This window comes from Oryx dammah, unplaced genomic scaffold (genome assembly GCF_014754425.2).
Source record: "Oryx dammah isolate SB20612 unplaced genomic scaffold, SCBI_Odam_1.1 HiC_scaffold_8, whole genome shotgun sequence".
NCBI classification, from domain to species: Eukaryota; Metazoa; Chordata; class Mammalia; order Artiodactyla; family Bovidae; genus Oryx; species Oryx dammah.
The window spans coordinates 8,977,859-9,090,057 of record NW_024070192.1 but is presented as its reverse complement, the minus strand read 5'-3'; the positions used below and the strand labels follow the sequence as shown (position 1 = coordinate 9,090,057).

Genomic DNA, 112,199 nt, shown 5'->3' with positions numbered 1-112,199 from the left:
CTGAACTGAAATAAGATGGGTCATTTGCTAATGAGCTGCGGAGAGAGGAGCCTTTGGCAGGTGGAAGGGCAGCCAGCGTCCAGACCTGTGGCAGAGTGAGGTGACCCCAGTCCTGCCAGACAGAGCTTGAGGAGCCTGTGGGATGCCGTGGGCCCAAGGGTGCGGGGAGGAGGGGACGGAGCTGTCACTGCCCAGGGCCTGCTGTCCGCAGGAGCTGGAGGAGCAGCCCTGTGGGAAAGGATGGGAGAGTGGCGATCCTCAATCCTCATCTCCATGGGGAACCTGGAGGAGCAAAGCCTGGCTTGGGGGGCACAGGTGGGCTGTGGCGAGGCCTCTGCCATCTGCCACACTCCCAGCTGGGCCCATGCTGCCCCCAGACGGTCCCTGTTTTGAGGACTGTCCCACGTCGAGGGGATGCTCCTGCGTTTGGCAGACATGCGGGACAGACGCCACCTGACTTTCTCGGGAGCCCAACATCAGGACTCTTGCTTGTGTCTAGTACCAGGCAGGTGATGTTCGGGGACCTCTGCGAGGAGCCGGCAGGGCTCTTGGCTGCGGTTCCGGGCGTGAGCACTGCTGGGTGGGTGAAGTTGGGTGGGGAGACTTGGCCTGGGCTCTCGGGGCCAGCAGCCTCAGATGAAGAGCACTTTTGGATGGATGGATGGACATCATAAACTGACCACGTCCAGTCTGAGCTGGTGCCGCCAGTTATGACTGGCTGGGCTCACTTTGCCTGCCTTGCAACAACTATGAGTTCAGGACAAGCTGCTGCTGACAAATAGGCCAGAAGCCTGCGGGTATTTCTGCAGGCACCGTGTGCGAGTCAGGTGGTGTCCCTGGCTATCGACTCGAGCGCTAACCGAGGTGTTGCTGTGAAGGCATTTTGCAGGTGCCCAGCACCCAGTCAGCTGACTTTAAGGAGATTATCCCCTGCGATGTGTGTGGGCCTCGTCCAATCAGTTGAAGGACCTCAAGATCAAGGCCAAGGTTTTGCGGAGAAGAGATTCTTCCCAGGGCTGTGGCACCCAGCTGCCTGGCTGGCAGGGTTCAAATTTCAGAGTCACTAGCTCCAACCCCGTCCCAGTTAGTTCTCTTTCCAGGCACGTCTGTCGCCCGTCAGAGCGGCTTCTGATACACACGTGGCCTCAAGGTCCTCCAGCTGTGATATTCTGTGATGGAGCCTGAGGGGCCCTGACCGAGCAAGGCTGTGGAGTCACAGGGGCCTGGGTTTGATGCTCATCAGCTCATAGCCTTGGGCACGTTCTGTAACCTCTCCCAGTCCCTGTTCCTCACCTTTTGGGGTTGTTGGAACAATGGACACAGTCCCACGTGGTGCTTAGTACCATGCCTGGCAACATAACAGTTTTGCTTTAAAAAAAGAAAAAAGCGTAAACTGCCGAAGGAGACCCACTGGGCTCTTGCAAGTGGCTGAATCCCAGTGGGTGGGAGGCTGACAGCCTCAGCCTGCCGACAGGCTCCCTCTGACACCACCTCCGCCTTGGCCACTCAATGGAATCAACCAGGGAGATTTAAAAACCCTGGTGCCTGGACACTCGACCAGACTCTGGTGGAATGGGTTTAGGATATGCCCTGGGTTCTGGGATTTTAAGAAATTTCTGGATAATTCTGACATGCAGTCAGGACGGAGAACCTGCATCTGAAATGTCACTTAAGCTCGAAGCTTCTGTGCACTTCGGCGGCGGGGGGGTGGGGGTGGTGGTGGTGTTTGGAAACAAGCTTCTGGATTTCACGGTGACTGGGGAGCCAGGCTCCTGGGCCACACCTGCAGCGCGGGGCTGCCATTCAGGGGCGTTTTCCCAGGTGGTGGTAGTGGTAAGAAACTGCCTGCCGATGCAGGAGGTGTGGGTTTGATCCCTGGGTTGGGAAGATTCCCCTGGAGAAGGCCATGGACAGAGGAGCCTGGCAGGTTACAGTCCATGGGGGTGCAAAGAGTCGGACACGACTGAGCTCATACTCACACGGGCGAAGCCGGTCGACAGCACTTCTGCTGGGAGAGCTGATGTATAGAAGCTATAAGTTAACCGCATGTTTCCAGCACGACTCCTGTGTGACTTTTTCTTGATCCACCCCATGTGCTCTATTCTTGCAAAGAATCTTCTTGAAACACCTTCCTGTCTCAGTGAACGCACACTCAGCTCCTCGGGTCTTGTGGCTTATGTCATTAGAATCAGGGCTGGCCAAGGTGGCTCCTTCCTGACCCCTTCTCCCCATTCAGAAGTCCCTTCTCCACACACCAGGCTTCTCCCCGCTGAGCATCCTGCCTTCTTTGCCTTCTCCCACGGTGTTGCCAGAATGAGTTAAAAAAAAAAAAGTACAGTTCTGAGCCTCCAATTTTTCTCTTGCCTCTAGACACCAAGTCTCCTTCTCATCTGTGGGTACCAGGACCCGCCCCTGCTCCAGGCCATGAGGCAATCACTCGTCCTCCTCTGTGCTCCCACCTGTCCCATTTCCCTGGGCTTGGGAGGAAAGAGCCACCTCCTCCAGGAAGTCTGCCTCATCTTCGGCCGTCCTGGTGGCACTGGGCTTGTTCTCCAGTGAGGCGTTGGGACGGTTTGCTCCCCTGTGGTGACTGTGGACTCACAGGGGACCAGGTGAACGCCCGGGGAAGGGCTGGCTGGAGGTCCCGGTGGAGTTGCGGCCTCCAGGTTTACACGAGTTCAAGATGTCGCGTGTGTTCTGATCGTCCATGTTCTGAGCTTCACTCTTCTTTAGCCCTTCTTCTCCTGATGCTGGTCCTCCCGTGCTCTCCTCCTGGGTCTTCTAGAGAGGCCGGTCAGACAGGAGCTTGCTGTCTTGACCTCCGGAGCCAACCTGGGTCCTGTCTTCTCGGTAAAATGTGGCCAGGGCCCCTAGGAGTGTAAGAGAGAAAGAGACACTCGCTCCATTGGTCTCTGAGCAGAAGTCACAAAGGACGTTTAGGCTGGTCTTCAAGAGGGTATCTTCACAATCCTGAAGAGATGGCAGAACTGGTGCTGAACTTACGGTCGTGGCAGGCGACCCTGGGGTGGGCTGGGAGCCAGCGCCAAGTGCTCGGACTCCTGACTGCGGCCTGAAGCCCGTGGGGACAGGCTGCTGCTGCTGCGGCCAGTGCCGTCACTTCAGCGGTCCCCGTACAAGGCGTTATGCACAGTCAGCTAAGGCTGGGCCTCCCTGGAGGGCCAGGGGTAAAGACTCCCCCTTCAATGCAGGGGGTGTGGGTTCCATCCCTGGGTGGGGAACTAAGATCCCACGTCTCTCAGTTCAGGCGCTCAGTCGTGTCCGACTCTTTGTGACCCCATGAACCGCAGCACACCAGGCCTCCCTGTCCATCACCAACTCCCAGAGTCTACCCAAACCCATGTCCGTTGAGTTGGTGATGCCATCCAGCCATCTCATCTTTCGTCGTCCCCTTCTCCTCCTGCCCTCAATCTTTCCCAGCATCAGGGTCTTTTCAGATGAGTCAGCCCTTCTATGACCAACAAAAGACCTTCACTAAAGACCTTCACACAATCAAAAAGAGACCTTCACTACTCTTTTCTCTCCGAATATTTTTAAAAAAATTATTCATTTTTAGCTGTGCCGACTTCATTGCTACGAGGACTTTTCTCCGGCTGTGGCAAGCAGGGGCTGCTCTCTGGTTGCAGTGCTTGGCTTCTCCCCGCGGTGGCTCCTGTTGCGGAGCACAGGCCCGTGGCCTTCAGCAGCTGCGGCCCCGGGCCCTACAGCACAGGCTCAGTAGCTGCGGCTCATGGGCGTAGCTGCTCCTCATGGGTAGCTGCTCCTCGGCATGTGAGATCTTCCTGGATCAGGGATCAAACCCATGTCTCCTGCGTTGGCAGCTGGATTCTTAACCACTGAGCCACCAGGGAAGCCTCTTTGGATATTTCTGATACCCAAACTGGGTCATGGGTTGAGAGCAAGCAGCAGTCCTGGGCTGCGGCCGCATGCCACGGTTGCCCCAGACAGTACTGGTTCCTGGACGGAGCAGGTGGGTCCAGGCAGGTGGCTGGCGGGAAGCCCCTAGGCTCTACTGCATTTCGATGACTGTTGAATGCAACATCCCCAAACAAATGGTAAAATCCTAAGTCAGGCAACTTAAATGTTACATACGTAAACTTTTGAGGACAGCATAAAAAGACACAGGGCATTTCTACACACAGTAGGACAGCTCTCTCTCCCAAAACATACAAAGTGAATACAGATGACATTCTTCTTTGAAAAATAAAAATAAAAAAACGCATTTATTCGAACAGCCAAGAAAAAAAAGAATTGCCATTTATTAAGATTCAACAAAGCATTGTACTTTTGAAAGCAACTTTCGGTGCATTTTCTTCAACAATCACATTCTATGAGGAAAAACATTAAAAGCCACAAACTTGTCTTTTAATCTCAGAGTTACAGACGTCTTTAATTCAAAATAAAAGGTCAAAAAACAAAACAAAACAAAAAAACAAAACCCCAACAAATCCCACCCCAACGAGAACAAAAAAACAAAAACGGAGATTCCTTACTTCCATCCCCAATTTAAAAATATCAGTTTTCTACAACTCGATGCTAAATGCAGCATGGGAAGCTGTATGTCTGGGTGCACACGGGCACGCACGCACGCACGCACGTATATTTGGTGTACATAGGTGGGGACGTGCACATCAAATATACAGAGCGCATGTAATGGCAAATGAGATGCGGTTACTCTGAGGAAGGTCTGTTTAGCTAAATACACTACTGAACTTGAGAAAAAAGTCTTGAACCAGTTTGTGCATAGTTCATGATCCTCTATAAAACCAGCTTTTGTTGATCTGCAATTTTGCAGGAACTTTTTTTTTTTTCCTTTTGTGTCTTTTAAATTGTTTTTTTGCTTTTTTGTTTTGTTTTGATAAAACCATTAAAAAGCTAATTAAAAAAAATGTAATGCACAAGTTTCCTGATCAAGCAGGCAGGGAGCATATGTTCATATATTTTTTTTTTTAAACATACTTGAGGGTATGTTACTCCATTGTCTCTTTCTTGCAAAACAATCAAAACATTGATCATTTTTTTAAAACATAAAGCAATTTTTAATATATAAAGCACTCTTCGAACATCTATTTCCTTTGAGTCCATTATTTGGTACATACGTAACTGCTACACGTTAGAGATTAGGTATCTTTCTTCTTTGTGGTTTTTTTTTTTCCTCTTTTTTCATATTTTTTTTTCCTTTATTTTTTAATTATTATTTTTTTTAATAACATCTTCAGTGCTAGGAGTTGGGTGGCAAAATGCATGAAATGGTGTGGAGCTGTCCCTCGGGAACCCTGGTTTTCCTGAGAGCGCGTCCGCGTGTGCAAGACAGTGACCACAACTCGTCACCTCGACGAAGGGGACAGTCGACAAGAGTCCACGACGATGGCCGGAGGGGAAAACAACACTGTTCAATCCCAGAGCTCTGAAGTAGCGGATCTGCGTTCTGAAAATAGGTTTCTTTATGACAGAAGTCTTTTTTTTTCTTTTTTTCTTTAAATTCCTTTTTAAAATTTTTTATTTTTATTTTAAAGTCTGAAGGAGAAAAAAAAAAAAAAGGTCTGTAAACAGGTGGGAGCCCTCACCACTGGCTCCGATGAAAGCAGTCACAACCCACGCCCAAGTGCTTGTCTCCCCTCCTCTTGAGGAACCATCCATCCTCTACAAGGATCTATGGGCACAGCTCAGTGAGTTTTTTTTTTTTTTTCCTTTTTTCTCTTTAACTTTATATTCCAAATGGAAAAATGGTGCAATACTCTGGTAATAATTTTCTTGCATTAGTCCACGATAAAAAGCTGCTAAAGGTAGGTATACATATTATTTCTCCAGAGATATACACTGTAATTTTTTTTAAACGCAATTAACAGAGTCCTTGAGTAAACATTTACACATGAATTGTCACCAGCCCTGTCCTATGAATTTTCTTGAACGTATAGGATTAGCTAGAGGAAGGGCAGGGACACTCAGTGCAAAGTTAGAAGCTAATAATAAACAACAAACATTTGACCAATGCGCCAAAAAAAAAAAAGCACATACTGAATAAAAGGGAAAACCCACAGTTACATCCCTCACACACTTAACACATGAACACAGAAAGTGCGTAGGCACGCACGCACACACACACACACATGCTTCTGTTTACACACACACACACACACACACACACACACACACATAGGCTGTGAACTTAGAAATGTTTCCTAGAGCCTGTTTCTGCGTACTGATGTCAACCTGGAAGTGTAAAATTAGAAAGTGTTCACATTTCATTATTGGCCTGCTGGATTCAAGTATTTGCATGTTTGATATGTCTTTTTTTTAACTTTTAAAAAATATTTTTTTGGGGGGATTAAAAAAAATGACATGAAAAAGTAATGAAACAAGGGTAATGTGCATAGGCGGATCCGTGGGAACAGAGAACAGATCACAGACCGCTCCTTCCGCTCGGCTCCCAGCCGGGGCCGCCGGACCGCGTCCAAGGGGTGGACGCCAGCTCCCCCTGATTACCGGGCCGCCTCTGGTAATGTGCATAATCGTCACAGGCTCGTTTTAAATAGGCTTTCTCGTCTCCCTCCCTCCCTCCCTCCCTCCCTCCCTCCCCACCCTTCCCTCCCTTGATAAAATAACCCTTTCCAGCCCACAATCTGAAAAGTGCCCTTCATGATAGAACTATTCTAAGCAGCTTTTATACTTAAAAAAAAAAAAAATCAAAATGACAACACACCGCACAAACATAAGACGACACCAAATAAAAAGCTGTGAGAAGCATCCTGTCATGACATGTGACGCTGACCCAGCGCGGCCGCACTGTCTCGGGGACAGTTCGCAAGGCCTGCGTGCGGCCAAGGTTCGTCTTCAGTCCTGGACAGAGGTACTCGAAAGGGCTGCCGGGTGGCTCCGGTTGGGCAGGGTCCTCAGCAACACCCGGGCTGGAGAGGGTCAGCGTGTCCTCCTGGAGCTGATGACCGCGGTGCCCGCGGGGCCGCCCGGGGCTAGATGGACTCCCCACTGAGAAGGTCGCCAGGGAGCAGCGTGTTCAGCGGGGTGGGGCTTCCAATGACCCTGCCGTCGTCGCTGCTGGGGGGGCCCCACAGGCTGCTCGAGTACTGGGGGACCCCGCCCCACAGCAGGTCGCTGCTCCCTTTGCCGGCCAGCCCCGGAGCATTCCAGTGGCCGGCGTCGCTCCGCACCAGGCCGTGGGCGCTGCCCGAGGCACCCAGCCGCGTCTGGCTGGTCCCTGGGCTGGGCTGCCAGCTGGAGGTGGGTGGCAGTGCTTGGCCTTGGGCTAAGAAGCGGTTCACTTCTTCTTCGCCGGCGAACTCGGCCAAGATGGTAGTGTTTCCCAGAACACACCTGAAAGGGCAGGACAGCAACGGAAATAAGAGCAGGCGTTTTTGAGAAGATAACACAAACTCGACAAATCTTTAGTTAGACTAACCAAGAAAAAAAAAAAAGAGGACACAAAATCAGAAATGAAAGGGAGACATTATAACTGACAGCACAGAAATACAAAGAGATATCTGAACTCCCTTGCTTAACTACAGCATTATTTATAGTCCAGATATGGAAACAAGCTAGTAGTCAACAAAGAAAATGTGAGATATGTGTGTGTGTATACACACACACACACACACACACACAATGGACAACTGTTCAGGCACAAGAAAGAAGGAAATCCTTCAACAAAACAGACTAATCCTGAGGACCTTATGCTAAGTGAGGTAAGTCAAAAATCAGATAAATACTGCACGATATATTTTATTTGGAACCCCCCAAAAGCCAAACTTGTAAAAACATTTTTTTTTTTTTTTGTAGAATGGTGGTTTCCAGGAGCTGTGGGTGGGGAGATGGCAGAGACTGGTCAAAGGGTACACACGTCCAGTTAGAAGACGACTAAGTTCTGGGGAGGTAAGGTACAGCCTTACCTGCTGTACAAGCCTTACCAGCAGGTGACCCTGCTGGTGACCACAGTTAACAGCTCTGTATGGTTTATGTCAAAGCTGCTAACAGAGCGGATCTTAAATGTTTTCACCACAAATAGGAAGTAATAATTACGTGCCCTGATGTCCTGTTAGCTCACATGGTGGTGAGCATTTGGCAGTTATAGAAATGTGTCAGGACAACAGGCGCCACACCTCTGAACTGACACACTGCTGTTGTGCATCAGTTATATCTCAAAACGAAACAAAAACTCAAAAAAACCCCACAAATACAGAAAGCAGAACAGGGGGTCATGTGAGCAGAGCAGCTGTGAGTCTTCCTGTGTCCTCCTTGTTGGCTATCCCATGCTGTTGTTTTAAAACAGGAAAAAGACAGCTGGAGGCTTCACGTCACAGGCCACCCAGAAACAGTCCTGCAGTTCACGCTTCACTACAGCTGTTTGCAAGGCCAGAGTATGAGCTTTCTTCCCGTTTTAGATTTCTAGCAGCTGTGTGGTGGTGGTATCGAGAGCACATTCTTAAGGACGTGCATGAACGGACCACTGAAGGTGGGCATCGTTTAGGATCAGTGAGGTTCATCCTGGGCTGAAAACAGGAACGGCTGATTTCTGGGGCCCACACCTCAAGGGACACTGCTGAGAAGGCCTACTCACAACATCTTATCGGAAGTCCTGTAATCTGGGGAGAGGAGTCGGCTGCAGGGAACACTACTAGGCCCAGGAGCAGGCACCGCCATGTCGCATGCCTGGGGACATCCGTGGAGAGAACCTTTTTCCACCCCTGGGTCTCTCCTGGGGACCCACTCCCTCTGGGGTTGGGAGGAGGGGGCAGAGCCTTGGCACTTTGGCAGTAGAAGAAACCAACATGTCACAAGACACCTCTCATGGGGTGAATTGCGTCCCTTCAAATTCATATGTTGAAACCCTAAGCCCTGAGGCCTCATTGGGCCTGTGTTTGGAGAGAGTCTTTAAAGAGAGAACTGAAAATAAAAAAATAAATAAAGAGAGAATTGAGGTAAGATGTGCTATTGGTAAAGAATCCACCTGTCAATGCAGGAGACTCAAGAGATGCAGGTTCCATCTCTGGGTCAGGAAGAGCCCTGGAGTAGGAAATGGCGGCCCATTCCAGTATCCTTGCTGGAGAATCCCATGGACAGAGGAGCCTAGCGGACTATCGTCCATGGGGATGCTAAGAGTCGGGCACAACCGAGCAACTGAGCTCACACACGTGCGAGGTCACGAGGGTGACCCTAATTCACTTGGACCACTGTCCCTGGAAGGAGAGGAAGTCTGGACACACTCAGACGGAGTGACGTGAAGGCAGCTGTGTGCAAGCCGAGCAGAGGCCTCAGGGGAGGTGACCCTGCCCACACTCCGCCGGACTTCCAGCCTCCAGACCGTGAGCCAGTGGGCCGCGGCCAGGGCGGCGCGGGGCGGGGGAGGGGAGGGACGCACATGTGCAGGGACTTCTGGGCCTTGGCGGCCTCCTCCTTGGAGCTGTAGCGGACCACGGCGTTGCCCTGCGTCAGGTTCAGGTGGAATGTGATGAGGGGCCCGTGCTGCAGGCACAGCGTCCGCAGGGTGGAGCCGTCGATCTGCGTGAGGAAGAGGAAGGGTGGTCACGCTAGTCCTGGGAGGTCATCACTCTGCGCTTCAAAGACGAGCTTTATGCAACCTGGGTCCACAGTACCCTGGGACGATGTCTGTCTTAAGAGGGCTTCGTGGACTGACTGCGAGAGTAACCTTGGAGAGAGTCTACCGTATAATTTACAGTCTTGGACATTTCCCTCTAGTTGGTGAGCTGGGCTGCCAGGAGGAGGAGAAAAACCTGCTCCAGCTCTGCCCCCCTCCTCAGCAGCGCGCTTCACCCCGAGCCTTGCGGTCCCAGACCCCGGGACACGTGAGCACAGGCCACATTGTCCTGGAGCGTGCAGGTGAGGGTGAGCCGCTGTGTTTATCAGGGTGCACTCTTCAAGCCTCAGAGGGGTGGAAAATAAACAGTTCACCAGAACACAGGTAAATGACCACCGCTGCCCGCACTGCCTTTGGACCAGGCGAGGCCTCGGCTTATGGACAAGGCCCTCAGGCCTGCATACCCCGACCAGCTGCCTGTACCTGGGGTGTGAGGTTGCGGAGAACGAGCCAGCTGCTTGTCCTTCCTGAGGCGTCGGTACTCCAGGCGGAACCTGCGCCCAGGGGGGAAGCCGGTCACCAAGGCTGCGCCGAGTCAGACCGCTCTCCCCAGCGCCCCAGGCCCCCGCACGCGGCTCGCAAAAAGCCTGCGCTCCCAGCCTTGTCACCCCTGGAAACCAACCCAGACTTGGGGTCCCTGCAGACCCTCAGGGGCGGGTGTGGTGGCAGAGACTCGAGAATTGCCCAGAAGTCTTGGTCTCCTCCTCTGCCCCCGAACCCTCTCAACTTTAGAATCAATGCTCTAAAACCCCACTTGCTGGCAAAACAATGCAGACTCGCAGGCTGGCTTCACTCTCAGTGTCGTTAATTCCCTGTGCACCCCCTCATCCCCACAGTTCAGAGGGGCCCAAGGAAGCTCCCGGGACAGGGCAGTGTGCTCGCACTGGGCGTGGAGTCCCTTACGCTGGGTGAACGGGCCTCTCTGAGGGCTCAGTGTGGCCCCTCAGTGGGTGCAGAGACCCCTGGGATCTCCTGGCTCAGAGCAAAGCTGTGTATGGTAACACCCAGGGCTGATGCTGAAACACGGGCAGCAGAACCTGAGCCTGTTCAATCCCCGAGAGTCTAGGTGCCCTGGCCCCCTCAGCCCTCTGGGAGGTCCTTCTGAAGAAGCTGCAGGACAATATGGTAGGCACCTACCTTCCCTAAGGGGAAAGTGGGTTAGGCACGGACACTCCCACCCCTCACCCATCTGGATGCCAGAATGGAAGCGTACCCGAGGAGTAAGAGCTGGTCCAGCCGAGGGGACTGGCTCCCCAGGCGGAGGAAGGCTTGGGGTTGGTTAGCCCTGGCGGGGGCCTTGTGGGTGCAGTAGTGTTTCTGGGCACCTTCCACAGTTCGTGAGACAGAGAGGCTTGCGTGTGGGAGGCAGAGCCAGAGGACCACGTCGATTTGATGTCTGACAGCTTACCTAGAAAGGTGGAGAAACGGAGCACGGGTATTCTTGAGACCGAGAAGTCACAAAGGGTCTGGGGACTTGTGCCAGGAGAGCTCTGGCTCCAGCGGAATGCGGGACCCGAGGGAAGCACCCCGTCAAAACCCCCACTTGAGGACCGCAGGCAGTCCTCTGAATTTTTGTCCAGAGACACAGTCTGCTGGTGGCCGTACAGACCCTGCCAGGATCGCTGACGCTCAGTTTGCTACATGCGTCAGACATGAGCTCTCCAGAAAAATGGCACTTTTTTGTGGTTCAGTGCTAAAGCTAATTTCTCAAATTCTGCTGGGACACGTCTTATCGCATATCAAATTAATCAAGATCGAGGCCCTCACACACACACACACATATATATATATAATCTTTTGTGCTATTTCTTTAGGTGTCAGTCTCCTATCAAAGCAACACGCCCTTTGATGTAACCCGCCTGAACTTGCATCTCCTAGCACTCTCTCCACAGCTTGGAGACCTGCTCTCTGCACCTGCAGAAGTGGGTGTGGGCCAGGTGCCCCAAGGATTGGCATCTGGGCACCTTGTCTGGAGAAAGCCTGTTGTAAGGCTCTTTGTGGAAACAAAAAAACAAAAAACAAAGCCTGTGATGACTACCAGCTCTGGCCCCTCCTGTGCCCGGGGACCTGCCACACAGCTGCCTCAGGAACCCAGTGTGGCGAGGGCAGCAGGCAGAGAGGTTGCTGTTGCCCTGCTCCTGGGCCCAAGCTGCAGCACCAGGCAGGCACCAGCCCCCCAGCACCAGCTGGCACCAGGCCTGCGTGGGGCGCCCCTTCTACCCTGACTGCTGGGGGCCGACTGCAGCTTCACAACAACAAAGGCTCATTTGAGCACAGGAGTCCCTGATCAGGAAAACTGAAACGCCAGATAAAAACGGCCCGAGATAATGGAAGATGGTTTTGTTTGTTCATCTCTTTGGCCAAATGACTGGAAAGTTTTAACTGCCTAATACATCCCCTTTGTAAACATGAGAGAGAATAAACATTAGAAGGACTAGAAATAATCCAGAAGCTCTTGCTCTATTTTTTAAATAAGATGCTAAATTATAGCAGAACTACTTTCTCCCCAAGGCACTGGTATAAAGAGAATTACTACAGCATTCTGACGATGGTTTAAACAACAGCTGGACAAGAAGGTTGGTGGAATGGAGAAACACAGTTGAAGAAATTTATAAACAACAAACTCTCTTTACTTAAATTCCACATCTTTTTGCAAACCTGTCCACACTGTATGTATGTCCACATCTCTTTACATCCTTGTCTTAACATTTCCAGGTAAAAATTCCTTCAGAGTTATTATGACAAACAAATTAATTCTCAATTCTCCTTTAAGCCTAAAAGAAATGTCTTACTGGAAAGACTTGTAAAGCCTACAGTGAGAGAGGAATAACCCAGGCACCGCATGGATCTGAGCGATGGGAGTTAAGCTGATAACAGCAGTTCCCAGAAGCTGCTGCCTTCAAGTCTGTGAGTTTTATATACCCCTGGTTTTGTGGTCATAAGAGGATGGTTGGGGGGAAGTGGGAGGGGAGGGGGAAGCAGACACATTTAGGCAGTAGCTGTATTGCGTCTCACGCTGGGGAGCTTCTATAAGCCCGGATCTTTGTGACAGGAGGTGTCACCATCCCTACTCCCCAGAGAGGGGGTGAGCGGTGCCCGAGGCCCTGTGGCTGCTCGGCAAAGCTCAGGCTCACTCTCCATCACTCCATGTGGCCTCCCAGCTCGGAGGGGAGCAAACAGACCACCAGGAAAAGCCAGGCCATCAGTCTTGTTTGGGGAGAGAGAGAATAGGCGACCAGCACATCGAGAGGCCAGGTGCGTACCTGCAACAGTAGGAGCGGGCGCAAGGCTGCTGAAAGCGCGACTGTGGCCGGAGGCAGCAAGCGGCCAGGCACTCGAGGGAGGCAGCGCGGCGTTCTGAGATGACGGTGGGGAGGACCCTGCAGAACCAAAGGCAGCGCTCTGAGAGAGGTGAGCACGGGCCTGCGGGGAGAGCCACTCAGCCCCGGGGGTGAGGAGCCCTAGCGCCCGAGAAGCAATCTCCAAGGCTGCGTTTACGGCAGTGGTGGGAAACGAGCATGACCACAGTGAGGACAGGAAGACACAGGTGCATCGCGCCTTGGCGCCCCCAGGTCCTGCCAGAGGCCCTGGGGAGGGGCTGGGTGCGGGGTGTTGCAGACCAGGAAGCTGGAGAGGAGAGGATGACCACACAGTGTTTTCAACAACATGTCAGGGTTTGGAAGGATCCCGTGGATTTCCCCTTCCAGGCAAGATAAAAATAAAAACTCAGGGCGACCTCCATCTTTTCATACCTCCAACAATACCTACAAAACTGAATAAAATGAAATAAAACTCCAAGTTTTTTGTTACAGATTTTGCCCTAAAGAGACCGGTGCTTTCCCTGACTCCTTGCCCAGGTTCCTATTTCTCTCTTGAATGCAAAACATCCAGCAGAAACAGGCACTGGCGACCGCGTCGACGTGTGCCACTGGGCCTCCAGGCTCACCCCTCCTGCTGCTGAGGACCCTGTTCCTATCCTGGGAGGGGCGCTGACCGCGTCGACGTGCACCACTGGGCCTCCAGGCTCGCCCCTCCTGCTGCCGAGGACCCTGTTCCTATCCTGGGAGGCGGGCTTATAGGCGGGCCCCCCAGCCACCCCTGCCGGTGCATTTTCCGCATCACCAGGTCTGTTCTCTGAGGAAAGCAGGAAGCAGAGGAAGAAGGATGACGCAGGGCGACAGTGTGCTAAGCTTTTAGAGGGATGGACCAGAGGTCTTCAGACTTGGGAAGGGACTTGGGTGGTGTGTGCGAGCTGGCTGGGAGAGAGTACAGGGCACAGAGCAGTCTGGTAGTCAAGTTTACCACCATGAACAGAATCTCAAAAGACATGGGGCCCCTGATGCAGGGCCCCACCTGGGACGGTATGCTCAACAACCTCAGGGACTGCCAGGCGTGTGGCACCTCCCAGGCTTGTGCAGTCTACAACCTGCACGGCTGTTCACGGCAGCCCTGGTGTAACTGACCTCCTCAGAACAGGGCACCAGAGCTGATGAACGTGAGGATGTATTTGTAATCTGCAGGTCTTTGATTTTAAAAGACATCAGTTCTACTGACAATCTAACCTTAGTTCCTAAACCCTCTGTTTCTTATTTACCAAAATGCAATCAACTAGAGATTCCAAATTACAGACTATTTAACCCAACATGGTACTTCGTTTATAGTTAATGGTAGAGCACGTGGGTTTTAACGTGTTCTAGTTTGACATTTTTAGTGCAATAGTGGAATCTATCCCATAAAATGATGGCTAATTTTCCTTTTTAGTATCGATTTGTCAGGCGATGGCACAACTGCATTTTACCATCTGGCTGATATTCACCTCATAACGGTTAGCACTATAAATAATATTCAAACAAATATGGGGCTAAAGTGAATTTTTAACACCAAATCAGAGCTTAACACCAATGAAAATAAAAACCAAAACTGTAAATAAAACCCCAACACCTAAGGTACTCAATAAAGAAAACAGAAAACTCCATTAAGAAAATATGTAAAATGAATAAGCCAACATCCAAGAGGTCAGTGGCATTTCCTACTGTTTCCTTCCAGGGCATATTTTCTCAATTTTTTTTTGCTTTGTAGTTTAGACTAAGCTAATCACTCAAGAATACAACAGCCTTTTGTGGCTGGGCCCTGAGCAAGCTCAGCCTCCGGGGGTGCCTGAAGCCCCGCGTGTGGGGAACAGAAGGGGGTCCCGGAGAGGGGCGGTCTGCGGGGTCTGGCCGTGGCCGTTTACTCCTGGCCCTGCGGCTGTGGGGCTTCCTGTAAATGGGTTCTACATAGAGATCCACTCCTTCTGCTCCCTCCTCTCAGATAAGACCAGGAGGTGGGGGCCCTTTCCTGGGCGAGGCTTGGTCTTGCGGTGGAGCTGCCTGGGACTCGCCCTTGGGTCACACAGGGCACTAGAGGCTCTGTCCTGCTGACGTCCCATTTCTGCCAGGGCCTCGGAGGCTTAGCTTCCCTCTGCCCTGATGTCTGTCTCGACTGCTCGGCTCTGCCCTCAGGACTCCCCTGCCCTCCAGGATGCCTGTGTCGCATCACGGCACACGGGTGCAAAGGCGGAGGTGGCCTGCGTGCCCCAGGTGCCAGGGACCTTGGGCTGACACTGGACACCGGTCAGCAAGCTCCACTCTGTGCTGAGCAGCCTTGACTCTTTCTAAGGTCTTCTACCGCCTGGATGGCCATGCTCGCCCATCCTCCACAAGCCCAAACACACCGAATCACCCCTTCGCTTGGCACAGCCCTGCAGCCACACGCAGCGTCCCGAGGGGCGAGTCTCCCCCGACCCCCACCACCTCAAACAGGCTCCAGGTCCCGTAGCCTCGAGCCCCTCTGCCTCACTCATCCGTCCCCAGCTGCGGGGAGGCCTGCGACCGCCCTGCTCTGACACTGCTGCCTCGCTACAGGAATGCCCTGCATTGAAGGAAGAGGTCTACGCTGCCCTCCGACCTGAGCCACAGGCATGCGTGGAATCCTATCACTTCAAAGAACCGCCGACAAGGAGGCCTCTCCCCACAGGCCATATGTTAGCCGCAAAGCTAAACTAACTTTCTGGAAATACCTGACTGACCTTGCTAGTGCTGAGCATCGCGGGTAAGCTGGCTGTTCTTTCTGCTACTAGAACGCTGAGGAGAGGGGTCTGTCAGCCCTGGCACTCACAGAGTGCCTGCATCTGTAGGCCTCGAGGGAAGGCAAGCTAGTGCCCTCTTCAGTTCTGCAACTGAACCCGCGTTTATGTTCTGTAACCTCACAGCTCAGCTCATCACTTCCGCTAACTGGATCCTCAAGCCTAAACAGGGTGTGCCAAGCTTTATAGCGTCAGGAGTTTGTGCCAGGAAAAAGGTCCTGGGGAATGAATTCAGTCTTTTTACCAGACATTTTGAGGAAAGGAAAAATTGGCTGAGATGGATGAGTAAATAGCCAATTCACTTCCAGTTCAAAGAGATTTCAAGTGGAAACCTTTTCCTTAAAAAGCTTGATGGCTAACATTGTTATTTTATAACACAAGATGTATAAGCACCGTGTACTAATAAATCCAGCAGGGACACGGAGCCCAAAGTTATCTCCATTTTCCCATAAGCACTGGTCGACTTCTCCTTATGCTGCGTCTGATAGCAGATGTGTCTGACACTCCCCTGCCTCGCTTCCCACACCCGCCCGCTGCCCGGAGCAGAACGCCTGCACAGAGAACACCACTCAGACGTGGGCAGGGCACCTCCTCACCTCCACTCTTGAGGAGGTAGCGGTTGACATCCTGTATGGTGGTGTTGATGGTGGGCCCGGTGGGGACACTTCCAGGAGTGACATCGGGGTCATTCTCCGGATCTATGTTCTGAAGTCCTTTCCAGGGAACTCCAGGATGGAATTCTGGAAAATTTCAAACATGTGAGTATTAGAACACCTTCGTGTTGCTTCATGACAATTTATGGAAATGTTTATAGTCTGCTAACTCAGAGGTACACATTAGATTTCCTTCAGTAAAGCATCAGTCCTTTGGAGCAAACTAGGTATCAGAACTAAACTAAGACAGTGTTCACGTGGGAATATAAAGCCCAGACACATTCTGAGCAGATGGAACACGGCACCTCCCCCTCCTTCTCCTCCCACTGATCTGAGGGCTACAGAAAAGCCTGTGATGCCAACGACACCCGCGATTTATCTGTGAAGGTACTGCCAATGAAAAAGCCAAAGCTGTGGGCTCCGTGCTCCCAGGATGCTGAGCCTGGGTCCTGGCTTCTCTCGGGCCTCATCACTCCCTTGGGCGTGGCTCGAGTCCTGCTGCCGCACAGGAGCGCTGCATGCTCTTACCTGGGGGCCAGTTGATGCTGGAGCCGTTTGAGATTTTATCACTGTCGGATTTGGCACGTGACCAGCTATGGGGAACAGCTACAGGAGGGCTGGCTGGTGACTCGCTGCTCTGGATTAAATCGTACCGGCCGTAGGAGTCGTCAATGGAGGACTTGGCTGGAGGTCCGATGCTCAGACCTCCAGGGATAGCACCTGGAGGGGGAGCAGGAAACACAGAGCCGAGTGAGCGGGCACCACCGGCCCCAGGGCTGGGCCTTGCCCTCTCCTCCCAGCCTCCCTGCGGCCAGCGCTCTCCAGGGGAAGTGACTGTCTCAGCCAGCCCAGACTCGACCTTGCAAGACACGCTCTCTGAGAATTCTTCCAGTGTGTCACTTGAAATTCTCGATAAATGCACACCCACACCATGGTGCGGTCCTTGCAACTGTCCGTGTCTCCCCCCTCATCTGCTGGCCTCTGTGTGGCCTCAGAGGCCTAACCCTAACTCCCCGGGCGACTGAGCGCTCTCCTCCAAGGAGACAGCCCGCACAGCAGGTGATGATTTTCCTGTAGAACTAATCATAAGGGAGAATTTTTTCTTTTTAGAGTGCTTTGTATCAAGAGAGAATTATGTTCCCTATCAAATTTCCTTTGCTGTTTATGCTACCAGGAAATTAAGAGCTAAATTCAGTGCTTAACAGTGACATCACTGCCTATGGTTATTAGCATCATTTTCTTTTTTTTTTTTGGCTGAGCGGCTTGTGGGATCTTAGTTCCTGGACCAGGGATTGAGCCTAGGCCCACGCGGTTTAAGTGTCCAGTGCTAACCACTGGACTTCCAGGGAATTCCATGGTTATTAGCATTTTTGCTTTTTATCTTTTCTAAGCATTAGATTTTCCTACTGCATTTAATCATTTTATTGAAAAAATTTTCTTTCAGACAAATTTTTGGTTGAAGATACAGATATACGTTACAAGTGTGCAGCCATGACCTGTATTCTTTGCTGCTCTGGGGCACTTTTAATTACTTCTCGATTAGTAGCTAAGGTGTGAAAGTTGAGGCTTCAAGAGATTTGGTCATTGACTAGAAAGGGTGTTACATACTCTAATGAATGAAAGATATATTGTTGTTGGTTAGTTGCTAAGTCATGTCTGACTCTTTAGAACCAGTGGACTGTAGCCTGCCAGGCTTCTTTCTCTGTCTATTACCTTACTGAGGTAACACTGGTTTTCTAACGTTATCCAAATTTCACGAGTACGGCACTGCATTTCAGCTTCTGTCCATACCACAGGGTGCTCACCACCAACTCTTGATTTCCACCTGTCACCACACAGTTGACCCCCCTTTCCTTATTTCGTGCTCCATCCACCCCGTCCCCTATGGTTACCAATACTCTGTATTTCCATGTTTGTTTGGTTTGGCCTTTTGAAATATTTTCTGTTCAGATTTTAGCACTGAATTCTTAGAATAGAAATGCAGTGTAAGTAACAAAGGGCTTCCCAGGTGGCACAGTGGTAAGGAATCCACCTGCCAATGTAGGGGACACAAGAGACATGGGTTTGACCCCAGGGCCTGGAAGATCCCCTGAAGGAGGAAGTGGCAACCCACTCCAGTACTCTTGCCTGGGAAATTCCATGGACAGAGGAGCCTTGTGGCCTACAGTCGATGGGGGTGCAAAGAGCTGGACCTGATTGAGCACGTGCCTGTGTGTGTGCAAGTGCACACACACACACACACACAAGTAACGAAATGGGGATGATGAGCAAGTAGCACAGTGGTGACCAGACCCTGGGGCTCCTCAGCTTGGACATACCATGCTTGCTGGGGTTCTGGTCGAGCGGAGAAGCAGCACCGGGTAAGTTATCCATCGGGTTGGGGTGAGTCCACTGAGGGAGGCGTGACTGGGACTGAGACGGGTCCTTCACTGATAAACCACCAGTCATGTCCATGCTGCTGACATTCATGTTTGGGTTCAGTCCAGCTAAAAAGAAAAGCACTATTAGGATATGTCTGCTCTTCCTCCAAATGATGACTGTCTAAAGCTCTCCTAGAGAAGCAATCTAAGTCTTAATTCATGGCCAAATAGTTAACAAAGTGCAGACTCCGCTACAGTGGAGGTGAGCTTGGCCTGGAGCTCGCACTGGAAATATCTTCAGAAATTTTATACTGAAAACCCCTCTGGGCCCAGCAGAGCTCTTGGCAGACAGCGAGCCCCGCCCTTAGAAGGAGCCCTGAGGCAGCCTCGATCCTGCTCTGCTGGAACGGCAGACGTGGTGGATGCACGCAGGCCCCGACTCACCGAGAGGGTAAGGGGCGAAGGTGCTGGGTGAAGATTGCTGCTCTTTGGTCTGCAGCTCGGGGAGGCCGGGGGCCTGGGGGTGAGGGGGGAAGCTGTCCAGGGCCGATTTGCCTGCAGAGGGGTGCAGAGACAGGTGTGGCGGGGGCGGCGGCTTCACGAGCAGGGCCTGGGCCAGCTGGCGCTGGTGCTGCTGAATCTGCTGCTGCAGGTTAGTGATTGTGCGCGCAACCTGCGGGTTGGGGGCGGGGGATGACGAGCGGTCAGCGGGGCTGGGGGGGCGGCGCCTGGGCCCACCTCCACTCCCACCCAGGTGACCCCGGGGGCTTTCCCAAGGGGAGGCTGCCTGTTAGAGCCATCATCAGTGACAGCCTAACAAAGTCGGGGGAGGGGGCGGCCAGTGAGCCAGCTCTGTTGTCAGGGGGCCCCTACTTGCTGCTCCTGTTGTCTCATGGGTCCGGAAACGTTCCGCTGGGCCTGTAGCATCTGCTGCTGGATCTGTAAACGTTGGTATGCCTGTGGACGGCAGAGAACCATCAGCAGACTGCAAGAGAGCCACTAACAAGGGGTTTGACTTCTGTACATTAAAGAAAAAACAGCCCAGATTCGTCGGGCCCCTTACCACGCTGTGGTTTAAGCATATTGTGAGGCATTTTCAAAAAGAGACGTCTTTCTAAAGCCTTTTTTTCAAGTGTTCATTTGTTTTGGCTGCTCTGGGTCTTCACTGCTGTGCGTGAGCTTTCTCTAGCTGCAGCGCCCAGGGCCTTTCATTGTGGGGGTTTCTCTTGTTGCAGAGCACGGGTTCTAGGTGCTTGGGATCAGCAACTGTGGTGCATGGGCTTAGTGGCCCTGAGGCATGTGGGATCTTCTCAGACCAGGGACTCTAACTCGTGTGCCCTGCATTGGCAGGTAGATTCCTATGCACTGGACCACCAGGGAAGTCCTCCAAAACCTTTCCACTGCACAGACTTTAAAAAGTAACTCAGTCAGCACCTCTGTTTAGTGCTGGTAGTGAGGTCTGTCAGCAAATTATTTTTCAGTTAATGAAGAGATCAGATTTCTTCTGCTTGATTCATACAAACTAAAAGAAATCAGGGGCGGCAGGGGGGGAAGGTTTTTTTTTCCTTATAAAGACGCAAGGTGTCCAGAATGGTTCAGACAGTGTGGCAGGACAGTGGTGAGCGGCTGCCCAAGACAGTCACAGAACAATACACATTCTAGGGCTCATAGGCAACCAGGAGCTGTGTGGGGTCTCAGTCCACAGGGAGCCTGAGATCCAGGCTTGTGGCACTTCCACCACCCTGACTCCGGCCACAAAGCTGGTGAGAATGGTCATCAGAGAGTCTTCCCACAATGATGCAGAAGGCTGGATCCTTTGTTTCAAAAGTTGGCTGAATATGGTAATTTTTTTCCTTACAGCATGGATTTTGGGGGGACATTTGGGGCAAGAGGATTTATTGAAATAGGATTCAAACAGAAGTAGAGATTATATTATGAAACCTCATTAATCTGTAAATCAGAGGAATAAAATGCCTAGCTGAATCCTTAACACGGTTTTTAAAACGGAAGACACGAAATGTAAACATACTTCAATACTTTCTTGGTATCATTCACATTAAGGGGTCAATAAAAATTATGAATAAGGGATTCCAGAATGTCAGTACTGTCGAGAATGAGCTCAGCCTCAGGTCAGAATCCAGCTGTCCTGCAGTGCAGCCGGGAGGAGGGCATTGTTCTCCTCTGTAGGAAGGGTGCGGAAGAGCATGCAGGCTTCTTGGTTCCGCCCTGTCCTTCCCTGAGGTCAGTGGTCCCTTCCTGGTGCTGATGGCCCTGGGGCCTTACACCACAGTCCACGAGGCTCCTTTTTCTTTTGATGTGGACCATTTTTAAAGTCTTTATTGGATTTGTTACAATATTGTTTCTGTTTTACGTTGGCCATGAGGCATGTGGGATCTTGGCTCCCTGACTAGGGATCAAAAGTGCATCCTCCGCATTGGAAAGCAAAGTCTTACTGGACTGCCAGGGAAGTCCCCGAGGCTCCCTTTTCTGAATGAAGTCCAGTTGTGGCCTGGAACCCACGCCCAGGGCGTGGGTACTTCATTGCGGCTTGTCTAGGACACTCACACCCTGCCTGGCCACTGCCTGGGACCAGACACGCAGACTGGTCAGATGTGTGTCTAACAAATGCTAAAGGGTCAGGACTGAGAGCCTGATCCTGTAAGGAAAGGTTCCCCTATAAGGAAAGGCTGATATCATGGTTTTGTCTCTTGGAGCCTTTTCTCTTCTTCCGTCATGACTCCTGATAATTTTCTGCGAGATGAAGCTGTTGGACAAGATGTTTAAGCAAATCAGGTGTCAACATATTAAAGAAAGAAACAAACGCTGGGTCTTTCAGGGAATATAAATTCAGGATGCATCGAGGGATACGATGTCCTGGTGTTACATGGTAAAAGCAAAGCCTGTTGGAACAACGTATGTTAAACTATAAAACTCTCAAGAAGTATTAGACTGCATCAGCCTTTCTCAAGAGGGATTCTGAGAGAATTAAGTCCTAATCTCTGAGGCAGATACTGTACATAATGAAGTAACTTGTCTTTTGCTTCTAGAATGGTATCTATGTATATCATCCTCAGAAGAATTTAGACAAAAACCAGGAAGTGATTTGCTGGTCCTGTGTTCGGATGAGAAAGGCTGGCTGAGTGCTGAAGGACATGCCTAACTGTCAGACATGGGAGACAACGATCACGAAGGGGCCAAAGAATTCACAAAGCTTAGAGGAAATGCCCTTGAGTGAAGAATTTCCTAAATCTTTATTTATTAAAATATTACCCTATTTATTTGGCTGCATGGGGTCTTAGTTGCGACACACAGGATCCTCAATCTTTGTTGCAACACATGCAATTTTTTTTTTTTTTTTAAGTCTCAGCATTTCAACTCTTAGTTGTGGCATGTGGGATCTAGCTCCCTGACCAGGGATGGAACCTAAGCCCCCTGCATTGGGAGCTTGGAATCTTAGCCACTGGTCCACCAGGGAAGTCCCCTAATGCTTTTAATAGTTTACCAACTTCATGAAAGTCTCAGTGACATTCCCTGATGTGAAGAAGAGCACTGAAGTAACTACACTTATCAGCTGGTGTGTGCGTTCCTGGCTCATGCCTGTGAACACGTGGAGAATGCCCTTCCCATGTCCTACAACCCGAGCAGATCTACCCTGACTCACCAGCTGCAGCTGATAGAGCTGGTTCAACATCGTCATATGCTGAGGATTAATTGGCGAGGTTAATAGTGCAGGGTTGAGACCAATGTTTTTTGCTGCAAACTGCAAAAGCTGTGCTTGAACCTGTAAACACAAAATGCACCATTAGACATGAACTCTATTCAAACATTTACTTGTCTGTGTAGTTTTTCAAGGTTCAAAACTGATTGATTAAATGACAACTGTATTTGTCTCATGAGTGAACTTCAAAAGCCATTAAAATATTTACAGACATTCCAGCATTAGTAGTTAGCACGTTTTAGCGGAGAATGTAGAAGGAAGAAAGGAAGGGAGGAAGGGAAGGAGGGAGTGACAGAAGGCAAGAAAGAGATGTCTTCCTCTAAATATTTCAGTTACGAACGAATGCTCTAAGGTTCTGCGTTACTCCTGTCGGTTACTGATTTTGTTTTCTGTCGAAGTGAAAATGAGCAGGCATCATTCAAGGCCTGGAGACGGTGAAGGCATATTCACTTCACTATGCCTTCCTGGGAGGAAGTTTGAGGCAGGCTTCTGCATCTCAGACAGGCACCTGGGACCAGTCCCTGTAGGAGCTCGGTAGATGGCTGCACCACCACCTGACCAGAGGGTCCTCGTTACAGGGTGGGCAACAACCCCTCCTCAAATTTACTGGCTCAGGCAGTGGCCTCTCCCTGCTTGTGGGACCGGACATTCCTCTTGGGGGGGCCAATGCCCAGGTTCCGTGTGGCACAGGCACTCGTGTGACTTGCCAGCCCTGATCGTGACTGTCAGTCTTCCTCCCTGCTCTGCACTGTCAGGGGCCTGGCACTGGCCAGCTCAGTGCTCCCCACCACGTGCTCTGTACATTTATCATAACGTTTGCACAAGGTGATCTTAGGTGGTACACGGAAGGGCATCTTTTACTTTCATAGTCATCTAACGTGTATTAGGAAAATGCTGATTTTTCTATTTATGATGGACATGTAAAGTTTCAAGAATAAATTTATCTAAGAAGGCAGTCAATTTAGAGAAAACACATTAAGAGCCTTCACTTGAAAGGCAGGCAGACAGACGAGTGAGATTCAGGACATGCTGGTTTGCAGGGTGTGGGGAAGGCTGCTCTCTGCCTCCAGGCCCCTCTCTCCTCCTGCCCCATTGGCGGGGGTGGCCGAGTCACTAAGTCCAGGTGGCGGGACGTTAGTGGAAGGGGTTGGTCGCTCGTCTTTCTTCCTCCTGGGACGTGGCTGAGGCAGAGCTGCTGCTTTCGGCACTGCTGCCCGGGCAAGAAGTACCTGTCTTGTCTGAGGGTCTGTATTTCAGGGCCTCTTTGTTGTAGTGGCTAAAGAGTGTATCTTAAGAGTGTATTCTGTTTACAAAATTTAACTATTCTTTTACCCAGATTTCAGCCATCTCAACTCAGTGCATACATTTCAGGTTAAACAACTACAGAGTAATAAGTGTGGTGGTGGTGGTTTATTTGCTCCGTCGTGTCCGATTCTTTGTGACCCCATGGACTGTAGCCTGCCGAGCTCCCTCTGCCCGTAGGATTTCCCAGGTATTAAAAATGGAGTGGACTGCCACTTTTTTTTTTCCAAGGAATCTTCCCGACCCAGGGATCAAATTCTGTGATTTACCATTTTAGTCTATTATTGAGCATTCTTACAAGGGGTAATGAGGACTGTAACATTATAATGAAAATCTCAGCCCAAAGTCTAAAATAATGGAATGTTCTAAAAGTAAACGATATTATCATGAAAAAAGTTGACACTATGCTTTGTAGTTACAAAAAACAACAACATCCTTTTTCTGAATTCTGTTTGCTTCCTTTTTTTAGAAAGAATAAACTTGACTAACAGTGCGTGACATAGGTACTATTATCTGTCGTCCTGTTTAGTTTGTCACTGAAGCATTATGCAGTCCTTCATTGATTCTAAGACGTTTCTTTTACCCCCTAAGCAACTTCATGCGCCACTTTGCTCCCCGAGCAGTCTCGGGCGATGCAGCAGGTTCATCTGAATAACCCTCTCGTGACCAGGACAGATGTCCTGGCACTAGTGTGTGCCACCGGCCCAAGTGCTCTGACAGGAGGGGGCCTGGCCCTCGGGGAGGGCTCTGGGCACGCCTCCCAGGGTAGGAGGGCCGGGTGGACGGGTTCACGTGTGAGGCTGACCCGCCCTCCCTGTGACCCGGGCGCCAGTCTGACCTGAGGGGATAGAAACTGAGGCACTTGAGCACGGAGGCTGGGCTGGGAGGAGCTCAGGGGCGGCGCGGGCGGCTGCGGCACGGTCCTGGCAGGCGCTGCTCCGCTGCTGCCAAACATGCCCAGATTGCCACTCGGTGTCTGCGGACGGGGAGGGAGGGGTGGTTACATCGTCGCTGCAGGAGCAGGCGGGGGCAAAACCGCACCGGCTTCCTGCCATGCACAACTCGCACCAGACAGAAGGTTTAACAAGGGCTGTCCACAGCATGTCTCAGAAGAAGGGTCCTCCGACCCAGGTGAAGGGCGGCCCCCACAGGACAACTGCTGCCCCCCTGAGCACATAGCAACAGCAACACCCAGGGCCCAGTGGCCAGGCCTGGCACCATGAGCAGGGCTCCCCATGCCCCTGTCCCAGAGGTCTCTTTCCTGCCCCCCTCATCTTCCATTTTTGTTATTATTATTATTATTAAACTGATGGGACTTAAAAAAAAAAAGAAGTGCTGTTCAGACTTACGGACACAGTGGGAACAGAAAACGCTGGGATGAATTGAGAGAGTAGCATAGAAATGTATACATTACCATGTGTAAAACAGATAGCTAGTGAGAAGTTGCTCTGTGACACAGGGAGCTTAGCCTGGTGCTCTGTGACAACCCAGACGGGGTGGGATGGGGTGGGTGGCTCAAGGGGGAGGGAGCATATGTATATCTGTGGCTGATTCACGTAGACGTATGGCAGAAACCAACACAACATTGTAAAGCAATTATCTTCCCATTAACAAAAAATTTAAAAATGACAACACAAGACATACACACTCCAAAAAAAAAAAAAAGGTGAGAAAATACAGATTAAGATAATGATTTTCAACATAAGTGACGATTCTTTTCCACCAAAAGCCCCATGATCCAAAAAATAAAAAAGTACTGTTCACTTATGGTTGCTGAGAAGAAGGCCTGGGGGGAAGCATATTTAGGGCGTCTGGGATGGGTATGTACACACTGCCATAAGTAAAGCGGATGACCAACAAGGACCAACTGTACAGTACAGGGAACTCTGTTCAACCTTACGTGGCAGCCTGGATGGGAGGGGAGTTGGGAAGAGAGTGGATACATGTATATGCATGGCCGAGTCCCTTTGCTGTCCACCTGAAACTACCACAACATTGTTAATCAGCTATACTCCAACATAAGATAAAAAGTTGGAAAAAAAGAAATACTGTTCAAATCGGGTACAGATGACAGAAAATCCGCCTGCAAAGCTTGCCTACATCTTTAGATCACAGAAGCCACACAGAGCTGGTTTTAGGTGACCCACGACAAGCCCATCATGTCCAAGGGCACTACAGTAATACTGAGCCCCGCAGGGGACTGGCACGCATGTGGGTATGGGCACCATCTGTGCTGGGGTAACGGGCAGGGATCACTAACCGGAGGGAAGACATTTTCCAAAAGGAAACATAATTGAGTCCAACAAGACCTGAACCTGAATACACGGGCAAATTCAGGCTGGTGAGTTTGTGTTAAATTCAGCAACTATACTGAGTGCTTCTGTCTGTCTCCTGGCTGAGTTATCTGACCCTTGGGGCCGTTGGCCTGGCCTCTGAGTCCCTGATGGCAGCTGAAACCTCCACTGCCGCCTGATGAGCCCCATGAACATGAGACGGCGGTGGGGGTTCTGTGGACTGGGGTGCTGCTGAGAACTGGCCTTAGCCACCCCCAACCTCACAGCATCGCTGGAAGAGAAGGCTCAGAGCTGTGCGTGTGTGAGCCTCAGCCGGGAGGAAAGCAAGGAGAGTTCCAGGGATGGGAAGTGCATGCGCTTGCTTTCATGTGACTTTATCCCAGGGGAGAGAAGTGACACGAGGCGGCCACCGTTCAAAACCCCAGGTCCTGCCTCAGGGACGTCTGACAGTGACGTGCACCTTCTCCACGACTGTCAAAGGCAGGGAACGATGCCAAAATCACTCTGAAAGCCACTGAGAACCTGCAGGAGGTGTCATCTCTATTTCTGGGGAAGAAGGGAGAGTATGGTGTTTTCCTGCAGGTTAATAATGCGTTTAAGGTGTCCATGGTCAGGAGAGGCAGAACAGATCTGTGAATAGATCTGGCAGCTGAAGACCGCTCTGTGGCCCGCGTCACTTCACGAGCAGTGCGTTAGCACCAAGGGTGCTGAACGCAAACACATTTCAGTTACATGCAGAAATAATTTTGGAGCACTTCCTGTAACGTGGTTAAAGTTCTAGAATTGGATTCATTTCTTGACAGCAGTACGTCACTTGAAAGGAAATCCTTGTCATAGTTCAGTTCCCTTTACACGTTCAGTGGTATTTTCACATCCAGGTATTAATTAAAAATAAAGTTCACGTCTCAAACACACTGATTTAAAGGCACAGAAAGGAGACCCTGGTGAGCCTCTGCCAGCAGCCTTACCTGTCTAGCAGAATTCAAGTTTTGCATGCCCAGCCCTGAGGCAATCCCGCCCAGGGCCTGACTGGGGAGTGCACTGTTGGAAAGGGGGGGCTTCAGGCTTGGTGAAGGCAAAAATGGTGAAGTCGTGGGCTCTTCCACGAGGCCGCCATCCTGATTGGGGAAAGAAAGCGTGAGCTGTGGGCAGGGCCCGTCCACACGCAAAGCACAAGTTCCCAGGACGCAGACAGGGATGTGGATGAATGTAAAGAAGTGAAAGATCAAAAGCATGTAGACGAGAGGACAGAGAAATGGGCGAAAGGAAGAGGGGGAAAAGAAAAAAGAGAAGCAGGATTAAGACGCTGTTTTCATTTTAACAATTATTTTACAAACACACATATCAGCTTACATAGTCTCATCACTACCAGCCCTGCCTATGGGTAGGAGTCAGGAGAGAGACAGTGTAAGTCTTACTTGGAAAACACTTTAACCACCATTTTCAAACAAACAGGCTCCTCTGAGAACTTACTAACAAGGCTCTAGGTATATGCTAGGTTGAGATCTGCTGACATTCATCGGTTTTTGATTTCATATGGCTTAACCTAAGTACTCTTGCCTAGAAAATCCCATGGACGGAGGAGCCTGGTGTCCATGGGGTCGCAAAGAGTTGGACACGACTGAGCGACTTCACTTAACCTAATAATAAGGTAAATTATAAAACAGACAAAAACCTTACTTTTTTTTTTAACATTTACTGAGGTATCAGGTCCTTTGTAAATTTACCTCATCTAACTTCACAACAAGCCTAGAGTATTATTTCAGATTTTAAAGATACAGAAATAAGTCAGGGTCCCACACTTGGCAAATAAAAATTCAGGATGCTGAGTTAAACTGGAATTTCAGATAAACGCCTGATAATATTACAGACTATGTATGGTCACAAATGATTCACTGTTGTCTGAAATTCCGATGTCCCCGGACACAGTGGTGCCGGGCACAGTGAGGGCTCCATTGCGCGGAGCTCCGGCTGGAAGACACTGCTTATCTGAGAACAAAGACCAACTCTCGTCTCTTCTCCTGCGAGCCTGCTTTCTGTGTCTGTTTGCTTTAGAGTTGTCTTTCCTTGCTTCTATTATTTTTTCAAGGTCAGACATTTTGATCAAGCTTAACGGGACACTGTTAAGCTGTGTGACTCCCTCTGAGGTCACACCAGTCTGGAGAAACTGCACCAAGCAGGACAGTATTGAGGGGTGTGAACTGGCGACACCACTTGCTGAACCATCTAAGGTGGTTTTCCCGTACCTGTGGGTTTTCTGAAGTGGCCCATCCAAGCAAGGCCCACGCCCAACCACTTCTAGACCTTTCTCCTGAGATTAAACATGTAATACATCACTTCCAGTCGGAAGAACTGTACACATCAAACCATAAAATAGAAATCTGATGACTCTCGTCTACAGGACAAATTCAAGCAGCCAAGTTTACCCACCGGCATGAAAATCAGTTTTCAATTTCCGTAATTTATCACATCATATGAAATACTTACAACATTACCTCTTTTGAGTCAAACATTCATATATACTAGAAAAATGGGTAAAAGTCACTTAAATATTACAGTCCAGTAACTTTCTAATCCAACACAGTGAAAACGAAAAACATGCCTTGTTAAAAACAAACTAAAAGCCACCTAAACACATACCTTGTCAAGGAAGGTGGGGCGGTCCACGGAAGACTCTTTGGAGATAGGTGGGCGGCAGCCAAGGGGCTTGGTGACCATTCCGTTGTAGTCGGTCACTCCCAGTCCACGCTTGTCCACGTCCACCTTCTTTTCCAGCAGAGCGCCTGGGGCAGAGCAGACAGAGGCAGCGTTTGAAACAAGATGCCCAGGGGGTTGGCTGTGAGTGCTGAGCACAGACGGGTGCCACCCGACACCTCAGGGAAGGAGTCAAGACCTTCACCCCCCAGAGGACATGGCCAAGCGCGGGAGGCTGTGGTCTGGCCCCTGCTCCATATCAGCCACCCCTGCCCCAAGGGGGCTAGGCCCTTCCTCTCCCCTGGGACTTGTCATCTCCCTTTCCCAAAGAGGGCCTTTTCCCAGCTGTCCCACCTCATACCCATCGACTTCCACCTGCTGAGTCCCTTCCGGCTGCAAGGACCTGTCCAGACGGTGGGGACACAACAATGCAAACCAGTCTGTCCTGTGTTCCTTCAATTCAGATACTGGTGTCTGTTCAGCTGCCTCGAAGCTCTGGGGAGGCAGGACTAACTCCCTACTGATCATGCCCGGTACACGCACACGCACACACGCACACACACTCACACACACACTCTCCTGGCTCAGGCTCTCACAAAGTGACAAGTGTCTTTCTCGTGGTCTATGTGGGGCCAAGTTCGACATCTCTGTGCCCTCTGTTGGTCATTTCAATGGTCCCCGTGGTCCCCAAGCCAATGTCCTAAGCATGAGAAGGCTGCGTGGCACCTGCCTTGTTCAGCAGCTGCTGATGAGCAACAAGGGGGTGCAGCTGGAACAGGAAGACACAGTCACCATCTGTGTGTAAGGCTGTGGGGAGGGAGCTAAAGTAACATCTACAGTGTGAGATAAAGCTTCAGAAAAGATGGAAAGCAGATACATTTGTGGACTCACAAGATGATGACTTATTTTTCTTTTTTTAAACAAGAACTTTTTTTTTTTTTTAAGCTGATGGCATTGGTGTGAGTAGAAAAGTGAACAGTCTATGATCATTATTAAACTACCCAGGGTCAGGTCACCCTTCTTAGCTAATGTTTTATTATAAAGAAACATGGCTGGCGTATGATTATTCATGAGACATATGTATTACACAGAAACACACAGGACTTTCCAGGCAGTCCAGTGGTTAAGACTCTGCCTTCCATTGTCAGGGGGTGTGGGTTTGATATCTGGTTGGGGAACTGAGACCCCACACACTGCGGGCTGTGGCCAGAGTAAAGGAAAGGAAAAGAAAAAAAAAAAGCTTAACTCTCCTCACAGCCCCCCAAACCCAGGGTTAACGTATTGACTGGTTGACAAAAATGCTGTGGCCAGAGGCTTGGACGACCTCATCCCTGCATGTCCCCAAGGGGCAAGGGTTCAGTACTTCCTGATTTAGTACTTTGGCTCACTCAGCAGGCATCAAGCTGGGCACGTGGCCCCAGCACCTTTCTCTAAGAGGGTCACTATCTCCTCCCCTCGAAACAGATGAGGATAGTATCAATTCACCTATTTGTTGCAGAAACGAAAAAAGAAAGAAACGGGAAAAGCAGATGTGGTTCCATGTGGTGCTTGACCGTCTGTCCCCAGAGACCACTGGTCCTGAAGGGTCAGCCCGGCAGCAGGTGTACATGCTATGGGTGACCCTGTCTCTCGAGCACGTATTCAACCACTGACCCCTGACTCAGAACACTGAGACTCACAAACCCGTATCTTTAAAACAAAGTGTGCTCGAGGTGCGTCCTTGCACTTACTCATGGCCTGATCGAGATTCATGTTGTTGCTCTTCAAGGCCTCTTCAGCCGGCTCTCTCTGCAGAGGGAAGTGGAGTGCTCATTAGGAGGTGTGGTAACAGAATGAAAAGCTTGCGAAGAGCTCGAGCACTGTTAACGCAGGGAAGCGATCAATAGTAACCTGACATTGTTCCATTTAGGAACCAGAAATACTTTTCTTCTGTGGTTAGAGACAAATGTCTTCTAAATAAAAAACCCTTGTCGTAAGAAAACATATTGAATTGATTTTCAGAGGGAAGAAGACTTTAAGCCCCTAATGTCCACTGCCAGGGAAGTCCTGTCACTGACTGTGGTCAGTGGGGTGACCCCTCCCAGGGCAGCCACAGGGACTCACGGGGAGAGTCAGATTCCAGGATGTGTCCGTTGTCGACTACTTCTTGCCAAAAAAATGTAAAAACAACATAACACAAAACAAGTACTAATAGATGCATTTTGATAATCATCTCTCGGATTGAAACAGACTAGTCTTGGTGGAGACCAAGCAGGGCTCGATGCTGAAGTGCCATGGGGCCGCTCTAGGCCCTTCACCTCGAAGCAGATGGGGAGGCTGGGGCCTGGGCTGAGCGCGTGCGGGGTCTGGGGCCTGCATCCTGTGAGAAGTATGTGGTCCCCTCTTCCAGTCTGGGGCCACTCCAGACCCATCCCGAAGGGGCACCCATGGCAACCAAAAGGTAAACGCTCATTTGAGTAAAGATGTGGAGAGGAGACATCTGAAGGGACTACTCGGCAGGGGCAGGAGGCATGGTTCATGATCTGAACGCTTCCACTCGCTCCTGGGAACTGAAGAGATGGGGAGCCATCTTCAGAGGAACACCCTAAGATCTCCAGCTCTCGCTACACATGATCTGAAACTCAAGCACCAAACAGGTCTGCTTGGGTTTCTTTATCTGGACGCAAGGTTTTAGTGCTTTATACCAAGTCCTCCCTTGAGATCTTGGTCAATCTTGCAGAAATGAATGAAAACTCACTTTTAGATGAAAAGAAAATAGAAAATTGTATAAGCCAAGGAAAATTAAAGGTCACCCATCATTTTTCATTCTAGTAAAAGGTTCTCACACCTTTCTAGACAGAAAGGATGTGGATCTTTGCTGTCGTTCAAAGCAAATCCTCATCCCTAGGCAGGAGTGCCCAGGTGAAAAGGGCATGCACGGGTTAGGTTTTGCCACCCATCGCATCCCCCAAGGTCTTCTTCCTGTGCTACACGTGACAAGGCGGACACAGCACACAACAGGGCCGCGCAGGGGAGGGCACACGGTGGCAGTGGGAAAGGGGGGCGCCAGTCACCGGGAAGCCCATGTCTGTGAGTTGCTTCATCAGCCGGGTCATGATCCAGGCCTCGTCCTGCTTGCCAGATGTTTTCATGCCCTAGAACCGAGGGTGGGAGGAGAGAGTCCATGAGGCAGGTTCTATGGTATTGTTTTAAATTACTTTCTATTGGAGTCGAGTTACTTGACAATGCTGCACGTCGCTGCTGTACAGCAAAGTGAAGCAGCTCTAGGTATTCATATGTCCCCTCTTTTGGGGGTTTCCTTCCCATTCAGGTCACCACAAGGCCCGAGTCCCCAGTGCTGTAGAGTAGGTTCTCGTTAGTTATTCATTTTATACATAGACTCAATAGGTCCACGTGTCAGTCCAACCTTCCAGCTCCTCCCACCCTTCCTTTCCCCCTTGGTATCCATACATCCGTCCTCTCTGTCTGTGTCTCTATTTCCCCTCTGCAGACAAGAGCGTCTGTAACACTTTTCTAGATTCCGCTGAGATGCGTTAATATAGATCTGTTTCTCTCTTTCTGGCTTACTTCACTCAGCGTGATACTCACTGGGCCCACGTGAGCCACATTTTAATAAAGCATTCTTCCAGAAATGGGAGACGCCCAAAGCTTGTGTTGATTTCAAGTCAGAGCACCCCATGTTAGCGCTGAGCAATGCTGCGCTCCCCGCCACCCTGACAGTGTCTGGTGGCTTGTGCTACGGAATGCTTCAGGGTGCTTTCGCAGTTGGCATGTGTGTGCGATTTATGGACTTAAAAAAAGCAAGATAACGATTCTTTCCCTTCAGAGGATACATTTCGTTCATCACAAATAGGAACCGCGTCCATGATCAGATAAGCATGCTAGGTGCTCCCTTGAACACGACCCTGTAATAACCACATAAAATCTACTAAAAATTACATGGCTTGTGCCCTTTTATCAGCTTTGTTCTAAAAGATGACACAATACAGGGTGTTTGTTCCAACAGGATGAAAAGGCAACAGGATGAAAGGAACGAAAAAACCTGTTAATTCTGTTAACTCATGGCCTGCGGGGCGGAGAGGACAGTGAGGAGAGAGCCATGAGGGGAGGGTGAAGACAGGAGGAGGGAGTCGAGTGAAGAGGAAAGGGTGGCGGGGTGGAGAGGGGGCCGCGGGGATGGTGCGGGGGCTGGGCGTCAGGACATGACCCCTGCACAACCTCCTGCTCTCCTGCAAGGAGGGGGATCTAACGATGCATTCACGCCTCATACAAAACTGGGCCTGGGACTTCCCTGCTGGTGCAGTGGGTAAGAGTCTGCCTACCAACACAGGGGACTCGGGTTCGACTCCAGGGGCCATGCCAGGTTCTTGACTCCAACTGCCAGAGACGGTTCCAACTCGGAGGTGATGCCTCTTGGCCCCTGTCAGTACCCTCCATGGGCATGTGCATCGAGTTTTTAAATTTTACTTTACTTGGGGAGGATCCCACATGCCAAGGAGCAACTAAGCCCAGGTGCCACAACCATACAGGCTTGAGCGCCTACAGCCCTTCCCTACGAGGGAAGCCACTGCAATGAGAAGCCCACTCACTGCAGCTGGAGAGTAGCCCCCGCTCGCCACAACAACAGAAAAGCCAGGGCACAGCAATGAAGACCCAGGGCAGTCAAAAATAAAGAAATAAAGTTTTAAAAGCTTATTAAAAAAAAACAAACCCTGGGAGAATGGAATTTAAACACGTATATTATCATAAGTGAAACGGATCGCCAGTCCAGGTTCGATGCATGAGACAGGGTGCTCAGGGCTGGTGCACAGGATGACCCAGAGGGATGCGACGGGGAGGGAGGTGGGAGGGGGGTTCAGGATGGGGAACACATGTACACCTGTGGCGGATTCATGTCAATGTATGACAAAACCAATACAATATTGTAAAGTAATAAATAAATAAATAAATAAAGGGGCGGGGGGGAACCTGGTAAATAACTTCAGTCGTGTCCGACTCTTTGCGACCTCATGGAATATAGCCTGCCAGGCTCCTCGGGTCTATGGGATTCTTCAGGCAGGAATGTTGGAGTAGGCTGCCATGCCTTCCTCCAGGGGAGACTTTCGGACCCAGGGTTTGAACCTGTGTCTCTTCCGTCTCCTGCCTTAGCAGGTGGGTCCTTTCCCACCAGTGCACAGTCACAGGACACAGTTTGTGGGGTGACTGTAAACTGACATGCTGGCTTTCCTCAAGGAAGCAGCCTCTCTGGAGGTGATTATAATCCTTCCTGTGCAGCCAGAGACAGGTTTGCCAAGAATACACAATATTTTAATTCACCAGTTTAGTGTTTCTGGTCCTGTCATTGATTGGATGATTTGCCAGCCAGACTGTGAAAAGACCTAATTTGAAGCCTGCCATCACATCTACTCTTTATGAGCAGAGAGCCCTGGTTTCACTTTCTGGGTGCTGCTAACTGCCAATTGAGTGGCTTTCAAACTGGAATTGTTTTAAACGGATAATACATTCACACGATTCGAGAGCAGAAACGGGCACAGGGAAGCATCTTCCTCCTACTCCACGCCCAGTCCGCTGAGTTCTCCTTTGCTTCCTCATCCTTCCAGACAGTTCTGAATTCTACAGAGGCTGTTATGAGTGCACGCATGACTCACACATCCATTTTTCTCTCCTTTTCCTCTGCCCCCTAAAATCGGGGATGTGCTAGACAGAGATTCTGAGCCTTGTCTTTCACTTGGTGATATATTTTGGTGATCTTTTCATATGAGTATGTTTAAAGTTTCTTTAAAATTTTTTTTTTAGTTTTTCATAATATGGAGGTAGCATAATTTAACTAGTTACGCCATCAATGTACATTTAAGTTACTATTATATATATATATTTCTTTTGCTGTCCTATGATAAGCAGGAGACACAAGGGACGCGGGTTTGATCCCTGGGTTGGGAAGATACCCTGGAGAAGAGAATGGCAACTCACTCCAGTATTCCTGCCTGGGAAATGCCACGGACAGAGGAGCCTGGTGGGCTACAGCCCAGGGGGTCGAAAGGAGTCCAATAGGACTGAGCAGGCTTGCACATTCATACACAACATGCCCCATTATGTTAACATAACAATATTTTTTTAATGCAAAGTAATTATATTTTCTAGAAAAATTTTTGGTGAGACGAGTGGTACTATCACGCCTGGCTGGACCTCTCTCCACTGTGCGGCTTCCTGGAAGCATCTGGATTCACCCATCAGTCCCTGCTTTCACGCTGCTGTGACAGCAACGCCGGGCCACGCTCTGCGCTCGGCAGAGACCCCCCGAGAGGGCCTCAGGACCCCCAGGGTCCTCAGGGCACTGAGAGCCTCGGCTCCCTCTGTCACTAACCGGAGAGACCACCTTGACGCCATGCAGGGCTCAGCATTCACCCCCCGACCCCGGGGCCGCACGCACCTTCTGGAGCCCTTTCTTGGGGGCGTTCCCCCAGGAGCTGCAGGAAGAGGGGCTCTCCTGCGAAGCCGCGCTGTTCCACATGCTCCCGTCCTCGTCCTCCCACTGACTGGCACCGAGGTTCGCGTCGTCCCCGCCGCTGCCCCAGCCTTCTTGCATAGATTTTGAAGCTAGAAAGAGAGGGAGCAGGAGCGTGTGTCAATCACCATTCCCAAAGCTGACAGGGGCGCCCTGTGACACCGCTGAGGGGAGGCAGGGCAGAGGGGTGTACAGCACCAACCTCTTACTCCTCTGTCCTCCCTTACGCCTAAGAATTTAATTTTTCCTACTGGACATGTAATGTATGTGTATACGTGCGTCTGTTTTTGTCTTCCAACTCCAGCTATTTGTAATCTGTGCTGTTCCAATGCCCTTAACCCACTAGAGGTCACTTTTTAAAGACATATTTATTTGGCAGTGCCAGGTCTTAGCTGTGGCACATGGGGTCTTTCATCTAGGTTGGCGACACGCGGAATCTTTAGTTGTGGAGTCTGGGCTCTAGTTCCCTGACCAGGAATGGAACCTGGGCCCCCTGCATTGGGAGCGTGGAGTCTCAGCCACTGGACCACCAGGGAAGTCCCTAGGGGTCGTTTTGAAACAAGGACATTCTAACAATTAGTCCTGGGGGCTACCGAAGGTGGCCGTCGCTGAGTGACATGAGATGCTGGTAAAAGGCAGAGTCCTGAAAACGATCACGGTCCTCCATGTCATGTGGTACGTCATGCGCCCCAGTGCTACCCCAGTGTGACCAGACCTAAGCTGCCTGAGGATCCTGAAAAGTTCGGCAGGTCTGTGCTCGGGCTCAGCAGCCTGCACTCTTGATGAGCTCCCAGCACATGCTCCCAGAATGACAGGAGGGACACAGCCAAGGGCTCAGGCAGAGGCAAGCTGAATACTGAGTTTCAATTTTAGGATATTGTTGTTTTCTCCTTTCTTAAAATACAAAGTAATCTTTGGCGTAAAAGTCACCCCAATTCTCCTTCCTGGGGAATCTGGAGAAGGCCAAAGATCAGGTGCCACTACAGTTAGCTACAGTCTGTAAGACGATGAAGACTGGAGGCTTACAAGGTGGCCAGGCATGTAATTAGGGCTCCGAGGACAGATGATACAAACAAATACATTGCCTCCACACCGGAATCTACACACCCAGGGCTTTCCCATCCTTCGGGTTTCTAACAACAAGTGACATGAATGGGACACAAAATCCGGCAAAATGGTTGGCACACAGAGCACGCTATCCGTGCCGACAAAGTAACAAAACACTCAAACAATAAAGCTGCATTTTTTTTTTTTTTTTTAAAGCTGCATTTTTAAGATCTTAATAATGTCAAAAAAAAAAAAAAAAGGCACTTTTGCACCCATGTGAACAATTAATGTTACCCTGGTCTTAAATCAGTCAACTTACATTCATACTACTGTCAGAAGTATCACACTGTAAAGCAGCCACACCTTATAGAATCCACTTGGTGAACATGATCTGGACAACAGTAAGGATGCACGCTTTATGTATACTCATTATACTTTCCAACAATGGTAGGAAAACACAGCATGTTTTTTTCTCTTTAAAAAAAGAGAATCCAAAGCTGAATTTTCTTTACTAGGCAGCAAAGGCAATGACAACCCACTCCAGTACTCTTGCCCAGAAAATCCCATGGACAGAGGAGCCTGGTAGGCTGCAGTCCATGGGGTCGCTGAGGGTCGGACACGACTAACCGACTTCACTTTCACTTTTCACTTTCACGCATTGGAGAAGGAAATGGCAACCCACTCCAGTGTTCTTGCCTGGAGAATCCCAGGGACAGGGGAGCCTGGTGGGCTGCCGTCTATGCGGTCACACAGAGTCGGACACGACTGAAGCAACTTAGCTTAACAGGCAGCAAAAGCAAGGCAAGTGTCAAACTGTGGAGTAATATATTTTTCAAAACCCAATCTCAAAAAGAAAAATGACCTGCCTTATCTACCTGTTCAGTGAAAGAGCAGGTTTAAATTGTCTGAATGACAGGTAGGACAATTTCTGCTGAAGAAGCCTGGAGGCTACTAACCATCATTTTTTTTCTCTTTTGAAAAGAGAACATGGACTTCTCTCAAAAGCTCCTTTTCCTTCATTTATCAGACAGGACAAGTATTTCTTTACAGTCTAAGTTTAACATTAATCTTAAAATGTGGTGGCTCAGTAAAGAATCCACCAGCGATGCAGGAGGACCCGGGTTTAATCCCTGGGTGGGGAAGATCCCCTGGAGAAGGGAATGGCAACCCACTCCAGGACTCTTGCCTGGAGAGTCCCATAGACAGAGGAGCCTGGCAGGCTACAGTTCATGGGGTTGCAAAGAGTCGGACACGATTGAGCAACTTTCACTTCAAATGTAAATAAAATGAGGAAAGTGTCCTAAAACACTAATTCTTGAAATTAAATGAGAAGTATGCCTCTAAATAGAGTACGTGTGGCCCATTTCCAAACAGCCGACCCAGGGCAGGCAAGACGCTGGGCTCACCTGGTTTGCACAGGGCTGGGGCGGCAGTGGGGGCGCTGGCCCTCCCGAATGTCAGCGCCGGCTCGGTGGGCTGGTCCCCCCATCCGGTGCCGCTGCAGGGTGGCTTGCCCCACGCTGCTGTGCCATTATCAACCAGGGCGGACGGGGATGATGACTCCCCCCAAGAGTTTTCAGCCTTCGAATGAACGTTAGGCATTTCTCCCCAGCCCGACGAAGCTGAAGAGGGCACCGGGGAGAGAGAAGACAACAAACGTGAAATAGAGAGAGAGAAAGTGAGACTGGTGATTGCAAGTTCAAAAGCATTCTGAGATTATCTTTAGGATGGCTTTTAGGAGAAAGTGAAAAGCAGACAATATTAAATCTAATCAGATTTGTTTTTTTTTTTTTAAAGTTGCAGTCTTCCTCACTTCTGACCCCTACTCCCTTAAAACTGAAAGTCTGTTATATTAAAAGCTATTCAATTCACACCATCTGCAAAAAAGATAGAGTTTTAAAAAGTAGTTTAGAACTAAAGTTTAAGGAGTAGCTCTTTTGCTTCTGGTGTTATATCTAACAACCTAAAAGAAATTTCATATTAAACTCTTATAAAAAATTTACGAGTTGCAACATTTTTCTCACTTTTTTTTTGACCAACCGTCAAGAACACAGGTCTGAGCAAACAAAGAAGACAGAAGAGGAAACATATACAGATAAAGTAATAACAGAGCACCCAGATGGTTCTTAGGTACCAGCAGTGAGTTGGGAAAGGCGTTGAGACATTGGTGTTAAAAGATGGGAACCAAATGGAGGAATTACGGAGAAGAATGGTTCCAAGCATATCTCGGAATTCTGCTTTCATTCCTCCAACCCATCCTGTTGCTAGCATCCTGAACCGGGCCTTGTACCAGAGATGAGGATGCAATTAAGCGAATTCAGAAGGTTCTAGTGTTACTATCTATGAGGCACAGACGAGGTTAAGAGACTAGGCCACAGTAAGGATCTCCCCACCTTCTTTATACTTTAGTAAGACAAACATTTTACGTCATATGCAAACTTCCAAATCAACCTGAGTTCTGATCTTTGTGTCTTTGCCCATAGGCTCACTTGATAATACTGAAAAGTCACGCTGACAGCTCACATCAGCTGTAATTTTCATATAGACATAGCTTCTCACAGGCAGAACTGTGAATGCTTTAAATACTAACTGAAGAATAGAAACCACAAATAAGCCAATCACAAAATTAAAATTTTTTGGTTAAAACATGGATATTACCATCTTGGTTATGAAATCTATTAATTTTCTGACTAAAAATAGCATGGAATCAGCTCCCTTGATGCTTTACTCTAATAAAATACAACAGTAATGATTAATGACAAAACTACCTACCACCTATGAATCATTTAAAATTACAAGCTGTATAATGAGCAAAACATTATGTGAATTATTACCAATATCACAGAAAGTGTTGATCACTCAGTCATGTTCAACTCTTTGCCACCCCATGGACTGTAGCCAGTCAGGCTCCTCTGTCCATGAAATTCTCCAGGCAAAGAATACTGGAGTGGGTTGCCATTCCCTTCTCCAGGGGATCTTCCCCACCCAGGGACTGAGCCTGGGTGTCTCATACTGCAGGCAGATTCTTTATCGACTCAGCCACCTGGTTAAAGGTACCATCAGGGAAGTTAGCCCTAATCACTATTGTCGGCAAAGACTAACTATAATATTACCTGTAACTACACAAAAAACAATAATGCATGTTGGGAGAAGTGGTTTTACAAATCGAAGGAACAAAATTAGGAAAATTAACACAGAAGACAAAAACTAAGGAAGTTTTGGGAAGCTGAAATAATTCAGGTGTTACCAAGTCAATCAGCTGCAAAGATAGTGATTTATTGTCGGCAAATAATTAACAAAATCACCTGATCAAAAGGCAGGCACACAGGGACTTCCCTGGTGGTCTGATGGGTTAGGACTCCACTCTGCCAATGCACGGGGTACTCGTTTGATCCCTGGTCGAGGAACTAAGATCCCACAGGCCCCACAGTGTGACCAAAAAGGGTAAAAAGGAGAGAGAAAGAAAAAGGCAGATACACAGCATTTCTCTAGATTACTGTGTTCCAGCTCCAGACTGGGTTTGAACTAGATCCAAACAAGCCAGTGTAAATCCTACACTGCATTTCATAAATTAGTATCGGTTTTCCTTAGGCTCATCAGAAAACTAACTAGTATTAATACAATAAGAATGGGACAAAATGATTGTCCTGTAGCATTTACTTTTACAAAACCGGACACACACATACAAAAACCTATGCAATCGAGAAACCGTATTTTGTGAGACAGAGATCAATATCCTTAAGTGGTGATGATCAAAAACTGAAAAGCAGCTTAAACCCCAAACTCTGAGGTTAGTGAACATTCTGTAAAATCAGTGAAGGTCAAGAGTGATGCTGCAGAATCTGTAAAAGACCTGCTCTGTAGCAGAAACCTCATCAGACACTCATTGGGTCTGCACTTTGTTTGGAGGGGGAATCCCAGCTGATGTGAACATTTTCTGTGATATTGGTAATAATTCACATAACAACAAGCAGGCAAGTAAGTGTTCAAGCCGTGAGCTGAGCCACAGCCTAGCAGATGCTGTCATTGCTGCTCCCATCTCTGATCCCAGCGGCCCGGGTACCACAAGCCCTGACAGGAGGGGCCAGGCGCTGTATGTGTAAAAACGAATGGAGAGGACCCACAGGAAGCAGCACCTTGTCACTGTTATGAAGGGAACTGAGGGAGATGTGACTGATCCTTCTGTAGCACAAAGAACAGCTGGTCCCCCAGACCAGGAGAGGGACAGGCTCAGATCACCTGTGGTCCCTGAGAGGGATGGACTCTGCTCTCACTGCAGAGCAGTGCTCAGTTCAGGACAGACAGGAATATCATAGGCAATGTGGGGCAAGGATAATGCCTCAACGCAGCTAGTCCTTGCAGAATACGAGACTAATGTCATCAATGAAAAATTACCGAGTAACCCCATCATCCCCAGTGACACAGTACGTGTGCACAGTCTCTGCACAGGGCTCAGCTGTTGTTCAATCGCCAAGTTTTGTCCAACTCTTTGTGACCCGTGGACTGTAGCCCACCAGGCTCCTCTATGGGATTTCCCAGGCAAGAATACTAGAGTGGGTCGCCATTTCCTTTTCCAGTAGGGCTCAGTGAAAGTGAAGTCACTCAGTCATGTCCGACTCTTCGTGACCCCATGGACGGTAGCCCACCAGGCTTCTCCATCCAAGGCATTTTCTAGGCAAGAGTGCTGGAGTGGGTTGCCATTTCCTTCTCCAGGGAATCTTTCCAACCCAGGGATCGAACCCAGGTCTCCCGCATTGTGGGCAGATGCTTCACTGTCTGAGCCACTATGTGCAAGTAATGCCTCTAACATTTTATCTGTCTCTGTCAAAGTGGTTGAAATAAAATCCACAGCTGCTTTCACACTATCATGACATAGACATCACACACGTGCATAAGGCCCAGAGGACGGAGAACAAACAAGAACCCGGAAATAGTCACCATGGTGGACGGGGCATGTTATCCTTCTACGTTTGGTGGGACTGTGTGCAATTTGTTTAAAAATATATATATTATCTATAAATATTTTTCACATACAAGTAGATAACTTTGGCTCTTCCAACCAAACAGGAATGCCTTTATCCAGGGTGAATCTCATATTCTTTGTCTACTAAAAACCATTAAAAGGAGATTCTGAGGGTAACATATTCAAGAGGAAAAAAAAATCACAAATGCATGTGATGTCTCTATCTCTGTGGGGTGTCATGGATGTCGTATGTTATACGTAGCAGCGGGCAGGTATGTATTACACACGTGAGACCCCCACCACCTCCCCCCAACATGTGTCCTCAGCAAGCTACTTAACTGCCCGTTTCCTCTGTAATATGAGGCCCGGGCGGCCATCAGGACCACATGAGATGAGCATAAGATGTGCCGCACGTGGTCGCCTGGCGCTGCCAGGCCATGCTTGTCGCCAGGACCCGGGCACCAGGCACATGTCAGCAGGAGCTTTTTCAGAGACAGTGAGCAGGGGGTGAGGGAGAAGTCATGGGAACGAGGACTTGCAGAAGAAAGACCTGGGTGGGTGTGACGTGATAGCTTGGGTGGGTGTGACGTGATAGCCGTGTTTCTTAATAATAACTTAGTTTTGGCTGTGCTGGGTCTTCATTGTTGTGCAGGCTTTTCTCTAGTTGCGGCGAGAAGAGGCTACTCTTGTCATTGTGGTGGCTTCTTATGCTGCAGAGATGGGCTCTAGGGCGTAGCCTCAATAGTTGTGGCCCGTGGGCTTAGCTGCTACACGGCATATGGGACCTTCCCAGATCAGGGATCGATCTGGGATCCATCTTGTCTCCTACACTGGCAGGTGGATTCTTTACCACGGAGCCACTAGGAAAGCCCAGAACCCTACCATCTTAGACAGAATCTCTCCTCTCGACCTTGGCCCTCTGCTCATTGCCCTTCTTCCACAGCTGCACCTGCTGCCCCATCTCTGGCTGAGACCCAGGCTTCCGCATCCCACCTCTGCTGTCCCCTTGACAGACACGTGCCTCCCGTGTATGCCCTGAGAAGGCAGTGCACTTCGCCATGACCTGCCCACCTGCCCGAGCTCCAAACCTTCCCTGCTCCTGCATCCAGATGCTTTCCTAGTCTGGCTGCTGTATCCATCTATGCCCCTGGCCACTATTCCTTCCCCTCTCATGCCAAACACGGCTGAGCTCAGCTCTTCTCCTCCAGCTGTGCTTCCCACTAATCCACTCTTCATCTTACAGCTGACACGATTCTGTAATTAAGCCAGATGGTTCAATCTGCTTCATCTTCTCAGTGGCTTCCCAGACCTCTGGATACACCCCGATTCCTTCACGGGGCCTAAAGGAATGTGCCTGCTCTTGCCGTGGTCTCCTTTCTCCGCAAGGCCTTCCAGCCACCCCCACCACCAACTAGGGTGAAGTTCTTTCTGTCCCTCAAAGAGGCTGCCTTCCCTCTTGCCTCCAGGTCTTTGGTGATAGTGCCTCTGTCTGAGCCACTCCTCTGCGAGTTCTCCAGCTACAAAGGCCAGCTGGACTGAAACCTCTCTCTCCCCCGTGGTCCATGTTGCACGTGTATTTTCTCAGTCACGTTCACACTCCCTGAGGGCAGGCTCTGGTCTGTAGCAGCTTTTTGCCTCTTTTACTGCAGCACCTAGGAGAGTGCCTTGTGCAGGGCAGGGACTCAACACACAAGATTTTCATCTAATTTTAGCATTTTTCTTTCCACTGAAATCAGAACATGATTTGTACTGTATAATGCCATATAAAACGTTTCAACCAAAAACGGTTTTGTTTCATGGTTAACCACATCAGAACCACCTGTGGAGCTTTAAAACCGGCCAGTGGGCGGGCTTCCCATCCAGACCAACGACACCTGCATCTGAGGTGTCTCTGAGGCTGGTACCTCCCAGCTCCCTAAGCTCTTGGGGAATTCTAACGAAAGCCCTCTGGGGTTGAAAACCACTGATTTATCTCATAAATAAACAAAGACTTTGTAATAAGTAAACACAGGCTAACACAATGGCCTCCGATCTTTCTAAAGAAGGTATATTTCTTTTCCTCTCCTTTCTCCTGAAAGTGGGTAATATTTTTACCTGCCTTGGACTGAAAGCTATCAGAAAATCCCATTTTATTTCTTTTTTCTCTCTCTTGGATTGAAAGCTATCAGAAAATCCTACTTTATTTTTTCTCTATACTATTATCTCGTTGGATGATATTCAAATGCGATCCTGTAAGGTGACGGGCATGGAAATCAGTTTTATGTCATTTGCTACAAAAATGCTAGTTGAGTGTGCGTGCAAACGTAATGGGAGTTCTTCTTTAACCTCTGAAGGCACATGCAGCGCCGTACCTGGGCCGAGCAGCGGCGATCGGCTGAGCTGGGCGCTGGCCTGGTGCGCCGGGGGCGCCTCGGCCGCGCTCGCGCTGTTGCTCGTGGCGGCGGTGGTGGCGGTGGCGCCCGCCGAGGCGCTGCTCTGGATGCCTGGGTTGTTTCTGTCCCACATGTTTACAGTTTTATTGTTGTAGTTGCTCGGGTCGCCCCAAGCTGAGGTACCGTCATCGATTTCCATTTTGCGTCGGATGGAGGGCGGGGAAGGCTCCTCCCAGCCCGTGGCCTCGCTGCTGTCCTTCGGTTTGACGGGGACCGGCCCCCCGATCCACCCTGTTCCTGTCTGTTTCACGGAAGCGGCTCCTCCCCAGTTATTCGAGCTGCTGTCTGGGGGTTTGCTCGCCCAGTTCTGTTGGGGGCCAGGCTTCAGAGACTCTCCCCAGCTCGTCCCTGGATTCACCTTCGCGTTTGTGCCATTGCTCCAGCCACCGGCCCCCGACCTCGGAGCCTCGTTCCAGCCAGGCCCTGACCGACTGCTGTCAGCATCCCAGCCTGAGGCGTTCTTCTTCCCCTCCCCGAGGTGTCCGAGGACAGAGGCCGAATCGGCCCAGTCTCCGCCTCCCGCGCTCCAGGATGGGTGCGGCTTGTGTCCATCTCCCCAGTTCTGAGATCTGGGTTTCTGAGGCTCAGCCCAGGCGGGGGACTTGTCCTCCTGATTTACGGTCCCGCTCCAAGTGTGGCCACTCTTGGCAGCAGCAGCATTATTAACAGCAGTAGAGCTTATCGCCTCCCCCCAAACCGCGGGGCCATTTGGCGCTTTGTGGCTGCTGTCTCCCCAGCCGGCGTGCGCTGGCGCAGCAGCAGGCGGTGAGCTGACCCACCCCGATACTGAAGAGGTATTTGTACTGTTCACGCTGGACCCATCGTTCTTCCCCCCTGAGTGTGAAGGCTGAGTAGCTGCACACCCCCAGGCCTCTGTCCCATTGTCGTTCTTGCGCTCGGACCTGGGGGACTCTTCAAATTCCCAGGCAGTGTTTTGCTTCACTGGAGTCTGTCCCCAACCAGTGTTGGACAGAACTCTCGGGTCCAGGTCGCTCCTTGGCAACTGGAGGTGCCCTTGCTCGAGAAGCCCTCTATCTCGCCGTCGGCCTTCTGCCCCATCCCGCCCAGTGCTCCCTTCGTGGTGGCTGCCAGAACTGTCGCTGCTGCCTTCACTGGCTGGCGTTCCAGAGGACGCAGCTTTGGCCCAAGAGTTCACAAGCTCGCTGCCAGGCTGCGTGGCAGGATTCTGGCCGCCAGCGCTAGGACTGTCCCACCCTGTTGATCCTTTCCCGCTGACGTCGCTACTGGAATGCTGGTTGGGGGGCTTCCCCCAGTCTCCGTTCACCCCGTTGGAGGTGCTCCGGCTGGGGTGGCCCCAAGCTCCCGAGTGGAGGTTGCCCACGCCACTGCTGGCCCCGCTCCGCCCCCAGGCGAGGACGCCAGGACCAGCGGGAGGTCCTGAGTCCCAGGCGTTGCTCCCTCCGTTCCCCTCCTTCTGCACAGCGCTGTTGGAGCCATTCTGCTTCGCACTTAATGCTGAGTTCACAGTGTCGCCATTCCCCTGACTGAACCCGGAACCACTGTTTCCTGTGGTCGGGTTACCTGGGGACAGTCCCCACACAGAACTGCCGATTCCTTCGCTGCCACCCCCGCCGACTTGAGAAACTGACGATCCGTTAGCACCAGGAAGGCCTTGCAGGTGGGGCGGGATGATGGCCCCCATGCCGACAGCCAGGCCCCAGTTCGGCAGTCCGTTCGTCTGCACTGCGTTGAGAGGGCTGGGGGAAGGGCTCAGGGGGTTAGTGTTGTTTGGCCCGTCAGTGTTAAGGTTCTGAGGTTGTGCGCTGAAAGACACATTCTGGGAAGTGGACGTCTGTGGTCCTGTGCTCTCTTGCGGCAGCAAGTTTCCCCAAGCACCTAAAGTGCCCGCGGGGTTCCCATTCTGGGTGCCCATGTTCTGACCTATGGCACTGACCGGACTGCAAATACTGGAAGGGTTGCCTGTCGCCACAGTTCCTTCGTGTCCGAGTACAGGCCAGGCAGCTGGGTTGGCGTTGGGATTAAGGTTAAGATTAATGCCAGCGTTGGAGTTGGAGGCACCCCAGCAGTTCTGACTCCTCCCATCTCCGATCATGTTGTCCATTTTCCCATCCCCGCCGCCGAGGGAGCAGTGAGCCAGGCCCGAGCCGGCGCTGGCGGCTACGCCCCACACTCTGGCAGCACCTCCGTTACCGTTCGCTCCCCCCGCCCCAAGGGCACTCTGAGCGGACGGGTTTTGGACCAGTGTGCCGTTGGAGCCATTATTGCCGTTCGTCTTCTTGGTCTGTCCAGTGAAGCTGCCCTGGGCGCTCCCCGTAGCCATGCTACTGTTCTCTGAGCCACAGTTGGAGGCAGAGTCAGTGTCTGTGGTACATTCTGAGGCGGATTCCGTCTCTGCTCCCGTGATGGAAGGCCAGGCCCCCGCGTCTGTCCTGTCGCTTAGCGCCTTCTCCCAGCTGCAGCTGGCTTCGCTCCGATAAGTGGGCTGCTGTCCCCAGTGGGAACTCTCATAATGCTCCGCTGGGCCGCTGTGACTGAGATCTGAAAAAGAAGAAACACGTTCAAAGTTAGCTTCTCCTCCCACTTATCAATCGACTGCTCAAACTAGTCTTGGGGGCACGCTCTTTCTTCTGAGTTTTCAATTCTGAATGACAGACACTAAAAATGACTCCAAGAAAAAAAGTTATTTGTCTTCTAAGTGCATCCTAAGTGGCTTAGGTCACGTTGGACTCTTTGTGACCCCATGGACCATTCCATAGCCCACCGGACTCTGTCCATGGGATTCTCCAGGCAAGAATACTGGAGTGGATTGCCATGCCCTCCTCCAGGGGATCTTCCTGATCCAGGGATGGAACCCAAGTCTCTTATGTCTTCTAAGTAGCTCTCACTCAAAAAAGACTTAATGCTTCCAAAATTACATTAGTTCTTCCCACTACACCATCCTACTGGGAAGATTCACAGTATACACATCAGCACATGTGTGTCTCTGAAAGCATTTGTAATAAAGAAATCGGCTTGACTGAAGTAGTCTGAAATCTACCTGAGTGTGCCACACCTGTGAATACACTGGCGCCAACTCCAAAGCTCACATGGGTGCTTGGGTGCCGCCTGCAGTTCTTTTCAAGACCTCTGAAGAGTCACAGTATTAGACAGAGGCTACACGGCGCATTTGGCAGAAAAGAATCATAAATGACCCACAGAAGCACATAACAGAACCAAGTATTTTGGGGGTTGGGGATGGAGAGACAGAAAGAAGTAGCTTTAGAAAATGATATCTCATGTTATCAAGGGAGCAATGGTTAGAATCACTTAATTACATTTCTACTAATTTATCTGTTATTACCAGTGATTATGGTTTACCCCGGTTTCCTGAGCATTAATAAAAAAAAAATATTCATAGCCCTACATCTGGTATCTTCTTAGATCTCTAGGGATTCCTTCTACCTCTGCTTTCTATTTTACTAACTTGGTCTTTTCTTTGGAGATTCCCCAGAAGAACTTTATATGATGTTTTCTATGGTGTTTATATAATTTCACTCTTAGAAGTCTAATAAATAATCTATATTTGGTATCTGAATTTTATCTCCTGTAATTTCCTAATTTTGAGTATTCTTAACATTGCAATGAAACTTATATACCAAATTTTCCAACAGGCTTTATTTGAAGTATGAAGTGAAGTGAAAGTCACTCAGCCGTGTCCAACTCTTTGTGACCCCATGGACTATACAGTCCATGGAATTCTCCAGGCCAGAATACTGGAGTGGGTAGCCTTTGCCTTTTCCAGGGGATCTTCCCAACCTAGGGATCAAACCCAGGTCTTCCACATTGCAGGCGGATTCTTTATCAGCTGAGTCACAAGGGAAGCCCATTTGAAGTATGCATCACTCAAAACTAAAGTAATATAAAAAATTAATTTAATGTATTTACGTAAAACCTCAATTAAAAATCCTTGACAGAGTTTCTTTAAATAGTAAGATACACAGATAATTGCAATTAAATATTTCTTCTCTTTTAGAACTTTTCCATTATGTTCTTTGCAAATTAATTTCAACAAGAAAAAAATCTTATTCATCATGCACAGTAAAACTGGGTGTCCCCTCAAATCTTTTTTCTTTTTGATAGAGCTAAAAGAAGAAAAGAGGAAGTATGCAATCATCACTATCACTAGAAAGAATACACCAAAGCTCATTTCAGCCTTAAAAAAACTCCCACATTAGTGATTTCTGTTGCCTGATTTAAATGGAATGGAATGAATTTAGAATGATGGTTTAGGTGATTCTAAAGTAGGCGAGTAATTACAGGTGAAAAGCACAAAGGGATAATGAAGAGGGGCAACAGAACACTTCAAGTATCTCAATTACTATAAAACAATAAAGGTTTTTACTGCCAAACATTAGGGGTTGGCTCTACAACTCTCAGAGAAGGCGATGGCACTCCACTGCAGTACTCCTGCCTGAGAATCCCATGGACGGAGGAGCCTGGTAGGTTGCAGTCCATGGGGTCTTGAAGAGTCGAACACGACTGAGCGACTTCACTTTCATTTTTCACTTAGATGCATTGGAGAAGGAAATGGCAACCCATTCCAGTGTTCTTGCCTGGAGAATCCCAGGGACGGGGGAGCCTGGTGGGCTGCCATCTATGGGGTCACACAGAGACGGACACGACTGAAGTGACTTAGCAGCAGCAGCAGCTACAATCTGGTTTATGACTACTTCTTCTGTTGGTTTTGCCTATACTAAACTAGCTTGTTTAGTTGCTACATCGTGTCTGACTCTTGCGACCCCATGGACTGTAGCTTGCCAGGCTCCTCTGTCTATGGAATTCTCCAGGCAAGAATACTGAGTGGGTTGCCATTCCCTCATATCATATATCACTTATATGTGAAATCTAAAAAACGGATACAAATGAACTTATTTACAGAACAGAAATAGATTCCCAGACAGAGAAAAAAAGCTTAAGGTTACCAAGAGGGAAGAGGGGGAGGGGTAAATTAGGAATTTGGAATTAACAGATATACACAACTATATGGAGAAGGCAATGGCACCCCAGTCCAGTACTCTTGCCTGGCAAATCCCAGGGATGGGGGAGCCTGGTGGGCTGCCGACTATGGGGTCGCACAGAGTCAGACATGACTGAAGTGACTTTGCAGCAGCAGCAGCACGCAACTATATATAAAATAGATAAACAAGGACCTATAGCACAGGGAACTAAATTAAACTGTAACCGGAAACACTAACATGAGTAAGAGCAATTCTGGGATGGGGGGGAGGAAGGGAGAAGATGGACTAAGATCCAGATATGGTGAGTCTGGGGTGCTTGCAAGACCTCCAAGCGGATCTGTCCACAGTCCTGGGAGAAGCAAGCTGGAAGCTCAGACATCAATGGGCGGTTCATCAGCCCCCTCTATGTGGACTCGTGCATCCTTACAGGTGCTTCATCCAGACCCTTAAAAGGCCATCACTGCCACTCTTCCCGCCTCTTCACTCCTCTCCATCATCCACTTCAGTTGCCAGATCAAGTGGGGACTACGTTAGACAAGCACTGGGGAATCTATGGGTTGTCATCCACTCGACAGGACCTTTTTCTCAAAGGCAAGAATGTGTCTGCAAGTGGTGCATGCCAAGAGGGCAGTGTTTCTAACTCAGAGGGGAGCTAAACGCTCTGGAACTTGGCGCAGCCAGCCAGAAGGGAGCTGAGAGAGAGAGAGACGGCTAGAGGAGAGGAGATAAAGGAGGGAAGGAGGCGCAATATCCTCCTTGAGACGAAATATCCTTCAGGAAACTCCCTGGCAGTCTAGTGGTTAGGACTTGGCGCTTTCACTGCCACCGCTCTGGGTGCAATCCCTGGTTGAGGAACTAAGATCCCAAAAGCTGCTCAGCATGGCCAAAATAAATAAATAAATAAGATCCCGCACACCAGCCTTAAGGGTGTTTTACTGAACGGGCATCCACACCTGTGCTTTGGCACAGAGGGGTAAAGAAAGGACAAGTTGCCACTGCTGCTAAAGGAGCCTAAAGGAGAGGCTCAACTCTCACCAACGCACGGCACAGCTCAAGTCCACTTTCTGGTGAGGACTTCTGTCCTAAACTTGCAAAGAGGGCCAACTCTTACATATGGAGCTATTGGGAGGGGCTTAAAATGAGGCTAACCAGTGAATTTGCTATATACATTTATCTAAGTGTTATTACTATGTAAGCCACTAAAACACATTTTTTTTTAACATAAAATATTTTTAGTTGTAACGAAAACAGTGGATAAGGAGGAAAAAAAGAGACAAACATTACAATGTCTTTCATTGTAATTAAACTTCAAGAATACCAAAATGATATAAGGATTTTTTTTCCAAGAAAATAGCACTTTTGAGGGTACTGACAGGATCAAAATGAACATTAAATATGAAAATAAAATGAACACAAAACCAAAAAGTTAAGGATAAATGGAAAGAATTACTCTATGCCATGTTTCTGTAAGTTGACTTCCGGCCCCACTCCCTAGCGTCTCCAGTTCTGGTATTCTTAGTGTCCCAGGAGCTTCTTTACAAAGTCCTCTCTTCTGATAGTTTAGGGGCCTGTAACAGAGGCCGCTCCTATGTAACTCTAGTCACAGTGTCCTCAGATGACAGTTCCCTGATGACAGTTCATATTGTGCTGAACACGCATGTTCCACAGTCCTGCCGATGAGCTTACAAACACCGCACAGATGAACAAGAACGTTCTGTACCAGGACAGGTGTGATGCACAAAGGTGCCACTCTTGGCTTCATTTTTTTTTTCCCCCCTTTTTCCACTTTATCTTGTTTTCTCATTTTTTTTCCTTCTCAAAAAGTTTTGAAATGGGAATCAACTGTGTCAAACTGTGTACTTTAATTAAAAAAAAAAAAAAATAGTCTGGGGACTTCCCAGGCATCTGATGGCTAAGACTCCACACTCCTAATGCACGGGACGTGACTAAGGTCCCACATTCCATGTAGTCCAAAAAAAGAAGTTTGAACACAAAAATGCATTTAAAAGCTGGAAAGACTTGAAAACTGGAAAGCAGAAAGTTACAACTTTAATGCAATACTTATGGTTTTCAAGTATAGACTTCAATTGGTTTGAAAATACAACTTATCACTGTCTTAAGTGCAGTGGGAAAGGCCAAACAACAGAAAGCAAACAGCAGAACCTATACCTCCAACACATGAATGAATTAACCTAAATCCACTTTGGAAAAACTAGGCTTTCCCCTCGCCTCACCATTCTTTCCCCACTCAGACTCCTTTAAAACCTTCTGGGGGCTCTAAGGAGTACAGTTTGACCAGTTCTGTTCTGGGTAATCCCTGAAGTCTCTCCTCTCCTGCCCCTCTTCATCATTAACACCATCATCATAATTACATCATCAGCATTATCCCCTCTACCATCACCACCATCACCACCACCACATATTATGACCTTAGAATTTATCCCCTAAATGAAAATATGTTATGTTTTTAAAACTATTATTCTCTTTATCTTTAAAGCATACCATTCTTCTTGGTAGAATTTATGACCTTGAAAATATTTGAGTAACATGGTTTTCATAAAGCATAATCTCTTGACTGCGTTATCAATTTAAAAAATCCATCTTTTAGTTATAGTCTAAAAGACTATATGAAAGAAACTGAAATGACTGACTTCTGTGAGTAGGTATTTTGAAATGAATGAAAGCTCTGAAATGAACCACAGCTGAATTCTCTTGTAGGTTATTTTACACTCTTCAGCATAAGCCCAGGAGCTTTAAAAGGCTAAAATATATGCATCTGTTGGGCAGCAAGTTTGAGAAAGTTTATAAATAAGAGTGTTCATATCCATAAAGGGGGTAAAGAATCTGCCTGCCAATGCAGGAGACCCAAAAGACACAGGTTCAATCCCTGGTTCGGGAAGATCCTCTGGAGTAGGAAATGGCAATCCACTCCGATATACTTGCCTGGGAAATCCCATGGACAGAGGAGTCTGGCAGGCTACAGTCCATGGGGGTGCAAAGAGTTGGACAAGACTAAGCACACATGCATACCTGCACGCGTATCCCTAAGACATTACATATTTCATAGCATTTTGAAGTTCCAAGTATTTCCACACACATTAGGTTAACTGAACCTTACAAGTTACATCTGTTTTACAGATGGGGAAACAGACTCAGGCCAAACTTGCAAAGGTGTTATAACCAATGGCCAGTCAAGATTGAACGGAAACTTGTATCTTCAGAATAAAATTATAGTGCACCTTCCATTACAACATTCTATCATTAAACTAGTTCCACTAAATAAAAGCCTTAAAAAAGAAAAAAGTAATGAAGTTCTGTGTCATGTTAAATTCTCTTTTTAAACTGCTGTCTGAAGAGTTCACACGTTCTAAAAATAGATGTCTATAAAAGTCTAAGTAACAAACTGTCTTAAGTGATTAAAAGGATTACACAATAGCATAAAGAGAAAAACTTTCTTCTTTTGCTTTTAAATTCCAAAATGTTGCCATAGAAAGATAAAATCTTCAAGAAAAAGTATTTAACAAAGAGCTTTTAAAGCTCCAGTAAGCGAAATTATAATTAGGTATCAGGTTAATCAGGTAGGGAAGTGTCAACAAGATTTACTCAGAAGTGTGCAGAACGCTTAATTTAGTGCTAACCCTGACAAACGGTATGGAATTCATTCTTTCTCCCCACAGTCCTTTTAACGGAAATGGCAGAATAATAAACTACATCCTAAAGTAATTGCAAATGCTTTCTGTAGTTGAAAACACAAGTGTACTGTGTGTACTGGTAACACATACTCGAACACTGGGTTTTTCAAGGGGCGGAAGCCAAGTAAACACTGTTTTCAGCCTTGGAGAACTGAAGCCGCCTCCCTCCACTGCCTTGACGGGGTTGCAAAAATCTCATGGAAAAAGTGTTCTTAGCTCAGAACTCCAGCACAGGACAGACTCGGAGACATCTCTTCCGTCCACTTCTATCCTTGCAAGGGATTATGAAATGCAGAACCGAGTGAAAGGTTTACTGAAAACAATAATCAAAGTGTCCACAAGAAAAAGTTTGATGGCCCTGCTTTTCTTCAAATCGGCAGGAGGAGGCTGCTTGGCAGGAGGAGGCTGCTTCCCTGGGGTCCAGACCCTGCGAGAAGCCCCCGCAGGGGAGGGAACCTCCCCGATCGCGGAGGAGCGGCCGCTGTGGGCTCGGTGGCGGCTCTCTTCGGCTACTCCGCGGGCCGCGGGGGCACAAGTACCTGCGAGAGGGGCCGCCCACCCCTTGGGAGACGCTACCTCGCGCGCCGGCCGCCCGCATCCAGGGCGGCGCGGGCTCCCCGCTCCGCCGGGACACCGGCTGTTGCCGCCGGGAGGCTCCGCCGGCTGTGCCCGGCGACCTGCAGGCGCCCGTGGGCAGGACTGGCGGTGCCCTTCCCACCCCGGGAGGATTTGAAAGCTTTGATTATCTAATTGCAGCTGACACTAAACCGATCTTCCTGCCTCTCAACATTCTTTCGATGGTCACACCGTTTTCACTGCAGGACCCAGTTGCGGCAGCAGGAGAGCCACTTTCCCTCTGTGTTTTTGAAAGTCAGCCAAAAGTGAAAGGGCGCGCTGCCTATTGGCTGCACGCAGACAAACCGCTGCCCTCTCCTATTCCTTTGTTTTCGGTTCCTCCTCTTTCCCGCTCTTCCGCCAGAACGTTTCTCTCCCCCGGGAAAGTCTGGCATACCAACACTAGCTATAATTTTCTAAATGAGCCCCATATGTAAATTGGCACATGTCCAACTTCTTACTTTCCTGCTTCTATCTACAAAAGATCTAAGTAGCAAACACAACCGCATAGTAATCAAAGCCTCTGATTATAAATGTACAAAGTAGCCACCAAAACAATAGATTGCCTTTAGCACGGCCAGAAAAAGAGTTTTTTAAAAAGATAAAAAAGCTCACAAGTGTTTCAAGATGGAGTTACACTGCAGATAGGCAAAAACACAGTCTGAATAGAAAATTCACATTTTCCCGGAAGCTTCACAGGGTGAATCAGTGCACTTGTGTGCTAGTCACACCTTACCAGGCAACATTTGTTGCCAATTGGCTGGATGGGTGCTCCCCTCCAGAATCAACACAGGAATTTATAATCTATTTCTGTTTGCATTATTCTATTAGAAGGCCAATGTTTTATTTCAGGACAAACTGTTGTTATTTAAAGAGAGCACCTGGATCCGGGGCTGTGCTTGGGCTGTCTGTCTCACAGGACCCCCTCCACCCACTGTGAAGGGTGATTCAGTCTCTGGATGCCCCAGTGATGAGGGACGGGCTGAACCCCGCCCCACGGTACTTGTGCTGCCTAACTGGGTCTCTACCCTCTGGAGCTGCCCCAGTCCACGAGGCCTCCTGGGGTGTCAGACCAGAATTTCTCTAACTTGCTCCCAGGCCCTCTTCCGCACAGGCTCTTTGCAGGGCTGCCCTCAGTTCCCTTCCGGTCCACACAGATGTCTCAGGCTTCTTTTTCCCTGGCTACTCTGGGCATGCCTGTTTGAGAGCCATGTTTTTCCAGAAGGGAGGTGACCCCCAGAAGTTAATCTAAATGTGGAGTCAGAGCATCAACAATTAACAGGAAGTGTCCACCTGAAAACGTCTTTCTTTGAATTGGAAGCCCCAGTACAAAGAATCTGTGCTTAAACTTCCTTAAACTTGTGGGCTTCCCTTCAGCATTAGCATTACTGAACATTATAAGTAAAGCGGCCAGGAGTTAGCTGTGCATGCTAGAATGGAAGTCTTAGAACACGTGATAGTGCTGGCGTAAATGCTACAAAAACTACAAAATCAATGGCGTCTCTCCAACAGTGCCCTGGGCTGACATGGAGATGGCACGAAGCTAACACAAAGAGGGGCCAGTAGAACCTGAAATCTGGTTTTAAAAAAAAAAAAAAAGGTGAGCAATTTATTCTTTTTATTTAAAAAAAACCTTTTTTGGGGGGAAGTGGACCATTTTTAATGTATTTACTAAATTTATTACACCATTGCTTCTGTTTTACATTTTGGTTTTTGGGCCATGAGGCATGTAGGACCTTAGGTCCTAGAGCAGGGGCTGAACCCACATTCCTTGCACCGGAAGGTGAAGTCCGAGCCACCAGACTGCCAGAGAAGTCCCTGGAGGGAGCTTTAGATTGCTGCCCTCTGGTGACCTGTGAGACAGTGAAAGTTCAGCCTGTTCTCAAACACAGGTGGTTTTTTATCATCACCTTCAGCCACGTTGGTCACGAAGTCAATAATGCCGCCGGCCACTTGTACCAGCTGCAGAGGCAACAGTCAATTTGGGTGTGTTTCCATCACCTCTGTAGATCATGCCACGTAGGGCAAAGAATAACTTCTGAGCGTTAGGCTGGTAGTCAGTATAATCATATATACTCATATTCTTGGGGGAAAACACAGAAAGTTAATGTGCTGGACTGAAATAACTCCTAACTTTGCTTTTCTTATCATTAGAAATGGTCTGCTGTTAAATTCTCAAGGATTAGTCACTACCTTACCCCCTAGTGGCTCAGACGGTTAAGCGCCTGTCTACAATGTGGGAGACCCGGGTTCAGTCCCTGGGTCGGGAAGATCCCCTGGAGAAGGAAATGGCAATCCACTCCAGTACTATTGCCTGGAAAACCCCATGGACAGAGGAGCCTGGTAGGCTACAGTCCATGAGGTCGCAAAGAGTCAGACACGACTGAGCGACTTCACTTTCACTTTACCCCCTCCCTGCTTGGGTAATTCAATCTCAGTTCTGTTGTGACAACCCACTCCAGTACTCTTGCCTAGAGAAGCCCATGGAGGGAGGAGCCTGGTGGGCTACAATCCATGGGGTCGCAAATAGTCGGATACGACTGAGCGACTTCACTTTCTGTTGATCCAGAATGCAATCATGAATCAAACCATGTTTTTCATTTTAATGTGGAAAGCCTACAGCAGTGAAAACCCTAACACAAAGGCAAATAAACACATAAAAATCTATGTATTACTTTAAAAAAAGTTATAAGAGCTTTTACTTCAAGCAGTATCTACAAAAGTTTCAATGTGGCAAGAAAATGTGGAACTAATAGAATTTCAATTGGATATGAATGAATTCATTAAGGAACTTACACCACAAGAAAGAAAAGTTCATGAAGACTTTGTGAGTTGTTTTTTGGTTGCTGCTCTGTAATGGTGTTTCAAAGGTACAAATATATTTGCAGCATGTTTCGAAAGTCTCACCAGTTCCACATTCACAGCTAGCATCTGAATTTACTGAGCACTTTCTACATGCAGGCTCCGTGCCGAGTATGAATCAAATACCTGTTTTCCAGTATAAGCTTCTTAAATCAAAACACCAAGCTATACCAGTCTGACTATACAATCTCTGTTAAGATTGGTCTGAAGACCATATTTCAGTGTGGAGAGTAACCGTATACTTGACTATTAAACTGGTGGCAGTTAAGCAGATGGGATTCTATTCAATGAACACATTTGATCATTTCTTCTCTTACTAGCTTTTTGCTGACAATCATTGACCTACATCCTCTCTACTAGGAATTTAGCAGATGAAAGTCAAGACTATTTGAAGAGACATGGCGAAGTTGTCTAAAAATATTTTTTCCAAATAAAACCACAAAGTCATGGTTTTCAGAAATGGTGCTGCAAACACTTTGATGTTACGTTGGAATTATTCCCCATATTAAAAAGCAGCACATGAAGGAAAAAAAAATTGTGACATGTTTCTTTTAAATTCTAATCTAATACAAGAAGCCTCTCTGCCTCTCTAATTACAGACCTGAATTTCACTACCATGCTAGAACCGGTGCCAATTGCTGAATTACTTGAAACAGAAAGATTTAAGAAAATAACGCAGAATCATGGCAGCTGAACTCCAAAAATTTCTCTAAAACTCCAGTAAAGAAAATTTTTTTTACAGTGCTAATCCATGAGATCAAGCGGAGGGGAACAGGAGAGTGAAGAGCAGAGATGCTGACATTCTGAGGCTGGAAAGCAATTGAGCAAGTGGCCAGTTTTCCTGAGAACCCAGAGAGAGCCGGCGTTGTACTGCAGGCCAGGACACCAATGAGCAGTGGGCAGCACAGAGCCCCAGACCCCTCGGGGGCGGAGCAGGCAGCACCGCCTTGGGGCGCTCAAATACGTCAGTTAGAAACAGCCAATCCCCATAAAATGCTATCACCTCCCTGCACAGAAATCATGTGTGCGGTACGAGATGTCCTAATTACCTGGGAGAAAAGGGTTTCACTATCAGTTTTCACTGCAGGGCTCTAAAGCACCTGCCATGACGGATGTATACAGACTGACAAAGACCTTTAGTTTCTGGTGAGCAACAGGCTTACTGAAGTAGCTAAAGTGAAAGAAAGCGAAAGTTGCTCAGTCGTGTCTGACTCTTTGCAACCCCATGGACTATACAGAACGTGGAATTCTCCAGGCCAGGATACTGGAGAGAGTAGCCTTTCCCTTCTCCAGGGGATCTCCCCAACCCAGAGATTGAACCCAGGTCTCCTAAATTGCAGGCGGATTCTTTACCAGCTGAGCCACAAGAGAAGTAGCTATTGCCATGTGCAAATACACGAGAAACAAAATAAATAAGTAGGAAACAGAAGTACACCTTAAAATCGAATTGAAGCGGATGGATCTATCATCGAGCTAGCTTTGCTAAGTGTACAGTAAATATGTCCATGTTTATTACTGAGCAGCAAAGGTGAAAATAGCAAACCAGTCATCAGGTAGAAAGAGCGCTCTGGGTGGTTTACCTGGTTGGGGCTTACTGGGGTGCGGCTGTGCTCCAGCTCCAGGCAGCGGGGGTGGGCTCAGCCCTGCAGGACCAGCACCCTGGGTGGGACTCACGCTGGTCAGGGCCCCCGCGGGCAGTGGCTGACCTCTCTTTAACAGCTGCTTCTGTTCTTGCTGGCGGAAGCGTGGAGGCACCTCGCGAGGCAGGTAACGGGCTGCAGCTGGCTGCTGGCCGCCGGCAGACGCACGTTTGCCATTGCTGCCGCTGGAGAGGGTGCTGGTGGAAGTACTGGTACTGGTGCCGGCAGGTTGGGGCTGGCTTGAACAGGTCTTGGTAGGTTCTGGCACTAGAATGAACAGAAGGAAAAGACCCCAACTCCTTAGTATTATCACCACCTTCAACTCAACCCAAACCAAAGAAAACAGAACACAAAACCGAGGCATGACAATGTAGAGCTTTGGCAGCAAACTGCACCAAAGTCAGAGTCCCAGGTCTCAGACCCACGTTTCCTGTAAATGAACCTGGATCCCGAGCTGTAGCCCTTGGCCGGTTCCCTCACCCAAAAGGCAGGCCATCAGGCGGGTCAGAGCCGCAGGGCTCCAGCGTGAGCGGGAGGCAGCTTAAAGGCCCGGCTCCTGGGCCCCAACCGGGAATTCACTTGGTTGGGAGGGAGGGGAGGCTGCCAGTCTGCATTTCTGCTAAGTTCTCAGGAGAGGCTGGTGCCCCAGGCCCTGGGCCCGCACTTTGAGGACCACTGCTCTTGGTCAGTATTTCTCAAAATTAAGAGATCATCAGATGTCCATGAATTTTTATATAAATCTGTTTTAATTCTGAAGAAAATTATATAAATATATAACATTATAAAAACTATTATTATCCCTTGCAATCAGCCTGCATTTCTCATCTCCCCAGTGAGTTCCACCGTCCATCCTGTGACCCCATTGTACACAGTATCCAAGAGGCCTCTGCCCATGATTTTTCTGTTGCCCCGCACGGCAAACCCTCAATTCTGAGTGAAGCCACTGTCCACCCTCTCCACCCTGGCTTGGACTGCTGGGCAGTCTGAAATCAATGAGAACTCCTGGGCCCTAACCTCAGGGCACCCTCAGTGCTTCCTGACCAGCCTACAATTTCCTGGGTTTGCCTGGCTCTACTACTGCTGTCGATGGCTCACTGAACAACCTTCCACTCTCCGGCGATAATGCCTTTATCTCCCGACCCCAGAAGATAAACTTGACCTTATTCTCCAGAGAAATAAAGGCCAGCAGGCCGAAGCTGCAGGTGTCGGTCCCTACAGTACACAGCACACGGCCGTCCGCCCCACCCTTCTGTTCCTCTTCCCCCAGGCTGGCACTCTGCTTCCCCGACTGCAAGACTCACATTTCTTCACGTGTTAAAATGACTTCACCGGCACGTGTCTTACCATCAATAGCATGTCCCTTTCTGGGCGGCACGTGAACTACTAGGGCATCTCACAGTCTGTGGTGTCAGGACACACAGGTGACTCCCTCCACAGCTCTGGGTCCTGTCTCAGGGACTGGGTGTCTTCAACCCATGACTCTCTCCAGAGCAGACAGAAAGGCCCAAAGCTGAAGACTGGGTCTCCCATTCTTTCTTTGTTTTACAAATATTTATATTTTTTATTCCAGGCAGACAGTAAAGAATCTGCCTGCAATGCAGGAGATCCAGGTTCAATCCCTGGGTCGGGAAGATCCCGTGGGGAAAAGAATGGCAACCCTCTCCGGTATTCTTGTCTGGAGAAGTCCATGGACAAAGGAGCCTGGCAGGCTACAATCCATGGGGTCGCAAAGAATTGGGCACAACTGAGCAACTAACACACATACACTGTTTTTTCTTCCAGAGAGTAGTAGATGGACATCACTGAGTGCACAGGAGAAGAGTAATCCAGCCCCCGTGTTCACATGTGGAGTAGAGGAGAACACATTTCCAGCCAGTAACCTGCCCAGGGATGCGGCCGCCCTGCCACCAGCTCCTCCTGGTCGGCATGTGAACGGGCCTACACCAGTGCTCTCCCCTGACAGTGGCCCTCCTGCTTGCCTCAACCCCACATCCCATGCCAGCCACCTCCGACGGGTCCCCTCTCCTCCCGCACACTTCCTGAAGTCCTGCTTCCTCACCTGCCCTGGGCCTCTCACCCAGCTCCTCTCACCCTCCTCTTCCTCCTTGATGCTGAAACCCTACGGCTCTCTGAGCTTTCTCTGCTTGCCCCTCGGTTGTGTATCGGTGGTGACCACTCTGACCCCCCGAGCCTCTCTTCTTCGGCCTTCATGACGCAGGAAGTCCATTCTCAGAGTTCCTCTGACCTCTGCAGCCACTCTTTCCTGCTCACAGTGACAGGCTGCTTCCTCCTTCTCTAAAGTTCCACTGCAGACTCTCATCCTGGGTCATCTATCTACTTCCGCTTCATTCATCAATCCTGTGATGATGGTCTAAGCCCTGGAGGGCCATTGGATATCAACACTGATATGGACATTGATGTCTTAATGGGCAGTTCAAAGTCAGTGTGTCCCAAACACTCATCAGCTTTCTCACCTTGGCAGTGTTTTAGGGGTTCTTCCTGACCCAGGGATCGAACCTGCATCTCTTGCTTTGCAGGCAGATTCTTTACTGTCTGAGCGACAAAATAATGCATAAAGCAGTTGATCATATCTCAAGATTCAACAAAACATGGTAATTCCTAGTCATTCTCTAAATATCAGATTAAATGTCACTTCCCTTGAGAACCTTCCCTGATTCAGCCAGGGCAATCTAGGTGCTTCCGGAACATTCACAGTTCCCTGTATTTGCCACAGCATTCGGCATGGTATATTGCTTAGATGAACATCCATTATATAAATATATATTTTCTTTTTTAAATAAAGTGATAAAATCTATTATAGGGTGATTTTAAATGTAAAGGGGACGACCTTCAAATATATTTTCAAACATATTTTTTCCTGACATTGGCTTTTAGCTAATTAAAGTGGCAGCAGTATCTAAGTATTTACCCAAATGAGTGAAAAGCTTATGTCCGCACACAAAAACCTCTACAGGAATGTTTATAGCAGTTTTATTCATAATGGTCCCAAACTAGAAGCAACCAGGATATTCTTCTATAGGCGAGCAGATAAAACAGACTGTGGTATATCCATACAATGGACTCTTAGTGTTAAAAAGAAATGAGCTCTCAATACATAAAAAAAGAAATGGAGGACCATTAAATGCATATTATTAGGTAAAAGAAGCCAGTTTGGAAAGGCTACATGCTCTGATTCCTACCATATAATGTTCTGGGAAAAAGCAAAACTACAGAGACCATAAGGGCTTCTTCAGTGGTTGAGAGGGGCTTGGGGCGGGGGCAGGGGGAGGGATGCGCAGGCGGGTGCGGGAGTCACCTAGGGGTGGGGAATGACACGGTGGTCCTGTAAGAGTGGGCACGTGGTGTGATGGCAGTGGGTGCACAGACAGTAACAGCAGGATTCTGTAACAGTGGACACACAACGTTAGGCATTTGAAAACCCATCAAACTGTACAACACAGAGCATGAACTCGGAGCTAAACCACGGACTTTAGTTAATAATAACGTATCAATACTGGTTCAACAGCTGTAACAGAGGCATGACACCAAGGCAAGATGTTAAGTACAGGGGAAATGGAGAGTGGGTTGGGGGTGGAGAGATGGAACATGTGGGAACTCTTTATTTTCTGCTCAGTCTTTCTGTAAACCTAAAACTGCTCTTAAAAAAAAAAAGGAAAATAGACTCTATTAGTTAAAAAGACCAAAAAAAAAAAAGAAAAGAGAGAGTTCTGCCTGCCCTTGTTACAAGACCCCACTTCTCTTTTGTCATAACACACTGGCTGGCCAGCTAGTACCAAAGTCAAGGTGCTTCCACCTGCCATCCATCCGGTCTGTTCAAAAGTTGGAAACAAAGAAAACCTACCCGAACTCAAAACCTGGAGGAAACAACTGGCAAGGACTCGGAAGCAACAGGAGCCTAAGGACCCAGCCCGTCCTCCCCTCGCCCACACAGAGCCCGCCAGGCCCAAGTCTGCACTGCCCATATTAATATGGCAGCCACTCACCACGTCGCCGCTGAGCACAATGTGTGGACCGAGAGGCGCTGCTGGCACATTCACATGCGCTTCAAAGAGTCAGTGCACAAAAATCTCACTGATGTTTATCTTGATCTCACATTGAAATGACAAGATTTTTTGAATACACTGAATTAAAAATATTAAGTGCTCTCACCTATTTGTTGTTAAATCTTAAAATGTTGCTACTACTATCCGGGCAACTAACAATCTCAACTGATTGAGAATCTTAAAATCTGGATCTGTTCTTGTAATACAGATAAATCGAACGGTCAGGTCTTGACTAGCCACGCATGCTCTTCAGAACCAAATTTCTCCATCTATCATTCCCCAAAGACATACAGCTAGGGTGTCGAAGCAGTCCTGAAGTTCCCCTTCTCAAACGGGCCCAGATCTAAGGGTCCACAAACCAGTCCACCCTACACATCACTATTTTCACAGTAGAACGCATTAAGGCAAGGGGAATTGTAGCTTGATTTGTATCGATCGGCAACAAATGATTTGTCTTATTTAGGAAAAAAAAAATTAGAATGGCAGCCAGGGAATAACTATATAGCAAATAAAGAGCTTCCAGCAAGCTCAGTGTTATGTGAGAGTGACACCTGCTGGTGAAAAGGCAGGACATTAAATCCTCATGTAAGACAGCAAGTCCTGTCAACCAATTTTCTTTCCAAGAAAGAGTTTTCTGCTTTCGGGTAAAAATTTCAGAGGATACTGTCACACCAGAGTCCAAATAGTTTACAAATTCCTACAACTGCTTTTCCAAAACAACCGGCCACTGTACAGGCAGGAAGTTCAGACTGTCCCTTGAGTGCCCCGGGGGACTAAGCTTTGGCACTACACTCTGCCATCTCTAGGAGACCAAGACAGAAGGCACTGCCCTGCTGGCCCAGCCTGCTTAGCTTTTATTCCACTCTGGACTCCCCAGTCTTGTCCTCTGCTTCTCTAGTCATTTTCCACGGCCTGAGCCGCCAGTACCGCCATCTGGACCGCACCCCGCCCCCGCCCCACCCAGGCCCCCTGGGCTTCCTTTCCCTATGCTAACCACACCTCTGAATCATCCCAAACTTCAGTCTGGTTTCCAGACTGCCTAAAGTTGCAGGCTCAGAAAGCTGACGGGTCCTGGTCCTGCTTAAGCAATTCAAAGCCAAGCTCCTACTGCTGCTAACGTTCCTCTTGTAATCTACCATAGTCTGCCCAAAGCCCCGTTACCCTGTTTTCAAGCTTTCCCTGCCTTTTCCAAATGCTTCTCTCAGTCTCTTACTGGGACTCTAGGTACTGAGACCAAAGCTACTCATGCATTTACACACACGAAGGCTTTCCAGCGCCCAGCTCCATGTGCTGGGACCTTCCAGTGGACACAAAAGGTGGACTCTCACCTCCCCAGGCCCTTTGCTCACATCTTAGCAGGGGGAGATGACTGATGAACAAGATGCCTATTAAGCTAAGTGGTCACCGGAAGGTCCTAAGTGCTGTGAAAAACGAGGAAAGCCAGGTGGGGTACACCGGGGGTTAAAGCTGACTTTTCTCCTGTGGCCTGCTATCAGCATCCCCCCCAACAGGTATCAGTATCCTCATTTATCTTCTCTGAATTTACTTATTTAAGAAATATTTAATGAGTGCCTATTTTGTGCCAGGCACTAAGTACATTGAGGAAAATAAATAGCTTTAGTTCCTGTAAGATACTAACTTAAAAATGATTCCACAAGTAAACAGTGACAAGCTGCCACACGCATGATAAGCATGTGGGACGAAAGAACCTCACCTGGGTTAGGGACTCAGAGAAAGCTCTGCTGAGGAAGTGACCGCTAAGCTGGGCCAGGGGAGCTTGTCTGCAAGCTCACCCCCAACCAGCCTGGACCGGGCATGGGAAGATCTTGAAATGGGAAAACGCTTCCGTGCCTTGAAGGCCTGAGACAAGGCTGGTGAAGTCTTTGTAGACATTCTGGACGCCATCGCTTGGCCACTGGCCAGAAGAGCACTCGGGGGCAGCCTGGTGGAGGCCGACCCTGTGGTCCTGGTTGCAGGGCACGGACAAGCCTGGAGCCTCCAGTTTCGGGCAGAAGTTCTCTGAGGACAGGCTCCTCTGATTACAAACTCATGGAGAGTCCAGGAGGCTGTGACTACAACTGGTTGTTTACTCCACAAGAAGGTGACCTTGATCAAGAACCGACTGTACGGGCCCCAGAGCCAGGAGTTGTGCCCGACAGCACCTCTGCGTCCCATTCTACACACCTAGGGGGCTGGGTTCTGGCTAGGATCTACCTTATGCTGCTCATTAGAAATTTAACAAAGCAGGGGAGGGTGGGGTGCCCAGTGCATTAAGGCATTTCCATATTATTACCCAAGTCATAATAAAAGACGTTCTTTTGTTAAAAAAAAAAAAAAAATTTCTTTGGAAATAATTAAGACGTACAAAAGGGCATAGAGACCAAATAGTCAACCAACCTCCATGGACCCAATCTTCAGATTTCCTTAAGAAGGAAAAAAATGTCACTGATTCCACCAAAGGTTCTTCTCTCCCTCTCACTGGCTGCATGCGCCACCTCCCCCAGGAGGTCCTGGCCATGCACACTTTGGGGTTTATTCCTCCCGTGTGTGGCTCCTCTTCAGATTTGGTGTTGTGGCTATGAGCCCAGACCCATCTGTTTAAATCTCAGCTCTGCCACTGAGTGAACCTGGGTGAGTTATTTAACTCTCCACCGCTCAGTGGTGCTGTCTGTATAAATGCAGGAAGGCGGAGGATGAAGTGAGGGTAACAATCAACACCTTACTGAGACGTTCTTTGAGGAGTGAATATTAACATCTATAAAGAGCCCTTTAGAACAGTGTCGGACACACAGCAAGTGCTCCATAAGTATATTATGTTACAGAAAAAGTTCAGTGACATTTGCTGAAGATGGTAAAGCAGACTCGATTCAAGGTCGTCACATCGGGGCCACTGCAAGGGGATTTTACAGGAGGGGAGAGACTGGCTCAACCAAGAATACAGGGTGAGCGAGTAGGAACTTAAGAGTAAGGACCTAATGAACAGCCATCCTGGCATTTTAAAAGCCTTACAAGAACAGCAAAGGAGCCCCCCCACTGACCAGCACACCAACCACAGGCCAGCAGGGGCCAGTCCACAGCTGCAAGGATCCAGCAGTGACCTGAGTGCCCTCTGTCCACTGTCCCAGCTCCGAGTGTGAGCACTGCCCTGGAGCTGGTGGAGGCTTTGGCACGGGATCCCGGTTCCCAATCACTGTCTCAGTGGCAGCTTCCTGATGGCTGGGCTGCAGCAGTGACACCGTGCTCTTGAAGTCGGCAGGGCCTGCAGGGCCTCCTGCCTTTTCCCCTGGAAGCGGCTCTTCCGGAGGGCCCTCTGGGGAGTCATATTTGTCTCCTAGCCTAGGGCACGCCCTCCCTCCAACGACTGTATAAGGACCCAATTCTCTGCACCTAAACTCATTTCTCCTTAATATAGTTAGAGTAGTTTCTATATCCTTCAATTCAGCTCTGGTGAAGAGCACAATTTCCTGCCCCCCTGCGCCCCCGCCCAGCAAGCAGTACATTTAAATCTTTCACTCACCTAGACAGCATCACAGTATATGCTATGAGCTAGATATTCAACAACTGTTCCCTTCTAACAGCATTTCCTATAAGGGGACTTACCTACATACACCTGGATTAGTCTCACAGGCTACCTCCATTAGTCTAAGGTACACTGACAAGGAGTCATGCAATGGATTAGAGAGGTATATTTTAAAAGTAAGATTTTATAGGTAAATGTTAACTAGAGGGACCTTTTAACCTACACATTTCAACACACCTTGCTTCTGAAATTTGGATGCATCTTACAATTGGTGTATAAACTTAATATAGTTTCCTCATTCACCCCCCCAACTCCACCAATAAGGCATTATTAAATCCATGGTATGGCCCATATATATATATCCCCCACCCCCCGCCATGCTGCTTGACTTATGGGATCTTAGTTCTCTAGTGAGGGGCTGAACCGGCGCCCTGGGTAGTGAAGGCTTGGAGTCCTAATCACTGGACCGCCAGGGAATTTCCATTATGTTCTACCTATAATTGATGGTATCTTAGTACTTAAGAGAGATAAGTTTTTGTATGATAAAGCAAAGAATTTCTCTTATGCACAGACACCACACAATGACAAGAAATGGAAAAATATTTTAAAACCTTGCATTAATTTCAGCCATTTCGGAACATACACACAAAGATTCAGAGTTTTTTTAAATTTTAAATTTAGTGAAATACTTATGTTAACTATTTGCAAATGGGACTATGAAAGAGAACTATTCTCCTGTGCTGAAACAATCAGAGATTCCAAGGAATATTTTCATTATTACAATCACTTCTGCAATTTACACAGCAACAAACACCGCAGGGAGAAGTTCCCTGAGAACAATGGGACGCAAGCTGAAGACAGCAAGAGCAACGAGGGTCCATCTGCTGTGCTTGTCGCAGTCCCGGTGGGATACAGAGCAGTGGCCTTCTGTTTGTTCCGTTGATGGCTTCTGGCTGATCTGTCACCATGGCAACTTTTAGAGCCCAACTCAAAATGAGCACAAACTCATTAGCTGCTAACTACGTTAACTTAGTGTCTGCTGCTAATGAGAAATGCTGTTCAGAGATATTTTCTATTCTAATGTATTACAGTTACCTCTCTAAAAGGTATTAAACTGAATTAAATGCTACTCATAATATATCACACTGGATAATACAAATGTTACAGCAGAATTACTTTAATAATGACTATTAACAGTAAGAATCATTTCATTAAAAGGTTACCATGTTTTGGTCCTTGGATTCTTCCACTCTGAGAAAATGTATTATCAGTCACACAGGCAAACATTTCTAGGTTCTTTTAAACACTGGCCAGCTGATTCAGAAAATCAAAATAGAAAACTTTGATAATAGCCTGTTAAAGCCAAGCAGCCAATACAGCAATTAGCACATATTGGCTTTTCTTTTAACTAATTAATTTTGGCTGTGCTGGGTCTTCGTTGCTGTGCAGGGGGCTACTCTCTAGGTGCAGTGTGCCGGCTTCTCATTTCCATGGCTTCTCTTGCTGCAGGCTCAGCAGCTGCGGTGCGCAGGGTGAGTCGCACAGCTGCACAGGGTGAGCTGCCCCGAGGCATGTGGATTCTTCTCAGGTCAGGGGCGGAATCTGTTTCCCCTGCACTGGCAGGCGGATTCTCAACCACTGGACTCCCAGGGAAGCCCTGGCTTTTCTATAACCTCAATACGGATCATCACTTCAAACACTTCTCAAAGAGGCGACAGACAGGACAGACACACAGGGTAAAGAAGTCTGGGGAGTGTACAAGCTTCTAAGTCTAACCTCCTCTCTCCATGTGGAATCATGCCAAGCAGAACAAGCTCTAGGAACAAACAGTGAATCTGAAATCGCATAAAACAGAGGTTTCCATGGGATTATGTCTCACCTGTGTTCTCCCCGGACATGCATATTTGCCTTGTACAAGAGGGCTGCGTGCATGTGTGTTAATTAATTAGTAAATTGTGGGCATGAATTTATTCACAAAACAGAAACAGACTCACAGACATGGCAAACAAACTTATGACTACCAAAGAGGAAAGGGGCAGGGGGGGCATAAATCAGGAGTCTGGGATTAGCAGATGCAAACTGCTATGCATAAAACAGAGAACCAAAGAGGAAAGGGGCAGAGGGGGGATAAATCAGGAGTCTGGGATTAGCAGATGCAAACTGCTATGCATGAAACAGACCAACAGGGCCCTGCTGGATAGCACAGGGAACTATATTCAGTATCTTGTAATAACCTATAAAGGACAATCATCTGAAAAATGAACAAAAAAAAACCATGTATAACTCAACCACTCTGCTGTACACTTGAAACACTAGATCAACTCTTCTTCAATAAGATAAATACATCGTGGAATAGCACTAATCTGGAGTTGCTTTTCTCCCTCCAAGTACAGAATCCTACAACCCGCCAGAAGAGGGAGCCCCAGTTAGCTACTCCAACACGTAGTCAGAGAAGGCAGGGGAGCGGAAGGAAAACCTGACCACGCTGACTACTCATTTTGAGAAGCCTCCAGACTGCTCTCACATCCTGGTCCTCCCCGACCACTTTCGTCCCCATCCACCACCTCTCCTCTCCTTGCTGACGGCTCCCAGGCCCTGCGGCCTTCAGTCTGTTTGGGGTCCAGCCACCCTCTGTCCCGGGGAGCCCTCTGCCCTCTCTGCACTCTCCTGGGCCTAGGCTCTCAGTCATCCTTTGGCTCTCACTGAAACAGCACTCAGGACGCCCCTCCTAATCCCAGCCTCATCCACACTTCTGAGTTCTATGTTCTCATGACCAGCGTTCCTCTCCTTCAGGGAGGTCAGTCACGACACCTGTAGCATTGTGACTGATGTTTACATCAACTCCCTACAAGACTCTAAGTCCCAGGAGAGTGTGAAACATATCTATTTTTAAAATCTTTTTCTCCCCACAGTGAACAGCATGGTGCCAGGCAAATACAAGGTGTTCAACAGATACCTGCTGGATCAAATGGTTACTAGCCCAGATGGTCTCTGACTTCTGCCCATTCTATCAACATGACCCCTTCCTTCCTCCCTACTCTCGCCACTTAGCATCTGGAGGCTGGACTAGGCAGTGGTCTAGCTGTACCCACTGCCTATAGCCCTCTCTCCAACTGTTTAATCCGTCTTCAGTCTGGCACTTTCAGTGATCTGTCTAAAATATAAGCTCATGCTGTCACTCCCCCACTTAAAGCTCTCCAGTGGCTCTCTTTTGTGGTCAGACAGGCTCATGCCTCATAGATGGGTTTGGGATGACTGAGGCAGGCATCTCACCTCATGCTGGCGTCCACAGCTAAGCTAAGCTAGGCGCCAGGCAGGGGAGTGGTCCAGCTCCAGCAGGTAATTATCTCACTCTCAATCAGTACTGTCCTTGCCCCCAGTTGTCTCATTTGTTTTTAGTAAGATAACCTTAAAGATTATCTTTTCTTATAGAAATATAAACACTGGATGAAAAGATGATCAAATGAATGTAACTTAACATCTTTTCAGGGAGAAGATGGGGAATAAATAAAACACAACACCCAGAACATTTTGTTCACTTGCTTATATATCCATTGCTTATGTAGTTAGCTCCTACTATTAGTATCTTTATTTGAGAACAGAGACCTTATCTCTGCTGTCTGCTAGGTATTTATAAACGATCAAATTAATTAGTGAACTAACTTGACAACTCTAGGTAATATAATGCGACTAATATTTAGCTCATTTATTAATGCAATCTTTAGTAGGTATGTCAAAAGCTGAGTAAAATATGATCATACTGGAAGTGCATGTTTAGTGATATAACTATCATAGAAATAACTGCACACACAGAAAAAAAGGGGAAATGACTGAGGTATGCAGAAAACTAAGCTGCACTGATGGGACTTTCTGCCCAACTCTAGAGGCCAATTTAATACTATAAACCAATCTAGAGTCAAAGAGCAAGTAACTCAGAAAGTAGCGGCAAAATATTAGGATACACCTTCACCAAAGAAGATGGCAAAAAAGCACATAAAGGTCATGTCCAACATCATTAGCCATCAGGGAAACGCAAGTCAAAACCACAAAGGGATACCACATCTATTAGAAAGGCTAAAATTGTGAAGACTGACTTTCCAAGTGTTAATGAGGATTCAAAGAACTGTGAAATGAGATAATCACTGTGGAAAAGTTCTGCAGTTTCTTGAAAAGTCAAACACCTATCTACCAGAAGATCCAGCCATTCTACTCCCAGGCATTTACCAAAGGAAAATGAAAGGACAGTCATTCAGATAGAGACTTGCACATGAACGTGCACAGGCACTTTATCATGGCTAAAAACTGAAAAGAACTCAAATGTCCGTGGACAGATGAACGGATAAAGCAACTGTGAAAAACTCAAAACACTGGAATACTACTCAGCAATAAAAGGGAACGACCTTCTGATACAGTAATGGGGATGGCAATCATGAGATCGGGCTGAGTGAGAGCAGCCAAGGGTGCGCGTGGTGTGAATCTGTTTATGTAACCCTCTAGGAAACCTTCTGCAGTGGCAGAAAGTAGGCCAGTGTCTGCCCAGAGGCTAATGAGAGACGAAGGAGACGTGGGTTGGGAAAGAGCACAGGGGTACGTTCAGGGATGATGGATGCTATCCTGATTTCGGGAATGGTTTCACAGGTGTGCACAAGCCAATGTTTATTAAACTGTTCTCTTTAAATACACGCAGTTTACTCTTGTCAGTTCAGTTCAGTCGCTCAGTCGTGTCTGACTCTTTGCAACCCCATGAATCACAGCACACCAGGCCTGCCTGTCCATCACTAACTCCCAGAGTTCACTCAAACTCACATCCAGTGACACCATCCAGCCATCTCATCCTCTGTCTTCCCCTTTTCCTCCTGCCCCCAATCCCTCCCAGCATCAGAGTCTTTTCCAATGAGTCAACTCTTTGCATGAGGTGGCCAAACTATAACCCAATAAAGCTCTTGCAAAAAAAAAAAAGAAAGAAAGAAAGAAAGCAATCTGGGTAAACAAATTACTTCTCAGAAAGCAGATTGCGAGCTTCCCTTAGAGCTATAAATTATAACTTTATGCCTGGAGACTGTCTTTTATGTTTAATGTGTCAGGGAAGCTATGCTAAACAGAGATGTAGACTTCCATGTCACCTGAGGCCTATGCAGAAAGGGACTCGTAAAAGAAAACATAAATTACCACTGGGTTTACTTCCTTTCCGCTAAAATTTGATCAAGAAAGTATTACGTGTGTGTGCATCTATGTATATATATTTTTATGTGTATATATATATATATATATATATATAAAAAATCTCTTAGTTTTTTTTCCCAATAATTTTTATCTCTTTGAATTGCCTACATATTTAGGGGAAAAATACCACAGCTTAATACACTTTGCTTTATTCCCATGGAAAAAATGTTCATGCATTTATTATATCTTCCTTTCCGTAGGGATTTAATAGTAAACTTAAATAATTCCTTTAAACATAGAACAACACAGCTGAAGAATGACATAGCTAATGTTAAAAATCCTGTAAGACATCATCCCATAAAGATCTCTTACATAACAAATCTCTTAGGAATTTCTTCCAGCCTTATTTGAAAATGTCCTAAGTTATTTTTTTAACTGATATAGTACTGATAATAGATACACAGTATCTACATCTCCAGGCTTCATATAGAGAAAAATATGTAATTGACAACCAGAAGGTGAAGATTCTAGTTCTAGTTTTGTTACTAACTAGCTGTCAAAACTTGTACAAATCATTTCAACTCTTTGAATCTCATTTCCCATCTAACACAGGAGTTAGATAATCTCTAAGGATCCTTCAAGCTCTAAGATTTTATTAATTTTGTAGATAGGCAAGTAAAATGTCATATTTTATAGAAAATATCATGCTGACTAGACTTTCAGATGCTGCTCTTAAGAGTAATTCATATAATCAAAACGGTATCTGCTTTGGTTATGTGGATATGAACGTGAATACATGTAAATTCAAGGAATTTGGCCAATTTTATTAACGCAGGAAAACACAGATCTGCTGCTTTATAAATACTAGCTGCTGATTATCGTGTTGAGACCCCTGAAAGACTGAGCAAATGGTAATAAACTGCCTCAGCTAAAAAAAAAGTGCCACCTGATTGGCGAGGTGCAGAAATGTGGGTTCATTTCTGTTTATTTTTATCCATATCTGACTATAAAATCAGAAGGCATGCTTTAAACCTCAATTCTCACCACTTTTCATTCATGTTGAATGAAAGGGATTTATAAATACACGTTTAGGGAATTCTCTGGCAGTCGGGTGGTTAGGCCTCCGTGCTTTAACTGCCGAGAGTGCAGGTTCAGTCCCTGGTCTGGGAACCAAGATCCCACTAGCCTCGTGGTGCAACAACAACCAAATCAACATAAGGCACTGAAAGAATATGCTTTCAATTGATTTACATTAACAAAAGCATATAAAAGTTTGCTTAAAATTAACAATTAGAGACTGAATGCACAGTGAAGCCAAATACCTGATAGCAAAATGTATAGTCCTTTTGAGCAAGATGAGGAAACTAATTAAAACGTATGAATTTTTAAAAGTATATGACTCAAAACCATGACTCATTAAACATGCGGAGTTTGAGCCATGTTGGGTCATCAAGATATTCGCTTTTATACATGATATAATTAACTTTGAACTTTTTGTATGAAACCTTATCTTTCTATTTTATGAACTTGAGAAAATCTGGCTAAAACCACTATATTAAATTCACTTCACATTTATGAGTATAATTATAGTTAATCCTTAAAAAAAAAACACCCCTTTAAATCCATGAAAAAAACCCAGAAGACAATAAGAAAATTAGGCTCATAATGTCATCACATCATAAAGCTACTATTTTCTCCACCCAAATTAAGGACAGTGCCTCAAATAAAGAAGAGATTAATGATTACTGAAGCAAAACCCATTATAAACTGTCCAAAACTTAGAGATTAGCTACTCAGCAAGTATATAAGACACAAGTTAACAGGTGTTTCAAAACAGGACGATAAACAAACAAACAAAACAGGATTACATCTGATTCACTTTCCCCAACTATGAGAACAGCTAGGGTCTCACTAAGGCATGGAGTTCAGCTGGCTCTTCCACGGGCTACCAACGCCAAGGCAATGTTTAGTGGAGTTTACACAGGACTGCTTTGTTTCTGAACAGACTCACACAGAGCTTTTCAAGTTGTTCAGTGCAGCTCCTTGAGGGGCAGGAGACAGGGAAGGGTTTAAACAGCGGAAGCAGCAGAGAGTCCATATAAAAGGCATATTTGTGTATAGAGAGAGATGCTTTCAAGGATGGTCAACAAAATGTTAACAGCTAGCTATCTCAACACGGAGAGACTTCACGTGAACTTTAAACTCTTTTTAGAAACAATGAGAATCTACTAATATTACTCACATTTTTCATCACAAGAAGAAACATTAAGGGAAGGGTGGTTAAAACTACCACCACCGAAGACTAGGATGCACCGGAGAAGAAGAGCCCCAGTCACAGAAACAGGCTCGGATTCCTACAGGGCACTCAGGGGGCAGAGGGGGAGGAAGCCGGGAAAGGTGACGGTGAACGCGCTGCCTGCATACAGAGCTCCAGAGCTGGGCCAGGCAGGGACGCCGGGCGGGTGCAGCGCCAGCACTCCTGGCAGACTTTCCTCTGAACCCACTCGCTTGCCTGAAGCCTGAGAAGAAAACGACCTTAACAAAGACACTGCTACTCAGGATTTGGAAAACCAGAGACAACATTTTATTTATGATTTTGTAAAGCAGAATTTCTAGGCACCGAGTTTCCAGACGGGAGTAGGGGAGGAGAAGCAGCACGCTATATATTAGATTTAGCAAATGAAAAACTTCCAGTGAGATCCCGTTCTTCATTTGTCTTTTAAACGAAGATTCATAGTTCAAGTTCAATGGTTATAGCTTGATATAAAAAAACTTTTAAAGCCTAATTAAAACTATAATGAAGACTGATCTACCAAGAATTGATTAGGCTACTCTCTAGGAGAAAGCAGAAAAGGTATAATGTCAAATTCAGTCTTAAATTGAAGAAAGAAGGGAAAACCACTAGACCATTCAGGTATGACCCAAATCAAATCCCGTACAATTATACAGTGGAAGTGACAAATAGATTCAAGGGATTAGATCTGACAGACAGAGTGCCTGAAGAAATATGGACAGAGGTTCGTGACACTGTGCAGGAGGCAGGGATCAAGACCATCCCGAAGAAGAAGAAATGCAAAAAAGCAAACTGGTTGTCTGAGGAGGCCTTACAAATCGCTGAGAAAAGAAGAGGAGCTAAAGGCAAGGGAAAAAAGCAAAGATTATACCCATTTGAATGCAGAGTTCCAAAAAATAGCAAGGAGAGGTAAGAAAGCCTTCCTCAGTGATAAATGCAAAGAAATAGAGGAAAACAACAGAATGGGAAAGACTAGAGAGCTCTTCAAGAAAATTAGAGATACCAAGGGAACATTTCATGCAAAGATGGGCACAATAAAGGACAGAAACGGTATGGACCGAACAGAAGGAGACGATATTAAGAAGAGGTGGCAAGAATACACAGAAGAACTATACAAAAAAGATCTTCATGACCCAGATAACCACAATGGTGTGACCACTCACCTAGAGCCAGACATCCTGGAGTCTGAACTCAAGTGGGCCTTAGGAAGCATCTCTATGAACAAAGCTAGTGGAGGTGATGGAATTCCAGTTGAGCTATTTCAAATCTTAAAAGATGATGCTGTGAAAGTGCTGCACTCAATTCACTAGCAAATTTGGAAAACTCAGCAGTGGCCACAAGATGGCATTACTGACTCAGTGGACGTGAGTTTAAGCAAGCTTTGGGAGTTGGTGATGGACAGGGAAGCCTGGCGTGCTACAGTCCATGGAGTCGCAGAGAAGGACACGACTGAGCAAATGAACTGAACTGATAATATAGGCACATGTATAACACAGAGAGAGTTCTCTGAAAATGTTTAAAATAAATCAAAACTTACAGAGGTTAAGTTCCAGTTATTGAGAAAGTTAAGTCAAACACGATGCTAAATAGCGGAGGCACTGCTCTAGTAACGCTACTGTTTATGCTGCGCGCAGTGTCAGAGAGCATGGCACTTACTAATCAACAGGGTCCTGTTTGCGCTACTTATCAAAATAAAATGAACTCAAACTTCTACTATGCTAACTGACTCACTGTATTATATCACCTTATTTATAACTGTAGCCTCTCACATAAGAGTACTCAACTCCTGGACTCACTCAAATTGTTAAACTCTTTGCTATGTTCCCATAACTGGGCCCTGGCCCTTCTGGGTGCTGCTGTGTGGCGGCAGCAGTGCTCTCTGACTTCTGGCGACTCTGTAGTGGGGGCCGTCACATCTGGCCAGGAGGTCGGAGACCTGCCTCTGGAAGCAGAGGCGGACCCTGCCCTGCTACTCAGGAGCTCTGAGCATCCCTTTCCCGATACAGGACTGTTCTATAGCACGGTAGGTACTGACATACAGTCGCTGCTGGGTGAAATGTCTGCTGTGTGCCCTTCACAGATGCTGCAAGTTCAGGAAGCCTCTGCGCATGTCAGCCCTGCCACTGACCAGTTATATGGTTTTGGGGACACTGGACAAACTCTCAGAGCTTCAGTTTACTCGTGTGGACACGGCAGACGGCACCGACCACGACTGGAACTAATTCAGGGACAGGGTGCGTCTCAAAGCCGATGCTGGTGAGGGTGCCGGTCTCAGGCCTCTCAGGCCTCCGAGGAGTGGGGGCGTGAGAGGGCCTAAGGCAAAGGCGGGTCTGCCCCTCTGGCTACAGACTCTGGAGCAGGGGAAAGACAGGAAAATGCTGGACGGTTAGCAAAGCAGGTCTGTGCTCTGTGTATCCGTATAGTGTATTTCAACACTCGGTCAGGCCCAGCCTATGTCATCTGACACACAGGTCCGGTTGGAAACTCAGAACCACCACCTCGCAGGCAGTTTATTTATTAATTTTTTTAGGCAGTTAAGTTTGAGTGGAACCAGTAATAATGGAGATCATGAGAAAAATTTAGACCTTGGCGCTGCTAATATTTATTAATGAATGACCTAGCAGCACTGTTATTTATCATTCAAAAAAGCACTTTTTCCCCCTGTTGTTTAGAAGGATGTTAATAATCATTATGTTCTGTTCTGAGGCTGGTTATAGTTAGTACAGTTACTGACAAATTGTACCCAAAGGAGCAGTATTTTAGAGAGGATAAAAGGAGAAGATAAAAACCCAGTAGGGTTTGGAGTCAGCAGTGAAAACACTCATCAGAACAGTAACAGAAAACAATCACTCTGTGCACAGTGGCGGGACACTGTAATTCATGACCACTGAGCAATCATAAGCAATGTTACTATTTCAGGAGAAAACACCCACGGTGACAGTGGCCATACAACAGTCGGCTGGCACTGAATCCAGCTGTAAAGACTTCTCAAAATGTTAAAAAAAAGGGAAACGGATAATTAATTCAGAGCAATAATTTGGCACTTTTAAATGATAATGATAAGAAACCATTATTTCTTTTTCAAGATCATAATTTCAAAACAACTGTGGACTGCACGCCTTTTGGGCCCTTCTGACCAGTGTTTTGTAAATTCACACAACCACTGAGAGCGTGAGAGACAAAACGTCCTTTTTGAAAACTACGCTGTTTTTAAATGTTCATTTACACGAAATCCATCTCTTACCATGGCTCTGCAGTGAGAGCTCCGAGGCAACCACGCTGGGGTCAAACACCCAGGCTCCCTTGAGGCCTGTCCTCGCACTAAGTCGTGGCCAAGAACAAGCCACATCAAGTCACACTGTCGGCCACGGTTTCTTCATTGTTAACTAATACCTGCCCTGTTCGATCATGAAGTTCAAATGAGTTGACGTAAACTCTACTTGGAAAACTACAAATGCCAGGCAAAAGTGTCTGCGCCTACAGTTACACGTGACGGTCCAACAGAAACAGCAACTTACAATTAACCACAGCCAACCTCCAGGAAGCATGAGCTCTGTGCCAGCACCAAGCCCTAGCTGTGTGGAGCTCAGGACAGCTCTGCGAGGTGTGAACACTCACCCCTCGCCGTTCCCATGGTAAGTATGAGATATCCAAGGCTTAAAGAGATGCAGTGCCTTGCCCCAAATTAGACAGAGCTAGTGACTGCGAGTCCTGCGTGCGCTCCCCAGCACTGGACAGTCCCCAAGCACGTCAAGCACCAAGTGAGGAGGCTCCGAGAACGGCTTCCCTTCTGCTGGCCCACCAGCACGGGGCAGAGACATCCCGGGTACTGTGAGAGCCACATGCGTTCCTGCTCACACCTGTCAGGACAACCAATGCCAATTCTGGGCTTGGAGAATAAAAAGGAAACCTTTCACACATTAGTAAGCAAAGAGAGAAGAGTATAGAAAGAATATATCTCTTTTTATTGTAATAGTTGGCAAAGAGAAAGTAGAAGCTTTAAAGAAATTCAGTATCCTTTGGTTGTTCTTAAGGAACCTGGATCAACATTATAGGCTTAATTGATTGGTGGAAATCAAATCAAAAGGAAAATCATAAAGCATTGTTTAGAAAGCTAATATATATTTTTAGAAAATTCTTTACTTCTAATTGGAGGATAACTGCTTTACAATATTGTGTTGGTTTCTGCATGTATCAACAAGACTCAGCCGTAGTTACCCACAGGGAACATACTCACCCTAAGGGGACATGTGTATGTCCCCTCCCTCTTGAATTTCCCTCCCATCTCCCACTCCATCCCACCCTCTAGGTTGTCACAGACCATCAGGTATCAAACAGCAAATTTCCAAATTTTACATATGGTAATGTGTATATTTCAATGCTCAACATCTCATTATTAGGGAAATGCAAATCAAAACTACAACTAGGCATCACCTCACACCCTTCAGAATGGTCATCATCAAAAAATCTACAAACAATAGAAGCTGGAGAAGGTATGGAGAAAAGGGAATCCTCTTGCACTGTAGGTGGGAATGCAAATTGACACAGCCACTGTGGAGAACAGTAGGGAGAATCAAAAAAAACTAGGAACAAAATTACCACACGATCCAACCCCACTACTGGGCATATACCCTTAGGAAGCCATAACTGAAAAAGACACAGGTACCCTAACACAACATTCGGTAGGCATTTTAGATTAAGCATATGCTAACTAAATGCAGATATAAAACCAGTGATAAGTGAGGAATTTCACAGTGAATAGTAAAAAACAGATTCAAACACAGGGTTAGATTCTCTGTGTTTAACCACCAATTTTTAAAAAAGTCATTATCATAAACTTTGGTATTGCCATAAAATATACCCCCCAAAATAAAGTAAACTCACCTTTGGTTTTTTGATCAGCAGCCTGAAAAAAAAAATCAAAAACTCTTTAGGAATACTGTGTAGGATGTACACATTCATACGAAAGTGTATAAGCAGACTTTAATATTAGAAACTTTAAAAACAAGTTTTTGCTCAATTACTTTATTAAAATTTATTACTGGGAAAAAAATGTATATCTGGAAGCTCATTTAAACTCTATATTTTAATACAGACTAAAACATAAACAGTTCTAACTATAAGATACATTGAATCAGGCAAGAATAAAGTTAACAGTGTAATTTGTACATTAAATGCCCTAAAATTCAAGCCTGATGGTAAGAATTACAATAGGACTTTAAATTGTAATATTTACTAGTAGAAGTTGTTAAAGAACACTTGCCAAAGCTGCAAATATTATTTCTAGCTTTTCTAACAAAATCAGTTAAATGGGCCTTACGCATGGTTGTTTTGGACAGTTCAGTTTAAATAAAATAGCATGGACGTTCTTTACTACCAGTGATTAAAAATAAACACAAAATCCTCCGAACACAGCTCTAATGCTCCTTTTAAAAGACACTGTGTGGCTGTCACCCTTATCTATGTCACCAGCACTCCAGAGTGAGCCTGCTGCTGCTGCTACGTCGCATCAGTCGTGTCTGACCCTGTGTGACCCCACAGACGGCAGCCCACCAGGCTCCTCTGTCCCAGGGATTCTCCAGGCAAGAACACTGGAGTGGGTTGCCATTTCCTTCTCCATAGATTGAGCATAGCGAATTTCAGAAGCATTAAACTGAATTTCTGTAATGTAACGGCCGTGACAACGCAGGGAGACACAGAGTGGCTACAGAAACGACGGACTAGGAACTCGAGCCAAACCTTTTTCTGAGCACCTTCCTTCTTTTTCTTTTCTTCCTGCTTTTTCTTTTTCTTTTCTTCCATCAAATGTTCCTCTTTTTGTGTTTCTTGTTCTTTCTCCCTATTAAAAATAAAGAAAAGCGGTATTAGCCTAATGTCCATTTTAAATCAATGATTTAAAATGAAAACAAAACAAAACAAAACAAAACATTAGCTGCCAAAAGTTGCAAGTCAACCAAAGTTCTATGCATGGTACAAAGGATATTTTGAGGAGAGGCATTAGACATGGCCAGTCACCCCCTGCCCCCCTCCAGGGCCCCACTTCTCTATAAGTACCAGAGCACACAGCCCAAGGTGGCGGTCATTCACTCGGCCCACATCTGCTGAACACCAAGCTTTTATCAGGCAGGGCACTGGGCACTAGAGGACAAGATGGAGAAAAAGGCATAGTTCCTACAGTCCAGACCAGTATTTCTGTCTCAGGGGCCACCATCATCACACTTTCCAGATTAAAAGTGCAGATTGCTGGGCCCCACTCTAGAACAACCAAGTCAGAGTCTTTGGAGGCGATTCTTACGCACACCTTGTTTGTTCGACAAACCAATTGTTTTTTAAACAGAGCTCCCTACACAGCATGGGGAGCTGCTGGAAGGGTACACTGACCACAGCACCGAGCAACTCCTGAAGAGTCAGGCAGCTCATGAGCTACAGCTTAACGTCGCAGAAGTGTCTGGCTGGCACGAGGCGGGCTGTTGCTGGTTATCAACTCACCGCCCGTCAGCTCCAGATTCACCCTCCAGCACACGCCATGCAATGATGGATGGGTTCCCTTAAGCCCTTCTTCCCTGTGAGCGCCACGCAGAATTTTCCCAGTGCAGGGCCCGGCCCGCTACGAGGTCAGCATGTGGCTCGGAGGACCCCTGGGGAGGACTCTGGCCACTGAGGGAGAAGGGGCAGTCTCCTAGCAACCCAGCAGCTCTGACGTGATCCAGGGTCGGCTTCCAGTGACCCTGTCAGCACACACCCTGCGGGCCTCTGGTCTCTATGGTCTTCTCCCCATGATGTGGCCGTGGCCCTCCTGATGGGGATGCCACGTGCTCTGTGCCCGCAGCACCAACACTGCCCCTTTGTCTGCACACCGGCATGCCCGGCCATCAGCAGCAGCTCACACCGGGAAGGCTGCCACCAGGGCCCCCCACTCCTGTGTACCCGTGTGCCGGGCTACTGGCGGCGGCTCTCCCCGGCTGGAGGAGCGCTCCCTGTGACCACCAGCTGCCCACTGGCTGAGCTGGGCGATGCGGGGAGCTGCTCTGCCACCAGGCGGCTGCACTGCTGCTTCTTCAGGGGTGTGAGCCCCACCTCAGGGAGGGGCCCCCTCCAACTGGGCCTTCCTCAGGCTCTCGCCCTCAGCCCCAGCTAGCACACGGTCGTCTAGAGTTCCGCTCTTACCACAGTTTAATTGGGCTCCCCCTAGTGGCTCAGGGGTAAGGAATCTGCCTGCAACGCAGGGGCAGCAGGAGACGTGGGTTCAATCCCTGGGTCGGGAAGATCCCCTGGAGGTAGGCCATGGCAACCCACTCCAGTATTCTTGCCTGGAGAATCCCATGGACAGAGGAGCCTGGCGGGCCACAGTCCACAGGGCTGCAAAGAATTGGACATGACTGAAGAGACTTAGCATGCACAATTTAATTATTCTTGTAATAGACATTCCCTGTCGATACTGCCACATAGCCTCTGCCTCCTCACTGGGCCCGGACTGACACAGGTGGGAAGGAGGAGTTAACAGAATCAGGAGAAGGGGCAACACACAGAGAAGCCTCAGTACAACACTGCTCTCCACCCACCACTGTTGTTTACTTTCTTAATTTTGAAGTCTGTTTTTAACTTGTAAAAGTGCTCACGAGTACTGCATGCATAAGGGATCTCAGCCTAGCGCCAGTCTGTAGCTATCTGAGCACCAGCATAAGGAAAATAATTTGAATCAACTTGATGGAGGGGGCATCTGAGAGGCTGTCCTTGTTGTGCTCAGCTGTGTTCAACTGTCTGTGAGCCCATGGACAGCAGCCACCAGTCTCCTCTGTCCACGGGAGTTCCTGAGCCAGAATACTGGGCCCTGCGTTTTTAAGCCACCAGTCTCCTCTGTCCACAGGAGTTCCTGAGCAAGAATACTGGGCCCTGCGTTTTTAAGCCACCAGTCTCCTCTGTCCACAGGAGTTCCTGAGCAAGAATACTGGGCCCTTCGGTTTTAAGCCAGCAGGGAAGCCCACCTAAGAGCAGACTTCCCTGGTGGTCCAGCGGTTAAGAACCTGCCTCCTTAAGGCAAGGGCTGTGGGTGCGATCCCTGGTGGGGAAGGGGGACAAAGATCCCACCTGCTATGGGTAACTAAGCCTATGAGCTAATGAAAACCCAGGGCAGGAAAAAAAAAAAAAAGCAACTTTTCTTCACAGAACGACCCTCCTCCCTCCACAAACTTCCAATGCCAAGGCTGCAACCGTTTTCAGTGAGATCAGGGAACAGAACTCAGACATCAGGAGTTTTAAAAGCTTCCAGATTGACTCCAATGTCCAGCCAAGGTTGAGAAACAACTTTTAGAAGGAGGTCAGTCCAATTCTCAAGCTTGGGAAACGTTCATTATCTAAAGTAATACCTTCTAGGAATCTTTTCATGTTAAAAGGTGCAGAGACACTAAGAAACCTGTGATTAAATATTCTTACAAAGCACAGTCAAGCTCCGTGAAGAATGCATTGGTGCTGTAATCACCACGTTCTTGCCACACGTCTAGGGAAAAAGGGAACAAATAAAAACTAGGAATGTCATGGCTGCTGAAGGAAACTTAGACGGCTCAAAATAGCCTGGAGTTAAAACTCCCCTCCAGGTTCTCCCCACCATTCTAAGCAAAACAGAGAACTCTCTCACCCGAAGGGGGAAAAAAAATGGACATTAAGGTTGATTACACCTAGCTCCCAGCCAGTCCTGCCGATCTCTAGGATTCCTTGTCCCAGCCGTTTAAGAGATAATACTCCGAACAACCTTGGAGAAGGACAGGCCCCCTGAAGACAGTAGCTTTCCACATATATGTCTATATATACTACTCTTCTCTTGGATTGGTGCAGCAGCTCGCTAATCTGGCTGCTGCCCCTTCCCGCCTCATTAAAGATGATCTGTTCCTGGAAAGTGCCGGTCTTGGTCTTGTTCCGAACCTCGCCTTCTCTAACTCCCTTACCCTACAGCTGCCCCATCTGTGCATGCTTTCTTAATCTCCAGCACAATGAAAGCCTTCAATTATCTCCTGATATGAAATTTAATAAGGTAGGCAAGTAGAGCTACCTTTTAAAAAAGGTATTCTATAGAAGATGGAATAAAAATGATTTTTGCTTAATTTTATTACTCTGAAAGTTACATTAATTAGAACCACCTATTCCCCTAGCAGTACAGTTTAGGGGCTTCCCCTGTGGCTCAGGTGGTAAAGAATCTACCTGCAATTCGGGAGACCTGGGTTTGATCCCTGGGTTGGGAAGATCCCCTGGAGACGGGAAAGGCTACCCACTCCAGTATTCTTGCCTGGAGAATTCCATGGACTATTCAGTCGCAGAGTCGGACATGACTGAGCAACTTTCACTTTCATAGTATTGAAACAAAATGTTGGAAATAAACATCTCACGTAGCCCTGAGATACCTTACACTTTCCTGCCCGAGGTCATGTTTCTATGACTAAAGCATGATTCAAATGTTTGAACTTTAAGAAAATTTCATCTAATATTCCCCCTAACTAGCACTACTTTCTTCTATCTCCTGGTATACAATTTCTGCCATTTTTCATTAATAATTTTTTTAAAAAGCACTGAATCTCATTTTTATTTATAAAGTAATACAACCTCATGAGAAAGCATAAAGAGTACAAAAGATATGTAGCAAAGAGAGATTCTTCCTTCTCCAGGGTTCACAGGCTCTCTCCATGGAGATCACACACACTGAGTTTCTTTAAGAATATTCTCTATGTGACTGTATAGTTGTATACCTTTAAAAATGCTTGGATCCTTGTAGCTTATCAATATGAGTTGTTAACAGTTTAATTTCTACAATGATGGAGGTGGACGCGGTTCTTCAGGACCCCAGTCTTCCGCCCCATCACTTGTTCAGTCGCTCGGTCGTGTCCAACTCTTTGCGGCCCACGGCCTGCAGCACACCGGGCTTCCCTGTCCTTCACTGTCTCCTGGAGTTTGCTCAAGCTCAAGGCCATTAAGTTGGTCACTGCTGCTGCTGCTGCTGCTTGCTGCTAAGTCGCTTCAGTCGTGTCCTACTCTGTGTGACCCCACAGGCGGCAGACCACCAGGCTCCCCCGTCCCTGGGATTCTCCAGGCAAGAACACTGGAGTGGGTTGCCATTTCCTTCTCCACTATGAATTAAATCAATGAATGGTATTTGCTTTAAAAGCAGCATGTTAATGTTCCGTGCAGAGCTAGGTAGTACACAGTGCGGACATTTAACCTCCTGCGTAGCTGTTTTTCCCAGAGTTCCTAGTTGTTTTTCTTTTCCTCTTGCTCTATCCTCCCTACAAAAATTCTGTTTTTTGTTTTTTACATATCCGCCCTCCTCCAGTTTAAACACAGGAGTCCTCTCCTCAACCGCATTGCCCAAACTCCCTTCAGAGCCTTGGTCCAGCTGGCTCTGTGCTGGGAGCACTCTACTAGGGTTTTCTAAGATCCTCCAGTCATTTCATTTTTTTAAAAATTTTAATTGTGATAAAATATACACAAAATCTGCCACCTTAAGCCATTTTTACACGTACAGTTCAGTACAGTCACAATCCTATGGTCGTATAACCCATCTCCAGAACTCTTTCCATCTTGTAAAACTGAAACTCTGCCCATGAAATAACTCCCCACTATCCCCCCAACCCCAGGCCCTGACAACTACCCGTTCTATTTTCTGTTTTTGTTAATTTGACTACCCTAAATACCACACTGTGGTTTTGATTTGCATTTCCCTCATGATCGTCGTGTCAAGCATCTTTTCACATGCTTCTCGGACCTTTGTATCTCTTTCTGGAGCCTACTTTAATTATGGTTTAACTGTTCCTTATATGTAACTCCGTATCACCGTGTCATTTCCATCCGTGCAGTGGGAAAGGAGGGGAAAACAGACTAAGCAGAAGGAACAGTGTGTGCAAACTCATCACCGCCCGTCCACGAGTGCTGACCTGAACTTACTGACTCCGTCATCCTGTGACTTCCCTTGTCTTCCTCCTTGAATGCTGCCCTCAATTATGCGGGAATTAGCTACCTTTTTGTTTCACTGATGGCTGGGCTGAGCATAAATTCTAGGTCGAGAATCAAGTTCGAAGGCACCACGCCCCTGCATTCCAGCATCTACTACCTATTAAGAGATGTCTGATGTTGTTTTGCTTTGAGGTCCTTTCTAGGTGATTTCCTCCCAAAGCTTCCTGTCACCCCCAGGATTCTGAAATTTCATGATAATGTGCACCTCAGGGTCTTTCTCCCCCACTATTGGTGCTTAGTATTTGGCTGACGTTTTCAATACAGAGGTGGTACTTTCGGTTCTCTGCTTTACTGAAAACATCTTCTGCTTTCTGAACAACATATTAAGTCTATTAGATGGATCATCAGAATCTACCTTTATGTTTTCTACTTTTTTTTTTTTTTGCTACGGTTGCTCTCAATTTTTCAAGACTTGATCTTTCAAGTCCTTCTACTGAGTTTCCTATTCCATGATACTAAAATTTTACATTAACTTTCTTGTTTCGTAATTGCTTTTTCCCCACACCACTGTGTTCTCATTTTATAGATACAGGTCATTTTTATGCTAGCTGAAGAGATTAATTCGAGTTTATCTGAAGCTCTTCCAATTTTCTGCATTGTTTGTTTCCTTTCTGGACACTACCTCCCTCAGGCTCCCTTTGATGTGAATCTTTTCTTAACTGTCTGGTCATCTTTGGTTTGACCATTCAAGGTACCAAAAAACCAATTAGTACACAGGGAGCTCCACCTGGTGCGGGAGGTGGGAGTGAGGTTCAGAAGGGATGGGACTATGTGTACCTACGGCTGATTCATGGTGATGTATGGCAGAAGCCAACCCGGCATTATAAAGCAATTATCCTCCAATTAAAAATAAATAAATAAATAAAGCGCATGGGGCTGGACTTGCTTCCTCATGGGCTTTGCTTTAGGAAGACTGGTTGGGGAGCTGGCTAGTTTGCTAAAGTAGCCTCAAAGAACAAAACATGCAGCCTTTCCCCTGATCATAAAGGGTGAATAAAGAGTGTTTTATTCAAAGTATTAACTACTAGATCTTAAGCATCCAGAACTGCTCAAACATTAGATGTCACTACTTTGCATTCTGACCATAACCTCCTACGCTCACTCCTGTTTCCACTGCACCCATTCATTATCTTTACGGAAACCTCCTGTTCCCTGACTTCCATTTCCTTGTAAGTTATTTTCATTTGCTCCTTTCCTAGAAAGCCTAAACCTTAAGATCATCTCATATGTTCACTACACAACCAGCATATGCTATTTACTGTGGTAGGTAGGCGTCAGGGACAAACAGAAGGGCTGATTCATTTAACAAATACTTTCTGAACAGTAGTATTATAAGCCCTCTGGGATCACAGCAGTGACAAGGAGGGGTTAATATGCTTTTCAGGCTATTCATATAAATAATGCCTCAAACAAACGATGACTATTACACCAGTGATGCGCACACAATGCAACTAGAGCTTAGCAGTCTGCTGGGTGATGCCCTCCTGCTCATGTTATCTATTAGAGCTAAGGTCCTGCTTTTAATGAACACTGTGTTGCTTCCTTCTGCACTCCAGGCTCTAAGCACCTTGGTGGCAGGACTGTCTTCTGTCTCTGAGGCACTGAGAAAAAGAGCCTGTCATCAATCAGGACTTTGCTGGTACCAATTTCTGGTCCATAAACTCAGGTGAAAAAAAAAATTCTTTTTAAACATTTTTATTTATTTATTTGCTGCATCGAGTCTTAGCTGTATCATGCAAGATCTTGCCTTGTAACGCTCGGACTCACTGGTCGCAATGCATCCGCTGAGCTGTTCTGCGAAGTGTGGCATCTTACTTCCCCAACCAGGGATCGAACTTGCGTCCCCTGCATTGCAAGGTGGACTCTTACCTACTGGACCACCAGGGAAGTCCCTCAGGTGAAATTTATACTGGAAGAACATATTCGATAAGTGTACTTTCTTTCCCAGGGAAACTTTATTTCCTGAAATGGCCAAGTAATATTTAATACATTTCTACCTATCTTTTGAGGCTACTAAAAGATTATAAACTGTATTTTTTTTTTTTCGGTGTGGAGAAGTTGTGAGGTGGATTTACAAGTCAAGCTGTATGGGAAATAAAGAAGAGGGATGACCAGGTTGGGAAAACTGCATTTTAAAATTTTAATTAAAAAATATTTATTTGGCTGCACCAGGTCTCAGCTGTGGCACAAGGGATCTTTATCTAGTTCCCTGAACAGGGACTGAACTCCAAGGCCACTGCACCACTAGGGAAGTTGCTTAAGTTAAATTTCAACTTAAAATTTTCGTTTAAATATATATGGTTTTACACACAAGTGTAAATGTAATCTTATGCATTTTTCCCAATATAAACTTTGCTTTTGTTTCTCATTTGCCTGGCATCCCCTTACTCATTCTTTCTTCTCTCTCCACACCCGTCAGCGGTCTCCACTCTCCTCCACCTCCCTTCCAGATAACCCATGAAGCCACCGAGTTCATATTCTTCTGAGCCTTTCGCCATGTTCATGTAACTATATGGAATCATACACATTTATGTATTTTTGCAAAGGATTTTATCTGATCATTGTTTTGTCATACAGAGATCATGTTATACACCTTTTTTCGCATCTTGTTTTTCTCATTCAATGTGTCTCTCTCTTTCCTCACCCGTTCTCCCAACTAACAGACCTGGTCTATTTAATGATGCTATCTCATTATTACTTTATTTTGCATTTCTCTGGCTATTAGTGAGACTTAGCACTTCTTTTCCTTTCTTTTTTTAAAAAATCTTTTACTTTTGGCTGCATCAGATCTTAGCTGCGGCACATGGGCTCTTCACTGCAGCACACAGGCTTCTCTCTAGCTGTGGTGCGTCAGCTTAGCAGCCCCATGGTATATGGCAGCTTGGGCTTCCCAGGTGGCGCCAGTGGTAGAAGAATCTGCCTGCCGGTGCAGGAGGTGCAGGAGTGACCCCTGGGTCAGGAAGACCCTCTGGAGGAGGAAGTGGCAACTTGCTTCCAGTAGTCATGGCTGGAAGACTGCGTGGGCAACAGAGCCTGGTGGGCAATAGTCCATGGGGTTGCAAAGAGCCAGACCGGACTGAGTGACTGAGCATGTGAGATCTTAGTTCCCTGACCAGGGATCGAACCCACAACTCCTGCTTTGAAAGGCAGATTCTTAACCACTGGACACCAGGGAAGTCCCTAATCTATCATTTCTAATGGCTACATAATATACGGTGGTGTGAATGTTACCATATTCTATTTTGCTTTAAGTCTTATTAAATGTTACAATATTGCTTCTGGTTTTTTATGTCTTGGTGTTTTGGCAGTGAGGCATGTGGAATCTCAGCTCTCTGACAAGGGATCAAACCCAAACACCCTGAACAGGAAGGTAAAGTCTTAACCACTGGACCACTAGGGAAGGCCCCCCATATTTTACTGTTATTCCTCTATTCATACACATTCACTTCATTTCTAGTCTACCACCACTACAAATAACTCCAGCTTCAGTCTATCTGGCTTCTGCTAAAGAAAACAGCATTGCTTTGATTAGTGGTACCATTTATGCTTCAGTAATAGTGGAAACTAGGGAGAAGGTGATGGCACCCCACTCAGTACTCTTGCCTGGAAAATCCCATGGACAGAGGAGCCTGGTAGGCTGCAGTCCATGGGGTCGCTAAGAGTCGGACACGACTGAGCAACTTCACTTTCACTTTTTACTTTCATGCATTGGAGAAGGAAATGGCAACCCATTCCAGTGTTCTTGGCTGGAGAATCCCAGGGACAGGGGAGCCTGGTGGACTGCCGTCTATGGGGTCGCACAGAATTGGACACGACTGAAGCGACTTAGCAGCAGCAGGGAAAGAGAAATCTGATATGGGGCTCAACTTCAGGACCCAGAGCAAGTCTGAAGGGCCAAAGTGGACATAGATTATCTGTGCTTTGTGTGGGGAGACATACAGTGATGTGTCCCTAGTTTACTGAATGCTATTGGAAGAAAAACATTTTTAATAATCTGGATTTTCAAGATGCATATTTCTTTTATTCTCAAATAGTTTAGCAATCACTGGATTAGAAGGCTTTGGGTGGAGAAAGAAGCCACTTATATTTTGGAAGCAGCTAGAAGAAGAAGGGAGGGGAGATAGGAGACTGCCTGTAAGTGGAGACTCTGTAGGTATCAATCATCTCAGTATTCCCAGTTAACTAGACCTTTTCCCAGAGAAACATGGTTTGAAAGATGAAATTATGGCTGGAGAGGTAGCTACCCTATGCAGAGGTATTCTAGATGGAAAGTGTTCCAAATTCCAGTGTTTTATTAGTTAATTACGGCCTTTTTGCATACACACAAAAGAGGGTGGGCTTGTTTTGCCTGAGAGGTTTAGTCACCAGAAACTGTAACCCAGCTTCACCTGTAGGGCACATCACAGTTTCTGCTCTGAAGCCATACTGGTTGGACTCCAATGTCATGGCATTAAAATATTCACTAATTCAGTGTGTGTGCGCACTAGCTAATTTAATTAGAATTTCCTGGCTGTGTTTATGTTAGGAATAAATGTTATCAGGCAAAATTGAAAAAGGAAGGGGAAGGAAGTGGTATCCTGTCCAGTCGTCACAGAAATATTTCAGGTTCTTTAACTTTTTATAGCATGTGTTTGAATACCTGCTATCTATAAGGACATACTCGCTTACACCCTTCTAGGCAGTATGAAAAGGATAAGATATATTAACAAAACAGCCTTAGACCTTGAAGGGGCACAGACTCTAGGAGGAAAGTGACAGTGAGGCTGGAATTATCCTTAATACTCGACAGAGTATGGAAATAAACAGAATAATGGAGTAGACAGCTTATGCTTGAGATTCAAAGTCACAGAACCAGGTTCTAAAGTAGGTCACTGGCATAGGAGGTCAAGAACCTGGAGTTTCAAGTATGGGCTGGACTGCATAAAAAACCCACACAGTTGTTCAGCATGACCCCAAGACGTGGGGTAGAAAAGGATACCACAGCTTTGACAAATATTAACAGGAGCAGAGGGTGGAAGAATTTTTATTTGAGGATCAAAGAATAATGTAGTCAGGGAGACTCTAGGTCTCCTGTGGGTCACACCTTTGTATGATGCCCTCCCCGTGAGCATGGGAGGAGCCTGTGACTCGCTTCTCATGGTTAGAATATGGCGAAGGTGATGGAACGCCACTTCCTTGACTACATTACAAAGCTCCATCTGTTTAGCAGACTTGCTTTAGTCTCCCTTTCAGGGGTCAGCTTTGAAAAAACAGCTGCCATGAATCCTACTGCTGCAAGGAAATGAATTCTGCCAACAGCCTGAGTGAGCGCGGAAGCCCACCTTTCCCCAGTCAAGCCCTCCCTCCCATGAAAACCCAGCCCTGGCCTTGACTGCTAACCCATGCTTAGCCGCCTCACCCTCAGAAACGGTGAGATAACAAATGTGCATTGCTTTCACTTTGTGGTAGTCTGTTATGCAACATAAAAAACTAATCAGGTCATGCTTTAAGACTTTGGGGGCCAGTCAAGATGGAATAAACCTGCCACAGCCTCTGCCACGGATTACAACAAAAAACAGGGATGAGGTACAACATACATACAAAACCCCAAACCGAAAAGTAAATAAGAGCAAGTCAGCCAGGTAGAGGGGTCCAAACTGGGGGAGGTGGCAGTATGGGGGTGCGTCTCTCACTTCCCCTTCTTCTCTTGCTGCCTGTTTGTTGTTATTCTGACCAGAGGTTGGCTCTGGTCACAGAGCTGTAGTTGTGGCGGCCCAGGCAGCTGACGCCAAAAGAACCTCATCTTTCTGAACAAAGAACTAGGAAAATGAGCTCCTGAGAGCTAGAGAGTGTGGCGGACCCAGAGAGCAATCGGCTGGAGGAGACCCTCAGATTCTGTTCATAAACTTTCAGTTCCAGTTCACCTTTGAGTCATGTGTACGTGTGACAGACCCCAAACAGGAGCAAACATTTGGAAAACTGAACTACAATTTCAACTACCCGTCCTGCTCCCCGCAAAGTCCTGAACTAATTCTTGAGTGGCACATGTATGGGCCCGGCCCAAGGCAGCATAGCATAGTGAAGGCTTGGGAAACTGAACAACCTTTGAATCACTACCCACACAGCGCGAGACAGGCTTTGTGGTCTGAACCTAACTGGCTTGATTGCCTGCTAAACAAAAACAAAATAAAGCAAGTAACAACAACAACAAAATCAACATGCTCCTGAGGAGTTTAATAGCACTCACGGTCCATACAACATATCCAGAAGGTCCCGGATAAAACTCAGAATTACTCTTCATACAAAGAACCAGGAAAATGTGGCCAAACTGTCAGGACAAAAGACCGGGGATGCTAAGTCCCAGGTGACCTGGCTGTTGGAATTATCAAAGCCTTTAAAAGTTATTATAACTATGCTCCAAGAGGCAAATAAAGGTAAATGCCCTGGAAACAAATGGGAATATAGACGTTCACAGCAGATAAACAGAAACTATAAAACAGAACACAGTGGAAATTTTATTTATTCATTCACTTATTTTTCATTTTTTGGTTTGCAGGATCCTACCTCCCTGACCAGGGAGAGAACCCTTGTCCTTGGCAGCAAAAATGCGGAGTCTTAATCATTGGACCACCAGGGAATTCCCTCGAGTGGAAACTTTAGAACTGAAAGACAAAACATCCGAATAAAAAACTTCACTAGATGGGAACAATGAAAGAATGCGTGAAGGGAAAGAATTTGTGAACTTAATTTGAGCACAAGAAATGATCTGACCTGATGAACAGACAGAAAAAAGATAAGAAAGTGGAGTCTCAGGGAGCTGTGGGATAATACCAAAAGACCCAACACTCAGGTCATTAGGGTTTCAGAAGTAGAGGAGAAAAATAAATCTGAGAAAAAAAAGTCCCAAATTTGGTGATATATATAAATTTACAGATTCAAAAGGCTGTGAACTCCAAATGAGATAAACTCAAAAGAAAAACCACACTCAGACAAACCGTAATATTAAGTACAAGCAGCCAGATTCAAACAGATATGTGCTGCATAGTTCCATTTACACGACAGACTGGAAAAAGAGAAAAATCAGAAGAACATAAAACAGACCTGTGATTGCCTGGGGCTGGGAATGGAGACGAAATTACTACAAAGGGACAGTGCAAGGAACTCTTTGGAGGATGACAGAACCATTCTGAGTCTTGATGATGACGGTGGCTATATGCGCCTATCAACATGACATGTACACTGTATGGATTCACTGAAGCTTACATAACTGTGCACCAGAGGCTGAACTGTACGGTACGTAACTTAAAAAAAGTGAATAAAAACAAAAATAAAAAACAAAAGCAACAAAAGTAATGACTTGTAAATGGTCACAGGGAGCGGACAGGGGCTCTGGAAAATGTTGAATCCCTTCTCTCATGCATCTCCCTCCCCCTCCATTCCTGGCCTAATGAGAGACGGGGCTTCAACTGAATGGAGGAGGGGACACGGAATGAGTTGGGAGAGTGCAGAGCTCAAGATAAAGGTCTTCATTTTCCATAGACCAGGGTACCAGAAGGTACAGAGGGAGGGTTTAGAGGAAAGGGCGAGACGCTGATGGGGAATGCTGACTGCAGGAACCTTTACTTTGGAAGGATGCAGCAGCAGCACTGAGATCGGAGCAGAGGCATGGCAGAACCAGTGGGCCTCAAGGTGCTCCAAAAGAACTCTGACACTAGTTTCATTTAGTGCTAATATGGACTTCAGCTCCAGGATTTCTCTCAACACTTACTACTGTGGCTGAAGCACCAAACCAGAGCAAACCCAGCAGCACCCTCAGTGGGAGCAATCCGACTGAGCAGACTTCTGATAAGCACACGGGTGCTGCCTGCTGTCTAACCACTGAGGGACACAGCCACTTCCCTGTCCCACCAGCACTTCCCAACATCTTGCAGTCTTCTTCCACTGGCTTTTTATCACAGAAAAATGATGTTCCCCATCTGGTAGGCTTTTCTCTGAACAATGAAGGTGATTACGTCCATCCGGTATTTTTGCCGCTCAGCTTCCTTAACTCCCCCGTTGGAAACTGCACTCCAATTTCCCCAAGTGCCAGTCCTTCTCTCACTCTGAGGTTTGGAACAGAGGCTCCAGAGATGTGTCTGGCCAGTCCAAAAGCACTGCACTTCCTGGGCCATGGTGCCTAGATTCAGGGCGACTCTATGCACCCCACAGGATCACAGGAATGGAAATCGAAGGCCTTGACCACAGAGGGCCTGGAAATGGGAGAGAAGCTAAGAAGCAGAGTGAAAATTAAGCCTTGGTAACATATATCCTTTGAACCAAGGAACAAGTCGCTCCTGTGGCCTGCTACCTATGAGTCCAATCAAGACACTCCCTGGAATGTAAATCCTGAACTGAGGGGCAAGCAGCTGAAGCATATCCGTCTCAGAGACCATGACCTCCAGACCTGCCCACCAGCACTTGCTGCCTAGGCTCTGGAGGCTGCGGAGACTGGCTTCTCAGCTTTTCCTCAGTGATGTCAGCCACCTCTCATCCTTCCTAAGTCCTTCTTCCCCTCCCTCCTTAATTTGTAGAGTCACTTTCTGCTGCATGTAACCAAAGAATCCTGATAAATACAGTTTATCAACAATTTATTTAGATATAAAAGTGCTGACGGGATCTAGCACTATTTAATTATGATTCTCAAAACTAATCACACTCAGTAAACATTCTTAACAACCACAAAAGCTGCTTTAAAGTGACTATATCACATACCAATTACAAACAGAGAGGTTAAAAGTACCTTTTTTTGAGGGGCCGGGCCATGCAGCATGTAGGATCTTATTTCTCTGACCAGGGATTGAACTCATGCCTTCTACAGTGGAAATGGGAGTCTTAACCACTGGACTGCTAGGGAAGTCCTTAAGTACCATTTTGTGAAAACCTTTTCTTTATTTCATTTCTGAGTTTAAAGTAGCCTCAAATTAAGTCAGAAAATGACACAATTTTTATTGTTGCTCCACTTTCATCATCAGTTTTCATAATGATACTTGAATATGTGTAGTTTAAATATGCTTAAAACAACAGACACGAAGCTCCAACCATCTCACAGACACAGGTGTCCCGGCTGGTACATTCTGGTATGTAAGCGACAGTGAAGTGAAAGCCGCTCAGTCATGTTGACTCTTTGCGATCCCATGGACTATACAGTCCATGGAATTCTCCAGGCCAGAATACTAGAGTGGGCAGCAGTTCCCTTCTCCAGGATATCTTCCCAACCCAGGGATCGAACCCTGGTCTCCCGCACTGTGGGTGGATTCTTTACAGGCTGAGCCTCCAGGGAAGCCCAAGAACACTGGAGTGGGCAGCCTGTCCCTTCTCCAGGGGATCGTCCCGACCCGGGAATTGAACCGGGGTCTCCTGCACTGCAGGCAGATTCTGTACCAGCTGAGCTACCAGGGAAGCTGGAAGAGGCAGACTGGTTATTAATCACGATTGGGATTTCACTGAAATTTTTAAAACAGGTACTATGTAACAAATGACAAGCAAGCTTGACCAAAAAGCGTCTCCTTCTGACTACTAAGGAACGTGGAGGTGGGGACCACGCTATTATTGACTTACTGCCGCTCAGCTTCACACTCAGTTTTTTGCCTGCTCTGTGAAGACCAGGACCTTTAAACATTTTCCTTTGCCAGCTGGCAAGACGTTAAGCTTCTTCAATAGAGGGTGCTAGAGAGACACAGCAGGAAAAGAGTTTTGCTTTTGGCTGACTCCTATAGCCCCCTCATTCTGCTGCTCTGAGGAACTTCCCAGCAGTTTCCTCCCAGCTCCAGCTCCAGCCCTAAGCCTCCCCACCACCTCATCATGCTCATGACTTTTCTGCCACCCCTAAGTCACAGCTGTACCCTCTCCAGAGGTCTGGACCTCAGCTAGGAAGCTCTCACTGGGCACCCCATCTCAGCCCTGGGGGCAGTGGCTACTACTCATACCACCGTGCCTACAAAATTTAAAGCTTTCTCTATTTCTAATTAGCAAATCCCTCATGACTCCAATCCCCTGTTACAGTCATTGTTGTTTAATCACTAAGTTATGTGACTCCGTGGACTGAAGCCCACCAGGCTCCTCTGTCCATGGGATTTCCCAGGCAAGAATCCTGGAGTGGGCTGCCATCTCCTTCTCCAGGAGGTCTTCCCAGCCCAGGAACTGAACCCATGTCTTCTGCATTAGCAGGAGGATTCTTTGCTGCTGAGCCACCAGAGAAGCTCCCGTTAGAGTTGGGAATTCTTTGTCAAGCTTTCCTTGTTCACGTTACCACTTGGTTTCTCTCTCCTGACTGATAGAAGAAATCCTTAAATTAGAGACTATTTCAATCGTGTCATCGAACTGGAGACTTTAACACTGCCACACTAATGAATAAGTAGCATTCACAGATATGCCTAAATAACAAATAAATGACACCAAATATAAAACTACAAGTTAAATTTAATTAGTAAAACATAGACCTGAAGTATGAAACCTGATAGGTGGGAAAGAAAACTCTATTTGTCTGAATTTGCCTAATATCACTTGCCCAGTATTTTTTGTTTGATGCCATAGTATTTCTATGCTCTAAAGACTGGAATCCACCTGCACAAATTCAGAAAAGGTTCTCCTTCGTGACTAGGAAGTAGAAAGAACAAAGTCCCGGCACCATATAACCACTGGCCAGTCACTGAAGCGATGTAACAGAGGCCTGGGGTGGTTATCAGTTAGAGAACTAGACTGCAGATCGTTTCCAGGATAAGTTGTATTTTGAAATGTTACAATTCTGTGAACTGAAAGGGCTATTAACTGTGGACTCAATTTTGGGAGCCATTAAAGTAACCTGTGCTCAAAGTTGGATTCTCATTTGGGAGAGCAGGCAAGTGCACAAGACCCGGGTGGAAACAGCTTTATGACAATCTGCACAAGGGAGAAGTTGAATATAAAAAGAGACGATACCACTGTCACCATCTACTCAGTCGCCCGACCCAGGAATATCTGTGGAGCCAGGGTCTGTATGCGAGGAGAGCAGGAAACAAGGTCTCAAAGGTCTGTGCTGGAGTCATGAGCCTGCCTGAACAGTTTCTACAATGAAACCTAAGGCAGGAGATAAATTCTGGGACCAGTTGTATTTGTGCAGAAAAAACACAAGTACTAAAAGGACTGTTAACATTTCACATTAAAAATGTGAAATGCAAAGGCTCATTCCAGAAATGATTAGGAAGAAAATCTACCTGAAAAATACCAATTATTTAAAGAACTAGATTTTCTATTTTGTTTTTTAAACATATGCTAGGTTCATATGACCAAAAACAAACAACAGAGTCTAGACAGAGACCCTATGGGAACCTAAGTGAGAAGAAGAGTGTCCTATAATTTGCCATGGTGCTCTTTACTCAAAGTTCGTGAGCATGTATGACCTGGGTGTCCAATACTAGGTGCACATATCAATTTAAAAGAGCAAGTGTTTCTATTACTCTTTCAGTCAGCTCACTGCTGGCTGCCACCATTTTGGCTTTCTGATTTCTTTCCTTTTTTTTTTGATAGGGAAGGAAGTAGATTTATACTAATATGAATTTATTCTAATGTAAATCTTGTAAGAGACAGAAGTGGGCAGGCAAGGGAACTCTGCCTCTGATTCAGAGTTCACCTCCTTAAAGGATTTCAGCAGAACCACATCAGGTAATGGGTCAGTATAGGCGCTCAGAGCTAACCTACCATTTGTCCTAAAGTGAAGCAATGAGCAACTTACTAACTTATGTTACAAATTATGATTCAATTCCTCACTCTGTCCTTTATGGCTTCTCATTAACCATGAGAGCACACACCAGTTCTGCAAAGGAAGAACTTTCCCTAACACGGTCCAAAAGCAAGCTTTCTGGAAGACACCTCCCCTAGGTGACAGAGTCAGGAGCTGGATGTCCTCTCTTATGCCCCAGAGCACGCACACAGCCAAGAGCATGATGGGAAAACTTGGGGAAACTTGGGGAAACTGCCCAAAACTCAGCAATTCTCTCGGCAGCCAATGCTTTGGTCCAAGCATGAAGGTTTCTGATGGTTTTGCTGAATCCAAAGATAAAACCTAGAAAATCAAACAATTCTCCATAGATAACCAAGTTCAACTGGAAAATAAACACTAAGGCAGCAGCAGACAGTTTGAAGTTGCAGTCTCTGAAAACACTAATAACGGCAATAGCTGTCATTTACTAAACTCTGGGCTCAGAAGACTTTTTCAATAGTGGACCTCAATGACTCCTCAAAACAACTCTGTAGAAATCAACATCACCTGCGTCTTAAGTGAGAAGCCCCTGAAGCTCAGAGGATCTCGGTGAGTAGCCCAATGTAACACAGACAGTGACTCTTAAGCATACGCGCATTCATCAGGCACAACGCACCCCAAAAGAGCACACGTGCTTTGTTGTATGCAACCCAAGAGTGACAGGAACGTGCTTCAGTTTTAGGACAAGCCGAAAGTAAGCCTGACCCTACTTTTTGGAAACTGAAGATTCCCGTTAAGATCATCTCTTAGATGACTCATTAGTTATAGTACTGGCACAGCCACTATAACTACAAGACCCCTAAATACGATGTCCTAAAGACAATTCTCCCCCAAGTGCAAAGGCTGGCCAGACACCTTTGCTCTGTGAAATTATCTAGGGACCCAGTTCTTTTCATCACTAGAAGAGGGAAAGAGGCACTGCAGAGCAAATAATTTCTTTTTGGTTCGTGCCTTGGAAGTTCATCATTATTTCTGTTTATACCCAGTTAACCAGAATTCATTCATATCCCCGTTTCTAGACACAACTATGACCAGGGAAATCTAGGTGTATACATCTAAAACCTCTTTCAAAAGTAAGGAGATAATGCCTTCCTGGGGGAAAATTTACAAGGTTCCCAGTAAATCTTTCAGAATGAATCTGTTACAAAAACGCCAAATTTTATCCAATATGTTTTTAAATATAAGATGCACCATTATTTCTTATGCACTAAGAAAGAAAAATGCTGCAAATTTCAGAGATGTTAAAAGTGGGAAAAATGTGTTTCTCGGAATAAATGAAATACAGTGTGCTCCTGAAACAACAAATCAAACCAATCTATCCTATGAAATTACTGGACAAAAACCAATTAAATTTTAGAAAATAAATTAGTATAGTTGCTATAAGATCATGCTTTATGATGATAATATAAATATACAAATAAATATAGGGAAGCCATAACTACACTTCATAAATTAAAAACAAAAGAACCAACTCAATTCAATGGGAAAGTCAGACAGCTACTTTCGGAACACATGAATATTTTGGAACACACAATTTGCTAAGAAGTACAGGGTGCTGTGAGAGCACATGGGGAGGAGGGGAGGGTGCTGGCCGAGTCAGGAAAGCATGGGCGGTTTCCTGGGGAGGTGAGCTAAGCTCTGAAGGATAACTAGCTGGACTGGCAGGAGAACAGCATGGACAAAGCTCTATGGTGGGAAGAAACGGAGCCTTTGAGAACAACAAGATGACTAGAGAGCCCAAAGCATGGGAACAATGAAGAAATGGCTTTAAAAAGTCTGGTGGGATAGATGTGGGTTAAAGTTTTTGGTCTTATTCTCAGAGCAAGGAGAAGTTAACTAAAGAATTTTCAGCAAGAGAATAACAATCACATTTGTGCTTTTGCGAGATCATAAACAAGATAAACCCGGGAGAGGGACACACTAAACTGGAGGTGCCTGAGCATTAACCTGGGACGGGAGCTGGCAGCTCAATATATAATTCTGGATTCAGAGGAAAGATTTGGGCTGGAGAAAAACCTGAGGAGCTGCCAATGCAGAGATAAATCAAAACCATGGCCAGAGCTAAAAACAGGTCGTAAAAAAACTTAAGGAACGTCAGCATTTAAAGGTCAGACTTAGGAGGATGAGACTGTCATTCAAACACCCACCACTACTGATGCATCAATTATTATTAATAACTGGCCACAGTATGTCAGACTGTTTTAGGTAAAAGGATATCCAGTGAACAAGATACATAAGCTTCCTCTTATTAAGGAGCCTACAGTTTACTGAGTAAACAAAAAGCACAAGAAAAAAAGATAATTTCAGTTTGCAATAAATGCTATGAATAAAATTGGCATTGCAACTCAAATTCCATGATGGCACTGACATCAGTGATGAGATTTCCAAAATGAGGATCAACTGCTGAGAACATTCCAGACAAAGTCTAATCTTCCTTCGACTTACATGAGACTTGCTTTCCTGGGGAATTCAGATATGTATCACAACAGCACACACAAGAAACTGAATACATGTAAAATAGGTTCTGTGAGAAGATAAAACATGTTTTTCCCCTACCTAAATATCCACAGGACTATCCAAAGTTATGGCTATGGGACTGGTCCGAGGACTACAGAACATCCAGGATCCTTGGTTCATAACCCGCTAAATACCGCTGCACCTGACCCCAGTCATGCCACAGCCCTGAACACAGCTCGCTGTTTCCAAATGCCCCCCAGAGGGGTCGGTACCTCCCCTTTTGGGAACCGCTGCTTTAAGGCAACAAAGTGCACATGAAACGGAGCTGCACCGAGGTGTCTGTACTAACAAATTCGAGTTCGTAGACACTTCATGAAGTGACAATCACTCTTTTTCATGTGATAGGTAACAGATGACCTTTGAACAACATGGTTTTGAACTGCACAGGTCCACTTACATGCGGATTTTTTCAACAAATTCATACTGTAGTACTACATGAACTGAAGCTGGTTGACTTGAGGACTGGAACCTCCTGTACGGAGGGCCAACTTTTTGGCTGTGCAGAGGACCAGCGACTCAAACCCCCGCATTGCTTAGCGATCAGCTGTATTTACTGTGTGCCCAACGTTCTGGTCCCTGCCTTCACAGAGCTCACATTTTAGAAAATTGTAATAAACACACAACTACCTGAAATGAAGATGATCCAGAATGCGGCTCTTATATTTAGTCAACACACCCTAGCCTCTCTCGGGCAAAAGTACAGAGTTTCCCTAAAATTAATGTTTTCTCCATTAATTATCTGTAGTCATTTGTAGGCACATGTACCATGGTAGAGATTTAAACATTCAGCACCCAACAGATGACATCCAACCCTGAAAAAGCAGCTGTGTCCTTTCAAATCACACTGAAAAAAGTTTTCACGGTCTGAAAAACAGTAGTACCTGGTGGAAAAGAAACTAATTATAACCAAACTCTTTTGGACTCTACATATGCTCAGAAAGAAAAGAAAAGGAGGGAGTTGTGCACTTTTAATCAGGGAATCATTAAAGTACAGGAGTGACTGCCATTGAGAACAGACTCACAGATGGGCAGACGCAGAGAAGAAATTCTGATGTTGGCAAGAAGATTCAACAAAGAATAAAGAATTGGTAAATGCTGGTAAAAACAGCACAGTACCACTGGTATACAGTTGACCAGTCTTAATTTACATTCTCAATAACCCTCAGTTCAGTTCATGGAATTTTCTACACTTAAAAGATTAAACAAGCTTCACAAGTATAATTTTTAATGACAGCATAATATTTTCATTGTGTAGATGGACCATAATTCTTCTTAACAGTTTTCCCTGTTCTTTATTTAGGTGTTTCCTTTTTATACTACTTTCATCACTAAACCTCTTTTGTGTAGTTTGTTCTGTATTTGTGATTATTTTCTTAACAGAGATTTCCAGAAGCAGACTAAAACAAAGGGTATAATTAAGAGTTTCAATACTTATAGCCAAACTGTCATCCAAAGGCATTTTAATAATTTTTATTAGCTGAGCACAATATATCCTCATAAGCACTGAGTATTATAATTTTTAATCTCTGTAAATCAGATAGAAAATGTATCTCACTGACCTTAATTTACAGTTCTTTGATTAGGACTGTAGCCCCCAGGCTCCTCTGTCCATGAGATTTCCCAGGCAAGAATACTGGAGTGGGTTGCCATTTCCTTCTCCAGGGGATCTTCCTGACTCAGGGATCGAACCTGTGTCTCATGCATTGGCAGGTGAATTCTTTACTGCTAAGCCAGCAAGCCTCGTGGCTTGCTTATTAATGGACGCATTTCCCCATGCTGTTACTTAACATGCATGAATTTTGTTTTCTGTGAACTAACCAATTATATTTTCTGGTCTATCCCTTGGGTTCTTAATGTGTTTTGTCTTTTCAATTTGTAAGAATTTATATATTAAATGGATTAAATTTCTATTAATAAAATAAATAAAAGTTTAAACCATTTAATTTTATTATTAAACTGTTGCTGTGAACGTTTCCCCCATTTTTAGTTTGTCTTTTAAATTTTTTAAAAATTGGAGTATAGTTGCTTTACAATGCTGTGTCAGTTTTTGTTGTATGGCAACAAAGTGTATCAGTTTTACGTATACATGAAAGTGAAAGTGAAGTCGCTCAGTCCTGTATGACTCTTTGTGACCCCATGGACTGTAGCCTATATCCACTCTTTTTTAGATTTCCTTCTCATTTTGGTCATCGCAGAGCACTGAGTAGAGTTAGTTCCCTGTGTTCTCATTCGTTATCTATTTTACATATAGTAGTATATACGTGTTCTTGCCTGGAGAATCCCAGGGACGGCAGAGCCTGGTGGGCTGCCGTCTATGGGGTCACACAGAGTCGGACACGACTGAAGTGACTCGGCAGCAGCGGCAGCAGCAGCAGCATATATGTCAATCCCAGTGTCCGGATCTGTCCCACCATCCCCTCCCCGCGGGGCAGCCATAACTTTGTTCATCTGTGACTCTGTTTCTGCTTTGCTAAGAAGGTCATCTGCATCATTTTTTCTAGATTCCATATATACGTGATATTATATGCTCCAGTAGCATCTAATGCCTTCCAAGAGTTGCTTTTTATGTTCCACTTAGCTCTTTTAGGTTTTGGCAGCAGGAGTAGTCTGATACAGCTTGTCTGCCTTAGCCAGACGCAGGAGTATCTCAAAGGATACTGAATTTTATTCAGTGACTTTCCAGGTAGCGATTAAGATAATCTTATGCCACTCCATGTCTTGAATTCTCTTTAGAAACAGATGTTAAATAATGTTAACAGTGATGAATTACGCTTTCTGTAAATTAAGATTCTCAGATTACATTTATGTGAACAGAAATTTAAAGATAGCTTTGTTGATATCATTTTCATGTTTTTGGTATAATTATGCTAGCTTCACAGCCTGGATAGCCAACTATTTTAAATTGAAATAATTTATATAGTAAATATTAAAAAGTATGAAAGAATTTATTTTTATGTTTTGGCTGCACCACACAGCTTGCAGGCTCTTAGTTTCCCAAGCAGGGACTGAACCTGGGCCCTGGCAGAGAAAGCACCAACTACTAACCACCAGACCACTAGGGAATTCCCAAGAAAAAATTTTGTTAATGTGGTTGAAAAGAAGAAACCTTCTGGAGAGAAATTCTTCTATAATTGAAATTTCTTTTTCATTCTATTTGACTTTCTGGCTTCTTAGAGGGTGCTGTAACTACTTAAAAGGTTAAACTCTTGTCTCAGCATGAGGTTGAAGCTCAATAAAAGTTTCTTTTTTGACCTAAGAAGCTGTCTTTTGGTTTTGTATTAATACCCAAGGCATAAATAAGGGCTTCCCCTGTGGCTCAGCTGTAAAGCATCGCTTGCAATGCAGGAGACACAAGTTCGATCCAGGAGTTGGTAAGATCCCCTGGGGGAGGAAACAGCAACCCACTCCTGTATTCTTGCTGGGAAAATCTCATGGACAGAGGAGCCTGGAGAGCTACAGTCCATGGGGTCACAAAGTCGGACATGATTGAGCACAGGCATAACTATCTACTCTTCTTGAGCTCAGTTCAGTTCAGTCGCTCAGTCATGTCCGACCCTTTGCGACCCCATGAATCGCAGCACGCCAGGCCTCCCTGTCCATCACTAACTCCCAGAGTTCACTCAAATTCACGTCCATCAAGTCGGTGATGCCATCCAGCCATCTCATCCTCTGTCGTCCCCTTCTCCTCCTGCCCCCCAATCCCTCCCAACATCATAGTCTTTTCCAATAAGTCAACTCTTCGCATGAGGTGGCCAAAGTACTGGAGTTTCAAGTTGCTTTTCAATACCCAAAGCTACATTTTCTGGAGATTACAAATCTAAGATATTAGTGGAACTGAAAAGGGGATATTACTGCTCACTCTCCTCCTCATCTTTCTCTCTTTAACATACCTCTAACAGGAAACAAAAACCAAGCTTTGTAGGTAACCGAGTGACTGTCTATTTCTTAGGTACCTGATCTTCCTGAACAAAGCTTTCCTACCTTGTGATAACTACATGCCACAGGAGACCGAGTTACAAGCACTTCTGGAACCCTGAATGGGGCTTCTCTGTGTGAAACACAGTAAGTTAAATGGACAATATGATCATCAGAAGAACAAATCCTAACAGTCTACAAAGAACACAAATTCAATCTCTATTCCATGCCTTTTGCTCAAGCAATCATTTTATAGGCCATCCATAGATCTTTTCAGGATTAACCACCCCTTCCAACACACACCCTACAAATCACACTGATAGGGTTAAAACAATACCACCCTCTAGAGTTGAATCACTCCTTTGAAATTACAGTAATATTCACACAAACATTCACACAAATGTGTGAATTTGTCATTCACACAAATGACAGCACAAATGTGTGGTAGTGAGGAACAGATTTTTGCAGGGCTAAATATAGGGAAGATAATGTGTACCTACAATGTGTCAAATTTATACACTATTTAATCTGGATAGTAACACTGTAAGTAAGCATTACTAGCCACTTCTTCCAGATGAGCCAAGGCTGAGGGGGAAAAAAAAAAACCAAAAAACTCCTAAGTCACTGAGCTAATAAAGAGACATTCCCAGAAATCTATCCCAGAATTAACACTCCAAGACCATGCTTATACCAGTGGTCTTCAAATGCTGGTTATCAGTTAACAAGAATGAACTGCACATATTTAAAGCAAACTATTCAATAAAATTTGATATATTGCACACCTGTAAAACGAACCCTACAATCAAGGTAACTCCAGGTAATACCACAAAAAGGGAGAAAAAAGGATAAGGACCGTTTTTCACAAAGTCACATTCACTTAATTTATAGGATTCTCCCCTAAGATTGTGTTTTCTACCTCTTTGCATGAGAATGTCTTTTGTTTTACAAAGTAATAAAAGCGGATGATGGTGGTTTTTATTCAAATGTCTTACATGGCTAAAAATGGCAATCATATGTTGACTCCCACTTCTTTTGTTAAAACTTGTGCATGACGTCCCAATGTATCTCTTAACCACAATGCTTTTCTATATGTTCAAAAAAATAGATTTTAGCCCCCAAAGGAAATAATTGATTAAATAATATTTAAGAGATAATTACCTTCCTACAAGAATGACAAATATTTCAAAACCTGCTGTGTGCAGTAGCTACCTTTATGGGCAAAACTATAAGGAAGTCATCCCCATTCCCTCTATCACCATTTTCCAGTGGTCACGTGGTTTTTAAATTTTGCTTCTCATCTCCCTCCAGGACACTGTCCCACCACTCCTACCAACAGACTTCAAAGCTTAACCTCAACAGATAAGCTCATTGCCTTGACTGTAGGGGTGGTTTCAAAGATATATATATATAAAATTTTATTGAATGGGAAACTTCAAATCTGTACAGTTTAATATATGGGGGGGGGGGAAACACCTTAATAAAGATGCCCAAAAAATAACCTCACGAGGGGCATTAAGGTATTTGAATCTTCTGATATCTACTATCATTTTCACTGTCTCTAGGTGTCTGTACTCATCCTCACTAGCAGCACATGAGTGGAAGATGTTCCTTTCTCATTCTCCTTTGGATTATATTTAAACTTAGCCAGATGGATATGTTAAAAAAAAATTCTAGTATCTCTAATTTGCTTTTCTTTGATCACTGGCAAGATTAAGTTTTTAAATGCTCGCTTACTAGTCTGTTTTTATCAACTGTCTTTTCCTTTGCCCCTTTTCCTTTGTCAAAAGACACAAAGCTAGCTTTCTTTGGCAGCCCTTGGGTGTGAACTCAGGACTGTCTGATCTTACGGAAGGCATACCACCTCTTTGGATCTCGGTTTTATTTTCTATAAACCCTACAGATCTGAGAATTTTAAACAGCTTCAGTTAGTTAAGACTCACTCATGGAATGCAGCAGATATACAAGATATAATGATGGCTAATAATATTTTTGTCACTAATCCAATTAACACCTTGACTATAAAGAACATTAAATAGCGATGGTAAGATAACCCCAGAATAAAACCAAGCAAAGACAAGACACACAAAGAACAATTCTCATATTTTAATAAAAAAATAAGGTGAAAATTATGATAGTAAGTATATATATTTTAACATGCATTGAAGCCTTAAAATAACATTGAGAAAACAGTGAGAAACTTAAAAAAAGATTCACAGTAAATTTAGAGTTGTACAGCCATAACCATAACATCCAGTTTTCAGATGATTTCATTACACACCAAAAATCCTTCATGCACATCCCCATGCTCACCCTTAGCCCCAGACAACAACTAATATACTTTTGGATCCCACAGATCTGCCCTTTTTAGAAATATCACATAAATGAAATCTGGCTGTATTCATTTGACACAATGTTTCTGAGATTCATCCACAGTGTAACATGTATCCCAACTTCATTCTTTGTATGGCTGAATAGGACTCCACTGTATAGATATCCACATTTTGTTTAACCATTTACAAAAAGCTGATGGTTATTTAGATTGCTTCCTCTACTGGTTATTACAAATAACTTTCATGTTCATGTTTTTGAGTGAAAATACACTTTTATCTGTACTGGGTAAATATATAGGGAAGGAACTATTGGGTCATACAGTAAATTTATGTTCAACTTTTTAAGAAACTGCCAAACTGTTCCAAAGCTGCTGCAACAAGCAATTCCCACCATCAACAGAAGAGGTTCCCCATTTCTTCACATCCTTGTTATTGTCTGTCCTTTTGATTGCAGCCTTTCTAGTGGACATGAAGTGGCTATGGTTTTAATTTTCATTTCCTCCATATCTAATGATGTTGAGCATCTTATGTCCTTATTAGCTATTTGTATATCTTTTTTGGTGAAATGTCTACTGAAATCTTTGTCCATTTTTTAACTCGGTATTTTGTCTTATTAATAGGTTATGAAAGTTGTTTTTTAATATATTCTGAATACAAGTCTTTTTCAGCTATATGATTTGCAAATGTTTTCTTCCAGTCTGTGGACTGTTTTTTCACGTTCATAATGACATCTTTTGAAGCACAGTATTTTAAATTTAAAGTCCAATATATTATTTCTTCTTGAATCATGCTTTTGGGGTTTTATTTATGAACTCTTTGTCTAACCAAAAGTCTTTAGGGTTTTCTTCTGTGCTTTTTCTAACAGTTTATAGTTTCAATTTTTACATTTAAGTCTATGATCCATTTTGAGTTCATTTTTGTGTATGGTGTGAGGTCTAAATCACCTTTTCTTGGCATATGGACGGCGAACTGTCCTAGGACATTTATTCAAAAGACTATCCTTTCCCCCACTGAACTGCCTTGGTACCTCTGTCAAAATCAGTTCAAAGTTTTATATCTTAACACTCAATTCTGCTCTATATGTCTGCCCCTGTGCCAGTATCACACTGTTTTAACTGCTTTCGCTTTACAGCATATTCTTCTTTGTCTGTTTGTTTTGGCCATACCACACCGTACATGCAATCTTCGTTCCCAGACCAGGGAACGAACCTGTGCCCCCTCAGTGGAAATGCTGAGTCTTAACCAGTGGACCAACAGGGAAGTCCTCCTATAGTATAAACTTAAATTGGAGACGTTAAGTCCTTCTTTTGTGTTTTGTTAAAACGATTTTGGCTATTCTACGTCTTTTGCATTCTTATATAAATTTTAGAATCAGCTTGTCAATTTCTGCAAAAACTTTCCTGTGATATGAACTGAATTTATAGATCAATTTAGGGAGAACTGCTATATTAACATCATTGCATCTTTCCATCCATGAACACAAACTATTTATTTCTTTAATTTCTTAATTATTTCTTCAATTTCTCTCAGTCATGTTTTATAAGTGTTTCACTTTTTTTGTTAAATTTACTCTCAAGTATGTAATTCTTTGTGATGCCATAGTGAAACTGTTTTCTTTATTTCTTTTACAAATGAAATTTGCTAGTTCGCCAGCAAATGATTTTCGTATCTGACCTTGTATCCTGTGACCTTGCTGAATTTGTGTCCTAGTTCTAGCAGCTGTGTGTGTGTGTGCACGGATTCCTGTAGGTTTTCTACATACAGAACCACACCATCTGTGGATAAGGACAGTTTTACTTCTTTTTCATCTAATATAAAGGGATTCCCTGGTGGCTCAGATGGGAAAGAATCTGCCTGCAATGCAGGAGACCCAGGTTCTATCCCTGGGTCAGGAAGATTCCCTGACTCCATTATCGTCTGGAGAATTCTGTGGACAGAGGAGCCTGGTGGGCCACAGTCCATGGGGTCACCAAGAGTCGGACATGACTGAGCAACTAACACTTTCACTTTTCCAATATAAATGCCTGGTTCCCCCACCCCACCCCCGCCCAATACAATGTTGAATAGAAGCAAATCTTGCCCCCAAATTTAGGAAGAAGGCATTTATAGTTGCTCATACTCAAATATGAATTACTTCCTTGTATTTTGTATGTGTTTCCTATACACTGTTTATCAAGTCGAAGAAATTATCCTTCTACACCTTATCTGCTGAGAAGTTTTTTTTTTTTTTTTTTAAAGATCATGAATGGGAACTGAATTCTGTCCAATGCCTTTTCTGTATCTATTGAGATGATCACGTGGTTCTATCTTCAATTTTACCAATACAGTATATGACACTAAGGGATTTTAGAATGTTAATTCAAATTTGCAGTCTTAGGATAAATTCCACTTGATCATAATCCTTTTTATATGTTGCTGGTGGACTTGGCTTCCTAATAGTAGAAAGATTTTTGTGTTTACAATGATGAGAGATATTGGGCTGCAGTTTTATTTTCTTATGCTATCTTTGGCTTTGGTATCATGGCAATACTGGCCTCAGAATCCGCTGGGAAGTGTTTCTTCCTCCTTTATTTTCTGGAAATGTTTGTGAAGGCTTTGGATTAGTTCTTTTTACATCTGAGAGAATTTATCAATGAAGCCAAGATGAGCTGGGCTTTTCTTTGTGGCAAGATTGTTAATTGCTAATTCAGCTTCTTTTCTTGTTATATGTCCATTCAGACTTTTCATTCTTGAGTCAGTTCTGGCAATCTGTCTATTCCTAGAATTCTGTCCATTTCACCTAAGGTGTCTAACTTTGTTGGCACAAAGTATCAATTTAAGTTTTGTAAGATCAGTACTAAGTCTTCTCTTCATTCTTGATTTTGGTACTTTGTATATCGTCTTTGTTTTTTCCAGCTACAGGTTTCTCGATCTGTTGACATTTTCAATAGCTCTTGGTTTTACTGATCTTTCCTGTTTCTATTTCACTGACTTCTACTTTAATCTTTATTTCCTTCTTTTTGTTCACTATGGGCCTAGTTTGTTCTTCACTTTCTGGATTCATAAAGTAGAGGTTGAAATTATTGCTTTGAGAGCTCTCTTTCTAATACAGACATTTAAAGCTATACATTTCCTTCTTAGCACAGCTTAGCTGCTCATCATCACATGGATTTTGATAGCTTGTGCTTTCTTTTTTAAATTAGGTTCAAAATATTTTCTGACTTCCTCTTGTGATCTCTTCTTTGACCCATGGATTACTTAGAAAGCTCCTGTTAATTTTCTATATACTGTTGTTGTTGTTCAGTCACTAAGTCCTATCTGGCTCTTTGCAACCACATGGACTGTAGCCTGCCAGGATCCTCTGTCCATAGGGTTCTCCAGGCAAGAATACTGGAGTGGGACGCCATTTCCGTCTCCAGAGGATCTTCCTGGACCAGGGATCAAACCTGTGTCTCCTGCATTGGCAGGCAGATTCTTTACCACTGAGCCACCAGGGAAGCACCCCTCCTGCCCCCATATACTGTACATGGAAAGAAAGATGGAGCCAAGAAGGCCTCCAAAGATTTAGACTGGAGCAATTGGAAGGATCTAAGTGCTCTCTCAAGTAAGACAGGGAGGGGTGCAGGCAGAGTGGACACGGGGGCAAGAGCAGGAGTTAGGTCCTGACGCTGTCGGGCAAGAGTACGCTGTAGGGTGAGGATATGGAGAAGGCAGCTAGATATGCAAATACTGAGTCTTGGGAGCAGTCCAGGCTGCAAAGCAAAACTGAGGCATCTTCTGGGTAGGTATGGTATTTAAAGTCACAGGACTGAATGAGGTCACCAAAGGCGTGAGTTTAGACAGAAAGGAGAAAGTTTACACAGTGAACTCAGAGACGGTTTCATGAAGGAGACAGGTGTTAGGTATGTTAGGACATTAAGAATTTGATCTGGCAAGCACAGAAGTCGATTCAAGCTTCTATAAAGCCATGGGTGTGAAACAAATGTTATCACATGATAACAAGTCCTACCTGTGACTAATGGCAGCATTAATAAACAAGATGATGACATCAGGAGACCCAGGTCTCCAAACAGACATGTTACCATATAGACATATTAAGCCAGGCTTACTGCGTGTATGCTTGCTAAAATCATAATATCAGTAAATTATCCATGTTACTAAGACAAGATCTTTACTCCCACACACCTGTTTTTTTCCTTTACCCATGTGCTTCTCTACCATTCTCAGCCATTTCATATATATCTCTTCTGAACACTGTGACATGAAAGTAAAGAAGCAAAACTGTTATCCCTCCAACCAGCGAACCAAATAAAACAACAAAAGAGAATACACCTATTCCAAAGCAGGTATCTGAATCTCTTCACCTTATAAGTCTATAAGGGTTTGCAACATTCCTTCAAACACTCTGTGTTAAAGAACCAGAAGAAAGACACAATAGAAGAAAAAATGGGTCAAGTGAGGAAACTGCTTTCCAACTGAAACGTGAGATTCAACAGGAAGTATTAGGAAAGACAGTTATCACATACTGCCCATATATATCAAAGGCAGCTTACTGCTAGCTGACCCTATTAATAACTAAAGCACTCTAGCAGCAAGGTGACACAGATTTTCATAAAAATGTCGTCTCACTTTTAATAATCTGAATCAAAACTATCACGGAATCCCTTTAAGCAGGCTTAAATTTTTCAGTAATGTTAATTTTCAAACAATGCTTTAGGAAAAACCTGCTGCTCTGGCAGAAAAGAAGTAATCCACGAGATTTCACGAGACCTGCATTTGTCTTGCCGACATGCTCCTGCCTCAGCCACATTCTGGATGTCAGAGTTAGAATTCTGGGAGAAAAGAGAATTTACTATCAGGTTTTTCAAACAGAAATAACATTTCTCATAAGCACATCAAAGTTGCTTTTCTTTCAATATACTTTTAGAGCCCAAAATGATTCTCTTTGGGACTATGATCCCGTTAGAAACAGGTAATTTATGTTAACATGTGATGGATTTTTAAAATTAAAACAGACCAAATGCCACACATCAAAATTGGGGCCCAAAGACCTCTTAGAGAATTGGGAAGCCTGGCGTGCTGCAGTCCGTGGGGTCTCAAAGAGTTGGACATGACTGAGAGACTGAACTGAAAATCTCTTAGATCTTCAAAGGTGATAAAAAGCACCGTGTCCATGTGAATGAGGCGGAACAACTCAACAGCATGGTCACAGCACTCAGGGAGCCGTGCCCTCTCCAGGGTGCCCTGGTTTCCTCATCTGCTGATGAGATCAGGTAATAAATTAAGTGCCTGAACTTGGCATATGATAAGCACTCAAAAAACCATAGCTATTATGAAGTCTGGAATCCTTTCTCCACTTGTGACTTTATATCCTCAGAGCAAACAGGCTTAGCAAGACAACAATAGACTGAAATGAAAGACAGCACACTGCTCATCCTATTGTCTCAAGATAGACCTTCACTGCCACCTCTGAAATGCAAAGCTTCAGGAGAGAAAATATTTTAAAAAAAAATCCTAAAAATATGAAAAGAGCAAATTTAAAAAAAAAGGGGAGGGGTGTCTAAAAGACAAGTATCGATAAAAAGCAAGAAAAACGAGAAAAGGTTGAATTCTGAAATCAATGTTCACTAATTTGAGATTTAGTTGAAAGACCATAAGAGAAAACCCCATTTTCTTAGGCCATGGGATCTACATAACCAAAATTCTGCCATCAGAGGTTAAATAGAAGGCATGTGTGTAAGCTAATTAAATAGCCACATTTAATAACTGTGCTAAAGGAGTACTTAAATTACAAGTCAACATAAACTAATTTCAAGAAAAAGAATTTTCAATATCCTTCTAAAGTTCGGTCTGACTTCCAGAGTCCCCCTAGAGGAGAACAGAAAAGTATATCTAATATATGCTAACCAGAAATTGTGGATTGGCCAGAATGATCCTATTAATTGTCACACTTATTTTTCCAATGGCAAATACCTAATGATAGTCACCTTATCTGTGAAAGGCAAATCAGGAACTGTACCTAAAGTTCAAATGTCCATCAGAAATATCACATATTACATCTTTAGAATTTGGTGGGCAGCGCCCAGAGACCTGAAAAGGTAACTGCCCATTCCTACAGGCTCCCACAGAAAACACAGTGCACTGAGGATGGCTAAGATCTTCGGGAAATACTGAAGATTTGTCTTCTCTCTTTTTTTGGTCAATATCCCATATCCACAAAGTTTACAGTATATCTGGGACTGTTATATAAAGTGTGAGTTAAGATATTTTTATGGGGGTGGTACTACGAAAATTTGATTTCGTTGAGAGTACTCACCATAATTAACAGCAGAACCCTATTATTACATGGCTCATTACATACTGGGATTTATGCTTGTGAGTCAAATCTCTATACCAGAACCTCAAACAATAAACTCTCCTAAAACTGTTATATTATGTGCTATCTTTCTCCAATCAGCATTTTAAAAGGACTCACTGTTACGTATTAAATCAAACAGTTTAACATTAGCTTCTTTATTTACTTAATTTAAGGCCTCTCTCAAACACCCCAGGAAGAGCAGTGAGCCCTCTGTGTCTGACCTCTTAGAATTCTTTCTTTCCAACAGCCCCACACCAATCATTTGGTATTGTTTTGTCCTGCTGACTCTTCCTAACATCTTTTCAGTTTGACCCTACCATTATGCTTGTCTAAGCTCGCATCACCTTCCACAGACAACCACAACAGCCATGGTTTTCATGCTTCCAATCTCCCCTCCAACCACCTGCTTGATGCAATTTTCAAATCTACCATTTGGTTCATCAACAACCACCAAAAGCTCCTAACCAGCCAAAGAATGGAGATGCTACCCATACAGCCCCTTCTAAACCTCAAAGTCAACATAAAACCTCCAGTTACAGCTAGGTCTCAGGGTTCATTTACTCAATAAAAACACTGGGCTCCAGCTGCTTATGGTTAGGTGCTTGCCGAAATGGTCCCCAAACATGACTTGCCCATTCGTCTCCTTGTAGAATATCCCTTCCATCCATTCAAATGCTACCAGTCTTTCAGGGCCCATTTCAAGTGATGTCCTGCCTGACCACTGTGACCCATGTGTCCCCTCCCTCTTCCGAGTAACTGGGCACTCTCTCTCTGCATTCCCAGGTCCCTCTCACTGAATGCCACTTTACGGTGGTACTGCAGGGAACACGGTGTTTGGTGGTCATGTGAGAGGGAAAGGCTGACGAGGCTAAGGAAGATACAAATTCCTTCTGCTGCTGGACTTCTCTCATCATTCCATGTGGTAACGTGCAGCTTCACCAAAGGAGATGCAGGACATGGCTACGTAATTACTCGCCACGATGGACTGCTGTGAACTCAGGAAGCTTCACGACATTTAATTGCCATCTCAGTTTTTTGCTTTGTTGTTTTTAATTGTTTGGCATCTGTCTCCATCACTAAGGACACCTCAGGGAGGGCAGTGAGAGGTCAGTCTTCACTGTGGCCACTGAGTAGAGAAGCTATTAAATTTTTGTGGAGTAAAGGAAGGACTGACATGAGCAGGCTTGGGCTTTAGAAAGCAGTTCTAACTTCGGCATCAGAGAACCCAGACACATTATCAAGGCCCTGACTTTGGGCAAATTATTCAACTTCCAACAGCCTCAGCTTCCCAATCTAGAAAAAGGACACAATAACAGTACCTACCTTACAAGCTGCTACCGAGGAATGAGTAAACACAAAGTGTATTGGTGGGACACAGACCAGAGGAGAGAGACTAACTAAAAAGTTATTCAAATAATCCAAGCTATTTATCCATGTATGAGGGCTGTGAAGTGGACTGTCTGAGTGTAAATTTTGGCTGCACTTTCTACAAGCTGCTGGATCTTTTACTTTCTTCTCTGTCCTCTTTTCCTCCTCTGTAAAACAGAATTAAAGCAACCATCTTCTGTGAGTGTTATGAGGATTAAATAAGATAGTAATGCCACATCCTTGGCACACTATCCCAGAGTAAATGCTCAAATGTTAGCTGTATCTATCTGAAGATTATTTTTAACACTGAGACTTGGCTACCTGAGAGGATGCTTCCTAACCCAACACACACACACACACACAGACACAGACAGACACACACACACACAGACACACACACACAGAGACACACACACACACACAGACACACA

General features: G+C 46.1%; 1 protein-coding gene across 4 annotated transcripts; it reads right to left on the bottom strand.

Moving 5' to 3' along the window:
• Positions 1-6,610: 6,610 nt before the first annotated feature.
• On the bottom strand, positions 6,611-80,230 carry TNRC6C (trinucleotide repeat containing adaptor 6C). 4 transcript variants are annotated; one of them, XM_040244681.1, is made up of 22 exons: positions 78,288-80,230; positions 77,433-77,454; positions 57,449-57,775; positions 43,640-46,240; positions 37,732-37,947; positions 35,204-35,370; positions 31,827-31,907; positions 30,504-30,561; positions 28,720-28,862; positions 27,048-27,221; positions 24,624-24,761; positions 22,427-22,546; positions 19,639-19,722; positions 19,210-19,438; positions 18,724-18,891; positions 16,934-17,125; positions 16,349-16,492; positions 12,892-13,008; positions 10,842-11,036; positions 10,052-10,122; positions 9,392-9,531; positions 6,611-7,350 (listed from the first exon to the last, which is right to left on the bottom strand). In XM_040244681.1, the coding sequence occupies exons 1-22, from the start codon at positions 78,426-78,428 to the stop codon at positions 6,990-6,992; spliced, it is 5,889 nt and encodes a 1,962-aa protein (XP_040100615.1). In that variant the 5' UTR covers positions 78,429-80,230; the 3' UTR covers positions 6,611-6,989. The 4 variants fall into 4 exon arrangements, with proteins under 4 accessions (XP_040100615.1, XP_040100616.1, XP_040100617.1 ...); XM_040244682.1 differs by having other exon boundaries at positions 27,048-27,197; XM_040244683.1 differs by lacking the exon at positions 12,892-13,008 and having other exon boundaries at positions 27,048-27,197.
• Positions 80,231-112,199: the final 31,969 nt, after the last annotated feature.

Bases quoted from the DNA above. Each gene is read 5' to 3' on its own strand.
- TNRC6C (XM_040244681.1), bottom strand. From the start codon at position 78,428: ATGGACATTAGGCTAATACCGCTTTTCTTTATTTTTAATAGGGAGAAA. The intron at 27,222-28,719 runs GTATGTGTTTAG...CCCTGCCCACAG, and splicing joins GCCCCACCTTCCTTGACAAG to CTCACGCTTTCTTTCCCCAA. The intron at 18,892-19,209 runs GTGAGTCGGGGC...TTTTCTTTTTAG, and splicing joins CTTCGCCCCTTACCCTCTCG to CTGGACTGAACCCAAACATG.